General features: G+C 38.9%; 1 protein-coding gene across 1 annotated transcript; it reads right to left on the bottom strand.

Annotated features, from left to right (window-relative positions):
- Positions 1 to 2,989: 2,989 nt before the first annotated feature.
- On the bottom strand, positions 2,990 to 57,809 carry MROH9 (maestro heat like repeat family member 9). The gene is made up of 21 exons (XM_036755489.1): positions 57,707 to 57,809; positions 57,213 to 57,264; positions 54,254 to 54,389; positions 52,636 to 52,722; positions 48,882 to 48,986; positions 46,884 to 47,019; positions 45,033 to 45,154; positions 40,937 to 41,086; positions 36,091 to 36,245; positions 33,422 to 33,587; positions 30,053 to 30,161; positions 29,627 to 29,660; positions 18,797 to 18,934; positions 15,610 to 15,730; positions 14,193 to 14,330; positions 10,991 to 11,167; positions 6,971 to 7,123; positions 6,101 to 6,217; positions 4,896 to 4,998; positions 3,796 to 3,858; positions 2,990 to 3,009 (listed from the first exon to the last, which is right to left on the bottom strand). The coding sequence occupies exons 1-21, from the start codon at positions 57,807 to 57,809 to the stop codon at positions 2,990 to 2,992; spliced, it is 2,385 nt and encodes a 794-aa protein (XP_036611384.1).
- Positions 57,810 to 101,950: the final 44,141 nt, after the last annotated feature.

Raw genomic sequence — 101,950 nt, 5'->3', positions numbered from 1 at the left:
TAGATAAATCAGTAAGATCTGGGCATTTTCACCACACTATAAAATATTCACCAAAAATGTTTTAGGATTTTTAACTTCCACTAACCTTGGAAGTCTTCTTCTCATTGAGGGAATGATGAACTTTGATATACTGATATAAAGAGAAGCAGAAATTACAGAGTAACAGAAACTAAGTGGAATACTGCAATAGAACTTTGTCATAAAAGGTGAAGAAATCTATCCAAGATATATATAGAAACATGCGGCAGTGACCTGGGAAAATACCTTAATTTAAATCCACTTAAAACCTAAGGGCAATAATCAGGACAAGGTTTGGCAAAGGACAATATTTGTTAAGGTATACTTAATATTCAATATGATAAAAGTTTGGCTTAATGATGAAGAATTTTAAAATAGGAGTCAAAATTCTGTGAACTCAATTACAAATTGTGCAAAACAGGTGACTTCAGCAAGAGGAGGACATTGCATGTTAGTTGTTTTAGAAATCATTCAATAAACATTTATTAAATGCCTACTATGTGCCAGGAACAGTACTAAGCACTGGGAATACAAAAAGGGGCAAAAGATAGTCCCTGCCCTCAAAGGGCTTACAATCTAATGGAGGAGACAATATGCAAGCAAATAATACAAAGCAAGATATATTAATAGATTAACATTAATAAGAATTAACAATAGGAATTAATTAAAAGAGGGAAAACACAAAAAATTAAAAGACATTAGGGAAGACTTTCTATAGAAGGTAGGATTTTACGTGGGACTTAATTGGAATGGCGGAGGGAGAGCATTCAATGCATGGAGGACACTCAGAGATAATGCTCAGAGGCAAGAGATGGAGTGTCTTGTCCATGGAACAGCCAGGAGACCAGCATCACTAAATTGAAGAGTATATGTTGAGGAGCAAGGTGAAAGAAGACTGAAAAAGTAGGCTAGGTTATGAAGGGCTCTGAATGCCAAACAGAGCATTTTTTATTTGATCCTGGAGGTGACAGGCACTTCTTCGAGTTTTTTTTTTTTGAGTGGGTGGGTACGGAGAGGTAGGAGGGACATGGTCAGACTTGGGCTTTAGGAAAATCACTTTGGTGATTGAATGGAGAATTGTTACAGTAGAGACAGACTTAAGGCTGGCAGGTCCACCAGCAGGCTATTAAAATAGTCCAGGTGTGGAGTGATGAGGACCTGTATTAGAGTGGTGGCAGTGTCAGAGGAGAGAAGGGGGTGTATTTGAGAGATGTTGCAAAGGTGAAGCCAACAGGCCTTCGCAACAGCATGGATATGATGAGGGGGAGAGAGACAGTGAAGAATCCAGTGTGATATCTAGGTTGCAAGCCTCAGGCATTGGGAGGATAGTGTTGCCTTCTACAGTAAGAGAGAAGGTAGGAGGGAGGGAGCTTTTAGGGGGAAAGAATGAATTCTGTTTTGGGTATATTGGGTTTAAGATGACTACCAAACATTATTTGAGATATCTGAAAGGCAGTTGGAGATACAAGAGGTTAGCAGAGATATTTGAGCAAGAAATATAGATTTGAGAATAATCAGCATAGAGTTGATAATTAAATCCATAGGAGCTGATGAGACCACCCAGAGAAGTAGTATAGAAGAAGTAGAGTATCCAGGACAGAATGCTGGGGACATATAATGTTCTAACATGATCTAGAAGAGTGATCTGGCAACAGAGACAGAGAAGGAGAGGTCAGAAGAGTAGAAGGAAAACCAGGAGACAGTAGTGCTCCCAAAATGTTGTAAAACTAAAAGTATAAATCAGTAAATTGAATTTACTTTTTCCCAGTTGAGTACCACTCTGACCCTAATTTGGATGAGCAAGAATAGAGAAGTAAGAGCCATGGGTGTCATGTCTCTTAAATCAAATTCTAGCTATGGATTTCTATTACTTCTCTAACTTTTGTATTGTTTGAGATTCCATTGGTATCACTACTTCTAGAAATGGATTGGATTTATTCATCCTCTTGATTTTGATTTTGGTCAATTGTTTGGCTGTGTCAGATGCCATGCTTCAAGAATAGAATCAATCTCACGGCCAGAATTTATTATTGCCCCAAATTATGGTCAGATTTGTAATCACTTTATTCAAGGTGCTCAATGTTTCTTCATTTCTGCCTTTGAAACTTTGAATCTTTAGGAGGTAGCACAAGGAGCGAAGGGCAACAATATAGAAATCTAAATGAAATATGGAGCAACTGGGATCTCAGGGACATCTCTAGCTGGAGACCTGCACCCTTTCAGTTCTCCCAAAGGGGTCTGATCCAGGGCAATGACTGAATGCTGCCCTGCAGCTTGATTACTATGAACCAGCAGAGCTTCTTAGCTGGCATAGGGGATGAGTGCAGCAGCATTCTAAGACCTCAGTCCAAATCAAGACATTGGAAAACAGATTGAGAAGAAAAAAAAATTAAGAATCATTGGACTGTCTTAACAAAATGTTCAAAATAGAAGCGTCAAGATGCCATATTTCAAGAAATCTTAATTTCTCAGAACCAAAGGAAAAGTGGAAATAGAAAAAACTCACCAGTTGCTTTTTGAAAGAAATCCCAAAATGCAACCTCAAGGAACATTATAACTAAAATCCAAAGCTTCCAGATTAAAGGAAAGAAATCTATGAGCAGCCACAAAGAAAGAATTCAAAAAAAGAAGAGCCAAGGTCAAGATCACATGTAATTTATCAACCACCATTGTAAAGGAATGGAGAGCTTAGAATATAACATTACATAGTTGATCCTGCCATTAGCATATGCTTGTCTCAAAGATGAATCAAGGATTCCTAAGTACACATGACTATTGACATAAAACTGCAAGTGATGGTTATGGTTCCTTTGGTCCCAGGTTCCCTCCTGCTTGGATAATTCTACTACTACTGTGGTAATTCTAGAGTTAATACATGCCTCTGAACACTGACATCACTCACTCACTCACTCCTCTCCCCATCAGCAGGTGAGATGATAGAGATGCATGCATTTAGGAGCCAGCAGGCAAATCACATAGGTTTACGGTCCCCTGAAGAGAATAGAAAGAGAAAGGAAGAGGAATTCACTAAAAGGAGGAGGGAAAGGAAGTTTAGGGAAAGGTATCTCACATAATCAAGAGGGATGAGTCCTAAGCAAAACAGACTCTAATTAGGGGTGTACAAAAATATCTATAGCTCTTTTTGAGGTGTGCATCTGAGGGGGAGCCATAAATTAGGGAATGGCTGTACAAATTATGGTTAACAAATGTGATAGAATACTATCATGCTATAAGAAATGGTGAAGAGAATGATTTCAGACAAACATGGGAAGACTTTATATGAACTGATGAAGAGTGAAATGAAGAAGTCCAGGAGAATAATTCATGCACTGAAGACAAAATGTAAAAACAAACAACTTTGAAAGAATTAGGATTTCTGAAGAATATAATGACCAATCATGATTCCAGAGAACTAATGCTGAAATATGCTAGCTACCTCCTGGTAGACAGTGTTCATTCAGTATAGAATTATATATGTATGTGTGTATATTTATGCACACATACATATTCATGCATACAAACATACATACATACACACATATAGATATTGGAGATGATCAATGTGGAAATTTATTTTGCTTGACTATATATGTTTGTAATGGGTTTTAATAGGCTTCACTTTTCTTTCCTTCTTAATTTGGGGTGAGGGTTGGAGTGGTAGAGAGAGAAAATAGATTTTTTTCTGATTGAAAATATTTTTTAAAAAAGAAATATAGGAAATGGGTGAGTTTAAATACATACAAAGCATACCAAATAAGTATAAAAATAATATCTTACCCTTAAGCATGACTTGAATTTCATCCCTGAGAAGTAAATTACTCCCCAATTTTGCCAGGTATCCTAAACAAAAAGTCAAAGTAAAAAGTTATCACTCAAAACATCAGCAAGACCAAGTACCTCTAATCAGTCATTTATTAAAAGCCTACTATGTGTCAGGCACTAAACTAAACACTAAGGATACAAAGAAAGACAAGACAGTCCCTAATAGGAGATATAACATGCAAACAACTATGTGCATATAAGATATCTATCTGTCTATCTATCTATCTATCTATCTATCTATCTATCTATCTATCTGTCCATCTGTCTATCTACCTTTATTACATATACATACACACATATATGATAAATAGAAAATAATTGACAGAGAGAAGGCACTAGAAACAAGTGAGATAAGACAGGTAATGGTTTGAGATATCTGTCTTCTGAGCTCTCAACTTTTATCTCTCACTGTCTATTGTAGGAACACTGCTGCAACACTGACACCTTGGTGTCCCATGGGCCTCCTGAACTCCACATAGCCCGAACCAAGATTTCTCTAGGATGCTTCCTTCCTTTCTTTTATGTGGAAATAATCACTGAAGCCATGGGAGGAAATGAGTTTGACAAAAGAGAGAAAACAGAAAGAAGATCATAGGGTGGTAGATTTAGAGTCAGAAGATGCCTTAGAGGAATTCTTGCCTAATGCCTTCATTTTTATAGCTAAGGGAACTTAACCCTGGAGAAGTTGGTACTTTTCCAAGGTGATACAGGACTTGAAGTGGCAGAGCTGGAATTTCAACCCAGGTCCTCTGACTCCAAATCTTGCACTCTTACCATAACTCGGAAAACAGAGACTTGCTGCATACTTACCTTAGGACTTCAGGAAGAGAGTACAGAGCCATCAAAGAGAAAAAGGAAGAGTAATTAGAAAGATAGGAGAGCCAGGGTACTGTGGCATTTCAGAAGCCAAGAGTTTGTGAATAGGCAAGATGGTACACGAGAGCCCAAAAGGATGTAACTCCCAAATAGTCTTTTGTACCTTTTTTGGCCTGTTTTAAAGAGATAAAGATGATGGGAAATGAAGTTTGACACTGTGGGTTATTTTTGTTTTTTACCCATTAAAATGACTGCTGCTTTCCTTAGATAAGCCCTACTGCTCTTTAAAAATTCTGAGGTTGTATAAATAGTCTGTGAAATGTAGTTTCCATAATTGTTGAACTAGAAAGAAAAAGACAAAAAAAGGCCTTAAATAAAGGGGAAAAATCCCCCCCCAAACAAATTTTAGACAAAATCTTCGTATCTAAGAATACTGGATTTGAAATTAATATTCAAGTCTCACTCTCTCAATTATGGGCTATATGATCCTTAACATTCATAAGCTCTCTTGACCACTGTTTCCTTAAGTGGAAATAAGGTAGAATAATAACACTTATTCTACCTAATTCAAAGGACTATTGCAAGGAGCAAAAAAAATAATGTATGAAAAGTTTTTTGAAACCACAAAGCAATATTTGTTTGAATGATTATTATTACAACATAATAATAATAGTAGTAATAATAGATGCTAACATCTGTTTGGGATTTATCTCCTTTGATCCTCATCATCATCCTGTAATGTAGGTGCTAATATTATTATCCCTGTTTTTCATTTGAAGAAACAGGTTGATAGAGGCTTAATGACTTGCCTAGGATTTTAGGGTTAATAAGTATCTGAGACTGGATTTGAATCTGAGATTTCTCAATTTTAAGATCAATATTCCATCCATTGTACTAAGCATAAAATATAGAAATACAGAATACAGAAATATAGAAAAAATAAAGAAACTAGGAAACAGTCCAGACATGGACTTTATTCTGCTTCCCTTAGACATTACCAGTCTTCACACTTGACGCCCTAGGTCAACTTCTGTGTTGCAATTTTAAAAGTCTATCATTCAGCTTTCTTCCCTCAAAACCTTTCTTCCTTGTACCCTCAACATTCCATCCCCTTATTCTCCCTTCAAGGGATTTTGGGCCTTTCTTTTATTGGTGACAGCTGTGCTTCCCTACATTACAGCTAGTATCCTTGTCCTTCTATTCTCTAGCCAACCCCTTAAGAGAGAGTTTATAGATGGGGTACACAGATTGCATGCTGGTAGAGAAAAGGTAAGGAGAGTTCTACTAGAGTTTCCTTTCATAATCTTGGCTGTGGTCACTCACTCTGTAATTTCCTTCCCAAACATCTGCCTTTCCTTCCATTTCCATGTATTCCGTCCCCTAGCCAAGCCTTCAAATTTAGCATAATGCCCCTGCACCAGTAAAAACCCAAAGAGCAACTTACAAGGCAGTTGCAGATGCTGAGCACGACTATCTCATAATGGTAACATTTATCTTCAAGCAAAGGTAAAGATTTCCATTTAAAATATGGAGCACAGATATTTAATGTATATTTACATGCCTGTGAGGCAGAGGGGGAAAAGCCAGTAAGATATTCCATTTAGTGCATATAGTTTTGATATAACTGCATTCCCATCCCCACAATCTTGCTGTTCCCTTCGTTTAATAAAATCATCAGTTTATAATTCTTGAGAGAGCTCTCTCTCCTAAAAGAACCAACAAAAAGTACTCATTAGGATCCTCTAGACTTTTTGGAATTCTGAATGCAAGCTGGGCATTGCGCTGTAAGCTGTAATTTCTGCTCTCTGAGAGACTGGGGTTGATGGATCTCTTGAGCTCAGGAGTGCTCACTTATAGTGTGCAAAGTCAATTGGCTGTCCACAACTAAGTCCAGCATCAAAATAGTGAACCCTAAAAGCAGGGAGGGTTATGAGGGTCCATGGGCATGATTTTGCCTAAGGAGGGGCTAAATTGCCCAGGTCAGTAGAACTCTTGTGTCAGTCACTGGTAGAGTCAAGCCTATGAATGGTTACTGTACTTGTAGCCTGGGTGAGATTGGGAGACCTAGTCTCAAAAAATAAACAAATAAAAGAATTCTTATAATCATTTCTGCATCATTGTGTTAGCTTTTATGAGCTGTTAGTTGCCTTAGCAATGAAAGCTTAGCTGGGGAAACAGAGAGAGGATTTTTAAGGTTTCTCTACATTCTGGTTCTTCCAGCTAGAGGGAGCCAGGGAGGTTTCGCAACAAGGTGGGTCCCACAAAGACCCTAGATTTCCAGTGCCAGGGAAACATCATGGATAGATGGACTTACTTTAACTACTTTGGTATCTGTATCTTCCAAGAACAGGATCAAAGGCACTACAGCTTTGATAACAGCGGGCTTTAGCATCCAAGTATATTGATTCATTTCCTTGAGTAATTCACCAAAATGTCTAATGGCCATTGCTCGAATGCTTGGCAGGTCCTGTGAAGTACAAAGAAGATTTCACTTGAAAAATCTTTTTAAGGGCTTGCAGGGCTGACTTGAAAATCCAGATTTAAAAAGCGGAAAGACCAGGGTGGCAGCTACTTGCTTTGTAAAAGGATTTTCTTTATATCCCCTTAATTCTGAGGTTCTTAACCTTTTTAGTTGTTACATTTTTTTTTCAAAGATCGTAAGTTACCATCCCATCAGCTCAACTTAGGACAAATTCAAACCCTTGAGAAAGGATTCTTAATTTTTTAGTGTGGCTCAGACCCATTTGGCAACGTTTGTTTAAGCCTATGAGACTTCTACTCAGAATAATGTTTTTAAATGCATTAGATATGTAAGATTGCAAAAGAAGCCAGTTATATGGAATTTTAATTATGAAAATATTTTTACAAATTTTATAGGATCCCAAGTTATAGAACCCTAACCACACTTACATTTGGCACTTTACATTTGCATTTAAAAGAACAGTTATTCACATTTATGTGATACTTTAAGGTTTACTGAGCACCTTCTGGTAACAATCCGGCAAGACAGGTAGTATAAATATTATCTTCAATTTATACATAAGGAAAGTGTGGCTCTTAGAGGTTAAGTAATCTGTCCAGAGCTACATAATTGATAAGTATCTGAAGAAGGATTCAAACCCAGGAATTGTGACTCCACAACCAGCAATCTTTCCACTACGATATGTTGCTTCTCAAGATCATTCTATTTACTTTTTTTTAAAAAAAGTTTTATTGATGCCTTTTGTCTTTATATCAGATTCATTTTCAGAAACACTATCCTTGCATTTGAACCCTCCCTTGTCATAGAAAAAAGTGCAATTATGCAGAGACTATCTTTGAAAATATAAACAACATTTGTAAAATCAAAGATTTATAATTAGAAGGGACCTTGGAGTGCAACTTATTCTAAAGCCCTCATTTCATGGGTGTGGAAACTGAGACCCCGGAAGATTTAAAGATTTGCCCCAAATCCCATAGGCTTTAAATAGCAGTATCAGAACTGAACCAAAGACCCCTTGCTCTAAAGCTAGGAATCTTTCCACCATATGATGCTGCCTTTCATGCTGCCTTGGTCACCTCCTACCTACTCCACCCTCCCTTCACATTTCTTGACTACAAAGAGGGAGTTATATTTCTTTGTTTCCTGTGATCTTTATTAGTTTTTCAAATTATAAATCAATCAGTAAACATTTATTAAGCACCTACTATGTGCCAAGGACTGTGTTAATCACTGTGGATACAAAAAAGAAGCAATTAGAGTTCAGAAAAATTCAGTCTACATTTAACATTTTCTTTCTGGAACATAACCAATGTATTAAATATGGGCATATCTTTTCAATCAAAGGGTAGGAAGCATTTCTGGAAAATCCTAGAAACCCAGGAGAAAGTCACCTGGATAAACTATGGCTAAGTTGACTTCTATAGATGAAGTAGCTTATACAAAGGATTAGTCTGGAAAGTCTGAATTACAGAATTGTAAGCAAATTCTAGGATTCCTCACTCCTTTTTGGAACACCCCATGTTGGCATTTGGCAACAAGTGTTAATATATGTTACTGTGCATCATAATATGGGACACAGTATTCTAAGGAATGTTTGTACCTGACAGAGTAATGATGGAGAGTAGGGATTCTGGAAAAGTAAAAGTAAAATTATCAGACACATTTTAGTTTTTCATAGTACACCCTTCCACCTCATTCATTAATTTGATACAATTGAGTGATCCCTGGACATGGATTAAGAAGACCTGTGTTCAAATCCTAACTTTTACACTATCTACATGGCCTGGGTCAAGTTGCTTAAACTCTTGGAGTCTCTGTTTTCTCAGCTATAGAACGTGTAACATTTACATGGGGTGAGAGTGAAGTGGAATCGTGAATATCACATAAGATGAATGAATGAATGATTTATTAAGTGCTTACTATGTGCAAATCAAGGTTCTAAAGATTGGGATACAAGTAGAAAAGTAAGACATGCCCTCCTCTGGAGGTGCTCACATTCTAATGGGGAGGAGGCAACACATGTGGAAGGTTTCAGCTGCAAAACAGATGGAAAAATCCCATGGTACTTAGTGTGCTGTGGAAAAGCAGATGTTAATGACATTTCTTTCATGTCATTATTTAATATCTTATTAATTATTTAATATTATTTAATATTCCCAGGGTTATTTGGTTCAAGGTGTGGACTGTACCCATCAAAGGCAGATGAAAGATAGTGGTTTAGGTGCCTTGTCTACAAGAAGCTGTCTGCTGTTTGTCCCTCAGGGTGCCTTGCTTTATCACCTAGTTTGGCACACGTATGTGTGGCAGTTGATTGAGATGTTCCAAAGGTGAAATCCACAGGTCTTAACAACAGCTTGGATATGAGGAGGTGAGAGATAGCGAGGAGTCCAGGATGACTCCTAGATTATAAGCCTGAGGGACTGGGAGGATCGTTTTGCCCTCTGCAGTAATAGGGAAGGTAGGAGTGGGGAGAAGGTTTAGAGAGAAAGATGAGTTCTGTTTTGAACATACTGAGTTAAAGATTTCTACTGGACATCCAGTTTGAGATGTGTGAAAGGCAGGTGGAGATTGAGATTAGAGGTCAGTAGAGAGATTGGGGGAGAATAGGTAGATTTGAGAATCATCAGCACAGAGATGGTAATAATCCCGGGGAGCTGCTGAGATCACCAAGTGTAGAGGGTAGGGGAAGAGGAGAAGAGGATCTTGGGGACACCTCTGGTTAGAGATTGTGATCTCAAGGGGTTTTATCTCAAAAAAGGAGATAAAGAATGGTCAGATAGGTAGGAGGAAAAATTGAAATAGAGGGGTTTCACAACAACTCTGCAAGCCATTATTATGTCTAAGTTAAGTGATTTTCCCAGGGTCACATAGCCAGTAAGTATATGAGGCTAGATTTGGACTTAGTTCTTCCTGACTCCAGGTCTAATGTTCTATTCATTGTTCCGTAGGTATTTGTCAATGTCTTTGAAGGGAATGACTGTGTTCATAGAGTACTTCTTATTGTTTTTCAACACTGATGATCGCATTGTAGCATTTTACACAAGTAGGCATCCCTCAATAATGCTTATCACACTTCTCGTTTCTGAAAATTGTCTTTTCCACCCAGGTTGTGTCATAATCTTCCTAAAGTATGACATGAAAATTTAAACTTACAAAATAGTTAAATTAGGAAGTGATTTTTAATGGAAAAGAATTCACTGCTTTACCAAAGAATTCTCTAGATGATTCTTCCAAGCAGCAAGGACCTCCAGGGCTTTGAGGTGAGGATACAATTTATTAAAAATTCTTTGCCATGTCAATCCTTTATCAAAGGGATTATTGCATGAAATGAGGTAGTCAAAATGCAGGTGCCAAGACCCTATCAAAGGGGGGACAGCTCTGTATAATAAGAAGAACACTGGGTCCAGAGTTAGATGACTTGGGGTCCAGCAGGAAGTAATTGTGGGATTTTAGGTGACTTGGTATAGGTCTCAGTTTCCCTAAACTTGTGGAAAGGACTAGATAATGCCTAAGGTCTCTTTCATCTCTATAATTCTAGATGTCAGCATTACTCTTTCCCTAAAATAAAAATGTGGAATGCTTAGCATGTTAATTTTATTTTATTTCATAGAGGGAGAGAAGTCATCATTCTCCATCTTCCCACTATCTTCAATTCCCTTTCCTATGTTTGGGTTGCTTCATTCAAAGACAGATATTTTACTGAATAATGCTCTGAAGTCTCTGGGCCAGAGTATTGTCTAGAAGTATTTTGGAATGCAGTGCTGTAGGGTTGTATGGAACAGTCCCTGGGCATTAGCTCTCCTCCCTCAACTGCCAACTAACCCATCCCATGCATGTAGGTGCCGCACTCACATGGTCCATGAGCGGGTAGTAGCTGGAAGCAATTGGGACACACAGGAAGGAATACTTTACTTTGTCCAACACAGAGAGAAGCCTTCGGAGGGTATTCAGAGCCTGTATTGTGACAGTTTTGTCTTTGGAAGAGAAGGAATCCACGATACACAATAATAAGTCTTTGAAGTTCGATACCTACGTAAGAGAACCAACAGATAAGACATTCCTTTATCCCCCTGGCAGACAGAGAGAAAAAATTGCTTATTAATGCTAAGCACTAGTAAGCAGGGCAAAATGATAGCCATGTCAGTAGACAGGGATATAAAGGGAGTAAGCATTTTATACCGCATCTATTACATGTCAGGCATGATGCTAAGTGCTTTTCACAAATGTTATCTCAAGTGATCATAACAATCCTGGCAGGCAGGTCATATTATTATATGCATTTAACAGTTGAGAAAATTGAAGCAAATAGAAGTTAAGTGAGCTGTCCAAGGTCACACAGCCAGTAATTGTCTGAGGCAGAATTTTAACTCGCACCTTCCCAACTCCAGGTCTATCATGCTATCCACTGTTCTTCCAGAAGTCTTTAGGCAGCAAGGACTTCAGAGGGCATACGTTCATTCCCCTGACTCCAAGCAAAGCAGCATTCAAACCTGAGATGAGTGTTCCCTTTGCTGGATCCTCCTCAGGGCCACTGGGGGTGATGCACTATGCATATATGGGTGCCAGTAAAAGGCCCCCAAAGCAGCAAAGCTTTCCTGGAGTCAATGCTAACAGCTAAATTTTTACCATACACGCATACCAGAGAAATTGGTCATCTCTCTAAATCAGGATTTATTTATCATCTATTTATTTATTTTGTTGGTTGTTTAGCCACAAGAACACGTTAATAGTGCAGCTTAGACTTAAAGGTGTGTATGCATACATTCCTCCCTCTGCCACCTCCCTGCCCCAGAGGCCAGTAGTTTTATATTTTCCTGATTATTATTCCTCTTTTGGGAAGAGAATAAGCATTTACTAAGCGCCTACTATGTTCCAGGGACTATGCTAAACACTTTACAAATATTTTATCATTTGATTCTCACAACAGCACTCTGAGGTAGGTGCTATTAGCACACTGATTTTATAGTTTAGGAAACTGAGAAAGGGAGAGTTTAAGTGGCTAGTCCAGTCATAGGAGCTCAGATCTTCCCAGTTCCAATCCTAAACCTCTGCCCATCAGGCCACCTAGCTTGCTCTACTGCTTGAGTGCAGTGGATATGCAATAATGTAATGAAGTCATTCCCATACTGCAGGCTGAAAACAAGAATGATAAGGAGCCTGCAAAGTGACACACTCATGATTTCATTTGGACCTCCCAACATCCCTGCCTATGGGCCTATATCTACCTATGTGCAAGGAGATGGGGGTGGGGGTGGGGAAAGGATATGCAAAAGAAAACAAATGAAGAAAAAAGGAGGAAAAGGATGAGGAAGGTGACTAGAAGGGAGCTTAGAGATCCATCTCCTTCATGCTCAGGTGAAGAAACCAAGGACGTTAAGGGACTTTCCCATGAACTCAAACCAGATCCTCTGTCAACAAACCTAATGACCTTTCTACTGCCACACTGCCCTATCTCAAGAAAAGAAGAGAGAGGGAGGGACATTTATTCTCTTCCCTTTTTAATGTTGCTGTCTAAGGAAGAGGGAGCTGGCCCAAGCCAAAGGCAGAGCTCCTCAAAGCCTCTGAGTCCATCAGCAATGGGATGATCCTGAGTGGTGGCCATACTTCCAGCCTGGGCTTGATAGTGAGGCCCGGTCTCAAATAAGTAACTAGACAGATATGTATAGATAGAGGATAGATGTGTTTAGATGGATAGATGGATGATAGATAGATAGATAGATAGATAGATAGATAGATAGATGAAAGACATGTGCAGATAGGGGATAAATACATGTAGATTGATGATAGGTATGTGTAGACAGATATTAAAATGATAGATGAAAGGTATGTATGCATAGATGACAGAGATATGTAGATAGAAAGAGAGATAGAATCTAGCCTGATTTCCTTCCCAGTGTTAACCAGTGGAACAGATTACATGCTGTGTTAATGAGAATGATAAAAGAAGTTTGAGTAGGGTGGATTTGGATTTTGCAAAAAATTTTTTTTGAAAAGGCTACTAAAAATAAAATATTCTTGTTTTTTCTAGGATAGTTTTTATGACACATTACTGTTGAGCAATAATAGATTACCTCGGTAGATCACTGAAATACTGTTTTCAGTTCTAGGTACCACGCTTCTGGAAGGACTTTGCAAAATGGAGCCCTTGATAAATCCTTGCTGACTTGACTTGACTTTCTGCCTTTCTCTGTATGCCTAGTACTTAGTACAGTAAGTAGTACTTTGTTTCATAGGTTCCCCAACACCATCCCCTAGAGGATGCTGGAATAATTGGGGGCCACAGTTGTAGCCTTGGGTATAATTTGGGGGTACTGAATAAAAATAAGGGGGTGGTGTAAGCATAACAAAAGAAGATAAGAAAATTTTGAAAAAAACATTCGTATCTTTCATTTGTTGTATAACAGAGTTAAAGTCTTAGTGATTACATTATTTTCCAAATAAACACACAAAATGCATATGTATATATATACATATATATGCATATATGTATATATGCATATATGTATATATATATACATATATATATATATATATATATATATATATATATATATATATACTCTCACACATAATGGATCAGTGGTTAAGTCTGCCAACAGTTCTTAACAAGCAAGTGTTGGCAAGTGAGTCAGGAAGTCCAGCATGCATTGGCAGGAATACATGCGTGTAATGACTTGTTTACAATACAATACTATTTGGTTACCTGATACAATATTGCATCTTCAAAATTTCAATGCGGGGAAGAAACTCACAAATTTACAATAAATTATTACATTTAAGATGCATCATTTAAAAATATTTTGTATTTTTGAAATGATGCAAATTAAAAAAAAACATTAAAACGTTAAAGAAATAGATTTCCAGGGGAGCACTAAATAATTTTTTTTGAAAAGGGGGTAGCAGGCCAAATAAATTTGGGAACCTCTGGCTTAGTACATAGTAGGTTTTTGATAAATGCTTCTTTACCAATCGACTCTCAGGAAAGCAATAATGGATTTAGGCTTGATGTTGACAAATAATAATTACACACACACATATACACCAACAGACCAACCTCATTAATAACTGCCGACATGCTGGCAATCTTCTGGAGACTCAACTTGGAAACTGTAGGGTTTGGGTCATTTACCCAGGTTTTGAAAAGTGCCAAAAATTCTGCTGGGAATGGATCCTTAAAAAAGTTATTCAGAAGCTAATATAAAAGAAAAGAAGAAGAAAAAAAGAAAGAAAGAAATTATAACTAGAGCAAAGATTATAACTATTGTTGTTGTTGTCCAGTGTTTGATGACCCCATTTGGTGTTTTCTTGGCAAAGGTACTGGAATGGTTTGCCATTTCCTTCTCCAGCTCATTTTATGTATGGAGAACTAAGGCAAACAGGGTTAGGTGACTTGCCCAGGAGCATGCTGCTAGTGAGTGTCTGATGCCAGATTTGAACTCAGGAAGATGAGTCTTCCTGACTCCAGGCCTAGCATTCTATCTACTTTACTACCTAGCTGTTAAAACTAGGGGCACCATGTTTTCCAAATCCCCAATGAGAAGCATAACCTAACAAAGGATACCTCTTTCAAAAGTCCTGCTTCAATTTATGGTCACTGTAATTTCTATATGTAAATATATCCTATATAATCTCAGGTTCTGCTTCTGAGTGTGAAGAGCCAACGCTTTGTGGCATTCACTGCCACCACTTACCTCCATCTAATGTAAGCTTATGCCTAGGCTCCATGGATGGTCAAATGTGAACAAAAGAATTGGGTAGCTGTTGACTTCAAAAACCTCACTGGGCAGAAGGGGTAATGACTGGAGAAGAGATCATACCCTAAATCATACATCAGGGGCTGGGGGGGGCGTGGTGGAGGAAAGGCCTGAGAAAGTTGTAGCTCTGTTCCTGCCCAGAAGAAAGGAGGGAAGAGAAAGGATTGAGTATTGGCCAGCCAACTATCTCCTCCACAGCAATAACCATTTGGGTTAACTAGATCATAATCTATACAGAACCATAAAATCATAGATTTAGAGCTAGAAGAGACCTTATAGTCATCTAAGTCAACTCCGCCCCACCCCTACCACACACAATTTTGCAGATAAAGAGACTGAGGCTAAAAGAGATTAGATGCCTTGCTCACAGTTACACAGCATATAGGTGTCTGAAGCAGGACTTATTCTAACTCCTAGTCCAGTAATCTATCCAACACACAATATTGTCATAGTGGCTTGGTAGACAGTGTGGAATAATATAGAGAACACTAGCTTTGGAATTATAGGACCTGGGTTCAGATCCTACCTCTGATACTAACTATCTCTGTGACCTTAGGTGAGTTGCTTAATCTCTTTGGGTCTCAGTTCCTTCATCTGTAAAATGAGGGGGGTTGGACTAGATGCTTCAGAGGATTCTTCTGGGTCTAGAACTATGATTTAGATGTGGACAAGAAGTTTGAAAACCCCAGATGCCCACAGCCCCTAAGGAAAGCTTACCTCAATGAGGAAGATGACTGTGGTGACACTGTCCTCTGTCCTCCTGGGCCCTTCCAAAGAGAGCTTGTAAAGGTAGTGTAAGGTCTCAGGAAGCTGTGAGAAGTTATGCTCACTGAGAGTTCTGTGAAGGAGAATACAGATTTCCTAATAGGAAGGGGGGAATTTAATAGGTTCTACACAAGGGCCAGGGACAATAGAATGATACTTCTCCTATTCTGGCCCACCTAGATACAAAAGGAATCACTACCGATTCAAGAAAGGCTGTGAGCCTCAACATAAATCCTAGAAAGTTCTCTGTACTAGGCTTCCTGGGAATTGTATAAATCCTGGATCTCTTATCACATTTGCTATCATATTGATTCTCTTCTCCCCTCCCCACCCCCTGCCCTGGGAAGATGGCTTTGCATCTGCCCTGGAATGTCTGCACCAAAAAGTCATGATTCCATAAATTAATGAAATAACTTACATAAAACACTTTGTAAGCATAAAGGATTACACAAATGAGCTATTTAACTCCATTCCTCAAGCATTAAGCCCCTATTATGTTGATAGATGAGCACTGGGGATACTATGACAAAAACCAAAATATTCCTGCTTATATTCTTTTTTAAAATTTATTTTAGTTTTAAAGACAAAATAGGAAAAGAAAAAAAAAAACATTGTCACATACACAGCAGAAGCTAGGAGAGGATTCAATATAAAGCAATAAATTTCCATTTCAAGAAAATCTATATAATAAATACTACCCATTGTTTTCAAAGCTACCCAGCTCTTCTCTTCTTCCTTTTTTGTTTTATTTTGTTCTCTGCTGTGCACTTTTTACTTTACTTTTCCCTCCTCCTTCTCCCTCCTCCAAAAGAAGGCTACAATCCAGCATGGAGATAGATAGATAGATAGAGATAGAGATAAATATCTATAAACATACACACATACATACACTCATACACATATACATATTCAAAGGTACTATGCTTTTTTCAACTTATCTGTTTATCTGAAAGTAGGTAGAATCTTCCTTCATAAGTCTGAGTCTTTCCAAGTTTTTCTAAGTCAATTGGCTCTCTATTTCCTACACCACAGCAATATTCCAACCCAATCAAATCCTATCTGAGAGATTGTCTACCAAATTTTTTTCTCCAGTTTTCTGCATTCCTTCTATTCTTGGCTGCATAGGTTTATACAAGAAAATTTTAATTAAAACAATCAAAATTACCCATTTTACATTTCAGCAATATTCTTACCTTATAATTTCATTTAAATCTGATACTACTGAATCTGCTTCCTTTAAATCTTTGCCCCCGCCCCCCAGTTTCTTTCAAGTTCCTGACCTTTTGTTCTTCCAAATGAATTCTGTTATTATTTTGATAACTCAGTAAGATATTTTTAGTAATTTGATTGGGCTGGCTCACATAAATAGATTAGTTAGGTAAAATTGTCATTTTAAATTTATTTATTGGCTTTACCTATCCATGAACAATAAATATTACATCAATTATTTAGATCTAGCTTTATTTGTATAAAAAGTGTTTTATGTTTATGTTCATATAGTTCCTGTGCCTGTTTTGACAGGTATACCCTCAGGTATTTTATACTGTCTAATTATTTTGAATGATCTAAAACAATATTGAATAATATTGCTGACACATAGTATAGTTTCCCTATTCTTCTCTTGATTAAATCTATTTTAGCTTAAGAGCTTATATTCTATTGGATAGAAACATCTACTCAGATAAATACATTAAAGGTATATGCAGACTAATACAAAGTCATTGGAAGGGGAAGACTAGTAACTAGGCAGAACCAGGGAAAGCATTCTGTAAGAGGTAATCCCTGAGCTAAGCCTTGAAAGGAACCCAGGATTGTGAGCTGTGGAAATGAAGAGGAAGACTGAAGACTGTTTTGGGCATGGGGGGAAGGGAGCAGCCAGGGCAGAGGAACAGGAAATGGAATGTCATATATGGGGATCAAGCAGGCTAGTCTGACTTCAGCGTGGAGAGTTTGAGGGGCAAAACTGTGAAATCAGTTTGGAAAGATATCCTACAGTCAATGTGGGACTTTAAATACCTAATAGATGAGTTCGCCCCGGAAGTATTCTTGGGCAGGAGAGTCACACGGTAAAATCTGTGCTTTGCAATATTAATAATGTCAGTGGAAGAAGGATTGTAGAAGGGAAAGGCTAAGTTTGAGGAGGCTAACCCTTGTTTGCCTTGGTATCCTCATCTATAAAATGGGGGGTAATAATAGCACCTGCTTGCTAGGGTTATTGAAAAAGATCAAATGAGATAATACTAATAAAGCAGTTAGCACAGTGTCAGGCACATAGTAAGCATTACATACATGTTTGTTATCATTATTATCATCATCATTACCATTATTAATCTCTGCCTATACTCAAAGGTAATTTCCCCACGCTTTTGTGTTCCCCTGCCACCCCCCGCCTCATACCTTAGTCAATGTCTTCTATATCCTAGACTTCAAAAATTAGAGGTGAAAGTATCTGCTTATATATGAGGGCAGAGAATATTTCTATTATCTGATTATCTTGATTTTTTAAACCATTTCTTTTATGTCTTAATTAAATGTTTTTTGCTGCTGAATGTGAGACTTTTGTAAGGTTCAAGAATAAAGAGTGGTGTTATAGGGGCAGGGGCTTGGGCCATGATTTCTTTTCAGATGAAACAACTGCTCCCCATAGTAAATAAGCTTTTGCTCATGTTCATACAGATAGTAAGTATTGGAGCTTAGACTAGAACTCAAACATCCTGATTCAAATTCTAGTGTTCATTTCCTGACACCAGTCATGGAACCCCTATGTACCAGTCCCAGCTAGTTAGGTATGAAAACGACAAAGTGACATAATACAATTCCTATTCTCATCACTCCCTTCCCTTCCTAAACACCAAAGCAGAGGGGTAGCAACTGTCATTCCTCTCTTCCAGTCTCAGATTTCTCAACCAAAAATAAGGGAGGTTAATAAACCTGATGATGTCAAAGAAAGCCTCCCATGATTCTGTAAACCAAGACAAAATAAATTCATTTAAAAGGTCTGCAAACATTGAGGCAGACATCAACCTTAATTTCACAGGTGTCAGGAGGACTACGTAATAATACTTTTTTATTTCTTGAATTAATGGTAATAGGAGAGGTAGGGAAGGGCCTAGTATCAATATACTTCGTCTTCTCTTACTTGGCAATGATGTAGACTCCATAGTGGTGAGATATGATATTAGAAAACTGGTTCCAGCAATCCTTTTTCTGAAGTGCATCATCCACTTCTTGCAGTCCTGAAGATCTCAGTAGAAGCCTCAAAGCCTCCTGGGCAAAGCTAGATTGTCAAAACAAGAACAGTGTAACTACTTGAAGAAGATATATACACCCTGCTGATCAATCTCATGCAGGACGCTGGTTTTGCTATGGGAGAGCATTTTCAGAGAAAGGTGATTAGGTGGTCTCCAGCCTTTATGGGGGACACACTAAGATTCCTTGTCCCATAATGGTTTTTAATAAACTACAAGGAAGGACTTTCTCACAGTGAGAGGTGATAAATAGTAAAATAGAATGAAACAAGTTGAAATTCCTTTCTTTGGATGTCTTTTTAAAAAAGGATGGGTTTTCACAAAAGGAAAGTCAGACTAGTACTGCCCTAGGCTTGGAATCAGGAGACCTGGGTTTAAGTGAAATACTTTTCCAAATCTCATATTTCGTGATTATGGCTGTCTTGACTCCACCACTTATTAGCTTTATGATGATCAGGGGTCACCATTTCTCTAAGCCTAGATATTTTCATCCATGAAATAAGGTCATACTATTAAGTCTACCTAAAGGATGGGTCTATTTTAAGGAAATAATAATAGTAATTTCTCATCTGTATAAATATAATATGAATATATATAATATAATAATAGTATAATATAAATAATACAAATTACCATGGGGCTTCTCCATCAGGGCCAAGAAAGCTTATTGGGAAAACCTCATCATTCTGCAAGATCCCATCAACCTTGCTACATTCATATAATGGCTCCAATGTGCCAGGTACTGTGCTAAGCACTTTATAAATATTATCTCACTTGGTCCTAACAATAACTATTTTTAAAAATTTGTGTTGTTTTTTTGTGTTACATTTGAGCTCCAAGCTAGTTCCTTCCCTTCCTCCCAACTCCATGCTAGAGACTACCAATATTTGACAAAATTATATATGTGAAATTATATAATACATAGTTCTATATATCAGTTCTTTTTTTTCCTCTGGAGATAGATGTCATCTTCCTTCATGGGTCCTTTGCAGTTGATTTGAATATTCACATAATTCAGAATAGCTGAGTCATTCACATTTACTCATCAAACAATACTGCTGTTACTGTATACAGTGTTTTCTTGGTTCTGCTTGTTTAACTCTTCATATTTCATGCATGTCTTTCCATGTTTTCCTAAAATCAACCTGCTCAACATTTCTTAAAGCACAGTAACATCACAGTCATATACCACAACTCATTCAGCTATTCCTTAGTTGCTGGGCACCCTCTCAACTTCCAGTTCCTTGCCACCACAAGGAAAGTTGTTATAAATATTTTAGAACATATAGATTCTTTTCCTTTTTCTCTGATCATCTTGGGAAACAGACCTAATAGTGATATTGCTGGGTCAAAGGGTATACATAGTTTGATAACTCTTGAGAGGATGCCCAGCCATTGAGGAATAGTTGAATAAGTTGATTTTAGGAAAACATAGAGAGACGTGCATACATGTATCTGTGTCAAATATTGGCCTTCTCTGAACCACCCAGTGGGGAAAGACATTTGTACGTGTGGACCCAACAAAACATTTTGTTTTCACCTCTGTTAAGAATTTACAGTGTGAATTACTTGGGATAACTGGTCACTTTGGATATGATTTGCTTCTGATGACAGCACTAATCATCTACATGTGCTTCTACTAACACTAGGTTACTGAAGAAGATATAACCTTGAGCAAATAAAAACAGAATGAGCAGGTTCACTCCCTGACATGACTCTTTGATCCAGTAATACTGGCCTCCAGGCTACTCTAGGAACAAGACACTGTTTCTTGACTGTGGTCAATTCTCTGGCTGATGCCATCTCTGGACTGCTCTCTTTGCTCCCCTTCGAATACTGACTTCTCTGGCTTCCTTTGAGTCCAAGCTAAAAATCCCACCTTCTATAGGAAGACTTCCCCAACTCCTCTTAACTATAGCTTGCTTTGTATATAACTCTTCTATTAGATTGTAGTTCCTTGAGGGCAGGGACTATCTTTTAACTTCTTTTTGTGGCACATAGTAGGCACTTAATAAATGTTATTTTATGGATTGATTGTGGTTTCCCCACTTTTAGGTAGCAATTTGCCAGTTAAGTGCTAAATTCCATTCTATATGAATATGCTTCATTGTTCCCTTTTGTTGTTTTAAATTAAATTTTAAATTAATTTTAATTTTAAATTAAATTTAAAACAATACCAAGAAGATTCTTGAAAAACAGCTCAAGGCATTCTCAGAAAACAAAGCTGTAGGGGTTGTTATGGTTGTTATGGTTGTTATGGATTCCTTTAAAGTTAAAAGGATCTTGAGAAGACCAATTTAAAATGAGAATAGAACATTCCTAACCATAACAATGAAGAAAAAATGCTTGGGACAGGCAAGACAATACAGTACTGAAAACTGGAAAAAGGTAATTTTTTTTTTTTTACTGGCGAAGCTTACTTTTTCATTCAAGGTTATACAAGAACTGTTGTCAGTAGGTGAGCCTGTGAGATCTAGGCATCATTGTCAAACTGTAAAACATCTATCCTTTCTCACCCTAAATGTTTTGAGAATTTTTTTAACTTCAAGTGTGTCAGGAAGTTTTCTGTGCACTGAGGGAATGATAAACTTGGATAAATATGGCATTATACTAAGAAGCTGAATGTTTGTACAATAAATAAAATTCTAAAATGGAGATGGAACATAGCAAAATAACTTTCAGCATGCCATACATCCTGAAAGATTATTCACTCAAGAGCTAGAATATGCTTAAATATTGTGAAAACTCACCTGATTTAGTCCCCTTTGAAAACCGATATGCTATAATCAAGGCTTGATTTGGGGGAGGGGGGAGAAATGTTTATTAACAGTATACTCAATAGCCAATTTAATAAAGGTATGATTTCATGATGAAGAATTAAAGGCTGTGTTAAAATCTTGTGAACTCAATGAAAATTGGGTCAAATAAGTGAAAACAATGAAAGAAAATAAATTGAATATTAGATGCTTTTTACATGAGAAATGTTGCAAAATATAGTAATGATAATGTGGGAGGTAAATAAAATGTGAAGACTTCACAGGGAAGATATTTATATTTATACATATATAGATATACATATATCTATATCTATACTAAGAAATGTTTAAAAATCAAGAAATAAGGAAATAGGGAAGTGGAAAAATTCTGAGGCCATGAGAGTCTGATGGCTCAGCCTCTGGGAGAGTTTACTCTGAAACTTTTTGTTCTTTCTTATGGTTCTGCTTTAAAGATTGGCTCAGTGAGAATAGGGTCACTGTGACCTGCTTTCCTTTAGTGTAAATGTACTTTAAAAGAATGGAGAGGGTCTCCCCATCCCCTTATCCTATTCTCCTTCTTTAGATTTATAGATGTCACCTCAGCTGCAATCATTAACTAAGGGAATGGGAATTGGAGTTTCTGTGCCTCAATTTCCCGGTTCTTTGTCTAGCTTTTGTGCTCAGATTATAAGCCTGCCTCCCAGCCAATGGTGAGAAGGGTCAGAGGTGAGTGGGAATTCTCTTGTGTTAGGTATGATTATTGGTGCTTTGCCCCTTGTACTTTGCCTCTTTTGCTGGTTCTGCTCTGTGCTAGCAGCCAATGCCCTATTCTGGAGAATGGAATAAAATTTATTTCTGTTCCCACCCTGAGATGGCTCCTTATTGTAAATTAACTTTTAATTGGTGAGGGTCTTTCATCCCACACAGTTTTGGAGGCTCATCCCAGGATCTGCCCACTTTGTAAGCGAGACTTCTGATTGGCTCCGAGACTGGTGCATACTCAGAGATTTCTCCGATAGTTTCCAGAGCTGTTCAGGTATTTTTGCTTTGGCTGGGCAAAGTCCTAAAGAAGGTGAGACTCAGGGGAACAGAAACCACAGAGCTCCGACTCTAAAATTAAAATTCCCCAACTGAAACTCCAGCCAGTGGAGAGAGAAAGTAGTCATGCAAGTTAACCTGGAGGGGGGTGGGGTGGGCAAGAGCTTCTGGGCCCAAGGGTCTTAATTAGATTGGGCACTACCAAGTGACCCCCCCCCCCAGGTGACTGGGAGGAGCTGGGTGACCAGCTTCTGTGGTTTTGAGAGTTGCTGACTCAGAGGCTCCAGCAACGGACCTTGTCTAAATTGAAATGGGGAAAAATTAATCGAAGTCTATTATTTTGGAGCAAGGATTTCCAGGTATACCAATAGATACTCTTTTAGGGAAAAAAGGTTTTGGATTTCTGTACCCACCTGTCTGTGTTTGTGTTTGTGTGTGTGTGTGTGTGTGTGTGTGTGTGTGAATGAGTGTAGCCTGTCAGAAGCAGCAGCAGCAGCAGCGGTGGCGCTGGCACAATGGTCAGTAAACTCCCCCTTGCCCCTCCCTATCCCACTGGCATTCCTGAGGAGACAGGTTGGAGCAGTGACAGCAGGAAGGAGTTGGGGGGAGCAGGGCAGGAGGAAGACTTAAAAGTTGCATGGGAAAAGTTCTCTTTGAACTTCTCTGCACTAAAGAAGTTTCAAGATAAGAAAGGGTTACAGCTCCTATAGAGAGAAGGAAGAAAGGAGCAGGGGGAATCTTTTCCCTCAGATCAAAGGGAGGCAGGCTAGACAAGTATTTTAACTCTTTTTCCTGCCTATCTGAAAGAGAAAAGTTTTTGTGTAATGGGACCCAACCAGAAAAGAATTGAACTAAATGTGCAAAGTGAAGATGTGGCACTCCTAATTTAATGCTTAAGGTAAATTAGAGTTCATTTTACTGTTTGTCAGTAAAGTTTATGGGAAAAGTCAAGGAGAGACTGTGATAAAAAAAAATCTGGGGCAGGCTGCTTAGAGTAAAAGGCTTGATAGCCTGAGTTAAAAACCCAATAGATGAAGTTATAGAGAGATGGAAGGGATTATATCCACCCACCCTTTGGACTAGATCTATGAGTGGGTTCTATAAAATTTAATATGAATATTGGTCCAGTATGTCACTTTAAACTGACCTGGTTATAACAGGTGATTCAAAATTGTTTGTAAAACTTTTGCAAGAAAATGTGGACATGAATGGGGAACTGAAAAATTAAGGAAAAATATGAAATTGTGGATAATAATTTTTTAAGGGCCAGAGAATTGTGTGGCCCTAAGAAAGTTAATTCACTGTTCAGTGAGGGGATGAGGGTGGAATTCACTCCTAGAAATAAAGTGGGAATCACATAATTGTAAAATATTTGGCATACTGATTGGCAAAAACAAACATTTAAGTTAAATATCATTGCTTCATATGTGGATTTTCTCAGATGTGAAGATGGTGATAAGATAAAGATGAAAACACATACAGCCAGATTGGTAATTAATTAATTATGGTTTTAAGAGGTTTAAATACATGACAACTGTTTATGGTATTGTTGTATTTCTAAAAATTGTTTGGTAAACAACAGTATCATCTGTGTTGTTAGAGAGGCAATTTCTCTAAGTGTTGTTAGGTTGACAATTGTACTGTTAAAATAATGAAGGGACTAGGAAACTGTTAAGTCATTTTGTTTGACCATGTCTTTTAGAGAAGTTTAATTTAAGAAATTATAAACTTCCAAGTTTTGTAGCAGCAGTTACTGGGATCCCTATTTGTACAATAAGTTAGGAAAGCTTGGAAGTTTTACTGAAAGACAGAGAACAGTGGGGTCAGAAACTAGCTGACCTCCAAACCTGGCTTTTAAAGTCAGTAGAACTAATTTTTAGTAATTGGCTTTTAGAACATTCTTTTAAAAATTAAACTTTGATTGTGAGGTCCTGGTAAAGCTTTAAAAGGAAAAGTATTAGTCAGAAAATGCTGTTATTGTGAAGTTGTGATAGCCAAAGACCTATAAGTTTTTATGGGGGGAAATGAAAAATTTGATTAATGCGAATATGTGAAACTTGTTGTTTTTAGTCAAATAATTGGGTGAATTGGTACTCCTGTACAGTCATGTGAAGGATAACATTTTTTTTAATATTAATGGGACCAGCTAGATAAAAGGAGAAGGATACAATGTAATGCTGAATTACTATCCTATAGATTAAGGCTGGTATTTAACATTACATTGTATCTATGTAGGGTAAGGTTACATGTTTTAAAGTGGTATAGGAGTAATTAGGTATTACTACAAATGGTAATTAATTACCAGTAATTAATCACTGGAACTAAATCAGAGACATCTTCAGTTTAGGGAAAAGAATTTCAAAGTAAGTCTCTTTAAGAAAGATAAGTTATAGAATATTTTTGTATCGAAAGGAAAAGTCAAATGTAGATTTGAATTCATTCTTTAAGAAAGATAAGTTATAGAATATTTTTGTATCGAAAGGAAAGGTCAAATGTAGATTTGAATTTATTCCATCATCTAAAACATAAAGTTATATGGTTTGATTCTTTCAGATCAGGCATAATTAGAGAAGAATAGAAAAATAGAAGAGAAACTGATGCAAATGTGTTAGAGCAATAATTTATGATCTTAATGGGAAGATTTTATGAACAAGGGAGGAAATGCATGTAAGCTATTTAGAGCTAGCTTTAAGGATGTTCCTTAAGCAATGTGAGATCATAGTCATATCCTAAACTGATTATTGGAACTTGCTATTCAAAGACTTAATGGGACTGTTAACTGACTGTTTTTCTGAGTCTAAGTCCAGGTGTGAGTATCAATGAAGGTTGACCCAGGATGCCAGCAGCCCTGTGGAATGGCAGGCATGAGCTGGAGGTATGATTTCTTGTAAAAGTTGAGAGGGCAGCTGTTCAGCATGTGCTGAGGTGGGACCCTCCTGACTTGATTCCCTTAACTGAAACCTGGCAGACTAGGCCTGGCTCAATGCAGCTTGCAGTTTGACAGAACCTCTGCCTGGAGTCGATAGGAAGTTGGGGAAAATATGGTCCCCTTACTCTAAGTTCCTACTCTCTTGGTGGCAAATTTCTATAATCAGAAGATTTTGTAAGTACAGTAACAAATCTATTTAAAGTAGTATTTTCTTCAGTGGTCTTTTGGACCTCCTTTTCCATTTGGCTAATTCTGCCTTTCAAGGCATTCTTCTCCTCATTGGCTTTTTGGAGCTCTTTTGCCATTTGAGTTAGTCTGTTTTTTAAGGTGTTGTTTTCTTCAGTGTATTTTTCAGTATTTTTTTGGGTCTCCTTTAGCAAGTCATTGACTTGTTTTTCATGGTTTTCTCGCATCCTTCTCATTTCTCTTTCCAATTTTTCCTCTACTTCTCTAACTTGCTTTTCCAAATCCTTTTTGAGTTCTTCTATGGCCTGGGGCCAGTTCATGTTTTTCTTGGAGGCTTTGGTTGTAGGCTCTATGACTTTCTTGTCTTCTTTAGGCTGTATGTTTTGGTCTTCTTTGTCACCAAAGAAAGAATCGAAAGTCTGAGACTGAATCTGGGCGCGTTTTCGCTGCCTGGCCATATTCCCAACCAACTAACTTGAGCCTTGAGTTTTTCAGTGGGGTATGACTGCTTGTAGACTAACGAGTTCTATGTTCTACGTTTGGGGGGGAGGTGCCAGCTCTGTCAGAGCTGCACTCCTCCTTCCCCAAGGACCCCCAGTCCAGGCTGGACTTAGATCTTCAGCAGGCTGTTGCAATCCTGCTCTGATCCGCCACTTAATTCCTCCCACCAGGTGGGCCTGGAGCCAGAAGTAACAGCAGCTGTAGCTGCCCCACCTCTGCTGCCCCCGGGGCTGGAAGCCGAACCGCGAACTCCTTCCACTCCCGCAGCTTTTCCCACTAACCTTCTCCGCAGTCTTTGGTGTTTGTGGGTCGAGGGGTCTGGTAACTGCCGCAGCTCACATATTCAGGGCGCTGGGGCCCCCTGCGCCCGGCTTCTGGTCTGGATCGTCCACGCCGCTCAGGCTGGGCTCTGCTCCACTCTGTTTCCAGCTCCCAACTCCGTGTGGAATAGAGCTCACCCAGAGACCATCCGGGCTGTCCTGGGCTGGAGCCCTGCTTCCCTCTGCTGTTCTGTGGGTTCTGCCGTTCTAGAATTGGTTCAGAGCCATTTTTATAGGTTTTTGGAGGGACTCCTGTACGGAGCTCACTCTAGTCCGTCCTTACCAGCCGCCATCTTGGCTCCGCCCCCAACAAATCTATTTAAATAATTGATTATGGAACATCTTAGGTTACTATAGGACTGGAACTAGCAGTCTGTATAAGTTAGGTTTTTTTCTTGGTAATGGTATGGAGACAATTAGGTCAAGGGTTTGTGAGAATATTATTTTGTTATTTGGTTAATATCAAACTTGTCTAAGGTTTTGTTACAATTAATAATATTAAAAGAATAATGGTTTGTGGCTTATTTTGTAATGCCATCAAAGAAACATGGCGTGACTAAAAGGTTAAGATTCATAGGTACCATGTTAAAAAATGGTTATTTAATGCATTTGTGTATGTACTGGAGTCTCATCCTCCTCATAGGGAAATTAATAAGGAATCAACGTAAAGTATGAGAATTGGGGTTCTGATGTGAATTTCTTAAACATGGCAATTGGCCAAAATTTCAATTTTGAATTTGTAAAAACGATCAGGGTATAATTATTAGAAATGGTAACTTAAAATTGTGCTAAGGTAACTTTTGTAGAAGAATGGACAGAAAGCTGGTTCCTACAAGAAGGAATAGCTGTGGAAGTGGCTGAAACAACCAAGGACCGGAAGACTTCATTGATGCTCCCTGCCAGACAGCTGTATGGAAGAAACTTTTGAAATTTAAAAGGACAATTGTATTATAGTTTTCTTTTGGGTCTCTGTATTTGTACTTATAAAAGGGACTGCCTCCCTTTGATTTGTCAATATGTTGATCAATCTTTCAAATATTTATTAAAAAGGGTAATGGGGATACCAGCATGATGGGAAAGAAAATGTGGTTAAAGGTGTGATGAATGAAGAAGATGGGTGGGTGGATAATACATAACAGCAATGGTGTGTGAAGTCTTCAAAATAGTGTCAAGAAGAAGGGAGGATTGCGTGAGGTAAATAAAATGTGAAGACTTCACAGGGAAGATGTGTGTGTATATATGTGTATATATATATACACATACACACTAAGAAATGTTTAAGAATCAAGAAATAGGGAAATAGGGAAGTGGAAAAATTCTGAGGCCATGAGAGTCTGATGGCTCAGCCTCTGGGAAAGTTTACCCTGAAACTTCTTGTTCTTTCTTATGGTTCTGGTTTAAAGATTGGCTCAGTAAGAATAGGGTCACTGTGACCTGCTTTCCTTTACTGTAAAAGTACTGTAAAAAATGGAGAGGGTCTCCCCATCCCCTTATCCTATTCTCCTTCTTTAGATTTATAGATGTCACCTCAGTTGTAGTCATTAACTAAGGGAATGGGAATTGGAGTTTCTGTGCCTCAATTTCCCGGTTCTTTGTCTAGCTTTTGTGCTCAGATTGTAAGCCTGCCTCCCAGCCAATGGTGAGAAGGGTCAGAGGTGGGCAGGAATTCTCTTGTATTAGGTATAATTATTGGTGCCTTGCCCCTTGTAAAGCACCTCCTTTGCTGGTTCTGCTCTGTGCTAGCAGAGGATGCCCTATTCTGGAGAATGGAATAAAATTTATTTCTGTTCCCACCCTGAGATGGCTCCTTATTATAAATTAACTTTTAATTGGTGAGGGTCTTCCATCCCACATAATAATCATAATCATAATTAATAGTAATAGCTAACATTCGTATAGTGCTCACTATGTGCCAGGCACTGTGCTAAGTGCTTTTTAAAAATTATATTATCTCATTTGATACTCACAACAACCCTGGGAGGTAGGTGCTCTTTTCATCCCTATTTTACAGATGAGGAAACTGAGGCAGACAGATGCTAAATGATTTGTCTAGGGTCACACAGCTAATAAGGTCTGAGACTGAATTTGAACTCAGGTCTTTCTGACTCCAGACTCAGCCAGCTAGATACATCTAGACCAGAGATGTCAAACAAATAGACTACAACACTACCAAGTGTAACCAAAATTAAATACAATTGGAAATACAATATTTAACAAAATAAATAAAAATACAATCAAACATGGATAATGCTAATTTGTGATTTTCTAAGTCAATATGTAGGGGCAGGAATTATTTGAGTTTGACTGCTACTGATTTAGAGTATGTGAATAAGTTGGATTATTTTACTTTGTCCCAATTAATTTGCACAACACTATCATATGCTATTTATATGTGTGGTATGTTGTTATTATTCCCTACTAGTCTGTAAGCTCCAGGAATACGAGGACTGTAGGACTGTTTCTTATCTAAACTTTCCATTTTCCTTTAGATTTAGCAAAGTATTCTGTACATAGTAGGTGCTTCATATGTGTTTGCAGAATCGAACTAGGATTGATTGGATTTGGAAATGCTTTGCAGTAGTGTTTTGGTTCTCATATTTGAGGGTCCTTCTACCCTTTCAACACACACATATATACAAAAATACCTGCACACACACTCGCTTGCTCACACATACACAGTATGTACTGCTCAATAAAGATGCCTCCTCAGACACAAAACTAAAAAGAATAACCAGGCCACTCTCTCCTTAATAGATAAATCTTATAGTATCAAATGCAGGTGTGGGGAATCTGCAGCATCGAGGCTGTGTGTCGCCGTCTAGGTCCTGAACTGCAGCCCTTTGACTGAATCTAAACTTCATAGAACAAATCCCCTAAATAAAATGATTTGTTCTGTAAAAGTTATACTCAGTCAAAAGGCTGCACCAAATGCCTAGAGGGCTTCATGTGGCCCCAAGGCTTCTGGTTTCCCACCTCAAGCATTCACATAGCACCATGGGGTTCTTAGCATTTTTCATGTCATGGACTCCTCCGGCAATCTGATGGATCCTCTGGATGTCTTCTTAGAATATTTTATATAAATAAAACAAAGTACATAGGATTACAAAGAAAACCAATTATATGGAAATACAGTTATCAAAAATGTTTTATGAAAAAACCAAGAAATTAAAAAACCCCGGGTTAAAAATCCTTGACAAAGAGGAATATTTTGGTCCCACTCATGTGAAAGAGTCCCTGTTATTCTTTTTCTTGTTGGGAGAGGGAAAAAGAATATATTACCCATATTTCACAATAGGAATTCCTACATAAGCCAAAACAGGGCCCAATGGATGGTAGATGGAGCTTTAGAACTTCACTAATCATTCTTAATATTCAAGTCTTACCTTTGTTCTGTAATTCTTTCTAGATTCATTTCACTATTATAATGGAGTTGTAGTATTAGGGCAATTAATAGCTCAGGGAAAAACTGGGCTGCTGCTTTCTCGTATCCAGGAACAGAGAGTAAGGTGCACAGAGCCTGGGATGCCTGGGGGAAAAAAGACAAGACAAGACAAGGAAAGCAGAGGAGAGGAGAAGAGAGGAGAGGAGAGGAGAGGAGAGGAGAGGAGAGGAGAGGAAAAGGCAAAGGAAAAGGCAAAGGAAAAGGCAAAGGAAAAGGAAAGGAAGGGAAGGGAAGGGAAGGGAAGGGAAGGGAAGGGAAAGAAAATGAGAACAAACCAACTGTGATTCTGGGTTTCTCCATTTTCACCTTTTTCTGATCTCAGCCAGTCTTAGTTAATAAAAGGAAGGACATAACCCACTCCAACCCCTGTCTTCCTGGGGAGACAAATCCTGTAAAATAAAATCATGCTGATGTAACCCAGGGGAAGCTGGGTTTTAATCACACTTGATATTTTCAAACCACAAAAATTCACTTTGCAGTGAATGTTCCCAGGATTGTACCAATAACTCATATTTACCTAGCTTTTTTTAATTTTGCAAAGCTTTTTCCTTAAAATGGCCCTGAGGTCAGGAGCACAAGTATTTCCAGCCTCATTTTACCATTGAAGAAACTGATCTTCTGAGTGGCTAATTGACCACACAGATCAAAAGTCTGGATGCAAATCCAGGTCTCCCGATTCTAAACTCTATTCACTATACCATTCTGTCTTTCAAAGTTGGCAGGATTTTCAGAAGTCATCTACTTCAGCTAAAGCTTTTGTTTGTCACAAAGGTTCATTACAAGATTTCAAGGTAGGGTGCTAAGGCTGGCCACACTCTTCATTTTCCACCATGTTGTCCTTCCATGGACTGCTCCATCATGCCCCTAAAACTCTTCATTCTAGAAGATCGCTTCATACCTGTACTTCCACTTCAGAAATACCCTGTTCCCCTGGGGTACCTCCCTTAGACTGGAGAGTAGAGGACTCCTCCCAAATCTCCACTTAAGGAGAGCAGTTAGGTCAGTCATCTTTTCATTTCCTACCAGACTACATGATTCTGGACTGGTTCATCACGATTCATGCCAGGTACTTTTTCCTTCCTTCCCTTTCCGGTTTCCTTTTATGTATTGTCTTCCCCACTAAACTACATGCTCCATGAGGGTAGGGATTGCTTTCCTACCTAGCACAGTGCCTGAAACATAGTAAGGGCTTAATAAATGCTCATAGACTGACTGTGTTTGAAAGCTACATAGCTCATTGGTTAGAATGCCAAGCCTTGAGTCAGGATGACCTGAGTTCAAATCCAGCCTCAGACATTTACTATTTGTATGACCTTGAGCAAGTCACTTAACCCTGTTTGCTTCATCTGTAAAATGAACTGGAGAAGGAAATGGCAAACCCCTCCAATATCTTTGCCTAGAAAACCCCTAATGGGGTCACAAAAAGTCTGACATGACTGAAGTGACTGAACAACAACAAAGTATGACTGTGGCCTTTGTATCTCCAGCATCAAGCAATGTGGATGCTCTGGATTCATCAGGCCTTCCAGCCTTCACTAGACATGTCTTAGAGTTCTAGAAAAGCTGTCTCCTTCCTCTGACCTTGTCGCTTACCTGAAGGCTTGACAATGTAGGAGTAGGGACATACTCCCAACCCACTGCTTCTCTGGCCTACCCTTTCATCCCCAGGCAGCTTTCTGACACTAATTTGACCCAAAGGGGACTAGCTGGAAGGCCCAAGGGGCAGGGGACAGGGGCTTTGTTCCAGGGCTACCAATTCTCCTGGGCCTGGAGATAGCAAAGGAAGGTGGCAACACCTGTATAACTCTAAGGATTCTATGAGATTTGGGATTCATTTGACTTGATCTCAGCTTGATTTCATTAGTAAGAGTTGAATGAGGCTTCCTTTGCAACAGTGGGCAAACCACTTTCTTTCTTTGGGATCTCAGTTTCCTCCTTTGTAAAATCAAATGTTGATTTCTTCTAGTTCTAAGGAGGTACTTTTAGGGGGTATATGTAGGTGCATGTGCAGGTGTTTGTATGTATATGTGCATGTGTGGGTACATACACACACAGACACACATAGACACACACACACATATACATACATATATATATATATATGTAAATCTGGAGAGGCTTCAAGTCCTTTTTTAGCACCCCCATGCCCAAAGCCTCTAACTATTTGTGGTAAGAGTTGTTACTCTATCTCTATCCCTCAGAAGTCAGGCTTCAAAGAACTGACCTTAGGACCTAGTTATCAAGACTAATTCATATAATTCATTTAAATAACTAGTTACCAAATGGTGGTGAGCCCTGGGGTATCTCTGTCTACCTTGGAGGTGATATACACAGGTAGGTCCCAGTAGATAGAGCCCTGGGCCTGGTGTTGGGAAAGCCTGAATTTAAATTTGGCCTCAGACATTTGCTCTCTGTAGGACTATTGGTAAGTCACTTACTTATTCAGTCTGCCTCAGTTTCCTAACAATGGCACTTACCTTGTGGGGTGGTGGTAACAATCAAATGAAATAACATCTGTAATAATATCTATAAATTGCCCAGTAGTAAATCCCCTTCTTCCCTTCCCTTGAAGCTTTGGTCACTTTTAGTGCCACTGGCCCTAGGTGTGATCTGTAGTACATGTACCACATTTAAATTCTCAGAGTTACAGATCTTTAAGGTCGATGATACTATAAAAGCATACAGGACTTTATAACAACCTGGAAAAACCTACACGACATAATGCTGAGTGAGCAGAGCAGAGCCAGGAGAGCATTGTACACAACCACAGATATATGGATTCCGAGAGGACCAACCCTGACAGACTTCGCTCTTCTCAGCAACACAAGGTGCAAGGACAACTCTAGGGGACTCATGATGGAGAATGCTATCTTCATCCAGAGAAAGAACTGTGAAGTTTGAATGCAGATTGAGGCACACTTCGTGCTTGCCTTTTTTTCTTCTCTTTTGTTTTTGTTTTTGGGTTTTTTTTTTGGTTCTGTTTCTTCTTTCTCATGATTCATTCCACTGGTCATAATTCTTCTCCACAACTTGACTAGTGTATAAATTAATTCAATGTGAAGTTATACGTGGTAATTATATGAGATTCCATGCCGTCTTGCGGAGGGAGGGGGGAGGGAGGGGGGAGGGAGAGTGAAGGGAGGGGAGAAAATCTGGAACTCAAAATTATGTAGAACTGTGTGTTGTAAACTAAAAATAAAAAAAAATAAGCATATGGGAGAGCTAGATTTCCTGTAGGGAAATATTACTTTGGCCCAGGGCATCGATTCCTTGGTAGTGGTCTTGAGCTGCACATCGCTGATGATAACACTGAGAACCTTAGAAATGATAGACATAAGACTTACTGTCACAGGCATCATGTCGGCATCGTTAAGGGAAAAGCGCTTTTGAGTTGCACTGCTTCCTTCCACTTCTCCAGGCTTCCCCTTTAGCACAGTCAGGATTGTCCTCAGTACAAGAGGTGAGGAGTCTGCTTCCGAACTGACTGCTTGCCACATCTCCAGCACTGAACTGAAAAGTAGTTCCCCCACAAAAAAATAAAAATTAAAATCAAAAATAAAAATCCATCATTTACATTAATCTTGCATTTGGCACACAACATGGAGATATACCCAGGTCACCACTGAGGTCACCTCACTGCCTGCCTGTAGCAGCTGCCTTGTTTCTTCCCACCTGGAACCTGCAGCCTCCACATGAGACCTAAAGCTCTATATCCTGGACCTCCAGGATCCATCTCCTCAAGTCCCTGAAGAGCTGATACACTCACCTTTGTAGCTCCCATCCATCCTAGGGCCAAACCTAATTGATTGGAGATGGACTGAGTCCAAACTAGCTCAATTAACCTTCTATAGCTACTGGCTTTCCCTAGCCAGACCATGCTTTACTTTTACGTCTTATCTGGCTGTCCACATGGACATCCCCCAAGGACATCTCATCAACTATTTGTTTTGTGTTCCTCCACTGCAAATATCAATCTCTACTACTTTCCACCTTTTGTTTTTGGATCAGTGAATCAACTCACTATCTCTGTCACTCCCTAGACCCAAGCTCCCTTCCCTGGCCACTACTCCTCTACATGTATTGTCTTCCCCCATTAGAATGTAAGTTCCTTAAGGGTGGGGATTGACTGTCTTTTTTTTTATCCTCATTACCACAGTGAATACTCAAAAACAGGTTTGTTTTTTTTTTTCATTCATTCATTCAAGTGGTGGAATCAGAAGCCTCAGTTTTACTTTTTTTATACAACACAAATAATCATGTTGGAATCCCCAAACAGAGAGAATCATTTCATTTTCAAATTGGTTTTGTGACTTGTCAACTTCTTGGAAAAAGGTTGTAACAAGAATCCTCTCCCTTCTAAATATTGCCCAACCCATAGTCAGGGACTTCTGATTTATCACCCATGTATTCTGCTCCTCTAGGCAGGCATACCTATGAATTTGGGTCCACCACCACCCCTTTCCAATCCAAAAACTTGGTACTGTTGCGGCATCAAACAGGATACATAGAAGGAGTCTCTGCCTCAGAGGATATTGGCTCAACACGGAGGTCATTGTTTCTGCTGGTCCTGGTTCTCACTGTTCCCTTTCTGGAGTGCTAACCCCTACTACCTAATCCCTCTGTGCCAGAGTATTTGACCCAATACCTACCTAGTCCCTCCATGTGTAAATTTCCTGACTCCTATAATGTCATATTAGTCCCTTGGTTTTCTCTACCCTTCTGTTTCTGAGAGTAGTGCTTTCTGTTTAATCCTCCAGATTATGACCATCTATGCCATCTTGGAAAGCCATTACTCTCAGGCCTGCCTCCTTTTATCCTGCTTATATTATAGACTTTGGTCCAGGCTGGTACTTGGAATTCCATCACCTAATTTGGAATCCGGTTCTCCCCTCATTACTCCCTTATATCAAGGCTGATAGTCCTGACTTTGACTTATGCGTCTCCACCTAGATAGGTTGGTACTACCTAATCTCTTAACTGTTCAACCATCCTCTTCAGATGCTTAATTTTCAGGCACCCTCTGGCCTAGAATCAGAAGCAAAGGAAACTTAGAGCTGGAAAGGACCTTGGAAATCATTTAGGCTAATTGCCTTATTTTTATATAAAGATACTACAGCCCAGAGAAGGGTAATAATATATACATGAGGTCACAACTAGTGTGTGAGCAGAACCAGAGATACTGATTCCTATTTATACCACATGACTTCCCCAAATGGAAAATACTAGTCCTATCCTCATTTTTTTTGCCACTTAGGTCTTAGTGTTGAGATTTATTCATTTTTGCCTGGAAATAGGGTCTAATTAAATTCACCTGGTCCTAATTATCCCATCTCTTTTTATTACCTTCACACTGATATACTAGGTTAGTAGTCTCTTGCCAATAAGTTAGTCAACTAGCATTTATGAAGCACCTTCTATGTGCCAGGCAGTATGCTATGCCCTGGAGATACAATGAAAGGCAAAAGACAGTCCCTGCTCTCTGGCTAATGAACGAGACAACATGCAATCAATTCTGTATAAAAATTAGAGATAATAAAGAGAGAGCAGGCGCTTGCCTTAAGGGGGATCAGGAATCTTAAGTGTTGTTCTTTCCAAGGAAAACCTTTCTATCCTTTGACTCCTCCCCTACCAGGGTCGCTGTTAAATTTTCTCTTGCGCATTCCTGCTCACCATTTTTTCCATTCTTAAAACTCATATAGCCCTGGATCATACTAGGAATTAAGGGCATAGATAACTAGAAACTTCCACTTGTGGTTGGGGAACTAAAGATTTCAGTTCATCTTATTAGTAGGAGGAAGGGAGAGCCCTTCTCTTGGTTAATCAAAAGAACACTTTGCACCATTCCAGTAAATGGTCCAAGGCTTCCCTCCAGGAGAATAAGAAAATGCCCGTTTGTCAGGAAAATCCACTACTGTTTTAAGGGATGATAGTCTGTCCCTAAAATTCAAACATCAAGAAAGCAACATTTACAAGGTGTGGGTGAATGTGCCTTTAATAAAAGAAACTTTCTCACCTGTCTACTGGAAACATATAGTCCAAGAGTTGAAAGACAACTTTGTCGGGACAGGAGCGAGTCAACAAGGTGACCGTCTGCAGCAATGCATGCCTTAAAATGTTAGGTGACTCAATGCTCAATTGCTTACGGATATAATCCACAATATGAGCTGCCTGGAAGAGAAATAGTACATTAGAAACTGTCTTCTCTGATCTTCTTCCTATTGTTTTGAATATGAATGATGTAGCACTAAGCTTCTTTCTTTTCTTTTTTTTTTTTTGGAGGGTGGAAGGCAGGGCAATTGGGGTTAAGTGACTTGCCCAAGGTCACATAACTAGTAAGGGCATCAAGTGTCTGAGGCCAGATTTGAATTCAGGTCCTCCTTACTCCAGGGCCAGTGCTCTACTCACTGAGCCACCTAGCTGCCCCCTTTTCTTTTCTTTTTTTTTTAAGTTTTCAACATTCACTTCCATAAGTTTTAAAATCCCCCTCCTTTAGCCCCACCACTTCCCCAAGATGGCACGCAATCCAATATAGGGTCTACACATACATTCCTATTAACTTATTTTCACATTAGTCATGTTTTATAGAAGAATTAGAATGGGAATAACCATGACAGAAAAACATAAAACAAAACAAACAAAAAAAGAAAATAGTCTGCCTCAATCTACATTCAGACTCTATATTTCTTTTTCTGGATGTGGATGGCATTTTCCATCATGAGTCTTTTGTTGTTTTTTTAGGGCCTCGCATTGCTGAGAAGAGCGAAGTCTATCAAAGTCAGTCATCACACATTGTGGTTGCTACTGCGTACAATGTTCTCTTGGTGCTGCTCACTGTACTCAGTATAAGTTCATAAAAGTCTTTCTAGGTTTTTCTGAAGTCCACCTGCTCATTGTTTCTTATAGCACAATAATATTCCATTCCATTCATATGCCACAACTTGCTCAGCCATTCCCCAATTGATGGGCATCCCCTCCATTTCCTATTCTTGGCCACCACAAAAAGAACTGCTATAAATATTTTCGTACATGTGGGTCCTTTCCCCAATTTTATGATTTCTTTGGGATATAGACCTAGAAGTGGTATTGCTGGGGAAAAAGGTAAGCACATTTTTATAGCCCTTTGGGCATAGTTCCAAATTGCTCTCCAGAATGGTTGGATCAGTTCATAACTCCACCAACAAATGAATTATCCCACATCTTCTCCAACTATTATCATTTTCCTGTTTTGTCCTGTGAGCCAATCTGATAAATTTGATGTGGTACCTCAGAGTTGTTTTGATTTGCATTTCTCTAGTCAGACACTAAGCTTCTTGAGTTTCTAGCAAAATGCCACAGAATTCACCTCTCTTTGGAGGATGGAAATCAAAAACTGGAGGCAAGAATTTAAACCTCTTCATTCATCAACAGGGAGAACAATAAACTGGGGAAAAGGGTAAAACCAAAGCCTTTTATGCTAAGAAAAAAATTATATTTAGGGAAGACATAAACCTGCACGTCTTTGAATGATAAAATCAGATCCATCTATTGTAAAATTCCTTGAAAGCATGTCTTGGAAAGTCATTTCAGGTTCAACCTCCTACAGGAGGGTTTTCCTGACAAACTGATTTTTACTGTTCTCTCCAGTACTTAGCATAGTGCTTGGAACACAGTAGAAACTTAATAAATGCTTGTTGGCTTGATTTGAGAAATCAAATTACATGTAAATGTTGTTTCCCTCTAGTAGAATCAAACTCTTTCATTTTGCCTTTCTATCCACAGAACTTAGAACAGTGCCTTGTATACAGTAGGTACTTAATAAATGCCTGATATTTTTATTGCCAATTTTGTCATGATCAATGAAGTATGTCAGCTTCATGAATCCAGTTAAAATAACTTGTTGAACAATTTCATCCATGTGTTATCTAGTATGTTATCTCGATGATACCAACATTGATATTATTTGCATTTATAACATACATTTTCATATTTGATTCTAACAAAAATCTTCATCAGATTGGTAGTGCAAGAAGTTTTAACCCTTTCCTCTCACTCCCTCCTTATCTATCTGCAGTCTGGCTCTTTTTTCAACTGAAATCACTCTTCCTAAGGTTATCAGTGTTCACTTAATGGCCACATGTAATGGCTTTTTCTCCATCTTCATCCTTCTTAACTTCTCTGCATTTTTTGACACCATGGATTACCCTTTTCTAATTGATTCTCTCTTCTCTTTGTTTTTGTGACACCACCTTCTCCTGGTTTTCCTACCTTTATGATTGCTCCTTATTCAACTTTGCTGGATCTTTATCCAGGAGCCACCCACTAACAGTGTGTTTCCCCCAAGGCTGTCCTGGGCTCTCTTCTCTTCTTACATATTATGTATTGTGGTTACCTCACTAGCTCCCATGGCATCTCTATAGATCCTCAGATCTATTTATCCAGCCCTAACCCCTGTCCTGACCTCCAATCTCACATCTAGAACTGCTTAATGAACATCTCAAACTAGATGTCCCATAGGCATCTTAAACTCAACATATCCAAAACTGAATTCATTATCCTTCTCAAAAGACTCTATCCTCTCCCCAACCTCCATATTTCTGTTGAAGGCATCACTATCTTTCCAGGCCCCCAGGTTCTCTCACTACATGTCATCTTTGACCCCTGCTCCTCTTTCACCCTCCACAGCCAATATATTCCCCAAATCCTGCTGATTCTACACTTGCAACATTTCTCATATACACCTCTTTTTCTTTTCTGGCATTGTCACCACCTTGGTGTCAGCCTTCAACACCCCATATCTGGACTATTGCAATACCCTATTGATTGCTTTCCCTCCCTCATTTCTCCCTACTCCAATCTACTCTCCACTCAGCTATCACAGTGATGGTCCTAAAGCATAGTTCTGACCACATCATTACTCTTCCACTTTCCCTCTCAAATCAAACTCCAGTGGCTCCCTAGCACCTCCAGGATCAAATATAAAACCCTCAATTTCCAACTCTTTTCTATTTGTCTAGGCTTATTACACCTTACTCCTCCTCCATGTACCCTGTGATCCAGTGACACTGGATTCTTTGCTATTCTTTGCACTAAACATTCCTCCTGACTCCAGACATGTTCACTTGCTTTCCTTCATGCATGGAAAGTTCTCTCTTTTCATCTCCTGGCTTCCTTCAAGAGTGAAAAGTAGAAGATCTGGAAGCAAGAACCAACTTCAGCATTAGTCATGTGACCTTAAGTATGTCCTTTAATATCTCTCTTAGACTTGGTTTCCACATCTATTAAATGGAGATAATAATACTAGACAGAGTCTAACTAACCAGAGGAAAATGGAATATTTTCCTCAGTGTCCTACACTTTCTCTCTGGGAAAGTGTCTTTCAATGATTCTTCTGCGAACCAACTGCTATCTTTATATTTCAGGTCATGTTTTTATGAGGCTTATTAAAACAATCATACTCATGAGATTCTCTGGGATACCAGCTGCACCTTACCAGTGAGAGAAATAATTATTAATAACCAATAATTTGGGGAGATTCAAAGCTCTTTTCTTCTTCCAAAGTCCTGATTTTAAAAGTTCAGTCTCTTGAAGGACATTACTGATAATGAGATTAAATTAACTCTTCTCAATCTTGGTCAGACCCTACCCAACCTTACAAAGAATTTAATCTAAGGTGAGGAGCCTCATTGAGTTCTACTCAAGCTTAGGTGGAGAGAGATCCTTTTGTCTAGATTGCCCAAGGCTGGGGGTAGTCTGAGTATAGAGACAGTTTCTTTGTCCAAGAGTGACATGATGTCACTCTCAGCCCTTCATTTTAATATAGCTCACCTTCCATTGTGTCATCCAAACAGAGTTGATTGCCGCCCCTCAGGAATACCTACTCTTTGAAGAATATGTATAAACTGTGAGCCTGCTGCCATGATTGTCTTTGGTCTAAGAGAAACTGCCAAATGACCATCCATTTATTAATAATGGACTGGCCTTATTAATAAAATGATTAAATTACCCAGAAACTATGTCTCTTGAACCTTTTTAATCATCACACTAGCATGACTGCATCCCCAGTGGGACTTATTCTCTGCACAATAAATCTTTCTCCCTCACAAGCTATCACCTGAACCAACACTATGCCTCTCCCCTGCATTGCTCCAGACGATCCAGTTGGACAATTGTACTCTCAGCTGATTGTATGGCCTCCTCTCTCACTCAAATGAATTTGACCCAGTTTTGTTTTCAGCTGGGTATTGCTCTGATAATTGAAGTCCTTACTGCATAGGATTGTTGTGAGGAAAGCAGTCTACAAACTGTAAAGTGATAAAGAAATATCTGCTAATAAGTATGTTGTGGTAAGAGATTTAGTTATATCAGCTTGACCATGTATGGTGTGGTATAGTGAATTTCTGTAGAAAATGGAAAGCTTATAAATCAATTGTAATCTTTACCTTCTCAATAGCAATATAAGTTTCTTGTTTTATGCAGGTGCCTGGAGTATAATAGACTTTGAACAAAAAAGAATCTTTCTTGCATAATGTTCAGTAAAGACCCTTGCAGTTGAGGACCCTTGAAAACCTCATTTTCTGAGTATAGGTCAATGAAAGGCAGAGAGCACAACACTCGAGAATATCTGAGTTTGTATCCTACCACAGTAAAGCACATAACCTCTTTGGATATCAGTTTCCTTATACATAACATGAGGGGATTGAGTAGATAACCTCTAAGAGTCTCTTCCAACTTTAAATCTATCGTCCTATGAGTTATAATAAGGGACAAGGATAAAAAAGAGAAGGATGTGTATTATGGTAGACTTCCTCCTCCCCCCGCAAACAAAAACAAAAACAACCCAAGTGGATCCGCACTTTACTATCATTAACCAAGCCTCTTACACTGGTCACTTTAGAGCCATAGTCCTCTAGAACCAGTCTCAACAAGGTTGCTGCTTTCGTTGCATTCTTCAGTGGAGGGTTGCAAAGTTTCTTCAGAAGACTGTAGACAAAGTCATTCAGCAGGTATGGTGGCAAGTATTCACCTATATACTGAAACCAAACAGGAAATAGCCAATCACCCAGAGGGAAGCCTTATTCCTTAGCATAAAGCAGATTCTTTCTCTAGAGCAAAATAAAGACAGAGAGAATATCTGCTTGGGGTGATGAATTGAGAAGGGAGTCAGAATGCAATGCAGGTAAGGGGGAACACATCATATTTACTTCTCTGCACCATGGTTGTGCAAACCTAAACTGGACATGGTCCTGGTGAGTGGTAATTAAGACTGACAGGAGTCTGGAGATGCATGAGGTAGAGTAATAACAGGGATACATTGAAAGGGATTTGGAGAGCAGATGGAAGGATTCTGCTCCTTCCTGTCACAATACCACCATGCAGAGAAGGATACAACACAGATATGTCAGTGTCTGAAATATGGAAGATAGAATTCATAGGAATGGAGCTATGTAGCAAAGGTGGGTGAAAAAAACCCACTATATATTTGAGGAACCTGTTCTCATCATAACCTATGAAGTTTCCCCTTTTACAGAGGCAGTATTATATGTGGTAAATACATACTTGGAATCAGAAAGACTTGGGTTCAAATCCTGCTTCAGACACTTAACAGTCATCTGACCCTGAGCAAATCACTTAAATTCTTTGTGCCTCAGTTTCCTAATCTCTAAGAAAAGAAGGTTAGGTGCAGTGGTTTCTAGGGTCCTTTCCCACTCTAAATATATGATCCTATGTTCTTGCAGAGCAAAAGTAGTGCACCCATCTTTCCTCCCCAGCAGTCTCTTTCACTAGCCTCACTAAAGGGGAGAAATACTGCTCAGCTGATGTAGTTTGTCCTTCATTCTTGAAGAGGACCATGACATCAGGCAGATGATGACATGACTTGCAATTGACTTTGAGTAAGGGAGGGCTGTACAAAGTCACCAGCCTCACTTTTTCCTCCAGAGCCATCTGGGTCCAGTGGCCAGATATTGATCAGGATGACTGGACGTGGCCTCAGATTCAGTGGGATACATTGGCCCTTTTAAGCTAAGATCTTTCCAGATTCTCACTTTGAGTGAGGCAATACCCATTCAGTGAGTAGGGCTCTTTAAGAAGTGAGTCAAAGGATGACCCCTCTAATAATAATGAAAAAATCAGTCATCATGATTGATACTCAGCCACTGGATGCAGATGGCTCTGGAGGAGAAAGTGAGGCTGGTGACTTTGCACAGCCCTCTCTCCCTCAAATCGAAGTCAATTGCAAGTCATGTCATCATTCTCCCTGATGTCATGATCCTCTTTAAGAATGAAGGACAAACCACAATCTGTGAAGAGTCTGAGCTGCCTGAATGGAGACCCAGCTTGCCAGTTGCAGTTGGGCAACTCAGCTTCCCCTCCCCTGTCCTCCCCTCCCCTCTCCTCTTATCTTACAGTGTTGTGTCCAAAGGAAGGTAATTTTTGATGGCCCGAAAGCTACCTAGTTAACTTGGGATTTACTGGCTAGGTTTCTTTCTCAAAGGCCAAGCCTTAATTAAACCCAATTCACTTTGGATCTGATGGATTGCACAACAATAGGTCCCTGCCAGAGCTCCACTTAATGGTTATTTTTTCATCCCTCCTGGCTCAGAGTGAATGTAAATCATAACTGTTTCTCTTTTGGCCTATTCTTTTGGCCAGTTTCCCCTCCTAGTTAGATTGATTTTTTTTTAATTAAAGGGGCCATCCCTTGACTCATTTCTTAAAGAGAGGCCTATTCACTGAATGGCCACTACCTCACTCAAAATGAGAACTTGAAAAGACCTTAGCTTAAAAGGGCCAAGGTCTCCTACTGCATCCTGGGCCATCTCTAGTCCTCCTGACTCAGCTGATAATGGCACTCATTTGCCTCCACTTTTTGACTATCACTTAAATCCAATTCACTTGCAAGTCAAGACATCACTCTCCTGATGTCATTGGTTCTCTTCAAGAAGGAAGGATAAATAGCATCATGACAAAAGTATTGAGTGACTCATATTTCCCAGTAACAATTAAAAATGTCATGGAGAGAATGAAGAGAAAGATGACTACGATGGAGAAAAGCCTCAACGTTATGTGATGTGAGGATTGGCTAATGGAACCAGGGTTATTCAGCCTGGGCAAAAGAAGAATTAGAAAGGACATGATAGTTTTCTTCAATTATTGAAGGATGCTCCTTGGCAGAGGAATTCAATTTCCTCTGCTTAAACCTAAAGGGTAACAGATAAAAGTTGCAAGAGAAGCTGATTTAGGTAACTTCCTAATGATTAAAGCTATTCAAAAGTAAACTTACCACCTCTTGAAGTTGAGGGTTCCACAAGGGAAGAATACTATAAAGTTTCAGATTTGGAAGAGACTGTAGCAACCAACCAGGGCAATTCATATTAGAAAAAGAATCCCCATTGGTAAATAGCCCCAAATGAGTCATCCAGGCTTTGCTTTAAGCACTGAGGAGAAACCCACAACCCCCTCACCCACCTATTCCACAAATATATAGTCTAGGACCCCTCTCCTGGCTTGCTTGTCAGAGACCCTTTGGAGTTTATTTTATAAGACATTTATTCTATATGCTTCATAGTTAAACTTGGAAAACAACAAGAAAATCCTTGGGGTTTTCTGTCTGTCTCTCATACACTGAGTCTTTCTTTAATTTCTATTGACTGAAATGAGCCAGAATCTGGGACTGGGTTGAAGGAAGGGGGCTTGAGGCTAAGCATCTCCTCTTTTCTAGAGAGAAAGGCAAGCTGACAAAACCATAGACAAAGAGAAGGAGAGTGAAGAGAGGATACTACAGAGAAGAGAAAGACCTAAGAGCCCAGGATATGGAGACAGAGCAATCCATGAGGTTTGTTGACCTTGTCCCTTTCAGGAATGAGGAGGAAACATAAAGCTAGGCCCTACAGGGACCCTATGGACTACATTTAGATCCTCAGTTGCTAGCATACTATTCTGATTATGGTCCTTGCTCCATATAGGTTTCTTGTTTTGAACTGAATTATTGATTTGAGTATGACCAACCAGAAGATATGCCTATTGTTGTTGCCAGTCCTTCCTTTTAGAAGAAGACCAGTGATATTATGATGTGATGTCTTGACTTTCAGGTGAGTTTGATTTAAGTGAGGCAGAGTTGCACAAATTTGTCAGCTTCATTCTCTCTTCCAGTCGTCGAAGTCCTGCAGCAGTACCAAAATCGGGATGACTGGCCACGGCCTGGAATGCAGACCTTGGTGCCTTTGATATCTGACCAAGCTCCAAGCACTGCACAGCACTTACTTCAGCTGCCTTGATGGCCTTTGGAACAAATTATTCTCATCTGCCTGTCGGGGAAGATTAACACCTCTGGTGTGAGAGTTTACTAAGCCCTTTTTTTTCAGGGCTGGCTGCATTTCATCTTTGGTGTTCCTTTCACTCAGCTCTCACCAGAGGCTCTCAGAATTTTATCGTTGAGGAAAGTGCTCAGAGAAGTGATTTGATTTCCCAGTGTTCACAAAAGTAGCCAAGTGTTGGAGGTGGGAAACTGTCAGGTTTTGTGACTCCAAATATAGCACTTTCTTTACTATACAATCTCAAACATTAGAAAGTTTTGAGTTCTACTCAATTTCTCTCTCCCTCCGTTTTTAAACTTTATTTAAGGTAATATAGCATGTTAGGGATACGGCAAGTTTGGTAGAGAGAGGGGCTGTTTTTTGAGTCAGGAAGACCTGGGCTCAAATTCTGCCTCTGGAATATATGAGATGAATTTGTATAACCTCCCCTTGTCTCCAAGAAATTCTCTAATTTAGAGATGAAGTGCCTATTGGCATTGGTGAAGGACATTACCACACATGGAGTTACCTGTACCAGTGAGATCACAGGTCCTTCCTTCATGCCTCATACCTCAAAGAAATGTTAGAAACATTCAAATAAGAATGATTTGAACAATGTAGTGCCATTAAATATGACTCAATGCTTACTCTACAGGATAGAAATTATCAAAGGTTGAGTTACCGCAGCGATAGCAGCATTGTTTCTCTGAAAGATGGTTGGCACAAAGTCATTTTCAAAAGGGTTGAAACACTTGCAGTTTTCTGATGATTGCCACTCCGGCAAAAAATATCCACACAAATCTTCTGTATAGAAAAAGAGCTCATGTCAATGCTATCATTTGCATTCTGGTGGGGAAGAATGGTAATGCATAATCCTCTCCCTGGATGATCCAGCAACTTTCACTGGTTTTCTGAATGATGCCGAATCCACTGCTAGATTAGGTGTGCAAATTGGCATAGATTCATAGAACCAGCACTTTGGAAGAGAGTGGCTTAGGCCTCCAAGAAGTCAGGCTGTGGTTTAGAGAAAGGGGGAGATTATTGGATTGATCCCACATGACAGAGGCTCTCAGATAGGCTGTTTCTGTGACTCTTGATCTGTGTGAAGGAATGTTTAAAACAGTAACACTACTTGAGAGAATCAATGGTACACCAACAGCTTGGGAAACAGAGAAGTAGCAAGTCAGTAAAACCTAGAATGGATCCACCAAATGAGTTTTAGTGGGAGTCTGCTAGAGTCATGCATTTGGAGGTGGAGGAGAACTTAGATCTCATCTGGTCTAACTCTATAACTCTGTAAATGAGGAAACTGAAGCCCACAGGAGTTCAATGGCTTGCCCAAGGTGTTGAAAGAGCTGAGATTTTAACCAATGTCCTTTGACTCAAAAGCTAGTGCTCTTTCCACCAAACAATACATTGGAGTAGTAGATTATAAAATCAGCTATTGTTAAAATAAGGCAGGTAAGAGATGCCCCTGCATAGAGCCCCCCAACCTGCCATCAGGAAGGCTCATCTTCCTCAATTCAAATCTGGCCTCAGATACTTGCTAGCTGTGTGACTCTGGGCAAGTCACTTAACCTTGTTTGCCTCAGTTTCCTCATCTGTAACATGAGCTGGAGAAAGAAGTGGCAAACTACTCCAGCGTCTTTGCCAAGAAAACCCCAAAAAGGGTCACAAAGAGTCAGACACGACTGAAAAATGACTGAACAACAAATGTTAAAATATCCTTCTCCCATGAAACAGCAGAATGCTTATTCCTTGGTATCAGACTGAAAAATGTGGGGAAAATCTGGTTGTTTTCTGTGGGGCTTTGTATCTTTTCAACTTCTAGTAAGCTGCTCCTAAGCTTTAGTATTTTAGGCAAAGGCAAATTCCAGTGACTGTGGTAGAGAATTCAAGCATTAAGTGGAGGGAAAGGGACAATAATGAAGGAGGCTTCCCTCCTTATACCTTTTCCTTAATACATACATAGATACATATATATTTGTGTATGTATATGTGTGTGCATATATGTGTGTGTGCATGCACATGTATCCATCTATCAATCTTTTGCTTTAAACCTCAAGTTCATTCCCAAATACATCCCATCTCTCTCCTCCCTTTTATCACTTTTCGTAAGTATAAGGGCATTGAAGTGGGAGAGGATCTGGGGGAAAGTAAACACATTCACAATTGCCTGTAGGGACATGGCATGAAGTCTAGGGCCTGGAAGATGCCCAACATGGGATGGGGAAAGGTGATAGTGCTCCCTGTCTAGCCTCACAACTACTATAGATAGGAGATGTAATTGGAATGTGACCATCTTCAAAACCCCAAAAGATAAGTGGTTCTTCTGGGAGATTTTAGAAAAAAAAGGCCGATATCCAGGTCTTATGAATGTGTAAAACATAAATTAAAAATATTGGTCTTAGGCTAGTGCAGGCTATCAGAGAAACTCAATAGAAGTTACACTAGCAGGTGTGAATAGAAGAGGCCAGACCAGAAATCTTTGCCTCGTCTTGGATAACCATGATAGCTGAGACACTGTTCTTACCATTCTGGTATTTTGCAATGCAGAGGAGGTAATATATTGCCAAAGAAGACTGGGTCATGATTGGGAAATCTTCATGATTGCATAAAATGGCCAGTTCTGCAGCCAGCTGACCTATACATGGAGCATCGACACTTGTCTGAGAGAGAGACAGAGAACTTAGTTATTTTAATATGCTCTCCATAGCATGGGGCATAGACATACCAATACCAGAAGATGTCCACAATGAATTACTAATTTAATTATGAATTATTCATTTAATTATGGTTAACAAATTGCTAGAATACTATTAGAGATATGGCAAGCTATTTCTGTGTTTGGGGTAGATGGCAGCAGCAGCAGCAGGTGATCGGATTCATCTGGATGATTGCTGCTGGGAGGCAGGAAGTGCCCTGGGACACAATGAGGCTTCAAATCTGCTGAAAGGAGAGGGGCAGTACCTCAGAAGGAGGCTGCTTTAGCCAGAGCATTGGTGCCAGGCAGAGGAGGGAGCCTTTTCGGGAGAGACTTTTGACAATATTAGGGTTGGAGGGGTCCAGGGAAGGAAGTGCCCCCAGGAAGGTGCTGTTGGTGACCTCTAAACTTTCTGCCATGGCTCTAAGCCCTAGTCACCCTGCCTAGTTATAGCTTTGAGTTCCATACCATGAGGCAGAGTTTATAGAAGTAGTCTCAATGCTCCCATCTTCATCTATAGCAAAGTGAAGGTTATACCAGAGGTCCTTAGACAAATCCCTGTATACCTTCTCAGAATAATCTTACTCCTGTACATGATGGAGAATCCCTACTAGAAAATTCATGGCATTACTCCCCTTCATTCACTTTCTATCCCACCTCTGGAATAGATTAGATTAAAATAGTCTCTAATCTAATAGATTAGATGAGAATATTTTGATTAGAACAGAGAGTAAAGGTGAGTAATGTCTAGAATTCTCTAATTGGGATTTTTAGCTATAAATTGTTCAAAATGACCTCTGAATTTAATAGAAGGGTCCAAATGATTTGTCCAGTTGTGGGCAGAGCTCATATTACATGCTCCAAACTTGGTCCTCTTTAAGAAGGGTAGAGAGAAGGACACATATACAGGTCTTCTCAATTTACATTCAGCTGACATGCTGATTTTATGCCTGTAGTCAGACTATACATTGCCAGTGCATGACCTTTTTCTAGGGTTGCCAAGCAGGAATGGGGTCCTTGGGCCACTGTGTTTCTTTTTCTAGTGCAGGACCAATGTAGATAAAAAGGGCCCAAAGTAGAATGTTTCAAGCTGCACTTAGGTCTCTCACTTCATCACAGAAAGAATTTTCATGATAGAAGCAATGATATACATGATGGTTACTACCTTAGGATAACCAGCCCCACAAAATCATATTTAATTTACAATGTAAGGGGAAAGTGCTATTTAACTCAGAAAATGCTTTTGTGAGAACCTAACCAGGGGTGGAGAACCTATGGCCTCAAGGCCACACATGGCCCTCTAGGTCCTCAAGGGTGGCCCTTTGACTGAATCACAGATGCAGCCTTGAAGCCTCAGATTCCCCACCCTGCATCCTAATCCATCACTAAATGGGTACTATTAATGTATGACTTTGTTTCTAAAGGAAAATTTGTTCTAAATTCCAAATATCCCTCTTTACAAAGAGACTGGTTAACATTAACCATGACCCTGATAGCTAAGACAGAAGAGAACCAATCATCATCCATTCTAGGAATGGTAGTTCATGCCCACAAGAAGTTTTGTAGAAGACACGTCCACTACTGAGACATTTACTGTGTATTTATGGAGGTGTCCAAACTACTGCTTTGGGAACACAAAGTGATACAGAGATACTTGAGGCTTAAAGATTATTTTCTTAATGGTTCATGCCACCAGAAGCAAGGCTCTCAGGCATGCCTCTGTGTCTACTGAGAAAACAGTCAGAAGGATTGGAATGGAGGAGAGAGTGAGCACTCCAGAAACACAGCCTGCAGAACCAGGTAGTAAAGGAATCTCTTATGACTTACGCATCCCTTAATTTTTCTGCATGAATACTTTAAGACTCTGCCTATGATGTTCAAGACTCGTTCCTGCAAGTAACTGGTATCTCTGTTCATCCATATGATCATTTCCTGTTGGGAATACAAGGGAAGTAAAAGAATAAACACTGGTCCAAGAGTTAGACCTAGATGGACTCCCAGTTCTACCCACTGGCTAACTTGAGTAAATCCCTTAACCTCTGTGGTCCTCAGCAAAATGAGATAGGTTAATTTAGGGTTATAGGGACTGATTATGGCTCTAGATTCCATCCCCCATGATTTTACAGATGAAGAAACTAAGGACCAAGGAAATTGAGTGATAATAACAGATTATTAATCAATAATATTAATATTACATTGTGAATAATAAATAATATCAATAAAATTAACAATAATATATTTCTTTTACTTTACTTTTTTCTTTGTTAAAATTCTTTTTGAACTAAAAATAGAGAACATTGAACAAAAAGGGAACATTTTCATGTGCACAGCACAATTTAAAAAGATGATTCACTGTAAAACCATGGGTTTTCACAGTTTACTTGTTTTGAAAAGCTATATAAGTTCTACACATAATTTTCAAAGTTACTCTGATTTCTATGCTTCCTTCTAAATTTTCTGTTAGTCTCTGCTGTGCACTTTTTATATTTTTCCCTTTCGCCCTCCCTGATCTAGAGATGGCTAATATTAGAATATATATATGTAAATATATATGCATATGTAAAACCCTACTATACATACTTCTATTTATTAGTTCTTTCTTTAGAGGCAGATGGCAGATAGCATCTTCCTTCATAGGTTCTTTGTAGTTGATTTGTTTATGACATTCAAAATGAATGTTTAGAATGTTTAATCACTCAAAATTGTTCTTAAAACAACATTGTTTTTAAAGTATATATTGTTCTTCTGGTTCTGCTTATTTTGTTCTTCATTGCTTCATTCAAGCCTTTCCATATTGTTTCTAAAATCATCAAGCTCATCATTTCTTATAGCACAGTACTATTACATTATGATTATATACCACAACTTGTTCAGCCATTCCCCAATTGATGGACATCCCCACAGTTTCCAGTTCATTGCCACCACAAAGAGAGCTGCTATAAATGTTTTAGAACATGCAGGTTCTTTTCCTTTTTCCCTAATCATCTTGGGAAATATACCTAATAGTGGCGTTGCTGATCACAGGGTATAGACAGTTTGATAAACTCTTTGGGCATCGTTCCAGATTGCTCTCCAAAATGGTTGAACTAGTTCATAGTTCCACCAACAGTAAATTAGTGATCTAATTTTTCCACATCTCCCCACCATTTGTTCTATTACCCCTTCCCTTCTGTCATTTTAGCCAATCTGAGAGGTGTGAGGTAGTATCTCAAAGTTCATTTAAAGCATTTTTTTCATATGGCTATAAATTGTTTTGATTTCTTCATCAGAAAACTGCCTATTCATATCCTTTGACTATCTATCAATTGGGGAATGAATTATATTCTTATAGATTTGATGAAGATATTTATATTTTATTTGAGATATGAGACCTTTATTTGAGTAAATGTCTAGAAAATTTTCCCATTTTTGCTTTCTTTCTGATTTTGGTTATATTGTTTTTATTTGTACAAAAATTTTAATTTAATCAAAATTATCCATTTTATATCTCATAATGCTCTTTATTTCTTGCTTATTCATAAGTTCAGTAGACATTTCATGTTCTAATTTTCTTGTAATATCACCCTTTATATCTAGGTCATGTATCCATTTTGACCTTATCTTGATAAATGCCATAAGCAATTTCTGCCATACTGCTTTCCAGCTTCCCCAACATTTTTTTTACCAAATAATTAATGCTTATCCCTAATATTTAAGGCTTTACACTTGCCAAACAGGTTACTATAATCATCTGCTGCTGTGTATTGTATGTCCACTCTGTTTCACTGATCTACCTTTCCATTTCTTAGCCAGTACCAGGTAGTTTTGATAATTACTGACATATAACATGGTTTAAAATCTGTATTTACCTAAAATCTGTTCCCCCTCCCTTTTTTAGATAAGCAGTTTTTCTCCCATTCATTTAGTTCAATCCACATCAACTTCTACTCCTTGCCTCCTTGTGGTAGCTTAAGCAATATTCCTAAAGATGATCCTCTTAGGAAACAAGAAAGTACCCTTGAGGCCTTCACAAAGATTTATTCAAGTTTATCCCACTTACGGAGATGATTAAACATGTGAACTATCTCATTTTATTTCCAGCCCAAGATTCTGCATCTGGATATGACATGGATAAAGGAGGTGGGACACTCTGGGGTATTTAACAAAGGTGGCATTGTCAAATATTAGGAGACGTATAGGTTGTTAGCCATGATATGGGGCCACTCTGGCTTCACTAGCTCTGTGTATGCTGGAGGGAAAGAGCAAGCAAATACACATATATTTGTTTGAGAGGGTGTATGTATGTGTAGAGTAAGTGCCTACTATGTGCTACATAATATATTTTGTGGTTCAGTCATTTTCCAGTCATGTCCAACTCTTCGGGACCCCCTTTGGGGTTTTCTTGGCAAATGCTTTGCCATTTCCTTCTCTGGCTCATTTTTATGGATGAGGAATTGAGGCAAACAGAATTCAGAGTGTCTGAGTCTGGATTTGAACCTTAAAAGAGTAGTCTTCCTGACTTCAGACTTGGCACTCTATCCACTGTGCCACCTACCTGCCCATAAAATATATATGTATGTATATATGTACACATATGTACACAAACACCATATAGCATGAAAAAGCATAGGATAATAACTTGTCACTTGGAATCTGGATTCCAGTCCTAGCTCAGACACTGATGAGCTGTGTGATTTTGAGCAAGGCCCTTAGCCTCTTTCCAGATTTCAATTCTTCATCTATGAAGTGAAGCTAATAATATTTAGCCTGCCACCCTCATAGGCCTGTCCTAAAAAGATGAAAGTCCTTTGTAACACAAAATGCTTGATAAGAAATGAGTTATTATTCAAGTCTATTCAATTCAACTAATATTTATTAAACACCTGTTGTGTGTAAGGCACTGTGCTAGGCACAGTATACACAGAGATGAAAAACAGCAGTCCTCCACCCTCAAGAAACTTACATTTAAATGACAATATAATTGAGTGCCATTATAAAGGGGTTCTTTATTACAGGAATTTGAAGATACTGCAGATTACATTATAGAATATCCTTACTCCTAACCCATCAAAACAAGCCTATGTACACATATTAAAAGAGTCTATACTGGTTCCAGTGTCAGTAACCAGTCCAGTATCAGTAACCAGTAACAGGACTGTTATTCTACTTTAAGGATCAATGACATTAATTTGTGGTTTTTTACTATTTCTATTCATTTTCTATAGGGATAGGTACTGGATCTATGATTTTCTTGGTACTATATAGGGAATTTCCAGGTGCAGGTCACTACCCTCTGCAAATGATTCTTACAGAGTCACCAAGGGCCCTGAGAAGTTTAGTAACTAGCCTAGGGTCACCTAAGGTTTGTCAGAGGTGGGATGTGAAACCAGGGCTTGTTTTCTATTTCCATAGAAAAGGCTAAACCTTTTTCTCCCCTTTTTTCTACCCAATTTCTGCCCAATTCTAGAGATGATGAGAGTCACCACCAGAAAATTAAAAGGAAAAGGGAGATGGGGCAAGGACAGACACATGACATAAACTTCCAATTTCTGCTCAAGAGCTAAATAGAAATAAATCACCCTTCTTAGGTTGCCTACTTTACCCTTAAGAGCTGTAGCTTGTAGAGGTCTTTTGATACCAAGATCAGAAGTGTGTCCTCAAAGGTGGTTAAAATAGTTTGGTACAGTTGCTGCGAGAGAAAAGGAAAGCAGAGTTATGAAATGGCCTTAGGCAAAATCACACCTTGAATGAGTTTGTATTTGTCACAATCTGGGCAGGAGTTGGGATCCAGGGATGACACTGTCTTCTAGTGGAGGAGATGCTCATGCCAATGCCACCCTTCCTGTAACAGATGAGCCTAAGGCAGAAGCCCCACACTGGGTATTGATTGATACTGAAGAAACAAAAGGACTGGAGAACTCTCTTTTCTCACCCAGGCCACCTCTTTCTTCTCCAGCTCCAATCATCTTGGGCATTTTTCACTAATTAGCTTGTCCCTGCTCATCCACTTTACCACCAAGCTCTCCTCTAGCCACCTAGTCTGCCTTTTCATTGCTCCTCTCCTGTCCAGTCACTGAGTGGGGATTGTAAACTCATTGGATAGTACGTTTAGAGGTAGGAAGGACTTTAGAAATCATCTAGTCCAACACTTTCATCTTATGGGTGAGGAACTTGAGGCCCAGAGAGGTTAAATGATAATGAGAGACAGGATTTTGGAATGGAAATAAGCATTTACACAGGGCCTGCTGTGGGCCAGGAACTGTGCTAAGTGCTTTTTGCAAACATTATCTTGTGTGAAACTCACAGCACCCCTGCATATTAAATGATATTATCCCCATTTTACACAAGGAAACCGAGACTGAGATTAAGTGACTTACCCAGAGTCACAAGACTAGTTAACGTCTGAGGTCAGATTTGAACTCAGTTTTTCCTGACTCCAGGCCCCATGCTCTATCTTACTGCACTACCTAGCTCCCTTGATATACGATTATTATTTGATATATAATTTGAGGCAGCTAGATGGCACAGTGGGTAGAGTGCTGGGCCTGGAGTCAGGAAGACTCACCCTACTAACTGTGTGGTACTGGGCAAGTCACTTACCCCTTTTTGACTCATTTTCCTCATCTGTAAAATGGGCTAGAGAAGGGAAAGGTAAACCACTCCAGTATCTTTGCCAAGAAAACCCCAAATATGGTCATGAAGAGTCAGACACAACGGAAAATGACTAAAGAATGACAATATAACTTGAATCCACATCATTCTCAAAATCCAGCATCATTTGCTTTGTATCCTTGCCATGTAGAACTCACCAATGCACCCATCTCCCTGTCTTACTGAAGAGGCCTCAGGGCGGTATACTTGGTGACCACCAATCCTTGTCTAAGGCACATCTGAGAATGGAAGCCAGATGTTCTCTCAGCCCCAGGAGAAAGGTGGCCACCAAGAGAATGATTTTGGGCAAGGGAAGCAGAACCACATCCGGCCAAAGGAATGAAGAGCCTCTGTGGTTTCTAGGACATTTCCTTAGAAGGGATCCCCTGGATGCAGCTTCCCTCTCCCCCAAAGTCCACCTTTCACAATTAAGGAACACAAGGCCCAGAGGATGGAATGACTTGCCCATGGTCACTTAGTTTGTGGCTGAGATGGTAGTAGAACACACGTCTCTTTCCCCCATCCACTTCTCTTTCCATCCATAATGAATCAATACTATAAAATGCTACCTCGATGTCCTCTAGGTCGTCTGACTGCATTTGTCTTTCCTTTAGTGTTTCTATATCGGGCATGGAGAACACATTTTTAAAGCATTCCTTTGTTGTCTTCAATTGCATTTCAAATTGCTGTAAGGGATCCACATAGCTGGGAAGAGAAAGAGAGCATTTGGTCACTTTTAATCTGTTAGTATGATCACTTGGGGATCAGGACAAACACATTTATTGGGTAGGGTTGTGACCTGAAGTAGAATCTTCTTTGAATGACAAGGAAAGGAGAAATTTAATCCTGTTCAATAAGACCATTTGCCAATATCGGCACAACTTTTTTTTTTTTAAAGTGCCTACTATGTGTAAAGAAAAACTAATGATTTAATATAGGGCATCTTTCTTAGAAATACACCATAAAAGCTGGGCTCTATAATCCCTGATGGAGGGCAATTTGAAGTTGGTGGATTGCTTGAACTCAGGTGTTCTGAGCTATATTAGGACTAAAGCCTATCAGATATCTACACTAAATCTTATGCTATTATGGTGAATCTCAGGGAGCAGAGGGCCACCAGGCTGCCTAGGGAAGGGCCAACCAGCCCAGGTCAGTCCAGTGCAGGCTAAGGCACTCATGCCAACCAGAATTTTGAGCAGGCCTGTGAGTGATTGCTTCTCTTCTAGCCTAGGCAAGATAGGAAGACCTAGTCTCACAAAACCAAAACCAAAGTAAAAAAAATCTCTACAACAAACAACCAAAATGAAGTTTCTTTAAATGTAGTTGAGCAATGCAACTGGTCTCTGTTAAAATATTTCATATAAATAGGTGAATGATTGATGTTATCTCACTTTATTAGAGGGTTTTATTATTACCTGATCATTACATTATGTTACATCATATCATATCTTATTGTAATAGGCAAGTGTTTGTTCCCACAAATGAATCCTGAATAGGAGACTTTTCAGAGATAGTGGAAGGAAGCAGGGGGACAATCGGGTCAGGGAGGAAGAGAGTTTTGCCAGGGAGCTACAGTCTCATGACAGGAGGTCTGCCCCTGAGGTCACTTCTTTTAAGCCCTTTGGTTTTGCACAGTTTCTTTGCTTCTTCCATTTTTGATCCACACATTTTGTGCACATTCCAAGCTTTTCTCAGTTGTTCCGATTTGCTCTAGTCGCATCAGAGAGACCTTGGTATCAGGAGTGGGATCAGGGTCTTCGTCCCTCGGTTGAGGACAACCTGCCTATCTACCCATAGGGCTTTGGAAAGAGTTTGTAGCTCAGGATAGAGTTTTTCTAACTGAAATACTATAAAACAAACAGAAGCAATCAGACCAAAAAATTCATCCATCTCCAACAAGTGAATAAGATAAATGCTCTTTTGTTTTGGAAACTGGTCTCCCTAAAGCAATGATTTTATTGAATAGAAATGACAACATTTGTATTATTCATTTATACTTGAAATCTTACTTTCTTATAAAAATAGGATTGCGGGGGGGGGGGTGCAGCTAGGTGGTACAGTGGATAGAGCACCAGCCCTGGAGCAGGAGAACCTGAGTTCAAATCCAACTTCAGATACTTACTAGCTATGTGACCCTAGGCAAGTAACTTAACCCTGATTGCCCCCACCACCAAAAAAAAGACAAAAATGGAATTTTTCATTTTTAATCATTACCTTAATATAATTCGTGATAGCATTTCCCCCTTTATACTTACTTCAAGATCTTCACGTATATCTCAGAAAAAATCTCATTTGGCTCTAACTTTGCTGTTTGGCCATTCATATGCTAAGAGCTTCAAACAAACCATAGTGTATGAATTTTTAAATTGTAATTCTTTTTTATCATAGACCCTGGATCCAACAGGGACCTCAAAGACCACATAGTCCAAACTTACTCATCTCAATTACAAATCTCATGCCTCACATTCCTGAGAAAGTGTACTCTAGCCTTGGCTTGAAAACATCCAGTATTAAGGAACTCATTACCTCTTCAGGTAGCCCATTTAGTTTTTTGCAAAGCCCTAATTTTTGATGAGTTCTTTCCTATGTTGAACTAAAATATGCCTCCCTATAGCTTCCATTCATTTGTCCTATTATCTCTAGAACCAAGCTGAATTAATGTAACTCCTCTTCTACATGACACAGACCTTTAAATATCTGAAGATAGATTACATCCCCTCTAAATCCTTTTTCTTCCCCAGACTAAATATTTCCAGGTCTTCAAGCTAATTTTTCCCAGATAGTTCTGAATCTTCTTACCATGATGGTTTCCCTTCTCTGGAATTGCTCTGGTTTTTCAATTTCCACTGCAGTGCCAAGAGCTAAATGCAATATTCCACAATGTGGTAGGATCATGGAAGAATATAGTGCAATTATATCATACTCCTGTATTTTCAATAATGCAACTAATTTCACATTCATTGACTCATGCATCACATCATGATTGACCCATACTGGGGTTTTCAGCCAACAAAAGACCCTAAAGTTTTTTTTTACACATTCAATCATGATCCTCTCCTTACTTCCAACACACATAGAGATGCATACTTGTATATATGCGATTAATTTTCCTTTAACTCAAGTGTAGGACACTATGTTTATTCCTATTAAATTTGAGGATTAGTATCAAGGGTATGCTGGAACCTGCTTGAACCAAGCAATTGTTAAATTTCCAGGGTGGGCATTTACACCTAGGAAATGGGCAAACTACAAATCAGGGCTTGATTCACTGTTTTGTTAATTGTCTAGACTTAAGAAAGTGATGGACAAGATGTTAGAGGCACAGATCAAACTTAAAAGTATATTGTATATACATTTTTGAGGAGTTGATTGTTAAAGATTTATCAGCACACCCCTGATCTCTATTCTTCTATTTCTCTCCTCTCCTTCAGTTACTGGAACTAGACATAGCTAATGAGCCATCGGCATGTGTGAAAGTCCAGGGAAGAAAAGTTGTTTTTATGCCTGGTATGAAAAGTCATCATATACCTGGAATTTATTGCCAAGATCGTAGTCTGCTGACTCAGCAGGTTACAGAACGTATTCCACATGTCTGTATTCAAACGTTCCTGAAAGTTGCAGAAAAAGTCAAATCAAATAACTGCTTTGTTTAATCACACAAAGAATAGCTATTTTTCCTTTCTTAGAGACTATTGAGAGAGCATTACTACCTGTAGATTGACTAGAGACAAGTCATCTAAACTCTTTGAAACATAGATTGCTGATCTGTAACATGGGAATCATAATGGTATTTGTGGTATGAATGCCTTAGGGTTATTGTGAAGCCCATATGAGCTAATAGATCTAAAACACTTTGTAGTCATATAAATTTCAGTTGTTATTGTTGTTGTTAAAATAACTGATGCCTATATACCATTTTAAGGTTTGCAAGACATTTTCTTCAGAACAACCTTGGAAGACAGGTAGTATGGGGTTATATAGCTAGTCCAATGTGGTATACTGGATAGTACTGGACTTGGAGTCATCAAGGACTGAGTTCAGACCCTGCCTCTGATGCTTAATACCTTTGTGACTCTGGACAAGACCCTCTACCTCTGGCGGTCTCAGTAAAATTGGTATAATCATAATTGTAATACAGCTTACCATTATAGGATTGTTGAGAGGCTGAAATAAGATGCAAACTTCAAAGTACTACATGGATTTAAATTTTAATTCCTCCCCTCATTTTAGATCACATAACAAGGAATGATCTATAGTTGGGCTTTGAACCCAGGTTTTCCTGACTCCTGGAAGAAAACTCTATTCAATATAAAAGAAAACTTGACTGTAAAGTAAATACAATTCCAGCCAGCTTGGCAAAAACTTTCCAGCTATAAAAATTCATAAGGTGGCATAATTAATAGGCATTTATTAAAACCACTGGGATCCTAGGCACCGGAGTACCCAGAATGAAGTATGAGATGCCATCTCCACCTCAAGGAATTTAAAAAAGACAGGATCTGCACAGATGGAATAGGGAACAGTACTATTCAGCAAATGTGAAGTCCTAAATTGTATGGTTTTTGGATTCTATGTGGTACAAGAGGGATGGGAAGGTGCAGTGTTTGCCAGGCAACAAAATCTGTTGCTTTCAATTCACTCTGATACAATAAACATTCATTACAGAGCTACTATGTACAATTAGTCCACAAATGTTTATTAAACACCTACTATGCCAGACACTATCTGGAGATACAAAACCAAAAATGAGACAGCCCCAACCCTCAAGGAACTTACGTTCTATGGGGTGTAGAGAGGAAGAAGGACATATACACATTTAAGTAGTACAAGATGAAATGTAATTTGGGGGATAGAGTGATAAGGAAAAGTTTCACATAGGAAGTGTTGTTTGAGCTGAATTTTGAAGGAAGCTAGAGATTTCAAAAAGCAGACAGGAAGGGCAAGTGTATTCTAGGTTTGGGCAACATCCTGTTAAAAAAAAAAGCCCAAAGGTTGGAGATAGTCTAATGTGAGAAACCTCAAGAAGGCTGCATAGATCATTCAGTATATAAAAGGGAATAATATAGAATAAGATGAGAAACATAGGTTGGAGCTGGGTTGTAAAGGGCTTTAAATGACAAGTAGACAAATGCATTTGTTCCTAGAGGTAAGAGAGAGCCACAAAAGTTTGTTGTTTGTCCTTCATTCTCAAAGAGGACCAATGACATCATGCAAGTGATGTCCTGACTTGCACATGAATTGGGTTTGAGTGAGGCAAATAGCAGCCTCACTCTCTCCTCCACAGACATGGGAGTCCAGTGGTAGGACATAAGTCAAGAAGACTGGTGGTACTGCCCCTCCCCCCATCCCTACAGGTAATTTGAGGAGGAACTGAGGGAGAAATCGCATATTGATGGCTTCCTGTAGTAAGTAGCACCTAGCTGAACCTAAGGCTTCCAGAAGCCAGAGGAGGAAGGAATGCATTCCAAGCAGGAATAGGGCTCCATGGAGAAATGGGATTTATTCTTTCTTGTGCCTTAGTGCGGTTCCCTCCCCTCCTTTATGAACAAGTAACTTTGTAAAGGAGGGGTCTGCTGGGAAGAGGCTAAAACTAAATTTGGCAAAACAGTGATGTCAAATTGTCATCTCCCTCGCACGTACCTCAATGGCAAAAAGACTTTGTCTTTTCCCCGGAAAATTGAAAGCAAGAGAAAGTCAGAGGGAAGAGTGATGGGAAAGTATTCCTTTGTCAAGTGACAGAGGGGGAATCACTAAAGTTCTTTGAGCAGTGGGGTGACATGGTCAGAATGTACATATCACTTTGGCACCTGTATGGAGGATGGATGAAAGAAGGGGGAGACCTGAGGCAAGACCAAGTAGGATGTTTATTTCAATTGTCCAGGTGAGAGGAGATAAAGACCTGATCTAAGCTGGTGATGATGTGAGTTGAAAGAAGGGGACAGATACAAGAAATATTGAGTAGTAGAATTGACAAGAGTGGTTTAATATGTGGGGTGAGGAAGAATAATCAGTTTGCAAAACTAGGTAACTAGAAGGATGGTGGCACACTCAACAAAAATCAGAAAGTTCAGAAAAGGACCGGATAGGTAGGTAGGTGGGAAAGATAACATCCAGTTTTGTACATACTGAATCTGAGCTGTCTATGGTATATTCAGTAGGAAATTTCCAATAGGTTCCTGGGGATGAGGAGAGGTGGTTATATGGGTCTGAGTGTCATCTGCAGAGATGATAAATGAACCCATGGGAGCTGTTAAGGTCACCAAGGGAAAGAGTACAGACCCTTGGGGTATATCCAGTTAGGGGAAATATATAATTGATAATCTGACAAAGGAGATAGAGAAAGAGTAATCATAGAGGTAGGAGAAGCCAGAGAATAGCATCACAAAAACTCAGAGAGGAGAAATTATCCAGGAGGAGACAGTAGTCAGTAGTTTCAAATGCCTTAGAGAAGTCAAGAAGGATGAGGAGTTAGAAAATATCATCACCACTGGCAATTAGGAGATCATTGCTAATTTTGGAAAGAGCAGTTTCAGTGGAGTGACGAGTTCAAAAGCCAAATTACAAGGGGCTGAGCAGCAAGTAAGGTTAAGAAGCAGAGGCAATGCATGTAGACACATATTTTTCTAGTTTTACTGAGAAAAAAGGAGAGAGGGGAAGCTAAGTGGTGTAGCAGATAGAGCATCAGTCCTGGAGTCAGGAGGATCTGAGTTCCAATCTAGTCTCAGACACTTACTAGTTGCATGGCCCAGAGAGAGAGGGGGCCAAATCTTGAAGGTCCAGTAGACTCAGGGTGGGGGGTTGTTTAAGGCTAGAGAAGACCTAGATACATTTGAAGGCACCAGGAAATGAGCCAGTAGATAGCACTGTGCTAGAAATATATACCAAAAAGCCTTACTTTCAAGGCATTGACATACTTCTGGGGATGCTATAAACAGACAGATTCTGTAAACAAATGCATTATAATTTGAGAAGAGAATACTAACCACTAGTGGGAATCAGAAAAGGCTTCCTTGTGCATATACAGTACTGAACCTTGAAAAAAACCTAGGGATTCTAAAGGGGTGGACTGAGGAAGGAGCACATTCTAGACTTTCAGGATGGCCAATGTTTAGTAAGAGGAGGTGGGATGCAGAATGCTAAATTTGGAGAACCACTAGTAAGCCATTTGGTTGGGATGTAGAGTGTATGACAATAATATGGAATGAGCATAGAAAGAGTGGCTGTAGCCCAAGTGTGGATGGCTTTAAATGTCAAGCTCCTGAAGGCTCTTAAGTCAGAAAGTGGAGTGGTCAGGCATGCTTTAGAAAGCCTCGTGGCTGTGTGGAGGATGGATTAAAGATGGATCCATCCACCCATGCAAATCAGCCACTCTACGTAACTAATTAGTGACACGACTAATTTCAACATATAATTCATGCCAACCTACTCTCCGAGTGTAGAGCATCCATGATGGAGAGTCTCTCTAACTCAGGTGGAGAGTCTCTCTTACAAGATAATCTCCTTGTTGAGAACCACTGTCTTCAGGAAACATTTAAAAGATACCATATCATCATCATTGTTGTCACCATCAACACCATCATTATCATCATCCTTTTCAACAATATTATAGCTACTCTTTATATAGCACTCTAAGACTTGTAAAATACCTTGCATATATTATCTTATTCGATCCCTGTGGAGTAGGTATGTTATTTTTATGCCTGCTTCAGAGAGAGGAAATTGAGGCTGAACAAGGTTAACTGACTTGTCCAGGGTCACATAAATAGTAAGAGTCTGAGACAAGATTGAAACCCAGGTCATCCTGACTCTGAGTCAAATATTCTATTTATTTGCCACCCATCTGCTTCAATAACATCATAGTTTTAAAGCTAAAATTAGCCTTAGAGATAATTTTGTCTATTTTATGGGTGAGAAACCTGAAGGCAAGAAATATTAAATTACCTGATCCCGATGAAACACACAGAAAGAAGCAGAGACAGAACTTGAACTTAGGTCATTTGATTCCCACTTTGGCACTTTTTGTGTCATTTAATAACTCCTTACAATGTGAACAAAAGGTCATGTGGTGGAACTTAAAGATGTACTGGCCAAAATTATTTCCTATGCCTTCTGTTATAGCCAAGGAGCCAAGACCCCTAAGAAGAAAGGATGAGGTGGGATGCCATTCCAAAATTTGCAGACTAAAGTACTGGTTGGGCATTTCTTACCTAAACCTTTTTCTGTTTCCTCTAGTTCTCCTTACTCTTTTCACTTTTTTGGGTGAATGTGGGCTAGTGGTGGTTGAGTTCATTGCCAAGGATGGAAGAGGAGACTTAGTAGTTGCATTGGAGAGAGTGAAGACTTGGAGGTTGTGTAGAGCCAAAGGATCTTTGTTTTTCTCATGTATCTATCTCTATCATCTCTCTGTCTCTCTGTGTCTATTTCTACATCTCCATCTGTCTATATACATGAAGAAGATATTAAATACTGATTATGGGAACCATATTCTAAGGCAAGAGTAAGTTCTATTCTACTCCATATTTTCCAGACAATTCCTGACAATGCACTATTCCACGAAATTTCACTTACCAAGTGACGCCATTTTACCCTGGACTGTAAGGACTGGAGATTGTCAGCTAAGGAGGAAAGAGATAAAACTTAGTTAAAGTGGGAAGAGTCTGGATCATGGAGAATAATAAAGGCTTATCCCAAAGTTCGAGTAAATCTCATTTTAAAAGCTCTGTCAAGTTCTCTGTATTAGTGATGACTTTTTCCCCCCAAAGTAACGTTTGATGGAAAGAGATAAAGTCCATCTAATAGAAAGTAGTTTGTATTTGAGTCAATTTTCTTCTATAGAGGCTTTTCTTGGGAGGTGTGGGTAAATTATTTCTCTTAAAGATTTGTATTATAATGTAGGTGTCATCTAATATGGTTAGCCGCTAGAATGCTACTTAGGAAGAGGGTGGGTTTTTCTCTTCTTTGAAGATAGAAAATGAAAACAGTTCAGGTTTTTGCACTGTTTGTACTGTCAAGATACTCCAACATGATTATAGTATCTCTTTTGGCTTCTGACAAATTTGGAAAAGAAGCAAGAGAAAAGTAGGGAAGATAAAATGGTAAATAAGTTGTTTCTTTGGTTAGTTATAATCAATCAGAGGTAGATACTAGTATAGTGTACTCCTCATTCAACCCCCATATTTGCCAGATCTTGACATTTCTACTTCCACAATACCTTACATCTACCCTTTCTCTCCAGTCACATTGTCACCACACTAGTTCAGACCATTATCACTTTTCACCTCAACTATTGAAATCATCTTTCAGTTGCTCTCTTTGGCTCGTCTCTCCCAAATCCATTCCACCATCCATAAAACTGCCAACATTATTTTCCTAAAATACTATTTGTCCTTCCCTTCTCAGTAAACTCTAGTTTAACTCCTACTACTTCTAGAATCAAATATATACTCTTCTTGACATATAAAGCCCTTTACAACCTGGCCTTAACCTACCTTTTGGGCTCTATTATACAACATTCCTTTTCTCACACCCTTTACTGATCAGTCTAACTGGATTTCTTACTCTTCCTCATGCAGAAGGACACTTCATCTCCCATCTCCAAGACTTTGTACTGGCTGATCCCCATGCCTGGCATGAGGTCTCTCATCACCTCCACTTCCTGAATACCCTAACCACCTTTGAGATTAAATTCAAAAGCCACCTTTACAAGAGACCTTCTCTGAATCCCCTGTGAGTGGCCTTCCCACTGAAATCACCTTGTATCCAATTCATATATGTATATGTACACACATACATGTGCGCGCGCACACACACACACACACACACATATATATATATATATATATATATGTTCATATTGTTTCTTTGGAAAGAAGGTAAGCTCATTGGAGACAGGTACTGTATCATGGTTATCTTTTGTGTCCCCAGCATCTAGCATAATGCCTGAGTCATAGAAGATGCTTAATGAATGCTTACTAATTGGTTAATTAGGAGAAGGAAGTCACTGTCAGATTAAGGAATCTGCCTGGAAGGCCATTATTTCATAATAAGCTTATTTGAAACCTCAAAGCTTCATAACGATGATCCATGCTCAGGAAAAGCTTTCAAAGTGAAGAGAAAGAAGGCAGGAAGTAAGCATTTATTAAGTATCTACTGTGCCACGCACTGTGCAAAGTACTTTACAAATATCTCATTTAATTCTCACAACAATCCTGAGAAAGAGGGGATATTATTATCTCCATTTTACAGGAAATGTAAGGAGTGTAGAGAGAGAAGAGTAAAATCCCTATTTTTTACATTTGGGGAAACCAAGGCAAACAGAGTTTAAGTGACTTTCCCAGGGTCACATAGCTAGTAAGTGTCTGAGGCTGCGTTTGAACTCAGGTCTTCCTGATTTCCAGCTTATTGCTTTATTCACTGCAACAAAAAGATAAACAGTGAAACACAGAGGGATATTCCATAAAGGCCTCTGAATTCAACTAGATAAAAATGTGGTAATTGGTTAAGGAGCTATCATACAGGTAGGAATTATATCAGACTTTTTGGTTTTTAAAAGTTTGTTGTCATTTTAAAATTTTGTGCTTGGCAATACTTTATAAAGTTCAGGCATGTTTTTAAAGTAACAAACTTCATATTAATAGTTTGTTTGAAGTATCCATTTTTGTGGGGAGAAAAGATATATTTCCATCTCAGATGAACCATGTTTATAGAAAAACCTAGTCCTTTGATCTTAACTGAGAGGTGACTCCCTCTTGATGGTTCTCGTTCATTTGTTTCAGTTGTATCCGATTCCCATTTGGGGTTTTCTTGGCAAAGATTCCAGACTGGTTTGCCATGTCCTTCTCCAGCTCATTTTATGGATGAGGAACTGAGGCAAACAGGGTTAAGTGACTTGCCCAGGGTAAGTGTCTGAGGCCAGATTTAAACTCAAGAAGAAGGGTTTTCCTAACTACAGGACCACTGCTCTATACACTGCACCACCTAGCTGTCTTCCCCTTGATGATAGGGCATCCTAATTTCTTGTTCAGTGGTTTGGAGTTCAACTTTTTCTACTGTCAATTTAAGAGTCTTTTTGTCTTGTTTGATGTAAACCTGTGATTTCATCAATAGGAACTTCCTCTACCAGTATAGATGAAATTACATAACTCTACGTGATTTATAGTCTTTAGAGAGTACTCTGGGGTATTCAAGTTAATCTAGCAAGTATGGGACATGGGTCAGAGGCAGCAAGGAATTAAAGTTAGGCCAGTTCTCTACCCACTATGCTGCACTGCTTCTCAAAGTTTATATTTATGACAATTGATAGTAAAGGGTTATATATGCTGGACTGTTTAAATGTGTGAAATCAGCAGTTGCTTCATATTCACCTACCATACAGGGTCACTCTGAGAAAAACACTTTGTAAATGTTAAAGCATTAAATTAATGTCTGCTATTGTCATTGGTAGTATCTAGAGAAAGGCAGATGGCACAGTGGATAGCATTCTTGATCTAGAGTCAGGAAGACCTGAATTCAAATCCGGCTTGGGAAAATCACTTATAACCCCTATCTCCGATTTTTCATCTACAAGCTGTAGATGATAATAGCAGCTAACCCCCCAGAGTTGTGAGGATCAAATGAGACCATTGCAACACATACTTTGTAAACCTTAAAGGGTTATTATGTAAATGCTAGCTATTAATAATACTTTTAAAAATTATTCAAAATGTAGTGATTCAATCAAAAAAATGAACCTGTAATTTGGGAAAGATGACACTAGGTGGCACTGGTGAGAATTAGATGACACCGGGAGGTTTTTCGTTGCCACGTGGTTCCTGTAATAATTTATAAATCCAATTGTATTTTACTAAGGTGAAATATGAATATGCCTTTTCCACTTTTTCTTTTTTCACAAAAATGCTTATGTTTCTCCGAATATCCTGGTGGAGTAGAAATAGGGAATCCCTCCAAACTACACTCTCAGACAAAAGCTATCAGTTCTCAATTATAGCATCTCCTTCTAACATGAATGAGACCAGATGCCTGGCTCCCCGGCCCCTGCCACTCCCACCACTCCCTCACCTTCTAATGAACTAAAATAAGCAGGTCTCCAAACAGGAATTCCTAGTGCTTCAAGAATTATAGAGATTAGAGCCTGCTTCTCAGACTCCACCCCAGACCCAAATAGGTAGATTCTAAAGACCTCTATCACAGTGAGCAGAAATATAATTAGTTCATCCAAGATTTCGTGTTGTGTCTTCCACTATCATCTCTCAAAAATAACCCAAGCCACTGGATCAGATTACCAATGGAAGGGCCTTTGGTTCTTGTGGACTTTCTGAGTGGAAGTGGGAGTTGATGATAACTCATTCCTTCTGTGTGCATACAGTTGCTTGCTTTCCCCCATCCCACTGCTGAATTTCTATATTCCTCTTGTTCTATATGCTATTAATCCACTCTACTATATAACCTTGTGTGAAGGAATGTGGCCTTTGACAATTGCATGGCACTTTTTCCACTTATTGCCCACTCTCCATGAGAATTAATGACTGTCTTTAGGACCCATTGGTTTGTGATTTTTATCCTATATCAAACACCCATACATTTGCTTCAGGGGGCAGGCATGACTGAAATATACTACACTAAAAAGTGTCAAGACAACAACTTTAGACAATAGGTCAGATAATTCTTTGAGGACAAAAAGTCTGTGCATATGTGTATAAATTTTTATTTTTAAAGAAATAAATACCTACACACTATACAAATGGCTACACTATGATTCTTAGCCCTTCCCAGAAGTTTCACCTTAACTTTGGGTTTGTTTAGCATCATCCTGGCTATAAATTTTCTATATTTCAGCTCAAAAACTCATCTGGTGGGAAAGGAAGAATAAAAGAGGGAGGGAGGTACTTGCTACTAGACCAGGACCCCCATACACAAAGCTAAATATTAAAGGAATCTAGGAAATCTAAGAGCATTGCCTTTAAATAAATTTTTCTACACAAATATTTATTTCAAAAGGTACAGTCACAAACATACAAACTTCCTCTCCCAATACTTTGGAGTCATAATCCTCCTGCATTGTCAAAGTCATTTTACATTGGCTAGAAACTTATAATCTGACCTAGCACTGAGCCCGGGCATGAAAGGGCAGGATAAGATGGAGGATTTAGCAAGCATTTTTAATGCCTGCTATGGGCAACTCTATGAAATAGGCACCAGGGATATATATATATATATATATATATATAGATAGATAGATAGATAGATAGATAGATAGATAGATATAATGCCATATGTGCCTTCGGGGAATTTGCACTCTACTAAGCAAAGTAAGGAGAGGTGAAGAACATGTACAGAGATAACTGTGATGTAAGGAGAAATGTTACAGATGGAAAGGAGAGGACCTGGAAAAAATGCTATGAGAAATTTTAGGATCAAGAGATCACCTCAGCTGATGAATTGGGGGTAGAGGAAAGAGGGAGAATAGAATGAAGGAAGTCCTCAAGAGATTCTGACAGATGAGGGAGTGACCAGTAAAGCAAGGCTTGGTTTTCTACATATGCAGAATATATGAAGAGAGTAAAATGTAAATGTTTCTCCAACTTTATAACTTCTCTTTTTGTACCTTTTTTAACCTTTATGTTTTCCTGTAATGGTTAATAGTAAAATACCTAAAATAGGGTTGTGATATTTTAAGGTAAAAGGAAATAAGATGTGACTTGTCTTCTTTGAGTGAAATGGGAGGTTAGGGTCATGGGGAGAGATGATAGAAAGAAGAAACCAGATGGGGGTACCAAGGAGCCAAGCCCTGAGATCTGCTGGGAGAAAAGGATGGGGTCAGGTCATATAGTAGACTCATGATGCTACTACCACAGATCTGGGTGATTTACCACAACAAAATATGTTGGGCAACTGAAGATTAACATGAAGGCACTGGACACACTGGGCGGAGGAGAGCAAGAAGGGTAATACTGGACAGGACCAAAACTGTGAGGGTTCCAAAGACCAGTTGAAGGTTTTCTATGCTTTAGATAAGAGTTCTGTTGGTTGTTAAGACCAACAACTGTTCTGGGTCCAGGGTGAGGCCGATTGCTGTGTTTTCATTCCCTGTGGTACATCAGAAGGTAATGAGTTCATTACCACCTTCCATTTAGCCTGGGTCACCTTGAGAAGTCACTTTCTTTAGACTTCAGTTTCCTCATCTATAAATGAGGGACAGGTACTGTTTCTTATTGTTGTCAGCATATCTACAATTCTTGCTACAGGGAATTGTATATACTGAATGCTCAATAGATTTGTGTGCATTTAAATCAATTAGAAAATCTACAGATTCTTCCTAGTCCTACAAGTTTTAATCTTACAGTAGGATTCCCTCCCAAAAGCTTTCCTCTGATGGGGGCAAATGGCAGAGGGGTGAAGAAGTCAGTGAGGTTCCTGAAGAAGAATGGGGCCATTACTACCTGGGAGAGGAGATTAGCAATGTTTGGCATAGTTAGAAAGATGTCACTTACTCGCCGCCATCATTGTTAGGGCAATGGAGTGGGGAGCAAATCAATCTCTTTTCCTTGCAACAGACCTCTCCGAACCTTGAATCAATCAAAACAATTTCCCCAGGACCAAACCTTTGAGGGTTCCAAAGACCAGTTGAAGCTATTCTACAGTTTAGATCAGAGTCCTGTTGGTTGTTAAGACCAACGAGGCTGTTGTCAGTTGTCATGGCAACCACCTGGCCCAGGGATTCCATTCTGAAAGGCCTGTAACTGACCTCCCATAATACTGATCAGTGCACTGGATGACCTAGGTAGCCTACCTGATGCTCAGTCATCATTGGCCCCTGCAGGAGAAGGAGATCCTGGTTCTCAGGCCTTTCAGGGAATCTTCAGCACGGGAAGTTATATTCAGAGTTTCAACATTATCATTGTTGGTTAGGAAGTTTTTAAATTCTGCCCCCCTCTTTGTAATCTTCGGACAGATGACAAAAAAGACAACAGCAAAAAATAAAATCTTATCCCTGGCTTTCCAAATGCGTGTGTGTGTGTGTGTGTGTGTGTGTGTGTGTGTCTGTGTCTGTGTGTCTGTGTCTGTGTGTCTGTGTGCGTGTGTCTGTGTCTGTGTCTGTGTCTGTGTCCGTACTTAGCTATATAATAAAAAGTTGGTTTGTATGAGAGGGTTAAAAGACCAAAAATAAGAGATTTCTTTTTTTCCCTTTTTTCTTTGTCTATGAAGTTGCTCTTTTGTTTCGTTGTTGCTGTTGTTTTGATTTTGTAGAGTTTTTTGTTTAAAAAGTTTTTTTGGCCTGTTTGATGTGTGGCTGAAACATGTTGTCCAACAATAAACCAGATTTTTTTTGCTGAGTTGTTGAAAGAGGGGGTAGAGCAGGGTAGCATTTAGAGGGTGATTATAATCCAGATTCTAGCTTTTGTTTTCCTTTCAAACAAATTAACAAACAAAAGCATCTCCTTGAATCCAATAGAGCAAAGTTTAAGTAGAAGCTAAATAAGTGACCCATTATCTTCCTTACAGCTTCTTCAGAGAGGGGGTCAAATCTCTTCCCAATCCTCCACCCCAAAACCACGGCCACTTAGTCGTATCTGGATATTCATTCCTTAACAGAAAGGAAATGATGCATTTCTCTCCCAGAGTGCTTCACAACATATTGGCAAAGCAAGGAGGACAAATATTCTGCCCATTTTCCACATAAAGGCTAATCTGAAACTAAGTCATCTGAAGTCACTTGCTTAAAGTGATTTCATTTGGGAAAAAAAATCCAAATTCTCTCATATTTGTCAAGGTACATACAACATTTTGAGCTAGAGAAGCCTACTTTAAATCAGACCCCAGTTTTCTTTGCATTGCTACACAGAGTCACTAGATGTCACTAGAAATAAACTTTCCAAGTAGGTTGCTACAATCAACACTAATACTTACGAAACCAAGGGAGAAGCAGAAAGAAAACATGGAATCCACTATGGTTCAAACATAAAGTAAAATGTGGGTTCTGGATCAAAACCACTCAAAGAAATCTCTATTCAGCCCTGTCCCACCCTATGAGAGAACAAATATGTAGCAGTTTTGAACAAAGCATGATAAAATGTCAGTTATGACTAATATTCTCATTCTTCCCATCTTATATTTGATAGAGGTTTAGATAAAAACAGGTCACTATATTGCTATTGTTAGCAACTTTGAGAGGAAAGGGCCCTAGCTGAAGTCAAAGGAACTAAATTCAAATTTTATCTCTGATTCTAATTACCTGTGAGGCCTTGGGCATATCAAAACTGCCCTAGGCCACCACTTTTAAAATATAAGATTATTATTCTTTTTTCACTAGACTATTACACAAGTGGATAAAATTATTGCTTTTTTGTGATTGAATAAAAGTATCAGGATTTGATTCTTGTCAGGCAGCTCATTGGAGGCATCTTTGGGACAATTCTAGTAGCAGACAGGATATTGGGGATGATAAACTCTTTGTCCAGTTGCCACATGGTTTTGATTTCTTCTGCTATTGTCTCTATAGTGGGAGAGCATTTCATTTTACATAGTTTACAAGTGAGGAATATTCAGCATGATAACAGCTGTTAGAATTTTTTTATTCAATTTTTTATGCCATTGGTATATCTGGGTGATTATGTCTTTGATAATGCTCCAATTCCACTACAGCTTGTTTGTTGAATTCTCTAGGATGCTTTGAGGTCTGTATTGGTGGTTTGTGGATTTGTAATTTGTTAATTGATGAAGGAAAGTGAGCATCTAGACCAGGGCTGTCCAAAACATGGGCTGTGCACCCCCATGCAGCCCACCTGTGTCCACCACAAGCACAGAAATTGACACAAATGCTTTAGTTAAAGCATTGTTGATTTCCATGCCCATAGCATAGTTCCATGCCACATAAAATCACACTGTGGGCCACATGTGGCCAGCCCTGATCTAGACTATAGATAGAGGAAAAAAATATTTACTAAGCATTTACCATGTACCAGAAATGGTGCCGAGTGCTGTGGACACAAATACATGCAGGCAAGATGGTCCTTGCCCTCAAGGAGCTTACATTCTAATTGGAGAAGACAATGCATAAAGGAGAGCTAGAAAGCGGGGATAGAAGGGAGAGGGACATGGTATGGGTATGGCTGGGAAGTGCTGTGAAGGCCAGGTTCCCAGAAAGATAAGGCAAAAGCTCACCTATCAGAGACAGGAAGTTCCAGGAGCAGAGTTCAAGGTTGCATTTGAGGGAAATGAGTGATGACTTTCAGTTCACCCCAATTACTCTCAGTGGACATTGGCTCTTCCAAAAGACGTTCTTCTATGTTCCCTTTCCTTTCTTAGGCTCAAAGGCAGGTTTGAGGATATCTAAAATTTGGGTTAAAGTGAAATAATCCTGTTGTCTATACACTCCCACTTGATGTCACAGGATAATAGGTCTGAAAAGAAGGGATCATCAAAGTCACAAGGTCCAGGTCCTTCATTTTTTTGGTGAGAAAATGTAGGCAGAGAGAGCTTAAGGGACTTGCTCATAGCTACATATCTAGTAAGTGAGTGAGATGGAATTTGAACTCATTTCTTTCTGACTCCAAATTCAATGCCCTGTCTACTATGCCACTTTGCCTTTCGAGTCCTAGAGATGATAGATCAATGAAACCAAGAGACCTGGCCTTTGCCTGTCTTATCAACCATGGAAAGCCAGCTGAGAAGGCAGATATTAGCTCTGCCTCTGAAAACATCGCCAGCATTTATAAAGTATTTTCATCATGTATGCTTTTAATTTATTCATAATATTTTAATTAATGAGACAAGCTCTTTTTTTTTAAAGCCAAAGAAAATTCTGCCTGGTTTTTGTCAAACAAATATTTCTAATAAAATAAAGCCACTAAAACAATAGACATTTGTTTTTATGTTCTCTTCCTTGGGGTTTGTGGGACTTGTGAGAGGAGAGGTTGAGGATGTCTCTTGGGGCCAACATTCCATAAATAGACTTATATTCCATGACATTGTATGTCAAAATAAGTACCAGGAAGTATTTCAAGGAGATTTAAGACCCTCCTGGGACACTGGAACAATCAACTAGTGGAAAAATCTGTAGCACAACCCAGAAGACCTACATCAAGTTTTCAGTAACCTTGAATAGTAAAGTGGAATGTCAAAGCACTGTGTGGCCACTCTTTCTAAAAGCTTCCAACCTTGCTCCCCCTACCACATCCCCATTCCCATATCCCTGCCATTGTCCATCCAATTTCAGAAGTATACTGGGAACACACAGGAACTTCCATACACAAAGAACATTTAAACATCAGGATCTAATCTAGTCATTGAGATCAGGAGCTGAATCCATGGCATTGCACTTGAACTCATGGCAAGATCTCAGGAGCCTGAGCCAGGTGAATATAAACCTGGACTCAAGCACAAGACTTTTTTATTGGTAGAGAATTGATTATTCAATGTTTTGTGCCTATAGGTGCATTGTTGAGAGCTTGAGAAGAAGAGAGATTCTATGGTCTTCTGAAAATGGGCTTAAGCCCTGGCTTGACATATAATCACTCAGCTCTCTGTGGATGAGGTCTGTATAGGGTTCATTCTATTTTAGACTCATGGCATTTTACAGGTGGAAGGAACATTAGAAAATATCAATTCAATCCATATGCGAGCTGGCATAACTTGCAACATCACTGACTAATTTCCATCCAACCTCCACTTGAATCCCTCCAGTAAAGGTGAAACCATTATCTTCAGAGGCAGCATATTCCACTTAGGGGCATCTCTAATAGGATTTTCCCCTCATATTGGACACAACTTTAATTCTCTCAACTTTCAACTATTGCTCTTAGTTCTGCTTTCTGGGGCAAGCAACTAAACAGAATACATTATTGTACAGCCCTTTGTGTGATGTGGCCTAGCTTCTCTTTTGGTCACCAGAGGAAAGCACCTGCCACAGTTTCTCAAGGGCCAAGCACAGGGGAAGAAGATGGAAAATTTGTGGAGAGGGTGGGATGAAATAGGATGGGATGGGATGGGTTGGGATAGAGCCCAAATGGAATTAAGGCTGCTTGTTTTAAAGAATCAAGGGAGTAACACAGCCATAGATCTTTGTATGGTACAACACTTTTATTTTAGTCAGTCGACCATAAACATTTATTAAGCACCTACTATGTGTCAGGGACTGTGCAAAGTGATTGAGATAAAAAGAAAAGCAAAAGAGAATCCCTACTCTCAAGGAACTCACAGTCTAATGCAGAAGACAACACATGATCAACTAAGTACAAACAAGATAGACACAGGATAAATTCCAGATAACATCAGAGGGAAGCCACTAAAACTAAGGAGAATAAGTAATCCTTTTTGTAGAAGGTGAGGTTTTAGCAGGGACTTAAAGGGAGCCAGGTAATCAAGGAAGTGGAGATGAGGAGGGAAAGAATTCCAAGCATGGACGACAACCAGTGAAAATGCACAGTGCTGGGAGGTGAAGTATCTTGTGTGAGGAACAGGAGAGATCCATGTCACTGGATCACAGGATCTGACGTGTTCTACTCAGCCCCAGAAGGAAATATTAGGGGTAATATGTGGAAGTTACAAATAGATGATTTTAGGGTCAATGTAAGACAAAACTTCCAAATAAACTATCTCCAAATGGAATCAACTCCTCTAGGAGGTGATTCCTCTCACTCTAAGTCTTCAAGAAAAAAAAAAACAGACAGCCACTTGTTGGGAGTGGCAGATTTTGGCTAAATATACAAGGGAATTTTCTGACAATAAGAACTGTACAACAATGACTAACCTCCTGAGTGAGTAATCTCCCTGTGACTAGAAGAATTCAAGCAGAACCAAGATGACTCCCTATCAGTGAATTAGGCACCTGTGATCTTTGGATGCAGGCACATACATGCCCTTTGGATGGCAGAGTTCTCATTGTCTTCTCCCCCTAAGTCGCCAAGCAGAGATTCATGAGACCTCAGGGTCACCCAGAAAGCATGCAAACATACCTTCCCTGCCATGCTCACAAGTATCCGGCTCCTGTTAACACTCTAGCCTCACATACACTCTGGGTGTAACTTAGAATTGTTAAAGCCAGCTTTATTTGTTCAAAGCTACTCCAACCTGGTTCATTCCAGCTGCTTCCTTTAAATGCCCTGTAGCCTGTAGTGGAAGGGCCCATGATGTGTTCAGCCAGCCTTGCCCAAGCCTTTGTCAGGGACCACTGAGTAGTAGGGCCATAGTTATTGCCTTCCTGCAGTAGTCTACTGTGTGACGCTTTCTATAATCTCTCTTGCTTCTAGGTCACTGGGACCATCTTTATCCCCACCATCCTAATACCAGGATGTTTGAAAGGCAATTCATGAAATGAGAGTCATTGGATTAAATTCCTTGCGATTCTGAAGAGTCTATGAGTATTGTACTTAATATGTTCACAGTACCCCTGTAAAGCTGATATCATGCAGTAATATGGTCATAAACTTATGCATAAATTGCTAACTTTGTCTCCACATATGGGCAAAGATGAGCAGAAGGGCCACCTTAACAGTGTGGCTCTAAAGATGTAGGTCCAGGTTGTAAAAACAAAGGCATTTCTATTTGACCCTAGAGACTTTAGGAGGCCATTTGTGCTCACTGATTAACGAAGTCATAGGGCCATACCTGAACTTTAAGAAAAGTCCTTTGGCACTTGGTTATAAGATGTGTTGGATATGGGAGAGACTTGAGGCAGGGAGGCTGATAGTTCACTTTTGAGGAATATCTGAGCAAAAAAGTCATTCTGACTATTATAAATATGCAAATTAACTGCAAAGGACATATAAAGGAAGACACTTTCTGCATCCAGAAAAAGAACTGATGAATAGAAGTATGTATTTGTACATATTTTTGTCTAATGTAGCCACCTCTAGGGCAGGAAGGGAAGAAAAAAAGGGAAAAAAGAAATTTAGATGATAACTTTATTATATATTTAAAAGGAATAGCAAGTTGCACATAATATATTTGCAGTTTCACGAGCAATAATTTGTATTATACTGTTATTAAAATACTTATTTTATTCCATAAATTGAAAACAAAATAAAAGAATATGAAAAAAATTGAAAAGGAATATTTGGATTCAAATCCAGCCTTGTCCTGCCTGTGACATAGGCTTTCAGGGCCCCCAGACAAGTAAGAATTAAAGTTGCTGACAAGTCAACAATTTGGATTGATGGGGAGTGTTTCCATATTGGGATCTCTCTACAGTGATGAAATAAATTGTTTGGCCCATCAAAAACAAAACAAAATTTAACAAGTGTCAACTGAATGCAGAGAGTTGCATTAAACAATGGAACATATTTAAAGCTTTGGTAAGAAACAAATCATTACAGTTTAGTGGACAGCAAAGGGCAAAAAACAAATAATATTACATGGGGGCTATGTAAGATCAGAGGGAGAAAGCCATTAACAGTACTGAATATAAGAGAAGACTTTCCTAGAGGAGATAATGTTTAAGATGACTTTAAAAGGATGCGGGTAAGTGTCTGGTAAGTGAAGATGGGGAGGAAGAGTATCTCAGGTGTGAGGGTGATCAAAGACAAGAAAGCATAAAAGTGCAGAACATGTTTAGGAATCAGCTGTTCACTTGGGCTAGGATATGGAGTTCATGGAAGACAATAATATGAGATAAGATGGGAATGAGATGGTGGCACCAGGTCATAGAACATTATAAATACCAGGCAGATGAGTTTTTACTTGATTAGGGAAACAAGGAGTCCCCAGAGATTCTTGAGTGAAGGTGTGGCATGATATAATCTTTGGATAAAAAAGAACATGCTGTCAGTGGAGTATTTGAAGGGTGAGTTGGAGAGAGAAGAGAATGGAGAGGAAAGGCTATCTTAGAGCCTTTTTATTTAGCTTCTATATAGTACAGGAAAATGGTAATGAGAGCCTGTACTAGGATGCTAAGAGGGATTAGAGAAGGAAATGGACTTGAGAGATAACTGCAAAGTAAATATAAAATAATACAAAGGAATTTCAGAGAGGAAAGAGACCTAACAACTGGGGAGAGAGGGGACAAGGGATGCTGAACTGGGCTATGGCTTGAAGGGAACTATCTTTAACAGGTAGAGGAAAGGCTGGAGTACATTCTGGACACGGGGGACTACCTTTGCACTGTCATGACAATGGAAAATGGGATGTCATGTATGGGAAAAAAGTAAGCAGGACAGGATGACTAGAATGGAGAGTAAGTGAAGGGGTCTGATATGAAACAAGATTGGAGAGGGAATAGAGAACTTTATTGTGGAGGGCTTTAAATGCCAAGCTGAGAATTTTATGTCTTTTAAGGAATAGAGCCCCTGAAGATTTCTGAGTGAAGGAGTGACATGGTCAGATCTGTATTTTGGGAATATGGGTTCAGTAGCAGTATAGAAGTGTTACAGAAGGGAGAGACTGGAAGCATTACTTTAAAAGGGGGGGGGGGGAAGAGAAAAATGAATTCTACCGGAGCAAAAATAAAAAGATGAAAGATGATGCTTTAATTGAATAAAGCAATCTCAGGAGAGCATCAGCATTACTGGCCAATGATTTTGTTCTCACAAAGTCTTCACTAAAGGCACGTTTAATCGCTTTAAGAAAGATTTACCAGTTAGAAGGGAGGAAACAAGCATTTATGTGGCATCAATAATGTGCCAGGCACTGTACTAAGCACTTTATACAAATATTATTTTATTTGATCCTCACAACAATCCTGTGAGGTAGGTACTATTATTAACCCCACTTTACAATTCAGGAAACTGAGGCAAAATGAGGTAAAGTGACTTGCCAGGGTTACACAGTTACTAAGTGTCTTAGACTGGATTTAAACCCAGATCTTCTTGCCTCCAGATCCAGTGCTGTATTCATTAGCTGCCTCTGATTACTGAGAAGGAACAAACAAGACTTTAACGCTAGGCACCACATTCGTTCTATCTACCACCTGACAGAACCATCAAGTTCCAATCTACTTTGCATTCCTTAATCACAAGAAAGCAATGGACTCAAGAGAAGGTGATGCCATCTTTTATATAACACAACAAAATTGAAACATCAAAAAATCCTATAAACCATCTGGAAGAAAGATTCCACAACTGTCTAACAGGAATTATGTCATTCTACAATTCATGCCACATAAATCTATCTGGAGGAATCAAGGAAGAAGATCCAAATGCCAAACAAAAACCATTCACTATAATCAAGGGTGGAGAAACTTAACCAGGAACAGGAATCAATATGGATGGCGTAAAATTGATGCGTCTTCTGTTTGTTGACAACTGAATTATACTTTAAAATGATGCTTAAGAGATGGAAAATAGAGTATGAGAACTTCAACTGCTGTGTCACAATATGTTAGGCTGAAGGTGAACCTTTCCAAGACTAAATGTTTCCGCAATGAATACCATTGAAAAGGGAATGTTGAAATAAACAGCAAAGTGATTACAGAAGTAGAAAAATCCAGGGACATGGGGTGGAAAGTAAGCAAGGCCAATCCATCTGAGAGTGAATTCAGTAGAAGAAAGATAGTAAAGATTAATTTCTACAAAATTAAAACATCACTGATGGGTTACAAATCGTGTTCGAGGGAGGAAAAAAACATTGCTATTCTTTTACCAACAATTTTAGCATCGTATTATTAAGAGCAGAATAGTCATATTGGGTTAGATTCAGAGAAGTATTCTGTCTCTGACAAATGTACCAAGGAACAAGTTGCAGGAGAACACATTTTCCCTTTTGGATAAGCGATTTCTTATTGTTGTTTCTTCATCTTGTAGTAGAAAAATTTTTGAAATCCTTTGCAGATTACTATTCTTATAGAAGTAAACAAAGCTATGAGAATAGAAAGATAGTAGCTTTTGCCAATAGTTCTAAGGGTAACACTAAAATTTCACTTTGTGAATACATGTACACACATTGATGAAGTTAAGGAGACCCAGGACCTCTAGAACTGTGGAGCTGACTGCATTGATAAGAAAGAAAACAAGATAAATTGGGCAAGGACTTTTTATAGCACAGCCCCATGACTATTATATTCCTGAATTGTTTTCCGCTGTGTGTATGTGGGTGTTCGTAAGGGTTTTCCTCTGTATTATGTAGTTATGTGTGGAAGAGTGCACTAGGCTATGCTGTAAGTCTCCTGAGGTCTTGGGCACAGGAAAGACCCAAGGTTTGACCATGATGACTCTATGCCCCAAGGCCAATAATGGCTGCATTTTGAGTTTTTCCCTTTCACTTAGACATGCATATATGATACAGAAGTTGTGATGTCCTGACATATTAACTTTACAGGTTATGTTTAACCCAACCCCCGCAGCTCTCAAAAATTTATCTTTGTTTCCTTTAATAATCCATTATGAGATCCAACATTTGCAAGTTGGTTAACCTTCCTTTTATACTATATTTCCCATCTGTGCCACCTCCTGAGGTAGAGGATATGTGAAGATGTACATTCTTTCATTTGTCCAGAGTTACAGCTGTTGATATAAGAACTGTTGTCCAAGAAAAAGTGGCTTTCATTTGCTACACATTATTTTTATTGAGTACATTTCAATTGGTCCTCATTTCCAAATAATTGTGGAAGTCAACAGTGTGGTCAAAGTGCATACAGTTCAAAATGAGGGTGGTTAGTGAGTTGATCATTTGTTAAGCATCTACTATGTGCCAGTCACTGTGTTAAGCTCTGGGGATACAAAGAAAGGCAAAAGTCAATCCTCAGTCTTAAGGAGTGCATAGCCTAGTGGTGAAGACAACATGCAAACAACTGAATACCAACAAACTATATACAGGATAAATTAGGGGTAGTCTCAGAGAGAAAGCACTAAGATTAAGGATGACTTGAAGAATGTGGGACTTCAAGGATGGGCAGGGGCCAAATAGTTCACAGACAATACAACAGATATTCCACATGCCTGATAATGATTCCTAAGAATGGATCATGTACCTGTGGATACAGTGAGCAGTTCCATTGATGAATATTTCAGGATATGAACAGATACACAAGGTTTGAGAAAGAAAAGAAAATAGCAATGAGTCAGATTGAATCGTGGGATCCTTGAACTGGGAAAAGCATTTGACACTGTGATAGGACTGGAATTGATTTAAACATTAGCATAGCTGAGGCCAGCTGATAAGGTATTGGCCCTGTTCAGATGGATGATCTGTGGGAGATATGTAGACCCTTAGAAGGATTTTGATCTGGAGGGGAGTTACCTTTACAAGGAACATCTAGGGATTGCACCTGGAAAGCTCCTCAGACCAGGGGGACCAACCTCTACTTAGGTGTGGGCCACCTCTACTTAGGGTACTCAGTGTAACCTTTGTGTACAGTGGAAGACTGTGTGGAACAGAACTCATATATCTTTTTGCCACTGCCTGAGTAAAGACATCTCTTGATGGTATACTCAAGGCCATGATTGCTTTATTGTATGAGAAAATTAGATATTTTCGATCTCAGCTGGAGACAGACCTCATCTAGACCAATGTCTTACCTAAGACAGGTAGTCCCTTTTAGAATGTTCCTGGCAGGTGGTTATATTGGTTCTGCTTATGACTTCCAGTAGCAAGGAGCTCATGATTTTTAGTGCAGCCCATTTTATTATTAGGCTAGAAAGTGAGCTTATGTTGTGCCAAAGCTGACCTAACTATAATTTTCATTCCTTGGCCTCTGGAGCTAAAAAAAAAATATTGAAGAAATATTCCTGTTTCTTTTTTTCATTTCTCTTATAAGCTCGTTACTAGATCCTTCATCATGTTGATGAGTGACTTTTCTATATCTGCCTTAGTTCTGTCATTGTTCTTAAAATGTTCTCAAATGGGACACTGAGCTAAAGATGTGGCCTGATCAGTAGGGAGGGAGTATAGTCAATTGTGACTTCTCTTAACCTAGGCACCATACATTTTTGTTGTTTTGTTTTGTAAGCAATCAGGGTTAAGTGACTTGCCCAGGGTCATATAGCTTGGAAGTGTATGAGGCCAGATTTTAACTCAGGTCCTCCTGACTCCAAGCCTTGTGCTCTATCCACTGTGCCACTTGGCTGCCCTTACTTTTTGATTTCTTAAACTCAGATTAAAATTAACTTAAAAAGAAAGGTACAGTTTGGGATGAAATAATTGAAACCCAGTTTAATTTGCAAATCTGCTGTTTCACTAAGATAAGAAGAAGCAGGGATTGTAATGTCATAATTCAAATGGTAGGTCTAATTTGAAGATTGATTTCCCACCCTATCCTTCAACATCTCTCTCTCTCTCTCTCTCTCTCTCTCTCTCTCTCTCTCTCTCTCTCTCTCTCTCTCTCTCTCCATCCATTTGTCTATGCATGTATGTATGTATCTATCTACTCACCTATCTGAATTTTATTGACTCCTTTTTTTTATATTACAGTCATTTTTACATATACCACTCTCTCTTACACCACCCTCCTATCCCCAAGTGAGTGTTCCTTTGTAACAAAGGGGAAAAAATTATGCGAAACCAACCATGCCATTGTTTGGGTCTGACAGGTTAGTAACATTCTACACCCATTCACAATCTTCTCGTCTTTTCTCCTGAACCAACAGCGGTCATTATAATAACAAAGCATTCAGTTTTGTTTTAATTATTTCTTTCATGTACAATGTTAAGGCCTTTGTGTATATTGTTTGTTTGGTTCTGCTTACTCTGTCTTTCATCAGTTCACACACATCTTCCTAGGTTTTTCTGTATTCCTCATATTTCTCATTTCTTATGGTAAGAGAATATTCTACTATTGTTTCTGGGGTAGGGAATCTGAGGCCTCAAGGCTACATGTGGCCCTCTAGGTCCTCAGGTAAGGCCCTTTGACTGAATCCAAACTTCACAGAACAAATCCCCTTAACAAAAGGATTTGTTCTGTAAAACTTGGACTCAGTCAAAAGGCCACACCCAAGGACCTAGAAGGCCACATGTGGCCTCAAGGCAGCAGGCTCCCCACCCCTGGTTTAGTCATTGTACAGTTGATAGATATTCACTTTGTTTCTAATTCTTCCCCACTACAAAAAAAGTTGTGGCAAAATTATTTTGGTATAAATGTGACCTTCTTTCATACTGTCCATTTAAGCTCAAAGTCTCAAAGGGATTATATAGTTGGACATTTATTTTCAGTCTTCCCCCCTCTCCACACATTCCCTTATTTTTCTGTCCTTTTGTTAGGTTAGCATCAACTCCTGTGCCACAATTAAATCATCCTTGATCCCATAATACACAATGTTTTCTGGAAAATACAAATTTTAGAGGGCTCCCCTTCTTAAGGCAATTTCTCCTGTTTCTAGATTAGCCACGTATGTAAAGTTCATCCACAACCAGTATACATACTGTAACTTCCAGATCATATCAACAGGAGGCTGGAGTTAACTCAAACCACTTGCTAGAGTTGAATGTAAAATTTTCAGTGTAAGCTTTTACTTCTCAGAAGTGAGCAAATACTACAAATCATGGCTAGATTTATTGCTTTGTTGATTGTCTAAACTTGGGTTCAGCACACTGTGGTCTGGCTGGGCCCTATTTTTTTTATATGTGACTGCAAGCTAAGTATGATTTTCGTATTTTGTGTTGGATTTGGCCCTCAGGTTATAGTTTGTCAATTTTTGGTCTAGACTTAAGAAAATGTTAATAATGAAGATTAAATTTAAAATTATGGTAGGTATATTTTTTTTTTCAGAGAGGTGATTAAGTACACCCTTGGTCATGATCCATTTACCACTCCCTAAGCAGTAAGTGTGGCTCTGTACATCAGCTCTGATACTGTAGACGCAACAATTTCAGAGTCGATGGCATACTTAGGTCAAATTTGCCTCAAAATTCACATGGGCTAAAAAACCCAGGGAATATTATTCAGGAGATGAGAAGTTAAAATTTCCCTACAAAGCAATCCCTGTTAGAATCCATCATAGGCTACAATGCTTCTATGGATGAGCATAGTCCAAGACCCAGATATACAATACTTCATGGGAAAAGGCCCCACTGATGTTTTAGTGCACTACAAGCTTAGGATAACTCAGTAATATGACACAGCAATCACCAATTCCAAAGCAATGTTAAACTACACCAAACACAGTACTTAGAATAAAGGTCATGATAGTTAGTCAATTAGCACTTACTAAGTGCTGACTATGTGCCAGGAATTATGCTAGGCACTGTAGATAAAAAGAAAGGCCAAGACATGGTCACTGCCCTCTAGGAGGTCACGTTGGAATTGGGGAGATGACATACAAATAACTGTACATACAAGATTTATACCATGCAAATAGGTAATCTCAGAGGGAAGGAACTGGGGTAGAGGTGGGCAGGGAACAGGAAAGGCTTCCTAAAAAATATGAGATTTGAGCTAAATCTTAAAGGAACCAGGGATTCTTGGTGGCAGAGGTGAGGAGGAAGAACATTCTAGATACGGGGACAGCCAGTGGAATTCCCTGTGAGATCAACAGTAAGAAGGTCAATGTCATTGAGATTGTAGAGTCAATTGGAGGATAGAAATATAGGAAGACTAGGTAGTACCACTGTATTCTGCCCTGATCAAGCTTCATCTATATATTCGATCCTCTGTAACCAATATATGGCTGGGGTTGCCAGAGTTCATTCTGGGGCCAAGCCTTAGCTTTGTTCCTCAGCCTCCACACCCATTTTTCACATGGGAAGAACAAGGTTCATTTCTTCCGAGTTTTCAAGCCCCTCCCACTTATGGGATTATTCAAGTAAACCTACGGGCATGGAGTGTTATTGCAAGGAAAATAGACTCTATTAAAGCAAGAAAAGTTCTACAACTTAGAGCGGAGGGCATAATTTCAGGATTTAGGAACTAAGAAAAGCCACACACAGTGAGTCCTTTGAGCCAAGGCTCATCAGATTTAAATAACTGAGTTTAGCCCTTCTCCCTGTAGTTTTGCTGTCTTTTCCTGTTAGTCTCTTGGCTCATTCTCCCTTTCTTTAATTGGAAGAAAGATTTGACCCAGGATGACTGCCTTAATTCAGGGTTTGGGGAGATGTAGGAGGCATGATTTTTTCTCTGGGCAGCAACCTTTGTGTCAGGTGCCTCATCAGAAGCAGGGGGCCAAAGGGAGGGGGGATGGCTCAGAGGGTGTTTGAGTCCTGGAAAAATAGGTCGTCATCCTTTGGCATCACATTCCAGTTCTTCTTTAAGGCACTTGGGTGGAAAATTTTCCCTTGGTTCATCAGTCTATGTGTATTTCAAGGGAAATTCAATCCTTATGTTTCTGATTCATTTACACTTAACTCATCACAATGTTTTGTAAGAGAAATTTCTGGTCCAAGAGTCCTTATAAGCCTTTTTTAATGTAATCCATTTAGTAAGACTACAAGTTTTAAGCCATGGTCTTCCCAGATTCAATGATATAATGAGCATTTGTTAAATGTCAACCATGTGCCAGACACTACACTAGGCACTAGAGATAAAAATAAAATTGAAATACTTGCAAAACTGAAGGTGTTTACATTCTACTGGGGGTGATGGACACTGGGGTTGGAAGGATGGGAACAACATATGCCCAGATAAATAAATACAAAATGTAAACATAATATACACAATTTCAGAAGAAGCAATCTAACAACTGGGATGAATCAGAAAAGGTGTTTTGTAGGAAAAGGCACTTGAGCTAACCCTGGAAGGGGACTAGCAGTTCCAACACATGGAGGTGGTGGAGGGGGAGGGGTAGAGCATTGAAAATATAGAGACAGCCTACAAAAAAGGCATAGAGATGAGAGATGGAATGGCATATAAGGGAAAACACTGAAAGGCCAATGTGGCTGGAGTAAAGAGTGTGTGAAGGGTACAGGGTACCGGACCTGTCAAACCATTGACATAAGGAACTCCCAGGTGAGGAAACTTCTCTACCAAGTCAAGTCAACACTTTCTCAACAATTTAGAGTCTTAAAGAGTTTCATAGAGCAGAACTGTCAAACATTCAGCCCATGGAGTTGTAACATTGGCAGGAACTGGATTAAAATGTAATAGAGAAATATTTAAATAAAAATACAATTGAATACAGATAATGTTAATATGTGTTTTCCTAAATCAATATGAGGCTTCCGGGGAGTCCTATGTTCAGTTTAGTGGCCCCTGTCTCTATTTGTATTTCGCATCACTGTCTAGAGCACTGGACATTTTAGCAACCTGCTTAGGATCATGCACCTAGAGTCACTACCCACCTACAGGTGATACTTGAATGTAGTTCTTTTCTTTTAGATTTGCCCCAGCTCAGCTAGTTTCTTTAATTTTTTTTAACATTTTTATTTAAAGTTTTGAGTTCCAAATTCTCTTTCTCTCTTCCTCTCCTACCCCCTTCCTGAGATGGTAAGCAATCATATATAGGTTATACATGTGCAATTATGTATAACATTTCCATATTAGTCATTTTGTACAAGATGACTCAAATAAAAGTAAAAAATTGAAAGAGTGAAAAATAGCATGTTTCAGTCTGTACTCAAACAATATCAGTTCTTTCTCTGGATGCAGATAGTACACTTCAACATTAGTCCTTTGGGATTGTCTTAGATCATTGTATTGCTGAGAATGGCTAAGTCATTCACAATTCTTCATCAAATAATCTTGTTGTTACTGTGTACAATGTTATCTTGGGTCTGTTTGCTTCACTCAGCATCAGTTCATGTAAGTCTTCCTAGGTTTTTCTGAAATCATTCTGCTTGTCCTTTCTTATAGCACAACAATATTCCACTATAATCATATACCACAACTTGTTTAGCTATTCAACAATTGATGGGCATCTCTTCAATTTCCAGTTCTTAACCACCATGAAAAGAGCTGCTATAAATATTTTTGTACAAATAGGTCCTTTTCCTTTTTTGAATGTCTTTGGGATATAGACCTAGCAGTTGTATTACTGGATCCAAGGGTACGACACAGTTTTATAGCCCTTTGGGCATAATTCCAAATTGCTCTCCAGAATGCTTGGAATAGTTTGCAATGCCACCAACAGTGCTTTAGTTAGTGTCCCAGTTTTCCGACATCCCCTCCAGTATTCAACATTTTCCTTTTTTGTCATATCAGCCAATATGATAGGTGCAAGATGGTATTTCAGAGTTGTTTTAATTTGCATTTCTCTGATCAATAGCGTTTTAGGGAATTTGTTATATGACTATTGACAGCTTTGATTTCTTTGTCTGAAAACTGCCCGTTCTTATCCTTTGACTATTTATCAATTGTGGAATGACTTGTATTTTTGAAAGTTTGACTCATTTCTCTATATATTTGAGAAATGAGGTGTTTATAAGAGATACTTGTTCCAAAAAAATTCCCCAGTTTTCTGCTTTCCTTATAATTTTGGTAGCATTGGTTTTATTTGTGTAAAATATTTTAAAATATCTATTTTACATTTTGTGATGCTCTCTATATCTTCTTTGGTCCTAAATTCTTCCCTTATCTGTAAATCTGATAGAAAAACTGTTTCATGCTCTCTTAATTTGCTTATGGTATCACCCTTTATGTGTAAATCACATACCCATTTTGACCTTATCTTCGTATATGGCGTGAGATGTTTGTGTATATCTAGTTAATATGAATAGGTGCTACATTTTGTCAAAGGCTTTTTCTGTATCTATTAAGATAATCATATGATTTCTGTTGGTTTTGTTATTGATATGGTCAATTACGCTTGTAGTTCTTCTAACATTGAACCAGTTCTGTATACCTTGTATAAATCCCACCTGGTCATAGTGTATGATCCTTGTGATATATTGCTGTGATCTTTTAGCCAGTATTTTATTCAAAATTTTTGCATCAATATTCATTAGGGAAATTGTATACCCAGTGGGGAAGGTGGTAATCCCAATCTAATCGTTCTATGAATTCTAAGATTCTATGATCTTGTGGCTCTGGGTTATTTATAAATGAATGTTTTATTGCCTGTAGAATGTGAGGTAATCATATCCAGTGACAGCAATATTGTTTTAAGAACAACCTTGAGCAAATAAGTCATTTTGACTATTATAAATACCCAATTAACTACAAAGGACCTGGGAAAGAAGATGCTATCTGTATCCAGAGAAAGAACTGATAAATAGAAGTATGTATAGAATGATTTTACGTACATATTTTTGTCTAATAGTAGCCATCTCCAGGATGGAAGGAGAGTAGAAGGAAAAAAAGAAAACAAAAGAAATTGAAATGATAATTTTATTGTATATTTGAAAGAAATAACAACTTGTACATAATAAATTTACAGTTTCATGTGCAATCATCTTTTTAATTACATTATGTTGTGTAAATGCTTATTTTATTCCATAAATTAAAATAAAAGAAGTAAAGCTAATTTTTTAAAGTGTGAAATAAAAGCAAACAAACAAACTAAAGAATGTGAAATAATTGTTGTGTTCAGGTTGTCATGCATGGTATAGTTCCTTGGTGACAGGATTTACAGAATTTCTGTGATGGAAGAGAGTTCAAAGCCATATAAATAAAAATCCCCTCTATACCCAATGGTCTGCCAGCCCCTGTTTGAAGCATTCCACTGAGTGAAAACCCACTCCCTTCTTAGATAATGCATTCCACTTTTGGATAGTTAAAATTCTTAGGCAACTTGTGCACTTGTTACATAGTGTGTATTGCTCCTGCTTCTGCCTTCTGAGGCCAAGTGGAACAAGTGTGATCCTCTTTTATGTGACAACAGCCTGAAGAAGAAAAGACTCAAGGGAGACATGATAGTCATCTCCAAATATTTGAAAGTTTGTCGTGTAGAAGAGGGAAGACACTTACTCTGACCCCAGAGAGATGAACTAAAAGCAATGGGTGGAACTGTCCAAGTTTTTTAGGATTTGATTCCTTTTTAGCTATTTTTGTTCTGTCCTGTCTGATAAAAATCATTTGTAAGGAAGCAAATTTAGGTTTGATGGAAAGGGGGAAAAGCCCATCTTCCTAAGAATTAGAACTATATGAAAGGGGAAAAGACAATTTCAGGAGGCAGTGGGTTCCCCCTTCCCTGGACGTCTTCAAGCAAAGTCTTAATCCCTCCTTGTCAGCACATTTTAATACACATGCTTTTAGGGTGTTTGGGTTGAATTAGATGGAGCTGCTGAAGTTCCTCCCAGATCTGAAATTGTGTGATTCTGTGTGACCCTTCAGATTATTGAAAACCATTATCATGTCTTTCTTAAGTCTCTTCTTTTCTAGTCTAAACATTTACATTGTCTACAATCAAGCCTCAAATGATGGTAACTTAAGGTCTTTCATCATCTTGAATGCCTCGCTATGGATACACTCCAGCTTTTCAATGTTCTTCAAAAAAATTGGTTCCAACAACCGAACACACTTCTTGAGATATGGCCTGAAGGGGATGCAGTACAGCCAGACCATAACTTCCCTGGTTTCAAATACATGAACTTTCTGAATGCACTCTAAGGTTGCAGTCATTTCTTGTCTTCGATATCATACTACTGAATCAAATTCAGCTTGTAGTTCACTACCCCCTAAACCCCGTATCTTTTTATAAGTTACTGGCTGAGCTCTACCATTTTGTACAATGACGGCTATTTTTTTTACTCAAATACAACATTATATTTAACCCTATTAAATTTTATTTTACATGAAACTTGCTGTTCAAAATTGAGATTTATATTCTGACTCTGCCATCCGATGTATCATCTGTGATTTTATTGAAATCGTTTATAAAAATATTAAACATCACAGATCCTATGGACAGAGTACTATGAATTACCCTCTATGTTAATATCTAACTATTAATTATTAATGCTCTGTTTGGAATTCAAAGCCCTTCATATTCTAGTCCCCTCCTACCTTTTCAGTCTTTTTATGCCTTACTGCCTGACATATATTCTTTGATCCAGGATCCAGTGCACTGACCTCTTGATTATTCCGCAAACAAGACACTCCTTCTCTGGCTTATCTTAGATGGATTCAAGATCAAGGAGGTCAGAGTCACTGGGTCCTAGAGTAGTAAGTAAGGTGTAAGAAGACTGAAAGGTGGTAATGGTGGTTCCTTATGAGAGGCTTTGAAAGCCAAATAGAGCACTTGGTATTTTATCTTGGAAGAGATAGGGAGTCACTTGATTTTATTGAGGTGGATGAGGAGTAGCATATGGTCAGATCTGTGCTTTTGAAAAATCAGTTTAACAACTAAATGGAAAATGAACTGTTTTAGGGAAAAACTTGTGTCAGGGAGACAAACCAGCAGACAATTGCAATACTTCCTGCATGAGGTGATTAAAAGCCTGCACCAGGGGGTGGCAGTGTCAGGGGAGAGAAGGAGGCATATACAAAAGATATCAAATGGGTAAAATCAACATGTTGTGGCAAAATATACTTGGGAGGGGTGGGGGGATGGTAATCACATAGCTAATTTCTTTTTTTAAAAAAGCAGTTGATTTTTTTTAACAGACCAGAAAACTGAATGTAGTCATACCACTGACTGATTAAGCAAAAATCAAAATTGATAAAAATAGAATAAATAATCAAGAAATAGAAAGAGACATTACGTGCAATGAACACAATTTCGACTCGACCTATTTAAAGAAGTTTTTCAAGCTGGTAAAGGGGAAATGGCTGTCAGAAGTGACTTTATCGTTAAATCATTTTAATCATTTCCTAAAGTTGATATAGTATAAATTAATTGCTATAATGAGGCCATCAAAAGAACTTAGTAATTGCCTCACCAACATACACTTGATATCTGATCTCCTGGCCAAATACAGAGTTATGGAAGCCAAGGGCAACACCAGTTTAGAATATAACTCAGTTGTAAAATCTTATGGAAAAAGATTGATGGAATTGTAATAACAATAATTATATTTATAATAATGATAATAATATGCATATAGTGCTTTAAGGTTAGCAAAGTGATATATAGGTATATATAAAATCTCATTTGATCCTCACAACAGATGAGAAAACCACGGCTGACAAGGGTTGTGACTTCCCAGGGTAACGTAGCTAGTAAATGTCTGAAGCTAGATTCAAACGCAGCTCTCCATCCCTCTACATCCAGCATGATATCCACTATGGTACTGAATATTGTCTCAGAAAACAATGAGAATCAGTGGAAGGAAAGCAGATGCCAAGAAAACTTGGTGAGAGAGGTGACTAACCGAAGTAATCCCAAGGGCATTTAAGGATGGAACTGAATGGACAGCATGGGGAAGGAAAGAACTATGAATATTTTTAGAATAAGCTTTTTTGTCTCCATTGAAGACAGTAAAGCCATTTCATTTAGATTATAACATCATTGTCCTACACATGCTGCATAGGTAAACAGAAATGTCACTGAAGAAAACCAAAGTGGAAAATAATCAAGCTATTGTTCATACAGAGGAGACCTAAAGAGAATGGGATTATGACAGTATTATGAAGGATTGGTTTTTAAGTTTTCTGAAAGAAAAGGTATCAAAGGCACATCAAAAAATAAGACCTTGTTATTCTTGAAAAAGGCAACTGAGAAAATAACTGTAACTATGGACCCATGTGCTTATTTGATTCTATTCATAAAGGATTTGTTAAGTGCCTGCTACGTTCTTGTACTGCCATAGGCATTGGGAATATAAAACAAACCCAAAATAGTTCCTGCCCTCAAGATGCTTACCTTCTAGGAGAATTCTATTGGAGTGCAAACTGCTATTTTCCTAAACAACAATACAGAAAGAGAACAGGGAGGCTTTCAAAAGTTATGCTACATAGAAGACCACATATTTACAGTCACAAAATTGACTAAAAGGTGTGGCAAAATCAAGACCCTAATTTATCTATTTTTTATTAATTATAAAAAAACATTTGACTCAGTAGAGCAAGAGGTCTCCTTAAAGACTTTTCTCTGGAAGCATATGTCAAAATAATGAGACTCCTTGAAAGATGGAACAACAGAAATACTTTGTTCAATAAACCTCTGATTATTAAGATCAAGTGAGATATAAAACAAAAAAGACAAACCATCACTTTCAAAGGGCAATCCAAAAAGAAGAGAGATTTCTTGGAGGTGGTATATTTGTCCTGATTCTCCTTTTTTGCAGGTGGCATTGTTCTGCCTGTATCAGGCCCTGGGGAATGGAGTGGCTTTCTAATATAGAGCCCTAATCAATTAAAATAGTTTTTCCTAACTATCCAAATAGGAAAAATGGATAAAGAATAGCCATTTTTTGATATGCAGTTCAATAGACAACCAATAAAGGTTATCTATCTCTACATCTAAATCTATATCTATCTAGATATAAATGGCTAGATCTATATTTATGTCTATTTATATCATCTATATCTATGTCTGAGTCTATAACTATGTTGATGTCAATATGAATATAGATCTCTATTAATATATACATATATTTACATAAGTAAAATATATATTTATACACATAATATGTATATAACACAGATATTGCAAATGCAAAATCAACTAGGCCCACAATAAAATAGGGGAGAAAATTGACTAGATTACCTTTGGGAATTAAGACATTTCTTTTAATGACCCCAAACTTTTACTCAAAACAAAAGCCCATCACTCTAAAACCAATATTCTCTTGGTAATGCATGAATGCAAATCAAGAAATACTACAATCCTTGAAAAACTGGAGTAGAGGATCCCGTAAGGAACATTGGAGAAACATGTGGTAGGTGTAAGCAAGGCTAAAGCACATTACAAATGGGGAAGTATGCAAAAGTAGTGTAAAGAATATGGACAATCCGTGGACTATGATGGTACCCTTGCAATGTTAAAAGAATGTAACAAAGGACCCCAGAATTTTAGGTGGATCACCAATGGTGGGTTTATGGGACACCATAGACAAGAGTCCTGCAGGTTAGGCAGATATGGTTGGGTCATGATAGGCATCACTGGAATGAGCACTGCGCCAATGAGATCATAGATTCATTGGAAGATTGGAAGGTACTTTATTCTCCTTGATGACAGGTGTTTTTCAAGTTCCATTACATTCTCTTTCAGCCTAGGAAAATCATTGAAAAGTTCTCCTTACCTCGTGGAAGCTCAGAGGTATTTTAAGGATATTGAAAAGATGCCAAATGACTATGAAAATGCACTGTGCTGAGAGTCCAAAGACAGTTCAAATCCTGCCCCACCAATGGATGAGCTTCACTACATTAAGTCACTTCAGGTCTCTAGGCTTCACTTTTCCCATCTGTAAACTAAAGAATTTGAAAGTGATGATCTTCCAGGTCCCTTCTAATGCTAATGAAGGATTCACCCTACCTGAATATGGAGTCCATTAAAATGACCTTTTCCATTGTCTCTTAATTGCTTCCATTCCCTGACCCAAGCTCAGGAGAAAAACCAAACCCTTCAAAGGGAGAGAATTGTGGTGAATTTTAAAAGCATTAGTCCCAGTTTACAAATGATCTTTGGTAATGGGACTATGCAAAATCTCCTCCAGCAAATAAGATGTTGCTGAGACCTTAGGGATGTTTCAAAGATGAAGAACATATTCCTCCATGAGTAAATACTAGATCCTCCCTCCAACTGTGGCTGTCCCTTATAGTGATGGTTAAGCCATAAACAAATGGAGCACCAAAGGAAGAAAAATATATTCCAGGCAAGGTGTGACTATAAACTAAGGAAGTTGTTTCAAATATACAAGACCTTATACAGCCAAATGAGTATTTCCCTTTTTAATGATCAACCTGGGAGACTACACACTTATTCCAATTCTTTTTTTTTCCATTGCCCAGCACTCTTTTAGAATTTCCTTTTTTGAATACCTTTAGTGGTGGAAAATTTTCATCCTTTGAGGCTGGATTTAGCTTTTGGAAATATTCAAAAAGTGATTCATCCAAGTGAATGAGGTGAGTGATCAGGCTAGCTGCATAGTGACATGTTTGTAATGAGGTGTGATTATAAGCTTAATGGTGTTCTTATGCGGCTCATAAACTGCTTCTGAAGATAGTTCCAAATGAAGAAGTCCAAAAATGTTTTGAACAGTGGAATCATCTCTGGACTTAAAAGATATCTTCCTGAAGGACCCATTTTGAAGGATGATACTCCTTTGTAGGTATGGGGCATGATATGTATGCGGAAAAATGAATTTTATTAACTTCTTAGTTGCATCCTATATTTCAAGTGTCATGCTCTGTACTGGAAGCTTTAAGCTTTGACAACATCTGGCACGGCTGCCTACCTCTTAGTTCAGTACCTTCTCCAAGCCACCCAGAAACGTCCATAGTTCTATCCAGATAGTCAGAATGTTAAATCTAGCCCCATGATGGCTAAATGAAATGGGCCCTTGTAGTATGTGGGAATTGACAAAGTTCTCACATTATTCGGTGACTACAGAAAGAATCGGTATGCCATGCCTGACTATAGGCAGTAGATTTGAGGGTAAGGGATGCTCTAAACCCAGTGCCTGAGAAAGGTCAGGGCTGTTCATATAGAACTTTATTATATCTATTTGTATATATGTGCAGTATCCCGCATAAAGTAAATTGTTAGTACTTTAATAATCATATTAAGGGTATGAGTATCTATCAAATGAGGAACAACCGAAGAGGTTATGGTATATGAATGTGATGGAATACTGTGGTGCTGTAAGAAGGGAGAAAATGTGATTTCAAAAAGACATGGAAAGACTTATATGAACTGATGCAGAATAAAGTGAGCATATCCAGAAAAGAATTAATACTATAATGTCAATATTATAAAAAGGAGCAATTTTGAAGGCTTAAAATCTGATTAAGAATGAAAAGAGTAGAACCAGTAGAACAATTTGTATAATAACAATGTCATAAAGACAAACAGTTTTGAAAGCTGTAAGAACTATGACCAACCAATGACTACTCATGGTTCCAGAGGACCAATGCTGAAACATGACATCTCAACAGAGAGATGATGGATTTAGGGTATGTAATGAAAAAATACATCTTGGTAAATAGTGATTAGTGGAATTTGTGCTGCTTAATTATGCATATTTTACCAGGAATTAGTTTTTCTTTCCTTTTTTCCAATGGGGTGGAGGGTGAAAGGGGAAATTATTTTTTAGTTAATTTAAAAAGATAGAGAGGTAGAAGGTGCTACAGATGTGGAATTTTATATACCCTTTCAGAAGAGATGACTGAACTACTAGATGTTTAATAATTTTACTTTGTTAAAAGAGTCTTCTCATAAAGTAGAGGTAATCTGTACATCTTTGTAATGTAAAAAAATGAAATTTAAAATGCTCAGTACAACACAGTATCATTTTTTAATTTCTTTTTTTAAATTATGATTTATTTATTTAATATTTTTAGTTTTCAGCATTGATTTCCACATAAGTTTGAATTACAAATTTTCTCCCCATTTCTGCCCTCCCCCCACACTCCAAGATGGCATATATTCTAATTGCCCCATCCCCAGTCAGCCCTCCCTTCTGTCACCCCACTCCCCCCATCCCATTTCCCCTTACTTTCTTACAGGGCAAGATAGATTGCTATGCCCCATTGCCTGTATATCTTATTTCCTAGTTGCATGCAAAAATGTATTTTTTTTGGAACATCTGCTTTTAAAACTTTGAGTTCCACATTCTCTCCCCTCTTCCCTCCCCACCCACCCTCCCTAAGAAGGCAAGCAATTCAACATAGGCCACATGTGTATCATTATGCAAAACCCTTCCACAATACTCATGTTGTGAAAGACTAACTATATTTTGCTCCTTCCTATCCTATCCCCCTTTAATCAATTTCCCCCCTTGATCCTGTCCCTTTTCCAAAGTGTTTGCTTTTGATTACCTCCTCCCCCTATCTCCCCTTCCTTCTATCATCCCTCCTTTTTTGTCTCCTTCCTCCTTCTTTCCTGTGGGGTAAGATACCCAATTGAGTGTGTATGTTATTCCCTCCTCAGGTCGAATCCAATGAGAGCAAGATTAATTCATTACCCCTCACCTGCCACCTCTTCCCTTCCTACAGAACTGCTTTGTCTTTCCACTTTTTCATGAGATAATTTACTCCATCCTATCTCTCCCTTTCTCCCTCTCTAAACATATTCCTCTCTCATCCATTAATTTGATTTTATTTTTTTAGATATCATCCACTCCTCCCTTCGTATTCAACTCACCCTGTATCCTCTGCGTGTGTATATATACACTCCCTTCAGCTACCCTAATACTGAGGTTTCATGAAGTACATGCATCATCTTTCCATGTAGGAATGTAAACAAAACAGTTCAACTTTAGTAATTCCCTTATGATTTCTCTTTCTTCTTTACCTTTTCATGCTTCTCTCAATTCTTGTGTTTGAAAGTCAAATTTTCTATTCAGCTCTGGTGTTTTCACTGAGAAAGCTTGAAAGCCCTCTATTTTATTGAAAATCCATATTTTGCCTTGGAGCATGATACTCAATTTTGCTGGATAGGTGATTCTTGGTTTTAATCCTAGCTCCATTAACCTCCAGAATATCATATTCCAAGCCCTTCAACCCCTGAATGTGGAAGCTGCTAGATCTTATGTTATCCTGATTGTGTTTCCACAATACTCAAATTGTTTCTTTCTGGCTGTTTGCAGTATTTTCTCCTTGATCTGGGAGCTCTGGAATTTGGCAACAATATTCCTAGGAGTTTTCTTTTTTGGGATCTTTTTGAGGAGGCGATCTGTGGATTCTTTCAATTTCTATTTTACCCTCTGGATCTAGAATATAAGGGAAGTTTTCCTTGATAATTTCTTGAGAGATGATATCTAGGCTCTTTTTTTTATCATGGCTTTCAGGTAGTCCAATAATTTTTAAGTTATCTCTCCTGGATCTATTTTCCAGGTCAGTGGTTTTTCCAATGAGATATTTCACATTGTCTTCCATTTTTTCATTCCTTTGGTTCTGTTTTATAATATCTTGATTTCTCTTAAAGTCACTAGCTTCCACTTGCTCCAATTTAATTTTTAAGGTAATATTTTCTTCAGTAGTCTTTTGGACCTCCTTTTCCATTTGGCTAATTCTGCCTTTCAAGGCATTCTCCTCATTGGCTTTTTGGAGCTCATTTGCCATTTGAGTTAGTCTATTTTTTTAATGTGCTATTTTCTTCAGTATTTTTTGGGGTCTCCTTTAGCAAGTCATTGACTTGTTTTTCCTGGTTTTCCCACATCACACTCATTTCTCTCCCCAATTTTTCCTCTACTTCTCTAACTTGCTTTTCCAAATCCTTTTTGAGCTCTTCCATGTCCTCAGACCAGTTCATGTTTTTCTTGGAGGCTTTTGACGTAGGCTCTTTGACTTTGTTGACTTCTTCTGTCTATATGTTTTGGTCTTCTTTGTCACCAAAGAAAGATTCCAAAGTCTGAGACTGAATCTGGGTGAGTTTTCACTGCCTGGCCATGTCCACAGCCAACTACTTGACCCTTGAGCTTTTCATCGGGGTATGACAGCTTGTAGAGAGTCCTTTGTCCCAAGCTTGAGGGGCTGTGCTTTTGTTTTCAGAGCTATTTCTACACAGCAAGCTCTGCCACAGCTTTGCTCCCCCTCCTCCAAGAGCCGCCAACCTGGACCGTGACTCAGATCCAAGCAGACTCTGCACTCCCACTCAGATCTGCCACTTAATTCCTCCCATTAGGTGGGCCTGGGGCCAGAAGCAACTGCAGTTGTAGCTGGGGAAGCAGCCTCAGAGCTCCACCACCTCTGCTGCCCCTGGGGTGGTGTCCTACTGCAAGCTCCTTTCACTCAGCCTCCACAGTTTTTCCCACTAACCTTCTCTGTTGTCTTTGGTCTTTGTCGGTTGAGAAGTCTGGTAACTGCCACATTTCACTGATTGAGGGCACTGTGGCCTGTTCCGCCTGGCTTCTGGTCTGTTTGGTCTGGGCGCAGCCCATGCTGGGCTCTGCTTGGCTGCACTCCCAGCTCACTACGATAGACCTTACCCAGTGACCATCCAGGCTGTCCTGGGCTGGAGCCCTGCTTCCCTCTGCTACTTCATGGGTTCTGCAGTTCTAGAATTTGTTCAGAGCCATTTTTATAGGTGTTTGGAGGGTCCTGGGGGAGAGCTTTAGGCAAGTTCCTGCTTTCCAGCCACCATCTTGGCTCTGCCCCCCAACACAGAATCATTTATTTTATGTCTCATGTCCAACTAGGAATAGCCTTTAATTGGTGGGCTCCAAAATATAGGAAGAGGACCCTATAAATTATTGTATAGACTAGGAGTTTGTTTTTACCTATGTGGTCTCCCTGTCTCACTCAGGCCTGAGCTATTCATAGGTCTGATCCCACTCTCATCAGCACAGTCTCTCTTCCCTAAGGAGTTCACTGTATTAATGCTGAACTTAAATCAAACATCCAATTGACTTAAACTACCGCAGCTCAGAATTCCAGGCTCAAGACATTCACCAGCATCATCATCTCTGGTAGCTGGGATTAGGAGCATGAACCACCACAGTTGGCTTGCAGGACCTTAATAAAGTCTTCTTACTATTGTTGTTTCAATGGGTGGAAATGAATGTGAAAATATGTTTAATATGAGTGTATAAGTAGAGCCTTTATCAGATTGCACACCATCTTGGGGAGGGGGGAGGAGAAGGTAGGGTAGAAAATCCAAGACTCAAAGTTTTATTGGAAGTGAATGTTGAAAACTAAAAATAAATAAATTAATTAAATATACATACATACATATATATATATATTTAAAAAGATAAAAGATGTATAATATGGATTACTAATAAATTACTTAATATTCCACCCCCCAAAAAGAAATGAATGGGGAGAGTATTCAAGAGAGAAGGAACAGTAAGAGTAAATAAGCAGAGGTAGAAAAGTTCAGGTCCCATATAGGGAATGACAAGTTACTCAGTTTGACTAAATTGTGCTAACTGCTTTGCTGAAAAACTAAAGCCCTGTGGTACCTGTGTAATCTGATGGTGTTAGTGTCACTCCCACATACAAGTTCTAACCATCTAGGACAAAGCCTACAGCACATAGGTCTCTCTCCTGCCCCCCCCCAAACCCCTCCCTCCACCCCTAACTAGGAAATAGACATTGTGGGTCTTTTGTCTCAGCATACATATTTCTATGGGAATAGCCCTATGCTTACTCAGTTTGGGAGTCTGTTCTTCTGTGGAGGCATTCCAACTCTACTCCAGAGTGGGATGGCCCTCTCCCTCTGTCCTCCACTTGCCTATGCCTGGTATCACACTACCCCACATCTGGTCTTCCATTGTAGTTACAGAGAGGAAGTCACCACTGTTCCCAGGAAACCCATGGGGCTGAGTGTCACTGAAACTCACATGAAAAGCTTTTTCCCTGGATGGGTTTGTAGACAAAATCTCTGGAGGAAGTCCATTTTCAAAGGAGGCATGGAATTCCAAGCCAAAACAGAACTTTACAAGGTCCTCAAAAGAGTTTACTTTTAAGAGTGGGCCTCATGTACCATAATTCTTCTTCAGGAAGTAGTGCCATATATGGTCAAATTTAGCCAAGACTGAAGATTCTTGGCATCTAAGGAATAAAACTATTATTATTTGGGGGGCCAGCCAACATGAAGTCAGTCCAATGTATATTTCACTTAATCTCTCAGTGAGTAGAAGTGAAAGGCATTCCTGTTAAGAGAGTGAATCCAAACATCACAATACCCATAAATCTATCATATTCTCAGGCAGTAACATATGTCAGTTCTCATTGGAAGGGGAGGGGACTTTCAAGGTTATTTCTATAGCATTTTGTTGTAATAAACGCATAACCTGCTTTAACAAACCCAATATATGAAAATCCAGATTTATAACTCAAACTAGGAAGTAAATTCTTGACCAAAACTCGCCATTAAATTATTTTTGTCCTTTATTTGTTTAAAGGGACCATAGATCTAGAGAAAAAAGAACCTCAGAGGTCATTTTCATCCAGCTGCCTCAATTTACAGATGAGAAAACCGAAGTCCAGGAAGGTCAATTGCCTTATCCAAGGTCACATAGATATTATATTTCAGAAGTAGTTTTTGAACCTTAGATCCAGAGCAAATGTTCTTTCCACTACGCTGAGATGATTTCGATCCTCCTGTGGTTTTCACAAGTATTATATGAAAATAGATCGCATATGTAATGTTTCTCTTACATATTCTGATGACACAAACAAATCTCCATTTTAAATAATGTTTAAAGTTTTGTAAGAGGTTTATGGCACAAGGAGTATTGAAAAGGGATAGGACAACTTGGGGTGGATAGGATGATGATAATGGAAGATGCTGAGAAGGCTGTGCTATTAAACTCTAATTTTATGTCTGTTTTGCTTTCAAAAGTCATCTTTGATCTGGGGAAGACAGCATAAAAATGTTTTGCAGCAAGTAGAAATCCTGTTTTCAGCCCATCTGACCATAGTATGGTCTGATATGATCCACAGCAATTCCAAAGGACTCATGAAAGATGCTGTCCACCTCCAGAGAGAAACTGATAAATTCTGGGTGCAGATCAAAGCATATTTTTTCTTTCTTTTTTTTTGCTATATTCTGAATAAAAAAGATCATTGTGTTGATCATAGTAGATAACTCTTGCATAGTTGATTATCTTCACAATGTTGCTGTTACTGTGTACATTATTAGAGAGAGAGAGAAAGGGAGGGAGAGAGAGAGAGAGAAAGAGAGAGAGAGAGAGAAGGAGAGAGAGAGAGAGAGAGAGAGAGAGAGAGAGAGAGAGAGAGAGAGAGAGAGAGAGGTATGCAGGTGCAGTAATACAGCTGGAGTTTTTTCCATCCTGTTACCTCCATAAAAGAAATTTATAAGTAAGATATTAAATTCGGTGGTGGACGTGACTCAGATACTGATGGTCTATTAATCTGAGCCACCTGCCTGGGTGATTTATGGGTCAAGTTCTCAGGCCTTGATTATTTTGTGAATTATAGGCCATAGAACTAGAAGACTTCCTTCACCCACAGAGTTTCAAGATTCTGAAATGTCCTAGTGGAAAGAGCATTGCTCTAGGAGTTAAAAGATCTAGTTCCAGTTCTGATTTAGAAACTTAAAGATTATGTGACTAGTAGCATTAAAAACAACAGAGATTTAGGTAGTCCTCGGAATTTTGCGTAGATTACTTCATTTGAGCTTCACAACCACCCTGTGAAATAAGTACTGTAAACATGTTGTTGCTTGCTCCTTTTCTAGTCTATTTCTTGACTTTGAACTTTATATTAAAATTGGGTTCTGTTTATCTGGGGGTGGGGAGGCACTGTCCCCAGCTTCAGGCTTTTCCCCTATTTTCAGAGCTAATTCTCAAGGTCTGTAAGTTTTTGCTGCTTCCAAGGCTAGGCGAGATATGGTGGCTACTTTCTGTGGCTACTGGTCTGTGCTCTGGTCTTTACCCAGGAAGGGCCCCTGGTCCCCTACAGTATCAAGTGCTGGAGATCCTCTTTGCCTTGGAACTGTAACCAAAGTCTGTGCTTCCTTCTGTTCCTCTGCAGCCTAGAACTGCAACCCAGAACCGTGTATGAACAATAGAGTTGCCAGCTATACCCAGTGCCTGCCAAGGGTCCCCTGTAATCTCTTTCTGATCAATTGTCTGACCACCTTACCATCCCTGGGATCAGAGCTCCCAAAGCTGCTGCTGCTGCTGCTACAACTCTTATTGCCACTGAGTTTGTGGGCTCCAGACAGACCTGTATGCCGGCATCACAGACTTTTCCTGTCAACTTCTTATGTTCTATAAGGCTGAAAAATGTCTCACTCTGGCTTTTTGTCTCACTCTGATGCTCCAAAATTTTATTTGAGGCATTATTTTAAAGTTGGAGGGAAATGTTGGGAGAGTTCAGCAGGGTGGTTACCCCTAATCTGCCATCTTGGCTCTGCCTGAGCCCCCTCATTTTAAAGATGAAGAAACTGAGTCACAGAAAGGTTATGACTTGCCCAGGGTCACAGAGGTTAAGTACCTAAGGCAGGCTCTGAGTTCATGTTTCTCTAACCAACTCTAAGCCCAGTATCCTATCCCACTCTGCCAAGGAGGTTACATAGAAACAGTCCCAGGAAAAATCACCCCTTTATGTTTAATGTTCAGCTAATTATTTACTCAAATTGAATAAAAAGATTGGGATATAAACTCCTCTTCTATAAGCTTATTTCAGGATACTCAAGACCACTGAAGAAGCAGACAGAGTGATGAGGTTGATCTAGGAATTTCATCATATTTCCACATGGTTTTGATTTCTTTGGATCTTTGATCTTTGTATTTTTCAGACCCTTCATTCCATATAGTCCAGAGTCCATGAATACTTGGTATAGCAAAATCTTTTTAAAACCATTATTCTTAAATTTGGATAAATCAATGGTTTGTCTGGACAATTGTGAATAACAGTTTTGTCTGTATTGATGTCCTGGTTTTGTCCAGTAGCTTTTCAGTCCCGTTTGGCTCTTTGCAGCCCCACTTGGAATTTGCTTTGCAAAGATACTGGAATGGTTCATCCACAACTTTCTCTTTGATAACTTTAGGTTTGATGTGTCTTGCTTGGAGAAGACCAAATTACTTGTAAGTATCAAACTTGTAGCCTTAGGTATATTTTCCTTAGTGTATTTTTTCAAATAATTTTAAACTTCTAATGATTTTTATTACTGTGAGACACAATAGTAATAGAGAACAGGAAGACCTGCCATGTTCAATCACCTTTGACACATATAAGCTGTGTGACCATCACAAGTCACTTAACCTTTTCATTGCTCTAGGCAGCAAAGAAGGCAAAAAATATATTGATAAAAATATCTTGATAAAGTGAATTTCCTCTTCTGGTAGTCCCCTGTACCAGTGTAATCACAAGTCCAGTAGCTATTTCTATTCTATTTTTTATTACTACAAAGAATCTATTTATGGGCTCTTAATTGTACGTGCAATTGTTAGGCAGGAGAGCTGGGAAACTAGGTGGTACAGTGTAGATAGAACACTGGGCTTGGAGTCAGGAAGACATCTTCATGAGTTCAAATCTAGCCTCAGACACTTAGCCATGTGGCCTTTTTGCCTCAGTTTCCTCATCTATAAAATGAGCTGGAGAAGGAAATAGCAAGCCACTCCAGTATCTTTGCCAAGAAAACTGCAATGGGACCATTACAAAGAGACAGACAAAACTGAAAGGACCAAAACATCAACAATAACAACAAAGGTCAGAGAGATAGCACAATGTATCATATATGACAATCCAAAGGCCTGGTTCAAGTTTCAGCTCTAGTATATCTTATTTTTATGACTTTGGGGAAATTACTGAACTTTTCAGAGCCTCAGTTACTTAATTGGTAAAATGGAAATCATAATCCCTTACAAAGGATAAAAGTTCAAATCTGGCCTCAGGCCAGGTACATCATTTAACTTCTACCTCAGTTTCCTCATCTGTAAAATGAGCTGGAGAAGGAAATGGCAAATCACTCCAGTATCTTTGCCAAAATAATTCCAAATGGGGTCCCCAAGAGTCAGACAAGACTGAAATATGATTGAACAACAACAAAAATGGGGGTAATAATAACTCTTGCCTCCCAGGGTTGTGAGGTTAAAATGTGGAATGTTGTCCTTTGATGCCAATATTAAATACTAGATCTGGAAAGGACTTTCGTCAAGTCATCAATGTACATTTACTAGGTGCCTACTATGTGCCAGGCACTGAAGTGCTATGGACACAAAGAAAGGCAAAACAAAACACTCTTCTTACCCCCCCTACAAACAAAACAAAAAAACCAGATCCTCCTCTCAAGGAGCTCAGAGAGAAAACATGTAAACAAGTAGTAAGAACAAGGTATAAATGGGATAGATCAGACACTTAAACTGCATTAGAGTGAAGGCTAACATTGGGAGCCCAAGAAAGGCTTCGCAGAAGGTGGGATTTTAACTGGAACGTGAAAGAAGTCAGGGGAACCAGGAGATGATAAGAGGAAGGTGACAATTCCAGGAATGCAGACAGCCAGTGAAAATGTCAAGATTCAAGAGATGGAGTGTCTTATTCAAGAAACAGCAAGGAAGTTAGTTATCTTTGTATCTTAGAGTAAAGGAGGGAAGTAAGGTATAAGAAAATTAGGCAGGGAAGGAAGGGTCAGGTAATGAAAGTCTTTAAAAACCAAATAGAGGATTTTCTATTTGGTCCTGGAGGTCATAGGGAATCGCTGAGCTTTATTAAAGGGGAAAGGGGTAACATGCTCAGACCTATACTTTAGGAAGATTGGTTTGATGGCTGAGTGGAGGGTGGATTGTAATAGAGAGCGAGACTTGAGGCAGAGACCAACCAGCAGGCTACATCAATAGTCTGGGTATGAGGTAACTAGGACCTGTACTGGGTTGTGGCAGTGTCAAACAAGAGAAAGGAATGCTGGTGAGGATTAAATGAATTAATAATGGGTGTGAAAAATCTCTGCCCATAAATCACGGAATGTTTTCTAGATATTGTGGTCATAATTGGTCTTGTTCCTAGGGCTGCTTCTCTG

Source organism: Trichosurus vulpecula, chromosome 4 (genome assembly GCF_011100635.1).
Source record: "Trichosurus vulpecula isolate mTriVul1 chromosome 4, mTriVul1.pri, whole genome shotgun sequence".
Taxonomy (NCBI): Eukaryota; Metazoa; Chordata; class Mammalia; order Diprotodontia; family Phalangeridae; genus Trichosurus; species Trichosurus vulpecula.
This window is presented reverse-complemented; position numbering and strand designations above follow the sequence as displayed.

Bases quoted from the DNA above. Each gene is read 5' to 3' on its own strand.
- MROH9 (XM_036755489.1), bottom strand. From the start codon at position 57,809: ATGATTATACCAATTTTACTGAGACCGCCAGAGGTAGAGGGTCTTGTC. The intron at 18,935-29,626 runs GCTATGTGAATG...TTGACAATCTAG, and splicing joins AATGCTAAGAACCCCATGGT to CTTTGCCCAGGAGGCTTTGA. The intron at 6,218-6,970 runs GTAAGTCCATCT...TCTGCCTCACAG, and splicing joins CAGATACCAAAGTAGTTAAA to GCATGTAAATATACATTAAA.